Here is a 144,179-nt window from a genome sequence, read left to right on the forward strand (position 1 = left end):
AAATATATCAACCATGGTAGGAAGATTGCAAAGTTGGCACATTCTGATGAACCATGGTTTCAGAATGTCATGCATGCATATGGGTTACAAGATTTATGCAAGACTGGGTATGGTTGTATTAACCATGGTCAGTTGTCTACTTTTGTGGATAGATGGCACTCAAAGACTTCTTTATTCTATTTTATGATCGTGGAGATGTCCATCACACTTGATGATGTGTCATCCCTCATACATCTTCCGATCACATGATTATTATTAAACTACTTCAAATGCAGTAGACCTAAGACACTGAAGATGACAATGACCTATTTGAAAGCTAACCCAGGTGATGCACAAAATAAGATAGATGGCACAAGAGGATGTCATGCCAGATTTTCGTTCCTGAAGACATTGTATAGAGTTCACTTAACTTCGGAAGTGGAGGCTGATGGTGATGGTGCACGAGTTATGTATCATAAAAGATGTGCATTGAAGGCATACTTCATATTTTTGGTTTACACATCCATACTTGTGGAAAAAAGTGCAACCCATGTCAATGTCATCTATCTCTGATGCTTCATTGACTTAAAGAGGATATGTGAGTACAACTGGGGGGCCTATTGTTTGGTTCACCTCTACTCTATGTTAATTGAAGCTTGTATATGAAAGACTAGCCATGCAATTATGTTCTTCACATGACAGATGTTGGACACAATGTCTTAGACAATGTGTACCATATAAGATAGTTTAAACACATATTGGCACAAACTAATGAATTTAAAGCAAAAAGAAATTAAGAACACAAGAGAATTGTTAGCCCAACTCAGTGCAACATCACCTACGTCTGGGGGGAATTCAAGTGAAGAAAGGAAATCCACTATCAATAGTAAAAGTATAAATAGTTTTAGATGAATAAACCTTTTTCAATGCCTCTCTTCCTAATACTACCCGTGGATTTATATTTAGGACTCCCCTAAATATGATAACCCCTTTCACTTTCTTTTAATCACTACCCTAATGATGAATGCTTTCAATAATTTGAAGATCTTGAATTACAAATCAACTAACAATCGACCTCTATGCCTTGAATATTCAGTTTAGGTTTCTTTAGAGGTTTACAATAAACAACAAGAATACAAAGACTCAAAGAACAAAACCCTAACACACTAGATCTTCAATACTTGTGTGTCCTTTTTCATTAGGAATGAGTCTTCTTATATAGAAAACCATCCACTGGGTCTGGGGAATGAATTAAATACAAACAAATTTGATTTGACGCATATTTAAAATAGATGGAGATTTGATTTGCTTATTCATTAATGTCCACCAAGAGACATGTTCTCATTCAATTTGATTTGGTCTTGGACAACCTTTTTAGCCAATATTCTTTAGAAACAAATTGCTAAAAGTTACAAAACATAACTAGTAAATCTTCTTGGAATCAATAAAAAATGCGCTCAAATTTACTGACTGAATCTGTTTTCCATACCGAAGACATATGTTGAACACATGCTAGAATATCTTATCCCACATGTTGCATATTTAAAAATTTATCTTGTTTTGCTCATGTTGTTTTACCTATAGCAGCCAACCAAAGGAACAAAAATCTCTCTCTTTGGAAAATTTTGGCTAAAACAACTTATAAAATTTCTACAAGATGTGTAAGAGTAAATAAAAAACAATTCTCATTCAGGAGATACACACATAGACATATATCAGAGTATACATCAGCAATAACATACATCACACAAGCTCACATAGTTGAAGACCATTGTCAGACCATATGTTCCACCATATAAGCACACAACTATTAAAAAAGAGCACAAAGTAGTACTCCACAATAAAATATACACAACAATAGAAGTAGCACACATCACATGCAAGGTGGTTACTACACAAAATAAGAGCCTAACATCATAAGCTAAGCATACATGCATGCACAATTACTCCCCCTTTTTGCCACAATTTGGAAAAAGTTAGACAAAGAAAACCAGAGCATCACAAAACCATAAAAAATGCCCATATACAAGGGCAAAAAAAATCATAACATCATTCTTCAAAACAACTTTTCAAAAAGAGCACAACTAGCTCCAACTTAATGACCGAGTGTTTAGATCTTGATTCTTCTTATTCTTTACTTGAGGATTCTGAACTTACAACTTCTTCTTCTTCCTTAACATCCTCTTCTTTAGACATCATTTTAATTAGCCTATCCATATTTTTCTTTCTTAAGGTGCTTGATCTGATAGTTTCTTCAATGGCTTTTGAGACTTCCTTGAGTACAAGCAATACATTCTTATTGGTGGTTTTGGATAAAGGGGGAGAACTTCTATCAGTAGCTTTATCTTGATTTCTTGACACCATAATGTCTGGAAGATGTGTTTCGACAAACAATCTATAATCAAGAGTTATTGTTGCTCTTCATTTCTTTAATATGCATAATATTGGGGTGTTGCTTCAAGATAATTCTTGTTATCAAACAAGGAAAATCTATGGGAAGATTAACAACATAGGAATCATCATGCTTCATGGTTTTCTCAAACACATGCTTTCCAAAGTTTAGTTTGGACTTGGTTCCTATTTGATATATCAGCTTGGCCAGGGCATAAGTTATTCCTAAATTATGGTTAATGGGTGCCCAGTTGGCTGCACCAATCCTTTTCAACACTGCATATTTTACACTCAAACTTCCAGAAGAGATTATACCTTTATTTGGGCATTGCCTGACTTTCCATGTTGTAATTTCTTTAGCCACTTTTTCAATGGAGGGTATTTCATCATATTGTTCAGTCTTGCTTCTCCCTAAATATTCATTAATGATTTTAGGTGATAATTTCATACAACAACCTCTTACAAACACCTTCCTATATTCTTTGCTTCCTTCAACCTTGCATTCATTATATGTTGACAATGAACTCCGTAACTAATTTCTCATAACAAAGACCAATGTCTGACACACTCTTCATTACTCCAACATCCTTAAGCAAAACCATAATCTCTTGACAATCAAGAGCTTATTTGCTAAGATCTCTTTCATGACAAATTCTTCTCTGAAACATATACTCCATCTTCTTCACACTTGATTCTGAGTGGAATGATACATTATCCAAGGGAGCAGCTGTAGTATTAACATGAATTCTTTTCCTCCAATCTTTCTCCTAGAAGAGGTCATAATTTCCAGGACATCTAGCTCATCATCTGTCTCAAAGTCAATTGTTTGAACAAGTTTTCTCTTCAGAGACTTCTTCTCAGTAACCTTTTTCTCTACTTTCCTCTTTTTCATGGGCTCTTCTTTAAGATACTTATGCTTTGCCTTCTCAGTATTCTTCTTAGCAGACTTAGGAGTAACTATTTTTTGTTTCTTCTAGTCTTTAACTCTATCAACTATAAATTTAGCAATACTTCTCATCATAGTCACATTAGGCTCTTCATCAGTTTCTGTTTCTTCATTAATATTCACCACTTCTTTATCTCCAAATTTCTCTTGAGACTTGGTAACATTTTTAATAACACTCTTCCTGATATTGGCAATAAGAATATCATCCTCTTCCTTAGCTTCTTCATTCCTTTTACCTTGAACATTAAGCTCTTTATTTTGAGGATCCTCATCCCTCAAATCTTTATGGGCTCATGGTTTTATTCAAGATATTATCTAGATATGAATAAAAAACAGGAGTAACAATAGTTTGTTCATCAATGGGTTTAGTAGGAGGATTAGCCAGTGGTTCACCAAATGTTGGAACATATGTTTTAACATTTGGTTTAACATATGGGTCATCATGTGATTCAACATGTGGTTCCTCAAGAGTGGACTCAACATGATTAATAATTTTCCCAATGGGGTTGGAATCAACTTCCATAGCAACATTTATAGATTCAACAGGATTATGAACATGCATGGATGGTTCCTTTTCAGAGGTACTAACCTTTTCATATGATTTCTTCTTCTTGGTGGTAGCACTCTTTGATCTACTTATTGAAATTTCAATTAGAACAACCATTTGAAGTGGTACAGGATTGAGAATCACATCAGGTTCATCAATATTGCTGTTTGATCCAGAAACCCTAGTTTTCTTCATTGGTAATTTTCCCTCAACCTTGACTCCAAGCATTTTGACCCCATACGAATTGGTAACAAGTTTGGGTTTAAAATACTTAGCTTCATTAGCTTTTTGGCTCATTTTTGACTTGGTTTAAGTAATTTGAGAGAGATGAAGGTGAATAGATATGCTAGAATAGTAAAGAGAGAGTGGAAGGTTATTTTTACATGTGAGGGAGGAGTAGTTATGATTTTTTTTGAATTGGAAGAGATTTCCCTTATTTTATGTGCTGCAATGATCATAAGAGAAAGAAAGTTTGCATTTATTTTTGCACACCTCCCTCGTATTAATTTGCAAAAGATTTTACACATCCAAATACCAATAACACCCCTTAGATTTTCAACCTGAACAACATGTAAGGCTTTAGAGAAAATGTCTCTTAGTTTCTTTACTTGTAGGACAATAAAATAGGTGATACTTCCTACAAGACTCATCTTAAATTCAAAATGCATTTTTTGAACACAATGTTCCACCATCTTTAAGACACCAAGAGTGTGAGGCTTTTCATTAATAAGTTTGATCCAAGTGTATCTTGAAAAATCAACCACACACACAAAGAAATATCTTTTCCCACCAAGGATTTAAACTTGCATAGGCCTTATCAAATCCATATTAAGTAACTCTAAATCTTTTAAGGTGGTAAGATGTTGGAGCTTCTTGTGGGACATCTTGGTTTGCTTGCCTATTTGACACTCTTTGAAGGTGTGAAAACACAAGAAAATGGGGGTCTGAATTAGGTTTTAAAAATAAGCTTTTTACCAACTCAAGATTACCACTTAAATGTTAATAACAAAGAGATAGAAACACAAGTATTTTTTATCCCGGTTCGCTTGAAACTCAAACCTACTCCAGTCCACCCGCCAAGGTGATTTTTCCTTATACACAAGAACTTAATCCACTATAATCAACTGATTACAATAATCATAAAGAATGACATTCTTTGTCTTCTCAAGAATCTGACTATACCCTAGTCTCCTTAAGGACTCACAAAGAACAACTTTCTTTGTCTTCTCAAGGATCCGACTATACCCTAGTCTCCTTAAGGAGTCAAACAAGCAGCTTAAATAATATTTTGTATGTTACAAATTGCTTCTACACAAGTAGATATTACAGAAATGATAAATAAATACTTAAAAAAATTGTGTATAAAATGATAACTTTTCACAAAATAATAGACTTGTCAAATTTTTAGCGCTTCAATGTTTTTCTTCAAGTCTCCAAGTCCCATTTATATAGCATAAGGAGAAGACCGTTGGAGGGAAAAATGGGGAAACCAAATAGAGCGGCTATTCACTGTTGGATGGTGAAAGGAGTGATACTGCATACTGTCCTTCACTCACAAATTCAGTGACAAGTGTGATGTATAGTATTGTCATTGCCCATGAAATCAGGTAGTGGAAAGAATATTTGATCTGTACTATATACTATTTGATCACGTATCCGTTTGATCTTATCTTCAAGTTCATTGACTTCTGATGAAAGTTGATGAAACATGAAATGAAGAAACATACAGTTGGATTCAGAAACTTTAGAATATTTAGTCAAAACCTTGACAGTGTCCGCATTCTGGCTCGAGATCTTCAATATCTTCAGAATCTTCAGCTAAGTAACAAAACTTCAGAAGCTTGCCATTATTCAAAAGTTTAACGATCAAAGTCACGTCCAGAAGCACAAACTGAGATAATATTACAGCAGTAACATAACATTTCCTTAGAAGCTTCTCAGGAGTGAATCAACGTAGAAGCGGAAAGATAATTGCAGCAACAACTTGAACATTTTTCATAACTTCTCATGATAGGAGCAAAAGTGGAATTTGAACACATTGTTCAGAAACTGATGACGATGCACGTCATATACTCAGAATCAGAACTGGCTATTAAATCTACATAAGAACAAACCATTTGGGTACCAAAATTATTCTCACACAAATACAACAATGTTATCATTAGAACTCAAGGTATACATGTATAATCAAAATCCTATTCTAACAGTCTCCCCCTTTTTGATGATGACAAAAACATGTATTTTGATGAACAATTTTGTACATGGTAATCACAGAAGGATACATCTTACAGAAGCACAAATCTCTATATGAGATTTATAATCCTAAAAAGATAAAATCAGAATGAAAGAACACTTTCCCGATGAACCTTTTTGAAGTACCATAATGATATTCTATCAGAATATGGTTTGTCTTCTGAAGTTGCTTGATGTTGTCCAGAGCACTGGTTATTGACATCAACATTCTGATGAACTTTACTTCAGAAGCTTGGTTGAATTCTTTTGAAGAAGCTTCAAAGCCTGGTTTTTAATTTCTTTAAGACTCAATGCTTGGTTCTGATTCCTGGTCGAGATTCTTCTCAAACAACGTTAAAGCTTTCAGACTCAGAGAGTTGACCATTTCTTCAGAAATTGGTAACTAATATTCTATTATGAAAAACTTCAAAAGCATATGGTTTTTGAACTTATCCCTGCAAAACATTTAACAAACTATTCTTTAAAGTAGTTCTTAGCAGAAACATTAAACAATGTTTGGGTATTGATTTATGAATATAGGTATATCAAAATCAACTATGATTCTCCCATTTTACTAAGTTTTTCCCCCTTTGTTACCAATCAAAAAGACATAGACAAATAAAAAAAATGATGGAGAGAAACAAACATGCTTTTCATTAAGTAGCGCCAAAAGGAAGAAAATGAGTACAAACAAGTTACATAAACACAAAAAACTTAAACAAAAGTACTTAAACAAAATAAAAGACACAAAAGTACTTTAAAATAAAAATTACAGGAAGATGAGGCGTAATAAAAGACATAAAAGAATTTAAACAACTTTTAAATTTTAGGGTTTTGTGGCGGCGAAGGAGGATGAGGCGTAATAAATGGGTAGTTATCAGGAAGATTTAAGGGATCTACTAATGAAACAATATTATCCTTAAGGCAGCTTTCGAAGTAGTAAGCCAAAACATCTGGAGGATCGATCTTCGTGAAGATATGGTAGTCCGGTGAGGTTATTACTACCGCTGGTTTCTCCCTTGGAGGGAGGAGTGTTCTTATCAGCAGCTGACTGATGAGAGGGTTGAGGTTGGGGTTGAGCTTATTGCTGTTGTTGTTTTTGAGGAGAAACCATTGTTGAATTGTTAAAGATGAGGATGAACGGTTGTAAAGAAGGTGTTTGAAGGTTTGAAATATTGAAAGTGTGGGAGTAAAGTAAGCGTAGTGTGAAATTGTGAGTGAGAATGAGTTTATACAATTTTTTTCGCAATGATGACAAGTTAAAAATACACAGACATGGGGGAAAGCGTAAGAGATTTTAACCTAATTCCAAGAAATACGAAACCCAATGTGTCACGCGATCATCACACATGCTTAGAAAGTGGGACAAATGTCATCACTAAGAACCGCATGATATCAAACGACAAGACACACATTTAATGCAACAATTGTTCAGAATCAGGAAGGCAAATTGATAAGATTGCTTATGATCAGAACCTTTCTTATTCATGAAACTTTCTCACTTCAGAAAGCTCATGTCTCAGAGTTAACAAATAAATTCTCAGAACCTAATCTAGAGTTTTGAAGACTTAACATTCTGAAATTCATCTTTTCATTCTGGACATGAATCCATAAATAAGTTTTACATAATGAAAATGAATTTATCTTCAACAAGGGGTTTTGTAAAGACATCAGCCCATTGATGGTCTGTATCAACAAATTTTAAGTGAAAACTACCGTTATGAACATAGTCATGTAAAAAATGATGTTTAATTTCAATATGCTTAGCCCTAGAATGAAAAATAGGATTCTTAGACAAACAAATAACAGATGTATTATCATAGAGAATATGAATGTTACTCTTAAATATCTGATGATCTTCTAGCTGACTCTTCATTCAGAGTATCTGAATGCTGTATCCAGAAGCCGCGATATACTCAGCTTTGGCTGTTTAAAGTGCAATTGTTGACTGTCTCTTGATGGAACATGAGATCAGATTGTCTGCTAGAAATTGACAACTTCCAGAAGTACTTTTCCTTTCTATTTTGTCTCCAGCATAATCAGCATCACAATAGCCTACTAATTCATATTCACTTGTTTTTCTATAAAACAAACCAAGGTTAGTAATACCTTTCAGATATCTAAAGATTCTCTTAACAACAATTTAGTGAGTCTCCCTAGGATCTGATTGGAAGCGAGCACATAAGTAGACATTGAATAAAATATCAAGTCTAGAAGCGGTTAGATAAAGGAGAGAGCCTATCATATCTCTAAATAGCTTCTGAGTTATCTTATTGCTTACCTCTTCTTTCTCTAGAATGCATGTAGGATGCATTGGAGTCTTTGCTTCCTTGCATTCTTACAAGTTATACTTCGTCAGAAGTTCCCTTGTATATTTACTCTGATGAATGTACGTTCCTTCTTAATGTAAATCAATCTGGATTCCCAGAAAGAACTTGAGTTCTCCCATCAGACTCATTTCAAACTCTACCTGCACTGACTTAGAAAAATCCTTGCACAACGAAGCATTAGAAGAATAAAAAATAATATCATCAACGTAATTTGCACAACCAAAATATCATTCTTAAAGGTTTGGCAAAAGAGAGTTGTGTCCACTTTCCCTCTGGTAAAATCATTTTCCAAAAGGAAGTTACTTAGTCTATGATACCAAGCTCTAGGAGCTTGTTTCATACCATATAACAATTTTTTCAGTTTGAAAACAAAGTCAGGATTTTGAGAACTTTCAAAACCATGAGTTTGGTGCACATATACTTCTTCAGAAGTGTATCCATTTAAGAATGCACTTTTATCATCCATCTGATAAAGAATGATGTTATGATTGACTACAAATAAAATTAAAAGACGAATAGACTCTAACCTAGCAACTGGAGCAAAGGTTTTTGTATAGTCTATACCTTCTTGCTGACTATAACCTTGTGTTACAAGTCGATCATTGTTTCTGACAATTTCGCCCTTCTCGTTGAGCTTGTTTCTGAAAACCCATATGGTTCCAGTAACATGGAACCCCTTTGGTTTTTGAATAAGATCCCAGATGTCATTCCTGGTGAATTGATTCAGTTCTTCTTAAATAGTTAGAATCTATTCATTATCCAGAAGAGCTTCATCAATAGATATGGGCTCTACCAGGTATACCAAACCCAGAAAAGTCTCTTCGGATGGTTTGAATGAAGATCTAGTTCTGACTGATGCGTCTTTATCTCCCAAAATCAATTCTGCAGAGTGAGAAGTTCTTGGTCTACTCTTCTTATGATGAGTTGGACCAACGAAAACTTCTGGTTGGGTCGCTTATAGGTCTTTTGCTCCAGATTCTTTAACTTTTCCTTCTGAGTCTTTTTCTCCAAAATCATTATCCTTGGATTATGAAAGATTGATCTTTAAATCTGCAAATTTTTCAACTAGCTTTCACTTTTCAGAGTCAAGCTTATCATTGAATCTAACATGAATTGATTCTTCGACAATTCGTGTCTCGATGTTAAAAACTCTGTAGCCTTTAGAGTGTATAGAAAATCCTAACAACAAGCACTTATGTGCCTTAGAGTCAAACTTGCCAAGATTCTCTTTAGTGTTCAACATAAAACACTCATAACCAAAAGAATGAAAGTAATAAATGTTGGGATTTCTATTATTCCACAATTCATAGAGAGTCATACCCATAATAGGTCTAATAAAAATCATGTTCTGAATATAACACGTGTTAACTGCTTCTGCCCAGAAGTGCTTAGCCATATCAGTTTCTTGGATCACGATGCATACCATTTCTTGCAAAGTCTTATTCTTCCTTTCTACATCTCCATTTTATTATGGAGTTATAGGATAAGAGAAATCATGGGAAATACCATTTGAATCAAAAATCTTTTCAAAATGTTTATTTTCAAATTCGCCACCATGATCACTTCTGACTTTGACTATTTTGCAATTAATTTCTATTTGCACTAGTGAGCAGAAGGTAGAGAACATATAATGTGACTCATCCTTGTGTTTTAAGAACTTTACCCATGTCCATCTACTATATTCATCAATGATGACCAATCCATAATTCTTACTATTGATAGAGGCAATTTTCACTGGTCCAAACAAATCAATATGCAGAAGTTCTAACGGTCTAGAGGTAGACACAACAGTTTTCGCTTTGAAAGATATTTTAGAAAACTTATCTTTCTGACATGCTTCACAAAGAGAATCTGAAGTGAACTTAAGGTTGGGTAAGCCTCTGACTAATCCAAGCTTATTTAGCTGAGAAAACATTCTCATACTAACATGGCCCAAACGTATATGCCATACCCATTGCTCCTCATTAACAAGCATTAAGCATTTTACATTTTGATCCTCAAGATCAGAAAGTCTGATTTTATAAATGTTGTTCTTTCTCTTCCCATTAAAAAGGATTGTACCATCTTTTTGACTAACAACCTTACATGAATTTTGATTAAAAATGACATCATAACCATTGCCACTAAGTTGACTAATAGACAATAGGTTATGCATCAGAGCATCGACCAAAAGAACATTAGTAATAGAAGGAAGTTTACCGTTACCAATAATTCTAGAGCCAATGATCTTTCCTTTCTGGTTTCCTCCAAAACCAAATAAGATTCTAGGCTTAAGTTCCAAATCTTGGAACATAGACCTTTTTCCCGTCATATGTCACGAGCATCCACTGTCCAGGTACCATGGCTGGTGTTTCAGCTGAGCTGCTGAGGATATATGCAACATAAATTATTTTATCCTTATGTACCCATTTTATGGGTCCTCGTTTGTTAGTTTTCCTAGAGTTTCTTACAACTTTGGGTATTTGTGCAGAAGGATAACCATATGAAATTTGAGCATGATACTTAGGTTTCAGAACTGAGTTCTTACCCTTTGTATGTTTCTGTGTCTATGCATAAACATCAACCTCAGTGCCAGTAGGCACGAAATGCTCATAGAGAGGTTTTGGTTTTACCTTTTGAATTTCGTCAGGTTTTATAGTTTATGTATAACCTAAACCTTTTTTGCCATTTCTGCTAACTCCATAGATCAAAGAAGCTATTTTGCTTCTATCTATGGTTTTAGCCATAAAGTACTGGAATTCTCTATCATATCTAATGACACAATCAGTACCAGAAGCTTCTGAGATTATTTCCTCCTCTAATTTTGAAAATTTACTTTTCAAACCAGAGTTGTTACTTTCTAAAGAAAATACTTTTTCATTTAGAGAGGAAATATCTTTCTCAATATCACTGTGAGTTTCAGAAGTAACTACTTGGACTTGTTTAAGGTTCTTGTACCTACTTTGAAGGCTCGGGTACTTTTCCAGTATTTCAGAGAGACATGATTCTAAGTCAGAACGAGATAGTTCAGAAAATACCTCTTCAAAATCAGAGTCTGATTTTGATTCTGTCAGCACATTGTCTTCTGGTTCTTCAGAACCTTCTAGATGAGTTGTAGTTGCAATCAATGCAATGTTGGCTTGTTCTTCGTATAAATCTTCTTCTTCGGATTCTGAGTCATCCCATGTAGCCATCAACCCCTTCTTTCTTGTAATTTTTTTTAGGCCTTCTGTCCTTTTTCAGCTTAGGATATTAATTTTTGTAGTGGCCTGGCTCCTTGCACTTAAAGTAGATAACTTCTTTTCTAAAACCTTACTTCTTCTATCCAGACAAAGAACCAGAATGACCAACAGTCCTTCTAGCTCCTCTGAACTTCCCTTGCCCATTCTTCAAGTGTTTCCAGAATTTATTGACCCTCTTAGAAATCAAAGAAAACTCATCATCATCTTCTGAGTCTTCATCAGAAACTTATGATTCTTCCCCAACTTTATATGCTCTTGTCTTCTCAGGCTTGGACTTTAATGTAACAAATTTACCTCGCTTCTGAGGTTCATCTTCCTCGAGTTCAATCTCGTGGATTCTCAAAGAACTAACAAGTTCTTCAAGACTAATACTGTTAAGATCCTTTGCCAACTTCAAGGCAATTACCATATGTCTCCATTTTTTAGGGAGACTTCTGATTATCTTCTTGACATGATTAACTGTAGAGTATCCTTTGTCCCGAACTTTCATCCCTACAACAAGCATCTGAAATCTTGAGAACATAGACTCAAAAGTTTCATCACCTTCCATTCTAAATGCTTCGTACTTATGGATTAAGGCCAAAGTCTTTGTCTCCTTTACTTTAGAATTCCCCTCATGAGTCATCCTCAGAGAGTCAAATATGGATTTGACATAATCTCTTTTTGTTATCTTCTCATACTCAGTATAAGAAATAGAATTTAGCAATATAGTTCTGGCCTTATGATGATTTTTGCAATCTTTCTTTTGTTGATCTGTCATATCACTTCTTGCGATATTATTTCCTGAAGCATTATCTGGGTGAACCTAGCCATCGACTATAAGATTCTAGAGATCAACATTGTATCAAAGAAATAAGCTTTTGATTATATATTTCCAGTCATCAAAATTTTCACCACCAAATATTAGTGGTTTAACACTTTACTGATCTCTCACATTATTGTTAACAACGCTAGCAACAACCATTATTTCTCACAAAAACTGGATCGATACTAAACATGATGAAGTGTTGATAAATGTTTTATCACAATCAGAACTGGAGCTCTGATACCAATTGAAGGTGTGAAAAACACAAGAAATGGGGGGTTTGAATTGGATTTTAAAAACAAAATCTTTTTACCAACTCAAGAACACCACTTAAATGTTAATAACAAAGAGTGATAGTGCGTACTGTCCTTCGCCCACAAATTTAGTGATATGTATGATGTATAATACTGTCCTTGCCCATGAAATTCAGGTAGTGGAAATAATATTTGATTTGTACTATGTACTATTTGATCACATATCCATTTGATCTTATCTTCAAGTTCATTGACTTCTAATGAAAGTTAATGAAGCATGAAATAAAGAAACATACAACTGGATTCAGAAACTTCAGAGTCTTTAGTAAAAACCTTGACAACATCAATACTCTGGCTTGAGATATTCAGTATCTTCATCTAAGTAACAAAACTCCAAAAGCTTACCATTTTTCAGAAGCTTAATGATCATAGTCACATCCAGAAGCATAAACTGAGATAACATTGCAACAACAACATAACGTTTACTCATAAGCTTCTCAGGAGTGAATCAACGCAGAAGCAGAAAGATCATTATAGTAGCAACTTAAACATCTTTAAGAACTTATCATGATATACGCATAAGAGGGATTAGAACATATTGTTCAGAAACTAATGACGTTGCACGTCATATACTCATAATCAGAACTGGTTGTTAAAGCTACATAATAACAAACCATTAAGATACCAAAATTATTCTCACATAAATACAACATTGTTATCATCAAAACTCAAGGTATAGATGCATAACCAAATCTTGTTCTAACACTCTTCAAATATTTTTCCTTCTTTAATCTTGAGATTTGGAAATCCCCTAATAGCATCTTCAGATATGATCTTTCTCATACTCTTGAGGTTGAGATGGCCAAGTTTTTGGTGCCATAGCTTGGTCTCATATACCTTATATATCAAACATGTTATATGTTGAATTTTGTTTTAAGATACCCACAATTGTCTTTGGATTTTAATCCTTTCATTAACACTTCTTGATATTTACTGGAAACAATGCATTATGACTTTTGAAGCTCACATTCAGACCTTGATCACATAGTTGGCTAATACTGATCAAGTTTGTAGTTAATCCTTCTACCAAAAACACATCATCAAGGCTAGGGATACATGGATACACCATTTTGAATGTACTATGATTTTTCCTCTTGCTCCATCACCAAAGATAACATAACTATTGGAGAATGATCTTAAATTTTCTAGATAGTTCTTTTCTCCAATCATGTTCTTGGAACATCCACTATCAAAGTATCAATATTCTATCGAGGAAACTCTAAGAGATGTGTGAGCTATGTGACAAATGGTTTATACTTTGGGTTTCCACAGTTTCCTTCCTTGAGTTTTCTTGCCTTTATTTTTGTTGAACCTTGGCTGACTATAGGGCTGGAGATATCCATACAGTCTATAGCAATATGACCTTATATGGCCATATCTTTCACAGTGATGAAATTTACAAGAAGAGTTCTTGTTTCTTATGTACTGAGGGTACATATATTGGGAAAGATGTTGAGATATATGGTCCAACATCATAACATTAGTTTTCTTCTCAAGGGGGATAAACTTCTTAGTGGGAGCTTTTGCTTCTTTGCTCATGGATCTACAGTGAAATCCTATTCTCTTCACATCATTAGACATCTTTCAAACTTATAGGATTTAATTAATAGCCTTAGAACCATTGCTCAACATACATAAAAACTTTGTCATGTTATCAAGTTTGGACTTTAACAGGGTGACTTCCTCTTCCAAACCTGCAATGGCTGCACCTAGTTTCTCTTTTTCAAGAAGTAGAACACTTATAGTTTTCTTTGTTTCTCTACTACCATGCAAGCTTCCTTCCACTGTCTGTACAAAAGTTTGTACATTTTATCTAACTCTTCATCAGTGATTTCTTCATCTCTAGACTAAATACTAGATTCATATTTTCAAGTGAAAGCCATCACATTGTTAGCTATTTCTTCTTCACTCTCATCATCAGAATCAGACAAAGTGATTGACACACCCTTTTTATGTTTCTTTAAAACTGTATGATATTAAGCTTTAATGCGGCTCAAACCTTCACATTCATGACATTGAATCCCTTTTCCTTTTTAGGTTTGTCTTCTTCTTTGCTCTTGCGCTAGGGACCAATATTCTTGAAGTTGTCAGGCACTTTGTCTTCAACATTTGTCCTCCATCTTCTATCTAGTATCTTCAAAGCTTTGTTAAACTTTATACCTACATGAGCTATATCATCTGATATACTTTATTCAGTATCACATTGATCTTCATCCTATTTAGTGTTAGATACAAAGGCAATACTCTTGTTTTTATTTTCAACTCTATCATTTATTCCCATCTCAAAGTTTTACAAAGATCCAAATAGTTTATCCAATTTGATGGTGTTAATGTCTTGGACTTCTCTAATAGCTGTGACCTTCATATCAACCTTTTAGGTAGAGATCTTAATATATTTCTAGTCAGTTTTTCTTCAGACATCTTCATTGCTAAAGCCAAAGTTTGATATATTAATTAAAAGCTAGATTCTATATAGTAGATCAAGAAGATATGTACACATTAGGTTAATGAAATCTAATCCCTTCAATTTTTCACATCTCTAAGACGTTATTTATCATTTACCAATTTTACATTCTGTTACCTTACGTAACCAAACATCTTGTGATTTCTTACTTAAAATTATATTAACTGTTGAACGATATCAATATCGCACCAGTCCCTGTGGATAAAATTAAAAAAATACTTATTTTTGATTCTACACATCATATATCTCCCCTTTATTTTGTAAATTATGCACTGTCTTTTCTATCCATAAAATTAACAAAAACAATCATCTCTTCTCCCTCTTTTTGACATTATTAAAAATAAAAAGAGTAAAATGCAAAGTAAAGTAATATAGGGAAAAAGTAACCATCTCTTCTTCACACTGATTTGATGTCAATGGTGATGTTCTTCGAAAGTGATTGTGTTGATACCAATGAGATGCTCTTTTAAAACACAAATCTTTTCGATTCATTTTCAATCAAATAAAACTTTAATTTTACCATACCATACGGTCTTATTGTATCTTGAACAACCAATCTTAATTTTACAATTTTAGCACATGGTCTCCAAGTACACCTATAAAATATAATTAAATTTTTTTTCTAGGTACCCAATTTTCTTTTGGTCCTCTTGGATTAGTTCCTTTCTCAATCCATACATAATTTCCTCTATGAATATCGAAGTTTCTTATATAACAAACATTAGGAGTATGACCTTTTGTATTGCAATTAAAGTATGTAGGTCTAAAAATATGATTCCTTTTTTATAGAAATAAGAATTATTTCTAACATAAGACCTTTTAGGATGAATTACACCATGCACTTTATTGGGTTCCACATTGTTGAATTTATTGCTAGTAGCCTTAATAAAATAGTTTTACTTGTATTTGGTTTATCAAATTTGGAGAAACCAAGTCCAAGTTTATTATTTGAGTATCCTTTTCAACTTAGCACATTTTTCAAATCAATTTGACATTTTTCATATTTCTTTATCACTTGGTTTAATTAAAAAAATTTAGATTCAAGAGATTGACATTTATTACATGCTTAATTTTGACTTAGTCTAATTCCATCTTTATGTCATTAGCCTTACTTTCTAGAGAAAAAAATATTTATTTTGCTTTGAACATTTTTTGGAAAGTGTTAAATATTCTTAATGTAATTCATGGAAGACATTTTGTAATTTATCGTATGAAAGTTTGTCATTAATTTCAAAATTATTAACCTCATTTTCTTCATCATAATAATGGTGTGAATCCATTAATGTCAAGTTTCCTTATTCTTCATCTGAAGATGAACTTATTTCATTGTTTTCCCATACCACATATGCTTCCTTTGACCTTTTTTCCTTCTTGATGTTGACTTTGTGCTTCTTTAGAAGTTTATGGAGTTCACTTTTGACATCTCATCTTCTTCCACATTAAAAACAAGTAATCTTCCTTTTTGAAGTTGGTGCTTCTTTTCGACTGATTTCTAAAGTTGTGCCTACCAATTTTACCATATCGGCGACTTACTCAAAATTATAATAATCAATTCTTTATTCAATCGCCGAGATTGAATAAAGTAAAATCCTATATTTATTGAGTACATTTCTTTACTAAAAATTTATTATATAAATTCATAATAAAAAGTAATTTTATTTTTCTAATATTTTTCTAATATTGAAAAGATATGAATAGAAAAATATATGATTTATCAAATCATTTTATAGTTAAGTAAAAGAAAGTTTTGATTTCTATATTCATTTATATATATATATATATATATATATATATATATATATATATATATATATATATATATATATATATATATATATATATATATATATATATATATATATTTTCAATTTTGACTTTTTCAAATTAAAAAAGGTACCGTTGAAACTAGAACTATCTAGTTCTGACTTCAATTGAGTAATGAAATAGAATTTTTTTTGGTAGTTTCTTATGACTCATTCAAAAAAATTAAATTATAGATATATTTAGAATATATTATATATTATAGAATAATATATAATATATTCTAAATAGATGTTTACTATTCTATAATAGTATCAGTATAGAATAACTATTAAAGAATACTCTTCGAATCGAGCTAATTCATAGTATTTCAGTCCAACATTTTTATTTCTTACAAAAAAAACTTTTCGAATTACCTTAAAAAAATCTTTTGAGTTACCTAAACCAAAACTTTTAAGTTATCTGAATTTTTTTTTTTGAGTTATCTGAACCAAAACCTTTAGAGTTACCAGAAAAAAAACCTTTTGAATTACCTGTCAAAATAGATTCAGCTAATGAAAAGACTTTCAATCCTGCCGTATATCCCTTTGATATAGAAGTGCGTTTTATGGAACTAACATACAATTAGTATAGTTTTTTCATTGCTATAGTTTGATGCGAAAGACATTAGTTTTGTAAATGAAAATGAATTATTCTATAATTAGCCGTATGTCTTATTTATCTGAATTCACTCTTTTTTTCCGATCACAAGGTAAAGTAAAAACATTGAATATTCTAAACCTTTTCCAAAATTTTCATTTTCTCTTTATGAAATTTTCAAATTTTTTGATTAGAGCTCATCTTCATTACTGGTGGATTGAGACTCATCCTCTTTATTACTATCATAGCCTTTGATTTTAGTTTTTGAGGCAAAACTTTTGGGTTTGTTTTCTTGAGCCTCATGATTTTCTAGCCTTTCAAGTTCCAACTCATATTCTTGAAGTTTACCAAACAAAGTCGTCAAAGACATTTTGGAAAGACTTTTCTTCTCCGATATAATCGTCATCTTTTATTGTCATGTTCTTGTCAATGATCTAAAGACTTTGAGATTTAACTCATCATTTGTGAATGTTTTTCCAAGAGAAAAAAAGTGATTTGTACAACGTGTAAATATCTTTTGCAAGTCAAGAATTGTTTCACCGGATTGCATTCTAAACATTTTATATTATTGTGATAGAGTGTTTACTTTAGATCTTTTTACTTCTATCGTGGTTTCATGTGTCACTTACAATGTGTCCCAATTTTTTTTTCTATTTTACAATTTGATACACGGAAGAATTCATCCATACCTGTGCATATGCAAGTATATCCTTTATCTTCTTATCATACAACACTTTCTGCTTGTCGTCATTATTCCTAGAGCTTTTCACCTTTACTTGTTCTATATTATTTATGACCGTTGTTGGAACAAAGGGTCCATTTTCAAAAATATCCCATATTTATTCTCCTTGTACTTCTAAATACATTCACCTGCAGATTTCATAGAAGTCATAATATTCACTAGCGAAACATGGAGCTTTGTTGCTGTTGCCACCATCTGCAAAAACAAGATTAATAGAAACCATAATTTATGGATTGAGGAGCAAGTTACCTTAACTTGCTCTGTTACCAATTGTGAGTATAGAGTGCAACCTAAGAGGGAGGGGGGGGGGGGGAGGGGTGAATTAGGTTTTATGAGTTTTTCTAGTTATTTTGTAGATTCTCTTATTATTTCATTTGTTCGGAATACAGTGTAATGACTTAGAACAATAATACAGGAAAAATAAAAGTGATGAAAAGTAAGAGAGACACTAGAAAATATACTAGTTCCCCTTATCAACTAAGGGTATCTATAGTCTCTTCACAACCCATGAAGGATTTTAACTATGTTAGATATTTGTAGAGGCTCACTCCAAGACTCTCCTACAATCTTCTAACACATACACACTAAACGTATGACATATGGACTTTGAATTAACCCAATTCAAAGAACCTTTTCCATCACAAACACCAATTACTTTTGTGGACTTTGAATTTTCCTGAATCAAAAAACCTTTTTACAACAAACAGAAAGAACACCACTTCCTATTTCTAAACACTTTTAGAAAGTACACACACCTTCTTTACAAATTATGCCACCACACACTTGGTGAATAATTTTATAACAAAATGATATTTTGAGTACAAACAATTTTGAATGCATTCAAATATCCTAAAAATTGAATCATCACTTTTCAATAAACAATTCAAGAATATATAGACCTTAAGTGCTCAATGATTGAAGCAACTTTTTTTCACATGTATAAACTTTATGCACTAAAAGTTTCCATGAGGTTGTGTATGAACACTTTTAAAAATAGATGAATTGTTTGAAAATTAAGATTCGAAGATGTTAATTGAAATAGGAAAAATTATTGCTTTAAATACATCACAAGATGCCTCTATAATGAGTATCAATGTTTGGAAAATATTCATGATTAAATGAAAAAGTTAGTAAAAGCTTTCATGAACAATTGCAATGTAAAGGCATCATACCAATTCATAATTTTTCATAAAGCTTTAGGATGCAATCGATTTCACGCTTGGATCATTCGATTGTTCCATGTCCAATATTAAAAAAAAATTGGAAAAATTACACAGTGCAATCGATTGTAGTGGATGCTCAATCAATTGTGGGTTCAAAATATCAAGCAAAAATGAGACCCTTCAACTGATTGCTTATGGGGATTAATCTACTCACACATGAATGAAAATCCAATTTTGAAAGTCAGTAGCTACAAGCAATCAATTGCACCATAAGGTTAATCAATTACACCCTTAAGATTTTGTCTTTTTATAGATGTGCCTTGAATGAAACATATGCATAGATGATATGGAGATTTAAGAAGGGTTTAGATGAAAGGTTTTGAGCACCTAAAGCTTACACACCATTGAATTGCTATTGTACATTAACATATGATCCAAAACCCTTGATATCCATAACTTCCAAAGCGTATGAAATCTTATTACTTGATTCAATTTTTCTTCTTCTTTGATATATCTTATTTGATAATCTTTTGTACTCATCAAAACTAAATTAAGATAGATGAAGAACATCTTATTTACCAAAATTTTGAAAAGGTGAACTCAAGGCTTGAGAAGGTGAACTCATAAAACCTTTTCCTAAAGATGTTATTTCCCATTTTGCAATAGATGACCACATAGTAGTTAGTTTTTCCCTTATGCTCACAACTGTTAGAGGGGAAGAACCTTTGGGTCACAAGATCTTGCCATGGGTGTTATGTTTACAGGCTTCAAGACCTAATTTGTGTTCTTCTTCTGATATTATGATGGCAAGCCGATCTCCTTTCATACAAGGTATTGGTAGTTGACTTTGATGTTTTCACCCACACTTGCAAAAGTTTTGGTTATCGTTGATTTCTTTGTATCCATTTGTGGTTTCATCCCTTTTGTTCCCTTGGCAGTTTTATCGATGGTCTCATAAAAGAAAAGGTGAGGAACTGCGGAAGACATCTTGGGAACATAGGAAGTAAATGAAGGATATAGCTAGGTCAACATTGTTTTCAAAGATAGATGGAGCATGGTTTTTTCTTCTCTCTGTAGTAGAGATGTTACAAAAAAAAAGACTTCATAAACTAGTAGACATTACTAACTCTTCAATGATAAAATATAGAGAATTTGACCTCCATGCCACATAGTTGATTTTTTTGACCAAAATGCCACTCATTAAAAATATATTCCCAACATGCCACATTCTATCAACTTTTGTCAGTTTTTTAATATTAAAAAATTAGGTCTCTGTACACGCAGAAGGGCTCCTTCCATTTGGGCTAGCACACCCCTATTTTTTTCGTTTTTATTTTTTATTATTAATAAATGATTTTAATTAATTTATATATGTAATAATTAATTAAAAATCAATAAAAATTCGAATTTTTTAATTTTTTAATTATTTTAATTCTATAATACATTTTAGTACTTGCTTATTTTCTTAAAATTAAATATTTAATAATTATAAAATGCATTGGAAAATTAATTAAGTTTAATGAAATTAAATTTAAATAGGCCTTAAAAAAATTAAAATTGAAATATAATATTAAAATTTATAATAAGTTAATTGAAAATGTAAAAATAAATTAATTATTATGTCATTTTTATTGTTCGGGATCTTTGTTAAAGTAATGACTATCAGTTCCACATCGGGTACGCATTGAGACACACATACCACAACCTATTGGTTATGTTGAAGTAGGTGGAGGAGAGATCGAAGTTCTTGATGAATAAGATGAGGTATAAAAAATGAGGAGTCGGTTAGGAAAAATTTGGAATGTATCGAAATTCTCAAAATTCATATTCGGAGGAAAGTTGTTAGACAGTTGGCGAATGAGGTGGGGTTGGGGTTGGAAGGTTCTACTGTCACGATGTAATAATCTGATACGTTAGAGGTTGACGGTTGTTGAATGGTGTTGGAGTAATCAAAGTTAGGATGAGGGATTGGTGTGTAGTTGTGGGGTGGACGAAAGTATGATTGTTGTTGGGTTTGATATTAGTAGTGTGTTGGTTGTTGTGGGGTTTGATATTAGTAGTGTGTTGGTTGTTGTGGTGTTTGATAGGTGAAATTTGTTGGTTGTTGTTATGTTTGGGATGCAAAGTTTGGTTGTTGGTATAAGGTGTTTTATGTTTGTTGTTGGAATGGATGGTTGTTGTTGTTATTGAGTTGGTTCGTTATATTGATATGGTTGTTCGTAATGGTTGGACGTGGATGATTGTGTATATGGGTGGTTGAACGTGCTTTGGGTGTGGTGGTTAATGAAAGTTGGTTGTGGTGGAGCTTGTATCTATGATGTAGAACCGTGTAGACAAGGGTCATTGAGAAGTTGAGTGATTGATGCGTATGTATATGAGAGTGATCTAAACCAATTTAGATAGTCTTGAGTTGGATTAAATTCTCCATGAAATGCCTCCCCAATCAAGCATAATTTGTGTCAATTTTTCCACTTGCATTGCTCGTTTTTGTATAATTGTTTATAGTTATACTTCCATGACTCATGCATATTCATTTCATGGTGTTCTTTGAGGAATTTTTGGGGGTTAGGTAATACCATGTAGGTACCCAAATTGTAACTTGACCCTATCAGATTGCTGTATTTTGACGATCCAGAAGCATCTGATATGCGTTGTTGCATTCCAAATCAAATTATCATTGTTTAGTCGCGGGAAGTCAACATATGATCTTCATATAAACTATTACAATATAAATAAAATATCTTAGTGTAACATAATTGATGCTAATAATATATAAAAAAAAATAGTAAAGACACATATTTTACATTTTCTGGCATCATGTGATCAATCATATAATGGTACCCAACAAGATGATTGCGATGGTTATTAGTGTGATTCTTCATGGTGACGACCCATCTGGAAAAAAGAAAGAAAAGAAAAAGAAAAACTAAGCACCTTGAAATATCTAATTTTTTTATATAATACAATAATAAAAAATTAAAATTAACCTTGAAGCCTAAGGATGAGTTAATACATTGGATTGATTAGTGGTAGAAATGACATTCGAGTAAATCCCAAGCTTGGAGCAAAACAACACATTCTCCCATTCCTTTAACATCAATGTCAATAACTTTACACATTTCCATAAATAGGAAATCTCAAATAGCCGATTAGGGATAACAATGGACAGGGTTTGGGTAGGGTACTATAGTACCCGTCCCCATACCCACAATTGGAAAAAATCCCCGTACTTGAGTCCATACCCGCCTGAGTACCAACATTGACGTACCCGTACTCTATGAGTATGTAAGTGCCCGTACCCGTATCCATTACCCGCATTTCTAGTAAAAATAAATATATCAAGTATAAAATATCCTATTATTTAATATTTTTAAAAACATTAAAAAGTTTTTAAAAAAATTTATTGTTGAATTATGATATGAATGATCACTTATATTAAATATGTAGTAGTTTAAAATTGATATATTTTTAAAAATTGATAGACATTTATTTTGATACAATAGTATACATTAAAATATATAAATATATATTATGCGGGTATGGGGCGGGATGGGTACTAAGGTACTCATCCCCGCACCCATCCCCGCTTATTTAAGTGTGTAATTAGCCGAGCCCGTGTCCATATTCATTTTTGCGGATTTTTACCCTATCCGTTGTGGGTATTTTTTTGGATACCCACTGGGAATGGGCCGAATTGCCATCCCTACCGCCGATCCCCAACTATACTCATCACATTTATTTAAATCTTGAAGAAATGGTATCCACACATTGTGTATAGTTTTACTGAACTTTTCGGGCATTAATAGGTGTGCCTCGGGTGGAACAAATCAAAGAATAATCTAAGAGAATGTTTTCAAGATTGGTGCTCGGTACACAACTTAAATACCCTTATGTATGTCCAAGATCATGGATGAAGTTGGGAAGGAGAAACTTTTAAATATTTCAGGACGACCACCTCAAAGTCAGAAAAAGGTTGACGCATTCCTATTCTTGTGGATAGGAACTCATAGAGCGGAATTATGGCGTCATAAAAGGAGCTGCATATCCTCTTTTCTAACCTCACTGGGAAAGCTGACCATTCTGAGACATCTCCGACCTCAATTCCATCCGCATCTATAGGAGCCTCAATGCTCAAAACACATGAAGTAGATGTTACTCTATCTTAATGTGTTCTTTTCTGTTCAAAGAAAAAGGAAATATATAATTACTCTATCTTCTAATAAAAACAGTAACGAGAATGGGAACATATTGAATAATGCAAACAGGAAAAACACATAACCATGACACATATCAATTGCCGAGCATATGATTCATAGAGAAACAACACAAAACCGAAAACCACCAACCAAAATTGTAGTGCCATAAAATCTGTTGAATTCGTCAGATTCACTTCCACCAATAATACGAGAAGTCACTTCTAGGATATCAAACTGTTGTTTTTCTAACACCATCTTGCTAGTGCACTTTGGCAACTTATTCATCCTAGTACTTCTCTAATGCTCTTTTTTTTTTAAAGAGAAGTAGGGGTAGGGGTGTGCATGCTTATCCAAAATATAAGAACATTCATTTTATTAGTTTTGATTTCAAAATCAAACCACATTTGATAAAAATCAGTTTTAAAACAGAAAATGATTTCAATCCATTTCTAAACTGGTTCAAACCAGTTTTTAATTAAAACCAGATTACAAATAAAATGAATTTAGTTTTATTATTAGAATTTCATGAAATTGACAAAATACACAATGTAACTTAATAAATTATTGTTATTCTTATTATTAATATTAGTTTAACATTATATTATATACTGTTAAAAATGTGAAGTAAAATGAGTTAAAAAATTTAATAAGTTTAAAAGCAAATGTTGATAGTTACTTATGTATTTGAACTCATTTGTTTTAAATTTCAAAAACAATGTTGAAAGTTACTGACTTAAATATTTATAGTTAGATATTTTAATATAATAAAATTACATGTGTTTTTTAAAAAAAGTTCTGTAATATGATATTTATAAGAACTTATTTAAAATAGTTTTTTGTTTTAATTTTTTTAAAAATTTTATCATCTAAAAAGATTAATGATAAAAAGTTAAAATAATTAATATGATTTTTTCATAAAAATAAATTTAAATAAATTTTCCATTTAAATCTTTTTTAAAGAATTCTACTTTATTTTCCTTAAATTATCTCAATTATTAATTATACAAAGACATTAAACGGAATTGTGTGTTCAAACTCATGACATCTGACTTATTTATTTTTGTAGAAATTTGACTATTAAATTTTTAGAAAAAATTGTTTTATTTTTTAACAAAATGTATAATATTATAAAAATTATTTAAAAATCTTTAACAATCCAAAATTAATTAATGGTTCTATATAAAAAAAAGATAATTGCTATAAAATATGTCACAATAAAAAGTTTACTACTTTAATTAGATGTTATTTAAAAAATCTATAAGAATCGCAATTAATTAAATTGCAATAAATTTTTTGTCTTTATAATTATATTTTATTAATGAATCTTTAGTTTTCAGTTTTTGTTAGATAAATCGGTAAAGTTGAATGGATCAAGGACTGAATCGTGAATGAAGTCACTTTACTTAAAAGTATTTCAAGCACTCTCTTTATGTCTTAGAGTTGGAACGTTGGAATGTCCAGGATAATTCCTTCTTATATCAAATTTGTGCAAGACCAACGAAAACTCGATTTGTAGCAAAGAGTTTTTGGAATTTATTCAAGAGGATATTCGATTTTTGTGATGTTTTTCGAAATTCAGAGTGATGTATTTATAGGTCATGCATGTGTTGTTTCACAACGTTGCGACTCTTGTTAAAACAACACTTTTTAATAGTATTTCCACTGAAAGTTGCATTGTTTTCAAGCGTTGCCTATATTCATTCCGCAACATTTCACGAAGTGTTACTTCTTTTCGAATTCAAAAATCAAACGTATTCATCGACTAAAACGAGAGCAATCGTGAGTCCGGTCGAAGGCTGGCCGTCGGAGCGCCAGCGACACTGCCTCATAACGTCGCAATTAGCTCGTTTGCTCCATGCGTCATGCCTAAGTGCTCAAGTGCCGCCTACAAGCCTCCATACACACCTCTACGCCCACGCCCTCGGACCCGGTCCCAGAGGCGACACCGGTAAGACGTGTATGGAAGAGACAAGTTGCATAATTTTAGGGACCACCACATTTTTCCATGTGGCACTTTATCCTCTTTTGTTAAAACTTAACCTTAGTAAAGACAACGCAAAGTCTACTCATAATAATAGGTAACAATGCTTTTAAACCATTAATCCATGTGAATAGACCGACTTTATCTTACACACATTCTTTAAGGGTTCTTCGCCTACATTTCTCGTCTAACACTTACTTATGGCCATATGCTTTCCTGTTTCATGAATTTCCGTGAGAGAAACTCTAACTCTCACTTTGAGACGACACCATCTCGAAATTCACATAGGTAAAGTTCGTATTGTATTCTTTTTCATGAGACACATACCCTCGGTATTGATCTTCATTAAGAGTTTAAATAAAAACTCAACCCTCATTTTAAAAGTCAACATTATCACGAAATGTTCGACAAACATCCAAACCAGCGACTTGTTGTTACCCATTGAATCTTGAGGTTAATGTTCTATTAACATAAGATTAGGTTTCCGTCGCTGTCGGAACTCTTACTCTAGGAGTTTCAACCCCATGCCTCTCGAGGTTGTTTTTACTAAGTCTTTGGCCAGTGGCTTAGTAAATGGGTCAGCCAAATTATAACTCGTTAGTATATAGGTGAGTGAAATGATTCCATATTTAATTAATTTTCTGACAAAGGAATGTCTAAGTCCTATGTGTCTAGACTTTCTATTATATAATTCGTTGAATGCTCTAGCTAAAGTGGCGTGGCTACCGCAGTGTATCAACACCTTTTAAATATTGTCTTTTGCCAATGGAACTTCTAACATAAGGTCCCTCAAACATTCCGCTTCTTGACCGGCAGAAGCAAGAGCCACGAACTTTGATTCTATGGTTGGAAGAGTAATGCATGTTTGTTTCTTGCTCTTCAAAGAAATTGCTCCTCCAGCTAGTGTAAATATCCATCCAGTTGTGGATTCATATCTCCAATATCGGATATCCAACTTGCATCAGTATATCCTTCTAATATGGAGGGAAATCCGCCATAGTGAAGGCCAAGATTTTTGGTCTTTTGTAGATAGTCAAAAATCTTTGTGATTTCCTTTCAATATTCTTTATTTAGATTACTAGTAAAACTACTCATTTTACTAACTTCAAATGATATGTTAGGTATGATACATTACATTAAGTACATAAGACACTATATTGCACTTGCATACTCCAATTAAGCCACTGCTCTTCCATTATTCTTTTGAACTTTGACGATATGATCAAAATGAGTTTTTACTTCCTTAAAATTTAGGTGTTTGAACTTATCAAGCATTTATTCAATATAATGTGTTTGACTGAGTTTGTAACCCCCACTATTTTTCCTTACTTTGATCTCTAAAATCGTGTCAACTAATCAAAGATCTTTCATCTTTAATGTGGAAGTTAGAAACCTTTTTGTCTCTAAAATTCGATCCATGCTGTTGCTAATTATCAACATTTCATCAATGTATAGACAAAGGAATATTACAATATTTTTTCGTACCTTTGTGTATAAACACTTCTCACACGAGTTGGGAGTAAATCCATTTGAAAGTATGACAACATCAAATTTTTGATGTCATTATTTTGGTGCTTGTTTTAGTCCATATAAGGATTTGACAAGTTTACACACCTTTTGTTGATTTCCAGGAAGCACGTAGCCTTCTGGTTTTTCCATGTAGATTTCCTCATCGAGATCTCCATTTAAGAATGTTGTTTTAACATCCATTTGATGAACTATAAGGTCATTCAAATAGGCTAAGGAAAACAATACTCTAATTGTTGTTGTTCTTGCTACCGGTGCATATGTGTCAAATAAATCAACACCCTCTTTTTGTCTAAATCCCTTTTCTACTAATCTTTCCTTATACGTGTTTAATGTATCATAACTATGATACTTCTTTTTAAACACCCACTTGCATCCAATGGGCCTTGATCCCTTTGGTAAATCAACAAGTTCCCAAGTGTGATTTGACGTGATTGAATCTATTTCATCTTGGATAGCATCCTTCCAAAAGGAAGAGTGCATCGAAGCCACTGCTTCCTTGTAAGTGTTAGTATCATCTTCTACTTGAAGAATATTAGGAATATTCCGCACATAATTCTCACAGTTTCCTTCAACTAGATAAAAAGAAATAAGTTGAGAATCAATTTCATTTGGTCCTAGATCCTTTATTTTCCGGACTCTCTTGCTTATCCTAGGCTCGAGGTGTGCTTAAATGATCCAAGAGGTGCTTTCGGGTTGTATCTCAATACTCTAAGAAGAATCTTCCTCATGAGATTCTTTTTTTGCGGGACACTCAGAATCTTTATCCTTAGTAATAAGGTTTTCAAAGAATTCTACATCCCGGGATTCAACGATTACATTAGACTATAAGTTTAAAAGTCTATATGCTTTACTATTTGGTGCATATCCTATAAAGATACATTTTATCCCACGAGGACCTAATTTAGTTCTCTTAGGATCCATATTTTTATAGTAGGCTACACATCCCGCACTTTAAAATAACTGTTATTTGGTGCTCTGCCTTTCCATAACACATACGGGGAAATACCAGTTCTCTTCAAAGGAATTCAGTTAATTATGTGGAAAACGGTTAGCAAGGCCTCACCTAACAAATTAAATGGCTGATATGTAGTATATAAAAAGTAAGTATTTTCTATCGTATTCATAGGGACTAGTGCGATATTACTGTTGTTTCAACAATTAGTATAATTTTAAGTTGAGGATTACAAGATAATTGGTTGAGATGATAACAATATGTAAAATAAAACAATATTGAATAAATAAGGTTTCTCTTGATAGGAATTCTTGTTGGGATTGGATTTCCTCTACCGTGTGCGTACGTAAATGATCAATTACTTTTGCATAAATCTGTTATTCATTCTTATCTACACATATCCCTCACAACAAAGTGTATGTCTACACATTTGTTTGGATTTCAACCAGTTTGTTTAATCGGTGATTTCTGAATCTGTTAAATAAAGTGACCGTATTAAAAGTTGATATTTATTGTGAAAATTGAACCCTAACTCTATGTCTAGCAATTAGAGTTTAACCGATTGTTATCTTGAAGCAAGATCCGAAAGTACTTCTCAATCACAATTCATATCTTATAAGTTCAATGGATAAAACGAAGATAACCTCAATAATTATGAATATCAGGTTTTTATATCAAAACATAATTAATAAATATACATACAGTTACGATTGATTCTATCAAATCCCAACAAGAGAAGGAGATTAGCTAGCCATTCTCATGGTAACTTTATACAAAATGAAGGAATTGAGATGAATAAACATCAACAACGATGTCTTGACTCTTGATGCGTATCTAGCTCGTATCCTCACTGCCCCCTCTTCCTTTCTATTCAATCTATTCTATGATAACAAGTGAAATCTCACAGTTTCTGAATGACCATCTGAATGGACTTTGGCTTCTATTTATAGTTTTTATGAACTACCATGCCCGCGTTTTGCATACAAAACTGTGTTGCAGCACACCCAGGTTGCTTAGCTTTGAAGATTTCTATAAACTACCTTTGGATTTAAACCGACATAGTGCTCTTTCAGCAAAAAGTCACGTTGTAGTGCACCTGCGCTACAACGAAGATTTACGCATTGTAACACAACCAACCTCTCTTCTTCGCTGCGTATGTTCTAGTAGCACAACCTTACTGGAATCTTGATGTTCCTATGCTTGCTTATAGTGCGTTGCAACATGCTTGTAGACCCCTTGCTCGTGCTTGTCACTTTTCTTCATTGCGTGCATGTTGGCAGCGTAACCTTACCAGAATCTTGGTTTTCCATGCTGATTGTAGCGTGCTGCAGCGTGCTTGTAGCGCCCTTGCTCACATTTTGCTTTGTTTGCTTGCTGCTTCAACGTTTCAGCGCCCTTGTAGCATGCCTATTTTGTTGCTTGGATACTAAGGCCTGAAGTCGTGTGATCCTTTATGCATTAATACACAAGGATGTTAAAAAGTAACCATTCTCATTCATGAATCCCTATTCTAGTTAATACATATGAAAAATACCAATGAATACATAGCGAGTAGAGCCTTTAAGTGCCAAAAACTTAAGTTTTAATACCCTCTCTTTGGAACTTATCAAACTCTACCCAACTTGAATCTTTGTTTATCCTCAATCAAAGTTAAAGCAACCTTAAATACAAGTATTCTATCAAGGCTCCCATCCCAACAAAGCTTTTAAACAAGTGATGGAAAATGCATGGTTCGAACTGACAAATGCACATGCAACGTTGTGTTTATTACTTGTCTAGAACATAAGCATGATTATGAAATGACTTCTTACATACAAATATCATGTCATACATTTTAAAGCAATGACATACTTCAACTAGAATCACCCTAACACTCTTCTTCATAAAATGGATGAAGAATCTTTTGTTGACATCCTAATCAATTCATGTTTTCATCTTTCACAATCAAATCTTGAAGAATCTGGGAGCATAAATCATTAAGGGATTTGTTCCTGGTTGTAACTTGGTTGGTTTTTACAAGGAAAGGATATTTCCTAAGGCTATTGGTTTAAAAGTTCGGTCCAAGTTTAATGAAGAGTATTTCAATTTTTTGTGTTCATTTTCTTTTTCACCCATCAATTCTTTTTGGTGCAATCACTCTTCATTTGATGTTCATTTTTTTCTTTGCTTTTATTTTTATTTTCTTGATTGCATCTTTTTTTTTATTTCATCTTTTCATTTCCTTGTCCAAAAGACACCCTCTCCCCAACTTGATTGATTCTCTCTTCTTTTCACAAATCAACTCTTCATTCTTGGTCATTTTATCATACGTTGGTTTCGAGTTTTTTTTCCAAAGAAAATAAAATGGATAAATGATTAATGTGTTTGTTGTTTTTGAATGCAACACAACGATATTACCAAGTGGTTTACTTAGTGATTTGTTGTTTTCAACAATTGATCCATTCATGGTTTTATATGGCTCAAAGGGTTTTGCAAATACTCACTCTTTCACAAGGTAAGATGGAGTTGTTTTGGCTTAGTGGTTTTGCTCTATCAGAAAAAATTGCCTTAATCCTTTTTATGCTCCACAAATCTCAAAACAGTTGCAAGATTTGACATGAATCGAACGAGTCATACAAAAATATTAACTATTATGGTGTATCAGTAAACAATGGATAAATTTCCTCACATTTTCTGGTTTGGGAACTATGTGATTCAAGCATGAAGGTATGTTTTTGAAAAATGACGCATGAAATGATTTTGTATAAAACACAAAGTTCAAATTCATGCTGCATTCTACAAATAAATAAATGTGTGCCTTTGCTTGTGTGCAATTCATCAAAATTCTTATCATCACCATTAGATTTATGTTGAGTTCTTTGAAGCTTGATTGAATCTTCATTGCTTTTTCAAGCAACTTAAAAGATGATGAAGATCTACACAAAACATTTGTTTCACATAACCAAGGAAATTGAAACATAATACTCGTTTAAATGAAAGAAATCCCAAAAAGATCATAACAAGTGAAACTATGGTGAATGACACCATCATACAATCACAAGTTTATAAACATATCACAAAAAGGGTCATCGGATTACAAGCTTAGAAATTATGCAGAAAATAAATGACTGTAAGGTATAAGCAGAAAATAATTGACTGGAAGATTTTTTAAAATTTCACTCAGATTTTTGGTAAGCTTTAAGTTCTTTCTTCCGAATCAATCATCTATTGTCACTCTGGTCCCCCACGTCTTCATCACCATCGCCAATGTTTTCACTACTTCCTGTTTCATCATCATTGTTTTCTTCTCCTTCTCCTTGCTCTTCTTCACTACTCTCTTCAACCTCACCTTGTTTCGCCTCTACTGCAGTTGAATGTGTCCCTTCCGGAAAGATTGGTCTGTCCTCAGGCCAAGTAATGTGCGATTGAAATACCTCCAAATTCATGAGCTGAAAGGTTCCTTCTTGTGGTCTACCTTTCTGTAGCTCAAGATGATACAAGGATTCTTGGACATACGAAATGGCTCTACCGTTAGATGCATTTTGATCCCAACTGTGAGTAACGTCTATCCACATCCATTCTTCGAACCCAATTCGTGACCCTGGAACAACATTGCCATCTTCTTGATTGTCCTAATGAGATTCATCTGGCTTTGGATTGCAATTCCTTGAAATACACCTTTCATCCACTACACCTAAAATTACTTCATGAACTTGATTAGGAATATGAATTTTAGCTTTCTTACATAACCCCATAATCAGTCCAGGAAAGGCTAATAGGTAGTTTGGTTACCTCTCTGGTTTGGTACCATTTTCCTTTATTACTTTGATCTCATTTGCAATAATTCAGGCTATATCTACTTTCATGCCATCAACAAGATAGTAAAGCAAGTAAGAACTTTCCACCGGAATGGTGGATGTGTGGCTATAAGGCCTGATGTTGTACAACATTAAAGTCAAAGCCACTTGTGCTCTTGTGGTCATATCTTCTTTTTTGAATTTCATTGGAATTCTTGCAGCATTTTTCACAATAGTTTTTCCCCTTGTTAAAATAGCTTAATAGATCCTTCCAATATTTCACGTTCCTCGCTGCATACGCCTTGAGAAGGAATATGTCTCTCCCTCCTTAAGAGTTAGAGGTTTGCCCAATTATTCATTTATGGCATTTCGATCAAATGGAATCATCTTTCCTCGAACCATAGTGATGAACGGATATTCTACGTCCTTCAGTGGAGAACATTAGAATAGAGATCCTTTATGATTTCATAATTCAGATTCATTGGAATATTTGCTAACTTTTCCCAACATCTATCAGTAATGAGATCAACACGGTTTTGGAAATATTCCTCTGGGTGAATGTCGAACCTTCTTTCTGACCAGATCCTTCTGTTGGATAGCTCCCTAAACCTTAACTCTTGCAAATTACCCAAAAACCTAATCGCATCAAAGTGCACTTGTCTCCTAGAGGCCCCTTATTCAAATTTTTGTTTCTTGGCGACAACTTGCTTTTTTTCGAGCCACTTTTGCAACAAAACAAAACTCTTCCATATTTTTAAAACACATGGTACATATTAAATAAGGCAAAAAGTGGAAAACAACAAATTGGAACAGGTCCGGGGAGCTCTGCCAATAATTTTTGTGCAGGGCGCAAATGAACTTTAGGAGCGTTGTAGCACTGCCTAGCACTGTTGTACTTGGTTCAAAAAGTTTGAACAACACGTGCAATCAAATCCACCTATTACAATAAGTCTACACATGAGTGTTTTCACAAAGGTTTAAAAAAATGATATCCAAGTTTGGTTGGAAATGAACATTGCTAAAATTCATACAAAGATTATTCAAGAATTTACTTTGAGATGCATTCAAAAATGGATAACAACTTAATTGTAAATGCAAACCTTAATGTTGTCGATGAATTACAGAAGCACACTTAAGGGTACTATTTGATGCAGATGGATAACAAAAAAAGATTGAAACCTTGTGTGTGTGAAAGATTTTGTGAGAATGAACAATAGAGGCTAGAGTTTTGGTAGAAGAAGAGAAATTGATAAAAGTAACTGAAAAATGAGTGGTTGTGCATTAAATTCATGGTGGGAAGGTGAAAAAATCTAGTTCAATGTACATGGGGAGTGGTTCAAATCATTAAACAGTCATTAAATGCTGGTTGGTGGTTATATGCATTTTTAGGCACATCCCAAGAATGTTGCACATGGTGTTGTGCCCAACCCTATTGCGTATAACACACTTGCGTTATACTCAGGGTTGAGAGCTCTATGCAAAAATCAGACTTTTCAAAAAAAAAATTGGATGCCAAAACAAAACTAAAACTAAATGCTAAACAAAATAAAGAGAAACCTTTAAACATTGGATTGCCTCCCAACAAACGCTTGTTTTACGTCTTTAGCTCTACGTATGTCTTGCTTCATAGTTCACGCAATGGAATTGTTGTGGTGAGTCTATCCACATCACACCCAAATACAAGTTCACTCTTTGGCTATTGACAGTCCACGTCGCCTTCGAAATTGGATCTTCTAACTCAATTGCACCACAAGGCTTAACATTCTTGATTTGAAATGGTCCGGACCATTTTGACTTTAATTTTCCTGGAAATAACCTAAATCGGGAATTAAATAGAAAAACCATTTGTCCAACTTCGAATTTCTTAGGAATGATCTTGTTGTCATGATACTTCTTAATTCTTTCTTTGTACAGTTTAGACGAGTAATATGCTTGCAACCTTAATTCGTCAAGTTCATTCAATTGTACTTTTCTTTTCATCACGGCTTGGTTTTGGTCAAAATTCAGAAATCTCAATGCCCAAAAAGCCTTGTGTTCTAGTTCTATAGGTAAGTGGCAAGCCCTTCCATAAATCATTTGAAAAGGCGTGAGGCCTATTGGTGACTTGTAAGCTGTACGGTAGCCCAAAACGACTCGTCTAGTTTCAACGACCAATATTTTCTTGATGCGGAAACTGTTTTTTTCAAGATCCTCTTAACTTCACGATTGGAAACTTCTGCTTGCCCGTTGGTTTGAGGATGATACGGTGTTGCAACCTTGTGTTTGGCACCTTAGTGTTCAAGTTCCTTTGCTAGTTGTGCACTATAGAAATGTGATCCACCGTCGCTGATTAACACTCTTGGTGTTCCAAATTATGAAAAAGTAATTTTCTTCAAGAATTTGATCACCATTTTTCCATCCGCTTTTGGTGATGCTATTGATTCCACCCATCTTGAGACGTAATCTATCGCCACCAAGATGTACTCGTTTAAAAATGATGAGGGAAATAGTCCGACAAAATCAACACCCAACAGTAAAAAACTTCTACTTCCAACATGTTTTCTAAATGTGTTTCGTTTCGTTTGGAGATTCCTCTAGCCCTTTGGCAGTTGTCACAATTCTTGGCATGGTCATATGTGTCCTTGAACAATGATGGCCAATAAAACCCTGCTTGTAAAACATTTGTGACTGTCCTTTCTCTGTAGTAATGACCGACATAAGGGGAATTACGATAATTCCATGTGATGCTCCTGGCCTTTTCCTTAGTTACACATCTTCTCAATAAACCTTGAGCTCCTATTTTAAACAGGTATGGGTCATGCCATACATAATGAGTAGTATCTCGTAGGAACTTTTTCTTTTGTTGCCAGTTGAAATCTTTAGGAATCAGACCAGATGCTTTGTAGTTTATGAGATCTGCAAACTATGGTAGTTCTTGAAACATAAGCAACTTCTCGCCTGGGAATTCTTTAAGGACTTATTGTTTTTGCTTGGTGATTTTAGGATTTACCAGCCTTGATAGATGATTTGCTACTAAGTTTTTTGTTCCTTTCTTGTCTCCGATTTCCAGATCGAGTAATAGAAGCATCCATATGATAATTCTAGGTTTGGAGTCCGCTTTGGTGATCAAATATTTGATTGTTGCATGGTCAGTATAACATACAATCTTTGAACCTATGAGGTAAGACAAAAAAAATTCCAGTGCATACATTATGGAAAGAAATTCCTTTTCCATAGTTGCATAGTTAACTTGCGCATCATTCAAAACCTTGCTTGCGTAGTGTATAACATGACAAAATTTAGTCTTTCTCTGGCCTAGAACCACACCAACCACAGAGCCACTGGCATCACACACGAGTTCAAAGTCAAATGTCCAATCGGTTGCCATGATTATGGGTGCAATGATCAATTTTTCTTTCAAATTTTCAAAAGCAAGTAAGCAATAATTATCAAAAGTAAATAACCTGTCTTTTGTTGAGTAGATTACTCAATGGCTTTGCAATTTTTAAATCCTTAATGAATCTTCGGTAAAATCCAGCATGGCCAAGAAAGCTCCAAATCCCTTTGACATGGTTATTGGGGGAAGTTTCTCAATTACACCCACCTTGGCTTTGTCCACTTCAATTCCTCTTGCTGAAATCTTGCGCCGAAGTACGATGCTTTCCGTAACCATGCAATTGTACTTTCCCCAATTTAGCACCAAATTTGTTTCCACACACCGCTTCAGTACGGTGTCTAAGTTTTTCAAGCATAATTAAAACGATTCCCCAAACACAGAGAAATCATCCATGAATACCTCGATGCATTTCTCTATCAAGTCTGAAAAAATGGCTTGCATACAACATTGAAATGTTGCTGGTACATTACATAAGTCAAACGACATACGTTTGTATGCAAAGACACCAAACAGACAAGTGAAGGTCGTCTTCTCATGATCTCCAAGATTAACAGTAATTTGATTATATCTTGAATATCCATCCAAGAAATAACATTATTGTTGCCCCGACAGCCTCTACCCGGTCACATTTCTCATTGGAATCAACTCATTTTTGTCATTCCTTATTGTTGTCACTCCCCCCTTCTTTGGAACTACTTGGACGAGACTCACCCAAGCACTACCCGACATGGGATATATCATGCCACCCTCCAATAAATTTATAACCTCCTTCCGTACTACTTCTTTCATGGTTGGATTCAAACGCCGCTGAGGTTGAGCGATTGGTTTGAAGTTTCCTTCCATCATGATCTTGTGCATGCAATACGATTGACTAATCCCTTTCAAGTATGATAGAACCCAACCGATGGCTTTTTTTATTTTCTTTGAGAACCTTAATGAGCCCCTTTCCTTCATGGATGGATAAGGAATTTCTAATGATAACTGGTTTGTTACCACCTTCCTCAAGAAAAACATATTTCAAATGCCCTGATAATATTTTCAATTCAAGCTTGTTGTTCTCTTGCATTGATCCTTTTTTTAATTCCTCAACGTTTGTTTCTTTTAAAGGTATTTCTCTGGCTGCATCGAGTTCTTTCAAACAATCCTCAATTTCTTTTTCTTTTTCAAGATTGAGAACATTGAGTGCATAAGTAAGGGCTCGTTTTAATGGAGCTGATAGGTGTGCTTGCTTCCGTACACCCATGATAGCTTTATCAGTAGCATCAACCTTGAGACGTGCTCCATTGTCCTTAGAATGCTTCATGGCTTCAAAGAGATTGAAACTAACCTCCTCGTCTTGGACACACACTTTCACTAAACCATCATCGATATCAACCATCATTCTTGCGGTTTTCATAAATGATCGGCCTAAAGTTAGTGGTACATCATCATCTTCCTCAATGTCCATTATAATGAAATCAATGGGAAATAAGACCTTGTCTACCTTGACTTGAACATCCTCTACAATCTCGGGTGGCTTAGTGATGGACTTGTCGGCTAACTGTAATGTCATTCTTGTATTTTTCATATCCAAGTCACATATCCTCTTGATTACATATATTGGAATGAGGTTTAAACTTGAACCAATATCAATCAATTATCTCCCAACATTCATGTTTCCAATGATGACTGGTAAAATAACTCTTCCTGGATCTTTCTCTTTTTCTGGAAGGGTTTGTTGGATGATTGCACTACAACTTGCATCCAAATGAATGGTTTCTTCATCCGTAATCCTCCTCTTTTTTGTAAGGATTTCTTTCATGAATTTAGAATACGCCACCATTTGTTGAAGCGCCTCGGCAAATGGAATGTTTATCTGTAATTGCTCGAAAATATCCAAAAACCGTGCATACAACCTTTCATTATCCTTCTTTTTTGGAGCATGAGGATATGGTAGATTTTACACTGGCAGATTGATCATTTTCCCTTTTTCTTCTAATGTTTTTAGATTTTTTTTGCACATCACTCATTTCTTTTTCTTTTTTCTCCTGCTCCTTTTCAACTAATTCTCTTTTTCTTTTCTTTTTTTCTCTTGTTCTTCTCTTGCTTTAACCACACTCCTTTCTTTTTTCGCATTTTCATCAGCTTCTGATTTAATCACTCTACCACTCCTTGTTGTTACTGACTTGCAATGTTCTTTAGGATTCGTTTGAGTGATGGATGTGAATGTTTCTCCTTGTTGCTCTTCCAATTGTTTAGCAATCTGTCCGACTTGCATTTCAAGATTTTTAATTGAAGCATCTATATTCTTATGATTTTCCATGGACACCTGCATGCATTTATTTAACGTGTCTTCCATCTTTGAAGTTCTATCCCATTGAGGAGGATTTTGAGGTTGTTGATGGAAATTTTGATATCGATTTAGCCTATTCAACGGTCTCGCATCTTGCCTCTAGCCTTGGCTATAATTGGTGTTATTTTCACATGGATATCCTTGATTGCTTTGGTATCGTACTGGTGGTTGCTGTTAATTCCCCATATAATTCACTTCTTCATTAATTGGAGGGTAAAAACTAGTTGGGTGATCACCTTTGCAAAGTTCATAAAAGGTGACTTGATGCAGTTTACTCGATGTTTCATGCATCTCTTTAACTTGTTGTGGAAGCTTGGACAATTGTTGGGTTAATTCTTCCACTACTTGAGTGAGAAGCTTGCTTTGTGCCAAAATTGCGTCATTTGCACCTAACTCCAGAATTCCAGGTTTTCTTTGTGTCGTACCTCTATTATATTAGACATGATGATCGTTGAGAGCCATACTATTAATGATAGAGACTGCATTATCTGCACTTTTGGATAACAAAGAACCACCAGTAGTTGCATCAAGTAGAAGCTTCGGTTGTGGCTGAAGCCCATTGCAAAATATGTGAATTTGTATGAGCTCATCGAAGTCATGATTTGGACACTTACGCAACATGGATTTGTAACTCTCCCATGATTCACAAAGTGTTTATGTCGATCTTTGAGCGAATGCGGCAATTGCTGTCTCGAGATCCATGAATCTATTGTGCGAGAAGAATTGGTTTAAAAGTTTTCTTCCAAGACATTTCAGTTGGTCATGACTTGAGTTGGTTGGTCAAGGTACAAATCCTTTGCTTTATTGATCAGGGAATATGGGAACAATATCACGAAGACCGCTTCTTCTTCAACTTCAGGTGCAAACAATGTACCGGCAAGTTCATAGAACGTATTGATATGAGTATACAGATCTTCATGATCCAGGCCTATAAATGGATTTGCATCAATGATTTGAATTACTCCTGTTTTAGTCTCTGCTTGTCGGTTGTTTGGAGTGTTGGTGATACGAGCTAACCATCTTGGGCTGTTGTGACAAGGTCCTCCACCATTGTTAACTATTTCTCTTTCTTGTTCAGCCATTTTCTCGATGGGTAAAGTTGGTGAGACGGTTGAAGTAGAAGTTTCTTTCTTTTGATTCCTTTGCTTGGCTAGTTGTTTTTGTTTCTTTGTTTGTCTCTTATTTCTCCAGGCTATGCTTTCGATCTCGGGATCAAAAAGCAATGGTTCTTCTGAATTTTCACCTCACATACACAAAGTTTACAAACCTAGCCAAACAAAAGTTAGCAGAAGGAAGGGTAAAGAATATATATATATATATATATATATATATATATATATATATATAATTAACAAAATGCACAAACTTAAAACGATAAAAACTCAAGTTGAGATTTACAAGACAACCGGTTGAGATAATAATCATATGTAAAATAAAGCGGTATTGAATAAATAAGGTTTCTCTTGATAGGAATTCTTGATGGGATTGGATTTCCTCTACCGTGTGCGTACGTAAATGATCAATTAATTTTGCAAAAATCTGTTATTCATTCTTATCTTCACACATCCCTCACAACAAAGCTAGGTCTACACATTTGTTTGGATTTCAACCAGTTTGTTTAATCGATGATTTCTCAATCTGTTAAATAAACTGATGGCTTTGAAAGCTGATATTTATTCTGAAAATTGAACCCTAACTTTTTGTTTAGAAATTAGAATTTAAATGATTGTTATTTTAAAGAAAGATTCAAAAGTATTTCTCAATCATAATTCGTATCTCATAAGTTCAATGGATAAAACAAAGATAACCTCAATAATTATGAATAACATGTTTTTATATCAAAACATAATTAAAAAATATGCATACAGTTGCGATTGATTCTATCCAATCCCAAAAAGAGAAGGAGATTAGGTAGCCATTCTCATGGTAGCTTGATACAAAATGAAGGAATTGAGATGAATCAACATCAACAACGATGTCTCGACTCTTGACATGTATCCAACTCGTATCCTCACTGCCCCCTCTTCCTTTTTATTCAATATATTCTCTGATAACAAGTGAAATCTCACAGTTTCGACCATCTAAATGGACTTTGGTTGCTATTTATAGTTTTTTCTGAACTACCATGCCCGCGCTTTATACAAAAAACGGTGTTGTAGTGCACCCAGGTTACTTGGCTTTGAAGATTTCTGCAATCCGCCTTTGGATTTAAACTAACTTAGTGCACTTTACGCAAAAAGTCACGTTGTAGTGCACCTACGTTACAATGGAGCTTTACGCATTGTAGCGCAACTAACCTCTCTTCTTTGCTGCATGCGTGCTAGAAGCACAACCTTTTTGGAATCTTAATGTTCCTATGCTTGCTTGTAGCGTGTTGCAGTGTGCTTGTAGCGCCCTTACTCATTCTAGTCTCTTTTCTTTGCTGCGTGTGTGCTAGTAGTGCAACATTACTAGAATCTTATTTTTCCTTGTTGGTTGTAGCAAGTTGAAACATGCTTGTAGCGCCCTTGCTCGCATTTTACCCTGTTTCCTCGTTGTTTTTGCACTTCAGCGCCCTTGTAGCATGCCTATTTTGTTGCTTAGATGCTTAGGCCTGAATTCATGTGATCTTTTCTGCATTAATACACAAGGATGTTAAAAAGTAGCCATTCTTATTCATGAATCCCTATTCTAGTTAATACATATGAAAAATACCATTGAATTCATTAAGAGTAGAGCATATAAGTGCCAAAATCTTATGTTTTAATACCCTATCTTTGGAACTTATCAATGGAGATTTGGAATGTACTAACATGGCATTCATCATCTCTTGATATGTTTGATTCTTCCTCTCGGCTACACTGTTTTGTTATGGTGTGTGAGGTGTGGAGCATTCATGTATAATGCAATGTTCTTCACAAAATGTATCAAATTACGTAGAAAAGTATTCAGTGCTCCTATCACTCCTAAGGACTTTGACCTCGGGACTAACACTATGCAACTTCCAAACTTAAAGTTAGGGTTTTCTCAAAGCTCGGGTATAGAGCTTCGCTCAAATAACACATCCCAATCCCACATATGAATATATATATATATATATATATATAGGAATGAGTAAAGTATAATGATAAGGCAAGATAATAAGAAAACATAAAAATACAAGAAGAAACATAAACAAAGCTAACATTCACCGCAAAGCTAATTAAACTAGGCTTTACTCTCTAGAGGTTCCCAACAGACACGGCAGTTGTCGAGGCAAGAAAAATATACTTGAACGAACGAACGTTCGAAATTAATAAGAGTCACGACTTAAGTTTAATTTTTAAAGGGAAAATATCGATAAAACCCTAAAAGAGAAAAACATGTTCATCACAACCAAATTCAGGTTCGGGAGTCGGTTATGCGTGGGGAAGGTATTAGCATCCCACACATCTGTTGTAATCAATGAGACCGTTTACTTAGTTTTACGAATATGTTAGCTTAAAAATGTTTAACTTTATTATTATTTATTAAAAGTATTTACAAAAATGAAAAACTAAATAAAAGGACTAAAAAAGGTTTTTTATTAGGGTGTTTGATGAGGCGTTGAATATAGCTCCTACGTATTCTCAAGTACGGTGGGGAACTCAATGCTATGTAGTTCTTGCGAGAAAAAGATATTTTTTATTATGGTGCTTGACAAGATATCGAACCTTGCTCCTATGTATCCTCCAGTGTGACGAAGATTTCAAAGCTACACAGTTCTTTGTAGGAAATGGTTGTGTGTTGGTTGATTTTAGCGAACGATGTTTAGGTTACTTTCAAGCAGTTAAGCGTTGCTTATTTGTTGCGCACAAGTGGAATGAAGTGTTTGCTTGTATTGCGTTGGAATGGATAAAACATCATGCCTTTGTGAAAAAGTTGCTTAGTCGCGCTTGGGTGAAAATGTGCGTTTGATTGGTTGAAATTGTTTTTTAGGGGGAAGAGGAACCCTCGGTTTGAATGAGGCGTACACCTCGGGTCCAATTATTTGTGGATCAAAAGAGTGTGCACTAAATTGTCCTTTTTAATCCAATTATTTATAAAAATAATTTGTGGAAGACGAGTAATCGGTTGGAACGGGGCGTACGCCTCAGGTTCAATTATTCGGGGATCAAAAGGATGTGCATCCAACATTCCTTTTTAATTCAAGTTTAATTTTTTTTAGCGGAAGACGAACAATCGGTAGGAACAAAGTGTGCACTTTGTGTCCGATTACTCGAGGATAAAAAGAGTGTGCATTCAACCTTTTATTTTTAATCCGATTTTTATAGAGAAAATGATTTAAAGTTCTAATTGTGAAAACAAATTTGATTTTGTAATGTAATAGAACTCTTGATTATTATTATCATTCATGTTAATACTAGTTTAATCAAATTAAACCAAACAATTAATTAAAATAGTAATAAATTAAAAATAATTAAGGGGGTGCAAACAATAGTGTGATGGTTACATGAAAGAAAGTAAATAATAAATGGGATTAAGTCCTAAAAATAAATAAATAAACATAAATAGGGTGCGTTGAAACACCCGGGATACGTGCGCACCTAGGGCCTAAGAGGCCCAATCTCTTCCACCACATCATTAGGGGTGTGAGAAAAAAGAGGAGGCGCTGAAAGAGTTAATGGGCCTAAGGCCCATTTTGCCTAATTAAACAAAGTTGAGGGGTACGAAAGTAATAGATGGGTGTTAAAAGGAATGGAAAGGGCCCAAGAGGCCCGGGGTCAAAAGAAACCCTAATTGAAACACAAGAGAAATGGGGCACCAACCTCCACCTTCCATTCCCTCCCTTTTTTTCCAATCTCTTCACGCTACTTTCTCCTCCCCTATCAATTTATTCTTCAACAAAAACCAACCATAACAACATATAAACTCTCTCTGATCTTATGTTCAAACATCAACAATTTGATACAATAATAACAACTAAACACTATTCTAAAGCAAATAACATCAAACATTAAGAACAAAACCTAGGCTACTCAAATTAGATATGTTTGGCAAATTAAAGAAGATTAATGCATATAATCATGGAGATATTGTAAGAAACAAACCCATAAGCATGGATCGAACAACAAAACGAGATAAAAGTGAAAGAAAGTACCAAATCAGAATCTGGAATTTCCAGATTCCGAGGAGTTTCCCGGTAGGATTATACATTTTTCGACGGGTGCAACAAGTTTCTGGCGACAAATCCAGTTTCCCAGCGAGGAGCGATTTCCAAGGTAAATTCAATTTTGAGTGCTTTTCTTCGGAATTCAGTATCTTTTCCACTCTCCCTTTTCTAGTTCTCTTTGATTCACTTTAATTTTGTCAAGGCTTATGCTTATGTTTTCTAAGCACGGTGAGGGCTGATGAAATGAAGGTGGAGGATGTATGTGATTCGATTTATGGTTGTGATGGGAAGGATGGAGATTTTCTCAAAACTTTTGCATTATAAATATTATTGCAGATCTGGGTTTATGGTTTGGTAGAATTTTTGCTATCTTTGTATGAGGATTCTGTTGTTTTTTTCAGTGTGATATTTAGAATGGTGGTTGTTGATTTCCTTCTCCTCTCTTCATCTCAATTTATAGGGTAGAGTTAGGTTTAGACTTGGTGTAAGTGTGTGAGAGTGATCATGTGAGTTGGTTAGAATAAGAGGGAAGAAAATTATGGTGTGTATTATTGAATGTGTGAGTTATGTGAATGTTGCACAATTCGTGTGACTGTTTTTAAAGTGGTGAGCATGTTTGTTAAAAGATATTTTGAATGTAAGGGGTGAAGGTAGAGAAAAACAAGAAAAGGGGGCTTGAATTGTTTTCACAGGAATTAAAAACTTTTGCAACACCACACACATAAAATAAATACTAACAACATAAAGAGTTTATCCTGGTTCGCTTTAAATTCAAAGATACTCTAGTCCACCCGACCAAGGTGATTTCGCCTTCAATAAGGACTTAATCCACTAATCTCTACATATTACAAAATTCGTCTAAGACTTTAACAATCACTTAGTCGCCTCAAGTCTACAGACCTAAACAGGTCATTTGAGGAGTTACACACATTTTCAAGAATTACAAGTGTTTGACTAGATGGTTCTAGATAAGCAGTATAAACACACTTTAAGAACGATGAAACCCAACCACACAATATTGAGCAATAACTCTTGTATGGAAACTATTTCTTATAACAATGATAGTGAAAGTATTTGGAGTATGAGAATGTTGTTGTGTCAAAGTTGTTTCGTTGTATATGAAGTTGTTGTTTTTCAGCAAGTTGTAAGGAGGCCTTTATATAGCGCTTCATATGACGTTGTTGGAGGGAAATCAACAGAGATTTTGTTACAGTTGTGGGGGTTAACGGTATTAAATTTCTTGTCTTTTCCATAGAAGTCTTGGAACATAATCAACTGTTTCCTTAAAGAGAATTGTATGTAAATTGAATACTTCCAGCGTAAGTTTCTGATCAGGTGATGTATTAAGCAGTATCACAGTGAGCGTGATCAGAGTCTTCAAAGTTAGAGTTCAGATATCTTTTGCAGTCTTCGGATATCTCTTGCAGTCTTCAAACATCTCTTGCATTATTTAGATATTTCTTCCAGACTTTAGATATCACTTGCAGTCTTCAGATATCTCTTGCATTCTTCAGATATCTCTTACATTCTTCAGATATCTCTTGCATAGTCTTCAGATATCTCTTGCGGACTTCAGATATCTCTTGCAGAGTCTTTAGATGTCAGAGCTTGAACTTCAGAGTTAGATTCTTCAGTTGATTCCCCTTCAGATGTGTTCTATTCATAGTCAGATCTGATTTATCTTTGTGTTGGGTCAGAATTTCTGGACTAAATCAGATGCCAGATATTCGTTTCCTCAGAGTCATTTTAAATTAGAATCCTACAAACTTAAGAAAATTGTTAGGGTACCAAATTGTTTCATTCTTTGTTATCATTAAAACTTAGAGATATATTGCAGAATCAAAATCTTGTTCTAACAATCTCCCCCTTTTTTATGATGACAAAAACTCAGAATTTTGATGAAACAATAAGAACTTTTCATAGATACTAAATTGAAAAATGATTAGAGTTAGATAGAGAGTGACTCCCCATGAGATTAACAATATCCCCCTAAGTTTGATACTTAAAACTTTGTTAATGTTTAGTATCATATATGGGTTTCTGGGGTAGAGAATTTCTTACCAGATTTTCTTAGGTTGCTTGCCTTGATTTATTAGTTTCTCAAATAAGGATTCATTTTCCCTTTGTTCAAATAAATCCTGAAAAATGACTTAGACTACACAATGATTATGTTAGAATGTAATCAGTCCATTTCTGAGAGTTAGATAAATTATTTCATCAAAAGGACTTTTATTTCTCCCCCTTTTTGTCAGAGTAAAAAAGTAAGTAACATAGAAATTTTCATTGATAAGGAAAAACTTTACATAATATAGAAGGAAACAAAAGATACAGGAAAAAACACTTAGAAAAAGAAAAAGAAATCCTAAAGTGTCTAAGAGTTTGGAGGAGGAGACATCCTCTAAAGAAGCTCAACTAGCAGACTATGAATGTTGGAGTTGACTTGATCATGTTTGTCGAGTCTGGCTCTGACTAGTTGTTGTTCTTTCTACAACTCTTCCAGAGTCTCGATGACTAGAGGAGCGAGGTTAGTTGTTGATGACTCTCCTAGAGTCAGAGCAACCTCAGTTGTCTTCTCAGCATCTTTAACAGCTTTCATAGTAGCTTCAACGACCAATGCTGCTTCAGCTTCAGCTTGTTCTCTGGATTCATATTTTGCAGCGACTTTCTCAGTTGCCTCCCTGGAAGCAGCTTCTGCAGCTTCCCTTTTTGCCTTCTCAGCAGCTTCCTTTTCCTGACGAGCCTCCAGATTATCCTTAGCACCTCAGATAAAGCCATTTCTAACTTGTTCAGATAAGCCCTTTAGCTTGAAGACTTCAGAATCCATCCATCTGATGAACCCCTTCTAGTGAGTCCTTACTTCAAAAGGATTGTCACTGACACTAGATTCGTCAGAGAGCTTCTTGAATCTGGAAGTACAATTCTCTAAGAACTTCGCTAGTGCCTTATCAAAGGTAGGTATGGTGAAGTCAGGTTCAGAGGGTTCGAGAATGGGTTCAGAGGGTTCTGGAATGGTTTCAGAGGGTTTAGGAATGGTTTCAGAGGGTTCTGGTACAAACTAAGTCTCTTCAGAGCCAACTGTGGAATGAAGTTCCTCATGGTTTAGGGAGGTTGGGTCAGGGTTGTCTGAACCAGAATGTTCAGTGTTAGAGGTGAGGTCATAGTAAGGATGGGAACTGGAGTTAAAGGAGAGACATGGTGATAAAGGTTTGTTGAACATAATGGCTTCAGATATGGGGATGGATGTTGTGTGGAGGTTGAATAGAGGTAATGGAGGTGAAAATGTGATGGGGTCAGAGGTTTGGGGTTCATATGGATTTGGTTCAGAAAGGATGGGTATAAAAGGTGTTGGTTCATATGCGGAAGAGAGTAAGGTTGTTTGTTGTTGAGATTTGGATTTTGCTCTGGGAGCTGTAGTTTGTGTGGAAGGTGAGGTGGAGGAAGTAGTAACAATGGTTGAGAGTGTGGGGGTGGTAGAGGGATTGATGAGAAAATTTTCCTAGAACCATAAGAAAGAGGAGCTTCTGAGATAGGTGACTTACATGAGGGTGCTGAAGAACTCAGAGGCACTAGTGTCTTCTGAGTCGCTGAAGACTCTCCCAGCTTGTGACTCTTCTTCTTCTTCTAAGAAGGTTCTCTCTTTCTCTTCAGGAAGTTGAGGGGTTGATCTGGGAGTCAGTCCAAGCTGAAACCAGAGATGTCGAATCCTTGGTCTTCTAGATCCTACAAGTAGCAAACGATGACTCATGAGGATCAATATTTGAGAAGAGATACATCTCTCTCTCTCTCTATGGTAGTTAAGAGCTTCCCAAGAGGTAATTCTGGTGGGTTTGACTCTGACCTTATCAATCACACCCATGCTCTTCATATTCCTCCCATTGAGAGGCTTCCCAACATCCACAATGACATTCTTCCATCAGATTCAGAGAGATGAGATGGTCTACCAGACCACTCTCTATCAGAACGTATGAAATTAATCTTTCTAGAGGGATGTAGTTCCTGGGTTTCATGTTGTTCCTTGTGTCTTTGGCAGAATATCTAAAATACTTGAAGAGGAGAGAAGGAAGGTTTAGCTTCATACCTTTGTGAAGACAATAGATAACGCACTTCTGATCCGTGTCGATGTAGTTAGAAGAGCTGGATGAAGAACAATGATGAATGGATCCCAAAATGATCTTGAGCCACACCCTCAAATTCTTGTGAAGCTCTTTATTCTCGGATGTTCTTCCTTCTGGGTTCCGAGAGAAGATGATGTGGATGACTTCCTGGAACATGTACTTAGCCCTAGGGTTTATGTTGTAAATTCTTCTTCCCCCAGCCTTTTCCATATTCAGAAGTGAAACTATGGATTTTTAAGTGATAACCATCTTGATTCCCAGAACGTGAGACACAATATAGTGGTCATGACAGTCAGTGAAACTCCAGAATTCCTTTACTAAGTTAGTGTAGATGGGGCCATAGAGACAGTTGAAATAAGTGGGCCACCCTTGATTTTCCAGTTCTGGTGTGAGATCCATGCCATTTTCCTCGAGGTTGTCGAAATCCACCAGTAACTCACAAAGAACTTGAAGTTGTTCAAAGGGAGTTGAAAGGTTTATGTGGGCAGGACGATCAAGAACATGAGGTTATTTATAGGAAGTTGTTGAAGGAGCAACATTGGAGGTTGCAACTTATTGTGGAGCTTAAACTTGTTTTTCAGTGGCATTCATATAACACTTGAGATGATTCCGTTGGAGGGAAATCAATGGAGATTTCATGCTAGTTGTGGGAGTTAAAGTTATTAAATTTCTTTTCCTTTCCATAACAGTCTTAGAACATAATCAATTGTTTCCTTAAAGAGAATTATATGTAAATTGAATACTTCCGGCGTAAGTTTCTGATCAGGTGATGTGTTGAGCAGTATCAGAGTGAGCGTGATAAGAGTCTTCAGAGTTAGAGTTCAAATATCTTTTTCAGTCTTCAAATATCTCTTGAAGACTTCAGATATCTCTTGCAGACTTCAGATATCTCTTGCAGACTTCAGATATCACTTGCAGTCTTCAGATATCTCTTACATTCTTCAGATATCTCTTGCATTCTTCAGATATCTCTTGTAGAGTCTTCAAATATCTCTTGCGGACTTCAGATATCTCTTACAAAGTCTTTAGATGTCAGAGCTTGAACTTCAAAGTTACATTCTTCAGTTGATTCCCTTTCAGGTGTGTTCTATTCATAGTCAAATCTGAATTCTCTTTGTGTTGGGTCAACATTTCTTGACTAAACCAGATGCCAGATATTCGTTTCCTCAAAGTCAATTTAAAATAGAATCCTGCACACTTAAAAAAATTATTAGGGTACCAAATTATTTCATTCTTTGTTATCATAAAAACTTAGAAATATATTGCAGAATCAAAATCTTGTTCTAACATGGGGATGTATCAATGAAGTTTGTTGTAAAAATAGCATTGTAAAGTTGTTGTACGTGTGATTTGCATTGTAATTTTAGTCTTTACGTGGGAATCAAATGCATGACCAAGTATGGAGATAAATTGATGATGTAATAAAATTCTGTTATGATTTTCATTTTCTTTTGTAATTTTGCCTTATTGTAAATGAGGGGTGGTAGGATGTATTGATGCATCATGTGACATGAATGAAATGAATTTTAATTTTGTCTCTTATGCAAAGATATATATATATATATATATATATATATATATATATATATATATATATATATATATATATATATATATATATATATATATATATATATATATATATATATATATATATATATATATATATATATATATATATATATATATATATATATATATATATATATATATATATATATATATATATATATATATATATATATATATATATATATATATATGAATGAAATTGATTAAGTGATGTAATGAATGATGAATGAACATAAAATATTTTTAGATCCTCTTGAACTTTTTCCTTTTTCTTTCTTATTCATTTTGTTAACTTTTGTAATTAACTTTTTAATGATGTAAAATACATATGATGAATGTGATGCATGAAATTGATTTTGAATGATGCATATAAAAAAGTAATTAGATTATTTAAATGGATCAAATGTTGATTTTATTTGACTTTGGTCTTTTAATGAGTAAAATAGTGATTTAGTGATAACGATGAAGATGCGACGATATGTGAAAATGGTTCAAAAGAAAGAAAAGTGACGAATGGACAAATATGTTGATAAATGGTGTCTTAATTAGAGGATCATCAATCTTAACACCAAATGAAATTAAAATGGCCAGAACCAATGAGATAAAACAATAGAGATTAAAAGTAGTGCATTGTCTCCAATAAAGCTATAACATTCTGCCATGTCATATAAATATTTTAAAATTAGAAGTGTGACTTGACGGGATACACGTTCGTGATTGATTGACGGTGTAAAAATACGATCTAACCTATCAAATAGCTACCAAAAATGATAGTTGGACAAACCTTACCTATCCCTGATTTTTTTTTCAAAAAGCACGAATAAGAAAAGAAACACAAATAGAAAGTGAATCTCACCAAATGTCATAACTAAAAAAAACTTGCATCAGCATATTGTATTTATGTATTACATTTTAAAATATAATATTTTAATATTTATTTAATAATATATTATTTTGATATTTTTTAAAGTTAAACAAAAACATATAAAAAATAACTTTATGTCAAAAATATTAGATATTTATTATAAATTAAAAAATAATAATTTCATTTTGAATATTATTATCATTATAAAATGTATATTATACAATAAATATTAGTTACAATTATATATTTGTTAAGAATCTTTTAAAAGTCATATTTATCAAATTAACAACTAATTTATCCTATTTAAATTACCTTTTTCAAAAGATAAAATTGAAATATTTAAAGCATATTTAATAAAAAATCTTCTTTTATTGGACAATTATTATTATTTTTTGACAAAATGCATAATCGATCCATATTATAAATAAGTTATTTGAAGGACAAGTGCTAGAAGAAAACCCAAACCATTGTCTATATTCTTCATTTAGTTCATAACATTTCATAACTTCAATATCCTTTTAGTCATGGCAAACAATGAAAAGGGTTTATCCAAAACTGTCTCACCAAATCATAACTCAGAAAATGATGTCATTGTCAACATAAGTAGACATGGTGTTGATAGTGTTATTGCTGGAAGTGAAAGACGATCCAAAAGTGATTCTGCAATTTCAGATCCTAAGCTTAGAGGCATTGCTATGGAGCCAACGAGCACTAACTTTCTTCATCGAAAACGGAAAATTTCTGAAGGTATACATGGTGTTTATCCAAGACTTTAATGTTTATTATTTTAACTTTCTTAGTCACCTATATTTCATTTCATATCGTTAAATTTGACTGATAATATGTCTTTGATCGGTTGATAGTGCATATTTGGTCTAAACTTTTTTTCTTATTTATTTATTTATTTATTTGATTAGTATATGTATAAAATCCATCTAAATTGAAACTAAGGTACATAAGACGTTTTGACTCAAATTTTTAACATACAAAAATAAGTTTTTTTTTTTCGCTAACGAAACATATTCTCTTTATTAAGTGAAATATATACAAAATATCTATAAAAAGTTAATTGTATTGTTTGGTCAAAATCTTAGACCAAATACATTTGACTCATAGTTTTGTTTTTTTTTCTTATTCCTAAAAGTATAAATACCATCTATTAAACAAAAGTGTAAACACCTTGAAGAAAAAGAGATTAGAAAGAACAAGAAAAAGTGGAATGTAATTGAGGGAAAAAAAAGCAAAGATATAAAGAAAAATTTACAATGATGTAAATTTTGAATTATGAGAAATTTTAAAATTGTGATTGTTATCCTGTTATATTTGTAAAATATAAACAATATCGTATATTCAAATTATAAACGTAATATATAATCATAAATCATTTCCCAAAAAAATTAACTAAATTTTGGATTTTTTATTTATCTCGATACAAATAAAGCCTGTGAATATGATTTTTTGTTGTAATTTAGTTACAAGTGGTGTAAAGAATATTGAAATCCATAATTTTTATGCCATAATTAAAAAACATTTGAACAAAATGCTCAATACCATAAAATTAGGTCTAGCAAATGTTAATTGTAAGAAAATGTTGTATGAATACTTTTAGGCTTAAGTAATGCTATTTTCATGGGCTTAGATTTAGGTAATGACGAGGTATGTAGATTATGAGAAGGAGAGATAGGGAAAGTTGATATTGATTAGAGATATCAGAGGAAAAAAATGGAATAAGGATAGCATATAATGATGGAGAAATTGAGTAGTAACGTGATTCTCTTTAATTTAATGTTTAATGTTATCCCCATTTTTTTCCTATTTTATTTGAAGATGTTTGTATAGGTTTGGGCAACTATTGTCAAATTACGAAAAAGGTTCCTTTGGGGTGGGGTGAAAGGTGTTTCTAAGATTTCATGGATTAAGTGGAAAGACGTTTGTAAATCAAAGGATAGTGGTGGATTAGGGGTGCGGGTTCTTTGATATTCCTCTTTTGACAAGGTGGAGACGGAGACTATTTAGAGGGGACCCTAGTCTTTGGAGGGACATTCTTGTTGCCAAATATAGAGCTTCAATGACCTCCTCTCTTTGTGGAGGTAAGACTAAGAGTTTTAAGGTTAGTTCTTCCTAGTGAAAAAGAGTATCTCTTCTCATATCTAAAGAGAAAGACATCTCATATTGGTGTGTTAAGGGTGTCTTAGGAAATTAGGGTCAGTACCCAGACTTCCTTTCAGAAAAATCCTTGGTTAGGACCCACCCCTTGAAGACTAAGTTCCCTAACTTGTTCTTAAATTTTGTTCAGTCTGATGGGTTGGTGGGGGAGGTTGGTGTGGTATTTAATGGGGTTTTGACTTGAGATTTTAGGTGAAAGAGACCTTTTTTCTTAGAGAGATATCCGTTATTGAGGAGTTTCTATCTCTGCTTCAAGACATCACCTTTTCCTTATATGGAATAAGTGGATCTGGAAGCATGCTAGAAACAGTAATTTCTCAGTCATATATGGTTTAGTTTGACTCCTTCTAAGATCCTGATCTTCTTTTGGCAGCTTTTGCAAGATAGACTTCCGACCATTGAAAATTTATCTAAGAGAGGGGTGATTCAAAATTCTAGTAGGATTATATGTTTTTTTCCCCTTGAATTAGTTACTTATCTCTCGTCACTTGTGAGTTTGTCTGATTTGTGTGGTATAAAATCTTTAAGTGGTTAGGATGGCAGATGGTTATCCCTAATGACCTTAGGGCGTTTTTTTAATCTTTTATTTCTTTAAGGGTAGGATTAAGCAATGGGGTGACTATTTGTTGATTTGACATGCAGTAGTTTGGCCCGTATGGAAAGTCTTTAATGAAATTATCTTTAAAGGAGTCATAGTTACAATAAAAAAAGATGAATGAGAAGAGTATTATTTTAACTTGGGAAATAGTTTTTGGGTAATTCAGGGATGAATTATTGCACCTTCTTTGAATTGCTTTAGAACCCTATCCCCTATCTGTACCTTTAGCAGATTGAGTGTTTGTCTTGGTTTAGTGGTAGATTATTGTTTTGATTTCTTTATTGCTCTTTGTTGGGATCTGATCTGTTGATGGCAGATCTGAACTTGAGATCTAATTTGTTGTCAGTGAGGTGGACTTTGTTAGTATCTTGAATTTTCTGGTGGGATATCTCTACCAATAATGTGAGTTTGGTTGTTATTTCTTTATTTGATTTTTTCCTTTGTTGTTCAATATTTTTTTTCTTTTTTTTGCTGTCTTTTGGAATTTCTTGTGCTTAGAGTTTTGGTTTGTTGTATTTTGGTGATTATTTAACCATTTTTTATTATATATTCTATTTGTCAGAAATGGTAATGAAGGAGAAAATACTAGAGAAGAATAAATAGAGGTTTAAAAAACAAATGGGTCAGTTGTATTAGGTTAGGCTTGTACGGATAGGGGAAGAAATAAACAATAAATGATAGAAAAAAATAGAAAAATTATTAGAAGTAAAAGAAGAAGACGATGAATATGATATTTTATCATAAACCATGTACAATCATAGAACAATATAATTAAAATTTCTGTTAATTACTATAAAAATAAAAATGTGTGACTGTTAGATTGGATATTTTTTATAAGTCTTGTAGAGAATATTAAATTTCATTATTTTTTATGAAAGAATTATAAGAAATTTAAACTAAATGTTCAATTCTATAAAATTAGGTTTAAGTAATGTTGATGATAATATATGTAGTCTCTTGACTATTTCTAAGTTTAAATAACGTTGTTTTCAAGTATTTTGATGTTTTAATTCAATTTATTTGAGGGTTATTATTAATGTATGGTTGCAGAAGAAGATGAAGTGACGAGTAAAAAGATCATATTGCATAATGATCTTTCTGCTGAAGAAATTAGAGAACAAAAGAAAGTGGATCTTCCAGTAAAAGATAACTTTGTTGCTGATGAAGGTTAGATTTCTTATATCAAACAATTATTAGTTGTGTGTTGCTTGAAGTATAATGTGAATATGAACTGAAAAATAGTGTTAAGAGCAAAGAACTTATCTTCTTTTATTTTGTGTTAAAATATCACATTCAATTAAAAAATGACCATAGATTACTCAATGTGGGAGTCAAATACAATATATTGAAACAAAAATTAAATTGAGTGTATTTCCATCCTAAAGGTTAGAATCTTAATTCCTAGATCTCTAATAATAACTAGATAATAAAATATTTGAGTTTCCATTAATAAAAGACATTTCTCTCAAACACACTTCAACCTCTAGCAGAGTCAATTCTCTCAAGACTATTGTTCAAAATAACTATCAAACTTTACCAAAAAGAATATATTACTAGTATAATCATTTCTCTCAAGTTCAAAATAACTATCAAATTTTACTAAAAAATAATAATAAAATTATACTTGAAAGGTAAAAAGCACCAAAAAAGTATGAGTGATGGTTCTAGGTCTAGAGGATTGAAAATGATTTGATATTCTATTGTTTGATTCATTTAAAAAATTCAGAATAATGTAGTTTTTTTTCGATTTTTTGGTGACACTTAAAAGACTTGGGAGACATGAGCATTATTTTAGTTTGAAAATTATATTTTAGTGGGTATGTGAAAAACTCTGATAGATTCTCGACCTGATTGAAAAACCTTATCTCTCTTTTATGAGTCTTTAGCAATTTAAGAGGCTTCGGCCTTCCTTAAATGTGTTTTTGTCTTAAATGTGTTTTTGTTGTGTTGTTTTGATTTCATTATTGTTACGTATCATTAGATAAAAGAGATCTAGTTTTGTAACGAATATTATCTTTTCAATAATTTCTTTGAATATGAAGTTGGAGATGAAGATAAAGTTGAACCTAGTGAGAATAGAAAAGAGGCTGAGGAAAAAGCTGAGTCTTCTCGTGGAATTGGAAATGGAAAAGCTAACTGGATCAACACATTTGATTTGAATGAACTTCCCAGTGATGCAGATGAAGATGAAGAAAACAATGCATAAAATTTACATTGATGTATTATGATTGTGGTAAAAATACTCTTATAATTTACTTTTGAAGTTTAGACTTAATTATGTTTTACTATATATTTGATTTAGTATGACTTTTGAATATTTATATTAGCAGTGTAACTTTTCTTATTTCTGTGTTGAGTATGTTTTCTCATTGTTGATATATATATTTTGATTGATTGATTGAATTATTGTTTAGTGGATTCAATTGTTATTTCTATGATGAAGATGCTATAATTTTTAATGTGTTCAGAAATTCTCAAATCTTATTCAAGTGTCCACAGGAGACTGTTCTCTTCATGTGATTATTTAATTATACAATGAAATCTTATTTAATGGTAATTAGTTCCTATTTGGTTGAGTCTTTTGATTTAAATTATTCTCTTCTTTAGCTTTGTTTTTACTTGTTTAAGTTCTAATTTTTGCATTTGATTAGTTTTGGTTTGCTCTTTAATCATTTGTGATAACTCAAATATATTTTATACTTTGATTTCTTTTTAAATTTATATTTATTAAAAAACAATTAGATATTAATATATGAATCAAAGATATAACTATGTCGTTGTTTGATTTAACATTATAATATGGATGTTTTTTAATTTTTTTAAATGACTTTAATAAAAGCGTTTTTTCATATATTAAAATCTTTTAAAATTTATTTTTATAAATTGAAAAAACTAATTTGACATTTAGTAATATAAATATACATTATTGAATATTAAAACATAGTAAAATCATAATTTTTTTTTTAAAACCATGTATCTCAAAAATAATTTTTATGAAAAATTATTTGGAATAATTTTAAATTTAAATGATTTTTAAAATTTTAATATTCATAAAAACTACAATAAAAGAATATATTTTTTAAAATAATCATCTTTTTCAAATTAAATACTAACATAATCTATTTTTCAAATTAATTAGCGAAATAACCACCTTTCATTACATTACGCATCTAATTCGCATTCACAGGAGGCGCCCAAGTCATTGGCGCATGTATGAATTGCAAATGAGTATAGGCGCTAATGGCCTAGGCAAACGCATGCCTTGAAGCCACACGCATTGACACATGCATACACTACATCAGTGTATGCGCCAATGCATGTGGCGCATGCACATTCCATTTTTTTTAGTTTTTAATTTATAATTTTATATTTATAATTAATTAAATTAAATACCTAAATTAAAAATTATATTATATTATAAAGTAAAAATATATAAAATCGACAAGAAAATCAATGACCTGCCCGATTGAAATGCCCCCTGTTCCACATCCATGTGCGTTAGCCTGTCTTCGAGGTCTCCCACGATTTTCCTGAGGTGTTTGGGGTCTTTGAGTGCTGACATGATGCAATGGTGGTTGGTGTGAAGGTTTGGTGGAAGGTTCTTGTGGTGTACTAAAGTCAAACAATGGTTGGGTGTTGTGGCGGTGAGATGTTTGGATGTTCATTGATGGGGGGGCTACGATGGCATGACGCTGAATCGTATGAATGATCTAGGCTATATAATGTTGTGGTGGTTGTGTATGGTTGCTGGTGGTTGGAGTTTGATTCCTCGTTTTGAGTTTAGGTGTGTGGCATAAATTGGTTGTGAGGTTGGGTGTTTGGTGATTGGGTGTATATGGTAGGGTGATGGTGTGAGGTTAGTCGTTGGGTTTAGGTGGGTTGACATTGTTCTTGGGCGGGGATTTGTTGTTGGACATTTGATGATGAAGCTCGTTGGTGTGGATCAATCAAATACCTTGGCTCAGACACAAACTGTGGCGTTGTAACCGACCTAAAGCATGCCATATAATATTGAGTTGGTCTAGCACCATGTATGACTGATTCGTTTAAGATGTGTTATCGTTGATTCCTCCAATGACGACATATCTCTTTTGCGAAGTCTCTCTAGTCAGAATAGTCCCATTGGCCATTAACTCTTTGTTAATGTCAATCTCACAAACACGTTGGAGGTTGTGGAGTTTGTTGTTGCATGTCGAACAACAGTTTTACACGGTCACTCTGGTGCATCTCCGCAGTAGTGAACCGGATAATTGGTATTTTTTCTATCCAAACTGCATCATCATCAAGGTTAACCTGATGATCAAGACCCAAATATGGCCTCCAGATAAACTGTACAAGAATATGACATGATTATATGATATATAATTGGATAGTTTTTTTAAAATCAAATGTAGAGTTGTGTAGTAGTATTACATCGTCTGGTCCAATGTGGTCTAAAAGATTGCGATAGACTACTACAGCGTGTTTCAGACACCTGTTGTAGTTCATCCCTTTAACTGACCACCTAGATCGAAAAGATTAGAAAAATATTATTTACAGTTAGTTGTAGTATAAAGTATAATAAATTAGATGGTAAAATTTTAAAATTACTTTGTTACAATGGGGAATATGAATGGCTTCTCGTTCACCGGGGCGAGTGACGGAAGTCTTGACTAACCCCATGCTTGTAGCAAATAGGCGCAAGAATAAAACGTACACGTATTTTTTTGTTGGCATTTTTACACATCGAATTATATAGATGCGACAAAATAGTTAAACCCCAACTATATGTGCTTACCTTATTTATGTTTCGCAACAACGGAAAATACATAATATTTACCGTATTACTAGTACTTTCAGGAAATAAAAAATTACCAAATAGAATCATAATGTAACACCGGGCTTTAATTATCTTTTCATACTCGGTAGATTCTTCGTTTAATGTTATACTTGCATAATATTGTTTAAGATATTTTAAATTAATACCTTGACCCTAGCTTGACCAGAAGTCTCTCCTGAAGTTGTGTCTTCACACAAAGGAGCATCCAACAATTCATCGCATATATAGTTATCTTGGTTAAATCTACCATTTACGGTCTTACCATCAGTACGTAGACCTAACAACATGTAGACCATCGCAAACTCAGTTGTCAGTTAATATGCGATGAAATTTTGTCTGTCATTAGCGACAATCCGTCGTTAAAGGTGAGTACAATAATCTCGTACAATGTAACACAATACAACTATACTCCATCATATAGGAAGACTTGGATAGCTAGGACTAAGGCGGTTAAAAAAGTGTTTGGAAATTGGGAGGAGTCTTACAAACAACTTCCTAAATACTTGGTGGCTCTTAAACATTATGCTCCAGGGACTATTGTCAATTTGGAAACGTTGTCGGCATATACCCCATACGAGACTTGTGTTATTGGTAATGGAATATTCCATCGACTATTCTAAACGTATTAACCATGCATCAAAGGTTTTGCTTTCTGTAAACCTATTATACAAATTGATGGTACATGGTTGTACGGAAAATATAAAGGAACGCTACTGATGGCAGTGGCACAAGATGGCAACATCAATATTTTTTCAATCGTCTTTGCCCTAGTTGAAGGGGGGACTGCTGATGGATGGAGTTTTTTCCTAAAAAATCTCTGATTGCATGTTGCTCCTCAACCTAACTTATGTTTGATCTCAGATTGACACCCTTCAATAGTGAGTGCCTACAAAAACATTGATAATGGCTGGCAGGATCCTCCATCGATGCATGTCTACTACATTAGACATATCGCTCAAAATTTCATGCGGGAGATTAAAGACAAAACATTGTTGAAGAAGGTTGTCAACGCAGGGTATGCATTAACATAACCTTCTTTCAAACACTACCGCGAATACATTAGATTGTCAAACGCAGATACAGCTAGGTGGGTCGACAATATTCCATTGGAGAAGTGGACTGGGGCATACGACAACGGTCAATGGCGGGGCCACATGACAACAAATCTGGTGGAATCAATGAACTCTGTCTTCAAAGGCATCTAAAACCTACCAATAACCGCTTTAGTGCAAGCAACCTATTTCAGGCTAGGGGCATTGTTTGAGACCAGACGTTCCAAATGGAGTTTAGTGTTACAATCTGGGCAGCTGTTCAGTGATGCTTCAATGAAATTCATTAGAGAGGAAGCTGCCAAAGCTAACACAATGTGGTCACGGTGTTTGACCGTACTAAAGGTTGGTACAGTGTTGTTGAGTCCATGGATCACAATGAAGGCATGCCGAGGGGACAATAAAGAGTGGAACTACATAGAGGTTGATGCGACTGCGGTAAGTTCCAAGCATTTCGTATGCCCTGCTCCCATATCATATCGGCATGTTCAAAGGTTTGACGGGATCTATCTTACTTACTATCCGACGTTTACAAAGTCATAAGTCTTTCCAATGTTTACAAAATTAGCTTTTCAGTGGTAGCAAAAGAGGATTACTGGCTTGTATATCAAGGGCACATTCTCTGACACAACGAAATAATGCGAAGAAAGAAAAAGGATCGCCCAAACAACACTCATATTCGAACCGAAATGGATACGACAAACTAAATGGTTAAATTATGTAGTTCATGTCGTCAGCCCGATCATAATCATATTAACTGTCCCAGTGTTGGAACAAGCACAACAATATAATTTTAATTGTAACTCTTTTGCATTATATTAAAAATAACATCTATTTCATATGATAACTTTGTGAGGAAATACCATCACAAACAAATACAACACATATAACACATAAGCAACACATAAACAACAACACAATGAACCACAACAAATAAAATACCATTACTAACAAATACTACACATAAACAACATAATTATGCGATTACAACCATCAAAACAATTTTGAACATAATATACATCATCCTGTGAACGTCTCTATCAGTCTTAATATTCACCCATACACGAACTTCTCAATTTTGGTTGAACATGGACTCAAGTCATTAAATTCTTCTGATCCTTTCACCCTCTGCAATTTCTCCATCTAACCAACGGTTCAACGTTCTATTAAGACGTTCAGACATTTCTATATTCCAAAATCAGATCTTTATCGAAGACTGCACAGCTGAAAAGATTAAATCGGAAATTCTCTTGTGAATATATGAATATTCAGACATGGTTAAAGAAAAGAAAATTGAAGGAGATTGAAGAAAAATGGAAAGAGGGTAAGAAGTTGTGTGAAAAATTATGGGAGATACACACACATGCATGCATCATTGTCCTAGGAGCCACACAGACATGGCACATGCATGCGCCAATGCATGTGGTGCACACTCACATGCCTGCATGCATGTGACGCCTTCACATGCTTGACTGCATACATGCGTCAATGGCTTGGACGCCTCCTTTGAATGTTAATTAGATGTGTCAGTTCTACTGATGCATCGGCAATGGAAGATGATTATTTCGGTAATTAATTTGAAAAATAGCTTATTTTAGTATTTAAATTGAAAAAAAGTGATTTTTTAAAAAAATCACAATAAAAAAATAAAATGCTTAAAATTATATTTTAAGAATAATTATTTATACTAACTTTTCATTTAGTTTTTATTGTAATTCTTTATAGTTTTTTAAAAATAAAACATGTATTATTAAAAATTATTTAAAAAAACACTAAAATAAACTGATAATATATTACACATATATATTACGTCATAAAATAGTCTTTAAGTCATTCGGTCTAATCAACATACGTGCATTAGTTGTTGAAAAGATAAACACAAACAATAAATAATATTGTATGGTATTTATATTAGCACTTTATCCAAAATTTCATTCGCGGCAGTGCTTATTCAGATTTGAGTCTTTTGAACAAGTTAAGAAAGTGATGTCATTATATTTTTTATTGTATGGTTAATATTTTCTAGGATAAGTTGTATGAATATTAATCATTCATTTCTTTTAACAACAATTACATTACTTAAAATAATTTCGTCAAATACATAAAAGTGCATTCAAGTAACCAAGTAAAATTCTGCAAATTGAAAGCAACATTAAGTTAGATATTTTATGAATATAATGTAGGATTTTTTTAGAAGGAAAAAAAGTTATGAAAACCTAAATATATAATTGCATGTTGTAAGGGTTAGCATGTTTGAAAATTTTCCGCACTCAGTAGTTATTTTGCTTCATATCTATTGGAGTATAACATCTTATTAAAACCCATATTATCTTTAATAACAACTCTCATACCAAATCTTCATTTATATATTCTTAATTTAATTCACATGCACGCATCATCCGTGTTATTCTTTTTATACAATTTGTTCTTTTACATGTTAAAACCAAGAATATTTTCTATGTAACACTAATAATTTTTAATTTAACAACACATATTTTCTATGTTACACTCAAAAGGAACAATATCTCATAAATGCAGCCTAGTTGATTTGAATCTCAGCTGGAATACAATCAATTGTTGAATTCCTATATCTATTTTTTTTCTTTCCTTTATTAAGATGACAGTTAAAATGTCAAATATGGAAATATCTACTTTTGAATAGAATGGATGGTTGGTTGTCTCTTATTTGGGGATTGAGTTAGAAAAAGGTTGAGCAAGTTGCCCATAATAATTGTGAATAGAAAGATGTCGTAAATATTACTATAAATAAGATATTTTATGACAAAGTTTTTACATTGAATATTCAAAAATCGAGAAAATATATCTTTAGATTTTATTTTTTTATGATTTATTTAATATTTTTTACTTGACGTCATTTCAACTTCCTTTTTTCTTTGTTAATCTTTTATTATTTTATTATTTTTTATTTGTATTAATATATTGTGTCAATATTTATTAATTACTTTTTTTAAAAGTTTTTTTTTGAACTCATATCCTGGTTTTCCTTAAAGATCGACGTGAAAGATCTTTTAATTGAATTTTCAGAATATGGCTATAACGTTTTTCCTTTTATTTTATTTTTAATTAATGAATACACGTCGATTTTTCTCTAAAAACCAACATGAGAATGTTTTGCATGAAATACTTTTAAGAACTAGTCTCTAATTTTTTGTTTACCTATCAACGCTCTAATTTCATCGTCATTCTCTGGGCATAAACCCTAGGCAATTTTCATGGTCACTCTCTCATCAAAACTCTTCCAACTGTTGGATATTTTCATCGTCACTCTCATCAAAACACAAAAATCATCTCTATTTCCATGCTTAACTTAATCTTCGTCATCACGTTTGAGGTACTTATTTATCACATTTTTGTTTATATTACTGAAATGGTTTTAGGTCATCTTACTAAAATAGTTTTAGTTTATATCAACACGAACATCATCTATATTCCCATACAACGTCACTGAAATTGTTTCTCTTGATCATTATTTTTTCATTTTGATTATACCTCATCAGTCATGGCCGAATTGCATTTGTTTTTCACTTAAATGGCGTCTCTTCATTTGTTATTGTTACATTAGATTTTCACTTGCATTAGTGTTTGTATCACTGAAATGGTGTCTTTATTATTGTTCTTTATTTAGATAGTCATAGTCGATACGACAAATAACTCTCGTACAACATCAACGACTCACCCGAAAGATATTATGTGTCGATGAAATCAACCTCCACGACTCATACAACTACCTCTACAAATACACAATGTAAAAGAAAATCTAGACGTGGCACAATGTATACCAAGGTGAAAAAGCCTATGAAAACAAGATTCACTTCCCGATTAGAGTTGATGTTGCAACTGGAAAGGCTTATGGTGAACTTGCTGAGAATTTTACGAGTTACATTGTGTTACAAGGTAGAAGTAAAATGGGTATTTTGTTGGATAGTTGGTATGACGTTGACGATGATTTTAGAAACAACTTATGGACAGATATTACAGTATTTATATTGAATTTTATGATTTGTTTTACAAGTATGTATGATCATTTAATTTTTTTGTTTAATAATGATAACAACTCTATTGTGTAAACATAGGAAGTGTTTATTGTTATTCTGGAAGATAGTATGGTGAAAAAGAAAGTGCTTACATATGCTAGTGAGTGTTTGAGGGGCTTTAAGACACAACTCATCCATGATTATATTACTCATCCAACAACTCAAAGTAAAGAACAACCTTCATACATGATGTATCCATATATTGATCATTATTGTTGGGAGGAATTTGTAAAGGTTCGCACCACTCTTGACTTCTTTGCTAAGAGCAAAAATGGAAACTTCATATATCTAGAAATGTCTATACACGTAAGTTGTCTCATGGAGGATATGACAAAGTTGCAAAGAAAATGATTGAAGAAAAAATAAAACAAAAGGAAACAAGAGCTAGGTGATTTTATAAGCCTTGATCTCACTCAATCTCCACCATCATTCCATGAGAAATGAAAGAGGGTATGTCAAAGAAAAGGCGATAAGTTCACATCAGAGGTTACACGCGAAGTGGATGAAAAGATTGTAAGTAGATTCTTTTTTCAACAATATTATTTATTTTGGTTAAACCAACTTGGTAAATATGAAATTTTATATGTGTATTAGGATGTATTGGTTGAACAATCCAAAATCGACCTCTTCGTTCCAGAAAATCATCATGACATCTTGGTTGAAGCGATTGAAACATAGAAGCATCTTGGGCGTGTTCGTGGTCTTGGAAGAGGCATTCACTTAAAGACTTATTTTGGACGATGTTGTTGTTATTATTATTTGCGTTTTAATTTTTTTTATTGTATTTATAATGTTTTTATGATGCATAGATTGAGTTTATTTGTTTTACTCAACTAAACAAATTCAAATGAGTTTGACATTCAAGAGCATGTAGTTGAGAAACTAATGGTTGGTACAAGCACAAAATAAAGTCATTTTGCCCACTTCTCCAATGCCAACAACTTTAGGGGTGTGGGAAACTCCTAACAACACTTTCTTATTCGTGTATGTTTTAAATATTGCACGATCATAACCAGCATGAAAAGGAGAGACAATGTCTATCCACCAACCATCAGATTCACCAAACACGTTGATTTTAGTGATCAAAGTAATAAATTGCTCATCAATTAGGTTAACCTATGCATTAGGGGAAACACAAGGTTTAAACTCGATCTTGCATTCCTTAATCATACGACCTGGTTTTCTACTATTGAAGCAAATGAAAACACCAATGTCATTTCTTTATGGTGGTGGTTGTTGTCTATCTATTGGAGTAATAGAGACTTTTGAAGGGTTCTCATTCTTAATTTGGTTCACAATATTGCGGTTCTTATTCTTTAGTCATTTGCCAAATGACTTCAGAACTACACTCAATTTTTGTTGTTGTCTGAAATAACCAAGACTTTTCTTTTTAATCTTGTCTTTGAGATTCTTCTTCAACTCGAAGGAGAATAATCAAACTGTCAATTAAAAACTCTTTTGTCTTGTGGTGAAACAAAATTTTAAAAAACTTTCAAACTATGGGGCAATTTGTCAAGAATAAAAGCAATTTGAAATTGTTCATCTAAACACATACCTTTTGTAATTATTTCATGATTGATCTTCTGAAGTTTGTGGCATTGTACTTCTACGGACCTTTCATCTACCATCTGATATGACATACTTCTTTGTTCCAGCTTCTTCAGTATCATATTTCTTTTGTATAGCTTCTCATACCTGTTTAGTAGTCTAGCAATTACTGTAGTAATCATACAGATGGTCAGTGAGACCGTTCAGAATGTGATTTTTTGAAAATATAATCATTATCTTTCTAGATGGATATTTCTTTTCTGAGTTGTAAATCATCTGATTTAACTTTTGCAGTAGAGTCTGATTCAGACGAGTTAACAGTTTTGTCTGTTTTGTTAACATTAGTTTGTTCGGTTGATCTAGAAGGAACAACAAAAATGTTTTCAGTCAAAACATTGGCAACCTTCTTTAAGGTATAAGAAAATTTTCAGTTTAGTTTGTCAATGTTTGAAGTGAGAATCCTCAAACTTAAATGGTTTGCCAGAGAGAGCGGTCGCAAAATTACCAATAACTTCTTCGATAGCCATGACAGTTTTTCGAACGTCTTAAAATTGTTGTTTTGGATTTCGTAAATAACCACAGAAGAAGTTACTGGGATGAGTCGCAGAACGGTTCACTCTCTTTAAGACGTTTTGCGGTATTGCCTAAAATTATGCAAAGTAGTCGAACTACAATGCTGCCTCTAGGATAAAATAATTCAGTTCTATTATACGATTATTATTTGCACAGTAGATAATCAGTCTAGAAATACACCATTTGATGGTACAAAGATCATTCGAATATGGTATAAATATCACTCATAGTATCTGGCATGACGACCAGTCGTACTAATTTCTCAAACGAAGAGAAATTCCAATATTCTCCCAAAAGAATTCAATGATGGTCATTTGACTACTAAAAATGATTTCTCAAACAAAGAGAAATTCGAATAATTCTCTAAAAATTCAAAAATTATAATTGATAATTTCTCAATTCACTACGCCAAAAACTGGAATAGACAGCGCCCCTTAGAGGGCGCTTTATTACAAAAGCGCACTCTAAAGTGAAGAGAAAAAATAAGGAGCATACTACTAGAATAGACAGCGCACTTTAGAGGGCGCTTTTGTAACAAAGCGCACTCTAAAGTGAAGCGAAAAAATAATGAGGAAATGAAGGGACACCAATAGAGGACGCTTTATTGAAAGCGCCCTCTAAGGGTAACCTTAGAGGGCGCTTCTAAAAAAGCGCTCTCTATGTCCATGTACATTTCCAGTTTATAAGGCGCTTTTGGAAAGCCTTAGAGAGCGCTTTTATAAGCGCCCTCTTAGACCCCCTTTAGAGGGCGCTTTTGTAACAAAGCGCCCTCTAAAGTGAAGCCAAAAAAAAATGGAGGGACAACAATAGAGGGCGCTTTTGTGAAAGCGCCCTCTAAGGTTACCCTTAGAGGGCGCTTTTGAAAAAGCGCTCTCTAAGTCCATGTACATTTCCAGTTTAGAAGGCGCTTTTGGAAAGCCTTAGAGAGCGCTTTCAGAAGCGCCCTCTTAGGTCCCCTTTAGAGGGCGCTTTTTTTAAAAAAGCGCCCTCTAAGGTCCCCTTTAGTAAACATTAAAATTATAACATATACTGCATGTCTCTTTATTTTCCCTCTCCATAAGCTATTTCGTTTACGTAACTGGGTTTTCTCTCTACTGCGTCCACCGTCTACTGCGATTACTCTCGTCATCCGTTCGTTCTCCCTCCCTCACCGTCATCGTCGCCGTTCGTTCTCCCTCCCTCACCGTTCACGTTCACTGCGTTATCCTCTTCCACCGTCACTGTTCACTTTCTTCTCCATCGTTACCGTCACCTTTAAGGTATTTCTCTTCTCTATCGTTACCGTTCACTTTCTTCATGTGTTTGATTAGGGCATTTTCTAAACTTAGTTTTTCATTTTGTGCATTATGTTGATTAATGTTGTTTAGGGCAAACTGAGTTTTTTATTTCTGATTGAAAACTGATATATTTGAAGTGTGTTTGAGCTTGTGCTTGGAAGAGTTTAGATTGTTGAAGTGTGTTTGAGCTTGTGCTTGGAAGAGTTTAGATTGTTGAAGTGTGTTTGAGCTTGTGCTTGGAAGAGTTTAGTTTGCATTGGTCTTTTGCATGCAGTAGGTGTGTGTGAGTTTGTATTCAATAATGATAAAAAAAAAGAGTTTAGATTGTTGCATGCATTGGTATATGAATGTGTTCACGTATTGAATCATTGTCTTACTTGGGTCTTATTGAATCATTTCTATATTACAGATAAAATGGCTAACCAAGACGATACCAATGCCGCGAATGAATCACGTAATAATGTTGAAAAAGAAATCAAACGAGGATTGACTGTTATGAAGTCAATCATTCGTGCAAGAGACAAGGGTGTAAAATTTGAAGTACATTGGAGTGCTGAAGACCAACTAATTGAGCCTAACGGTTCAATGTTGGCAAGTTACATTGGTTTCCTTGTTCGCCAACATATTCCGATTACATGTGATAATTGGAGAAGTCCGGACTTGAAGGTTGGCAAGGAAAAAATATGGTCGGAGATAAAGGTACTTACCATATATTGTTATATGTTTTTTTTGTTGACTATTTGTTAACCATATATTGTTATAATATTACTTTATAATAACACACTCCATTTGTATGTTTTTTAGAGATCCTTTCACATCGATGAAAGCCGGCAAAAATATTGTATTCAATTGGCCGGAAAAAGACTCCGAGGATTTCGATCCTTTTTGTGCAACAAATTTCTCAAGGATGAGGAAGGAAAATTTGTTGAAGGAGAACGGCCAATGAAGTATGCCGCGATTATTTCAGCCGATGAATGGGATAACTTTGTCGCCAAACGAAGAAACGAAAAATTCCATGTAATGTCTATTAATTATGCTATTATACAATTGTTAAGTTACTTGGTTCTAATATGCCTTAAACTTTTTTATCCAGGAAGTAAGCGACATAAATAGGAAAAGGGCATCAAAACCCGCGTATCCGTACAAAAAAGGGTGTACGGGTTATGCACGGTTACAACAAAGAATTGTGAGTATATTCAAATGCTATGAGCTTATACATTGTCACAATATGTTATAATTGATGATCTTATAATCTAATTCAATGTGTAGCTTGCCGAGGAGAAAAGTGACGCAACATCTCTTCCGGAGCACGTATTATGGAAGGCTGCTCGGGTTGGGAAGGATGGGGCTGTCGTTGAAGCGGTCCAAAATGTTTATGACGAATGTGTAAGTATATGAAACATTATTTCTTTAATTATATCGAAAATTTTGTTAGACATATAATTCATTTTTAATCTCCTCTAATAATATTTCAGGAGACTTTATCCCAAACCGTACCTTCAACCGAGGTCCAGGATTGCAGGAGCGTACTTAGTCGAGTACTAAATGTTCCTGAGTATTCCGGTCGTGTGAGGGGTAAGGGTTTTGGTGTGACTCCGTCGTCATTTTATAAAAAAACAAAAACAAAAAATCCTACCAACAAAGAGGTGATGGAGACCTTGGCGGAGTTAAGGGCACAAGTACTCCAACTGCAAAACGAGAATGCAAGGTATAGAGAGGAAAGGTGCGCTTCCGAGGCAAAAGATACTAGTGACCGAGCTAGTATCAATCATCAACCGAAATTTCCCGAGGTAATTATATATGTTATTATGAAATTAAAATAGCACTTTTTTACTTGACACATATACAAGTTAACAATAACATTTATTATTGGTTTAGGGCATTTCACCTTGTCAGCTGTATCTATCGTCACCAACTTATCGCATGGTTGGCAAGGGAAAAGTGCACAATACTTCGGGTGAATTACTTCACCATAATCCCCTCCCGGTGGGATTTATGAAAGTTTCGGTTGACCTCGTATTCGATACGGACGCCCGTCTACCATTACCTGACGTTGTTTCAGAGACAACGTTGATGCAAGATGCAGTCGGATCCTTTGTTGGTTGGCCGTCAGATCTAATTTTCCCTGATGCCGAGGTATATATGTTCTAAATGATTATGAATATTTAGTATTCACATTTCAATTCAGCTACAATTATGATATTTAATCAATCCTTATTACATGGTAATGTTAGACTCCTACAAGACTCACCCCTAAAGCTGGTAAAGGGATTTCAAGACGCATCGAGTCGGTTGCATCTCAAAAAGAGGTACAAATATATATACCCATTGAATTATATACACAACGATTCTGTTGCATCACAAAAAGTCATGATTTAATTTATATGAATTTTTAGGTTCCCGGTCGAAAGTTGAAAAAAGCTGGTAAGGATATTCCAACGAAGGATATTCCTACGAAGGATATTCCAACGAAGGATATTCCAACGACGTCCGGGACAAAATCTCAAATTTTGATGCGTCTTGAGAAAATGGTGGAGGAGTCCGATATTATGCATGAGGGGGCCATTCGTACTATAAATTTTGATGAAGGTGTTTTCGGAGCTGCTCATTTCGAAATAATTGGAAAGGAGGACTTCCAACAACTTTTTGAACACACCGAATTGGGCATCGCTGTCATTCATACATACATATGGTACTCCGATCAATCTATAATTTACTTAGTTGAACAATTTATTTACACATTTCAATGAGTAGTCTAATGTTTATTATGTTTCTATTTAAGGTATATGTATGTAACATTGATGCGGGGAACTGAATTGTGTAACCGTTTCAAGTTTATTGCTGCTTCCCGTTTCAATGCAACGTTAATAACGAATAATCCAACATCCGTAAAGAATGATCTAGTCGAGAGATTCATGGCGGCCGATGATAATACACCCAATTTGTATTTTATACCGTTTAATTCTGGCAACGGGTTAGATTTTCTTCCTAATAATTTCATTCTAATCTATGTATATCTTTTACGTAGAAAATTTTCAATTATCTAAATTTTTGTTTTATTTTACAGTGGTCACTGGGTGTTGGTTGCTATGGATCTTTCGAGACTAATAGTGTATTATCTCGATTCTTTATCGGGTGATTGGACGAAATATCCGAATATGAAGAAGACGGTTGACGCGTAAGTGAAATTCCCTTAAATATTCGTGTGTATTTGTATATTTAATTATGTCTGTCAGATTGATCTCAATATACGTTTTTATTTTGTTAGGGCAATACTAAAATTTAGATTGAAAAAGAAATACCGCAATAGGAAGGACATTACCTGGATCAGAGTTCAGGTATATATTAAGTATCTTATTTTTGCTTATAATAGTGTTTGTTTTTTTGCTTATAATAGTGTTTGTAAGAAATTAACTATATATATATATTGTTTGTTTTTCTGTGTAGTGTCCTCAGCAAAATAATTCGGTCGATTGCGGATTTTTTGTAATGAGATTTATGAGAGACATCATTGCGTTGAATCGTATAGACATCCCAAAAATGGTATGGAATAATAACTTAGGGTTTATTTTAATACTATCGGATATTTCATCTAATTTGTTACTAAATCATGAATATTTTTTATTCTCTTAATTGTAGTACTTTGAGGAATACAAGACATACTCAAGAGCTCATTTGGATGAAATCAAGGATGAATTGTGTCAATTCATTGTTGATCAAAGAATCATATAGCTAGGTTGTATATTGTTGTACATATATGTATGGAATGTTGTTGTTGTATGTTGTTGTTGTATATATGTTGTATATTGTTGTTGTAATTTTACTAAATCATGATGTTGTTGTATATTGTTGATCAAAGAATCATATATTAATGTTGTATATATGGAGGATTAATGTTGTATATAAATGGATTCATGTTGTATATATCAATGGATTAATGGTGTATAACATTGGATTAAAGGATGAAATCAATATGAATTTTACACTTTTGCAGCATGCGCTTTACAGGTTACAGGTTACCAATATGAATTACAACACTTTTGCGCTTTACAGGTTACCAATTAAATATCCACTGTTTTTCAAACAATTTTTTTTAAAATAACTAACACTTTAGAGGGCGCTTTGTCCAGAAAGCGCCCTCTAAACACTTTACATTGACAACTTTAGAGGGCGCTTTTCCTGAAAGCGCCCTCTAAACACTTTACATTGTCAACTTTAGATGGCGCTTTGTCCAGAAAGCGCCCTCTAAACACTTTACATTGACAACTTTAGAGGGCGCTTTTTCCTGAAAGCGCCCTCTAAACACTTTACATTGAAAACTTTAGAGGGCGCTTTTTCCTGAAAGCGCCCTCTAAACACTTTACATTGACAACTTTAGAGGGCGCTTTTTCCAGAAAGCGCCCTCTAAGGTGTCCCTTTATGGACCACTCCAGAGGGCGCTTTTTTCTGGAAGCGCACTATAATGTGGCCACTTTAGACAGCGCTTTCTCCAAGAAAACAAAGCGCTGTCTTTACCTATGCCAGCGCCAGATTAGAGGGCGCTTAAAAGCGCTGTTATAGGCCAAAAAAAGCGCCCTCTTTTCCCTTATTTGGCGTAGTGATTCAAACGAGAAGAAATTAACATGATTCTCTAAAGAGAATTCAAGAGAGTATTTGGAAAATTCAACGAGTAGAAAGAAAGGGGGAGAAGTTGACTCTTCAACAATTCGAAAGATACTGAATTATAAGTAAGGAAAGAAAAACTCAATAATTTTTTGATGTGTTTTAGAATAAAATAAGAAATTTTATTATATAATAAAGTGAACTAGCTAAGATATTTCACCTAAACAATGTGAGACTAATGAATTTTTTTAACAAATATATAATGTGGAATTTAAAGAATTTTTTCAAATACATCTCTCAATATTTAAATATTGATATAATATTTCAACACTCTTAATTATTATAAATTAGTTAATAAAAAAAGATGAGATTAATTGAAATACACTGTCAGTGTAAAAGAGTTTTACACCATCACTTAATTATAGACGTTGGATATTAAAAGAAGTTTGACTTTTATTTTAAAAATCTATAAAGTAATACAAACGGGTGATGGTGATGAACCGACGGTGTAAAACTTTATGCTAATGATTAACTGAAAAGAGGATCACATGATACCATTTATATTTTCTTTTAATTTCACTCATTAACTAGTATCTGACGGATAATATTCATCCCTCCCACTCTTATAGAAAAATATTATATATATATATATATATATATATATATATATATATATATATATATATATAGAGAGAGAGAGAGAGAGAGAGAGAGAGAGAGAGAGAGAGAGAGAGAGAGAGAGAGAGAGAGAGAGAGAGAGAGAGAGAGAGAGAGAGAGAGAGAGAGAGAGAGAGCTTATATAGAGATTAATTACTATACATTGTCAGTGTAAAATGTTTTACACCGTCGGTTCATCACCATCACCCGTTTGTATTACTTTATAGATTTTTAAAATAAAAGTCAAATTTCTTTTAATATCCAACGTCTATAATTAAGTGACGGTGTAAAACTCTTTTACACTGACAGTGTATTTCAATTAATCTTATATATATATATATATATATATATATATATATATATATATATATATATATATATATATTATATATATATATATATATATATATATATATATATATATATATATATATATATTATATATATATATATATATATATATATATATGTGTGTGTGTGTGTGTTGGGGGAGATTTTTCACTAGGGAGCATTGAATATTGTGGAACTTCCTTTTCTAGAGCAACACCTACACATTCTCAACACTCCCCGTCAAGTGAAAGCTCTACTTACTTCTCTTGTATCGCACGAAACTGTTGGCTTTCGATACAAGTAACCTGGTCCCTTTCTGAAACCAAAGGTGAGTGAGTTCTTTCACTTATAAATGCTCAAGTCTCCACATTATCAACCAATGTGGGACTATTATCCACACTACTCACACTTGACACATTCTCAACACTCCCCCTCAAGTGTGAGTCCACAATGCTCCCACTTGTATCGCACGGAACGTTTCTTATTCACCCTCCTGGCGCCGTTGACTTTCGATACAAGTAATCTGATCCCTTTCTGAAACCAAAGGCTCGTGATACCATTTGTTGGGGGAGATTTTTCACTAGGGAGCACTGAACATAGTGGGACTTCCTTTTCTAGAGCAACATCTTTGAGAGACACACCACATATTCACCCAAAATCTTAAAGTAATAGGTGAGTGAATTCTCTCACTTATAAATGTTCAAGTCTCCACATTATCAACCAATGTGAAACTATTATCCACACTACTCACACTTGACACATTCTCAACAATATATATATATATATATATATATATATATATATATATATATATATATATATATATATATATATATATATATATATATATATATATATATATATATATATATATATATATATATATATATATATATTACGCCCTAAAAAGTCGTAACTCTTGTACTAGAAATAATATTGTGTGGTGTATATATATCATCTGTTGAAAAGATAAGAAACAAACAGAAATAATATTGTGTGGTGTATACATTAGCACTACCTAAAATTTGGTGGTGCTTATTGAGACTCGAGTCTTCTAAACTAGTAAAGAAGGCACTGTCTTTAAAATTCTTTTTTATTTTATTTTTATAATTGATATTTATTTAGACATTTTTGTTTAAATATTAGTATTTTTTTTACAATAACTAAAATAATTAACGTAATTTTATCAAATACATATCATATAGTTAAGTAAGTCAATAAAATCCAACAAATTAAAAGTTGCACTAAATTAATGCAATCCCAGAGCACATCTTGTGTGGTAAATAATTTTTTAATACAATTTAAATTTACTTTTCATATAAAAAAATGAAGTAAACTTTAATAATTGCATAATGCCGTGGTTGGTATCTTTGATTTACATGAAAAGTTGTTTGAAGTTTGGTCAAAAATAGATTACCAAAGTTGACTAGAATGAATTGAAAATTTTGGATATTCATTTAGTTTGATTCATTTTGAATTCTTATAGTTGTTTCTCATCGCTTTCATCATTTTTCTACACTCACTAGTTGTAGTGGTTATTTTGCTTGATATCTATTGGCACATCAATCATTTTTTCTTTGTGTACACATTGAAGTCTAAACAAATACTCAAACTTAAGTTTCTTTTTTATAAAGAAACTTAAAGTAACTTTAATAACAACTCTCATACCAAGTCTTCATATATATATATATATATATATATATATATATATATATATATATATATATATATATATATATATATATATATATATATATATCACATGCACTTATTGATCATATATATTTTCTTTACAATCAATCATAACTGTCAGAATATAAAAATAATTTAATTTTATTATAATAATTACTTTTTGAATTAAACACATATCAATGATTCTCTATTCATATAACAAAAATGTTTAACCATCGGAATAAACATCATTACAAACATTTCAAATAGACAATACTTTTAATTACCAAATAATTCTCCATATTTTTTTTTGTGGAATTATTTTTAACTTTTATTCATAAAATATAATCATAAACTATTGGAACTTATCATGTGTCCATAACCTTATGAAGATTGAGTTGCATATGGAGGCCAATAAACATGAAATTCAATCTTATAAACAACAGTGATACCAGTAAGATCAACAGGTGAAGAGGTAACATATCCTTGAACAAACATGAAATCTTCTGTTCCTCCAACAATAGGATGATCCGAAGCTTTAACATTGTTTGTACCACCAACAATAGAAACAGAACCCTTATGATCTTTCCAACGTATAGTTAGTTTCGCAATCGAAATGCTTCGAAGCCCGTCGAGACTAGAGGTGATAGAAGTCCCTTCAGCAATTCCAACTAGTTTGGAGGATCTATTTGAGGTTAGAGTTAAAGGATCTTGAAACACAAACAATGTTCCAAAAGGTGTTGTTGTTTGGGTGACTCCAGCAGATTCTTGTATGCCATTCACTATGATGTAACCTGTTTTGTTTATTGTCTCGTGTTGGTAAAGTGAAAAGTGAAGAGATTTTAGGTGATTGTGGTGATGATGAGAAGAGCTAGAACTGGTTTTGAATTGAAATATGGCTATGAGAAAAAGAACAATAACATAGTTTTGTAATGAGGATGCCATAGTTAACTATGCTTGTTAATTGTTGTTGCAGGAATCATATGATTATAACAAAGGAGGGTGTTGTCACGTTTATATAGACATAAAAGGAGGGTGTTGTCACGTTTATATAGACATAAAAGTTGTTTTTTTGGTTAAGCAGCTGAAAATTTTCACTATTCACTTTTAAATTTGACAAAAAAATATTGGTTTTTTTTTTTAAATTTATTTATTCCCACATTTCCTCAAAGTATAACTTATCTTGATCAAATATATATCAATTAAAAAATATTATAAATGTTAAGGTAAAAAATAAATTTAATATTAACTCAGTAGATAGTTGTTAAATCCGCTGCAATCCACTCATTCTTTATTCTTTAGTGACCTTAGGAGTCAATTTATATAGCCTCTCAAAACGTATATCTTTGGGTGCTTAAATAATTTCAATTGATAATGAAATCCCACTGAAAAACCAAGATAAAAATTTGACTCACAAGACCCAAATATTTTCCGTAAATTTTTTTTTGTATTTTTGATAAATAAAAAAGAGTAATTTCAATGTTTCCCGATTTTATTTTTTTCATAATAAATGTTATGAAAACAAAATCTTTTTAAAAATAAAACGATTTCATGTTTTGTTCAAAAAAAATAGTAATTAGTGTTTTATTCATGTTAGAGAAAAATGCAGAGATTAAATAGACAATTATGTGAAAATTATTACAATATATGATAAATAATCATATATTTAATCACGATTGATTTTTGATACACTCACATTTTTAAAACAAATATCAAATCACATCTCAATGACTATAATGCAAGAGAACAAGATAAATTAAGAATGTCAAAACTTTAGGTTGAATCACACCACAAATATAGCTTTTAGCTCATGATTGAAAATAATACATCAATTTTTTATTACCTACAAAATTAATCATAGTTAAAAAAAAAATTATAATACTCCAATATAAAGAGTATAACCACGTAAAACTACAAAAGTGGGGAGTATGTTTTTATCGTCTCCACAAGGATTGGATTTTTTTAAAATACAGACTAATAACTTCTATAAACTGTTAAAGTTGAGAAAACATGTTATGGTTAGATTTCATCGATCTATCCTCATGTATTATCATTGAATAATAATATGCAATTTTAATAAAATTTTAATATTACCACACATCACTATGTGTCATTGCTCATGTCTGAGTCAACAACGCGAGATCAATCATATTACCTAATAGATGATTTCTCACCCTATTAACCATAACGGCAACATAGAACTTTGATAGTTCATGCAAATATTAAACTTAAATCTATCTCTAGAGTTTAGCATCTAATAAATGAAAAACTAGGATTCAATAATGAGAAGTACCTTTCGAATATCGAGTCAAACCATGAAAACATGTTTTAGGTAGCTAATCCAAAACAAGCATTAAGTATGAAGAGTTCATCAATATTAAAGCATAAGAAGAATTACATAGAATGTCATGATCGTGATCAATACTTGAGTATCAAGACGACTACATATAACCCCAAACAAAAGGGAAATTAGTTACCTTACTCATTGTAGCCTTATAATTAAGAACTATAAGAAAGAAGTTGAATAACATATGTGACGATTCCTCGTGCAGAGCTTTCGTCCTAAAACTTTCTCTCATTTTCCTTCCTTTGTGTTTTTGGTATCAAATGCATTTCTCTCAGTCTCTACCAAGAAAACCACCAAAATCTTTTCAATATGAACTGATTGAACCTCTACTTATAGGGTTATGATATGGCATTCTCGCTAAGCGAGACTTATAGCTCGCTTAGCATGCCCAATTTCTTCTCCATTAAGTTATACCAGTTCACCTACAAGTTACCTTTGCCTCCATTCTTTGCTTAGTGTAATCTCCAAGTTCGCTTAGCGAGAAAAATCTTTCTTGCCTATGAATTAACTTAGTCCTAAAGTATTGAACCACCATAACTCACTAAGCGAGGTTATAGTCGTGCTTAGCGAGCTTAGTTGCTTAATCTTGAAGTTGCTTGATTCTGAAGTCTTCTTTTTCCACCTTTGCTTGCTTAGCAAGACTATGTTCTTACCTTAGCGAGCATTGGTTATTAGAAGATGCTTTGGCAATGTCTTTGACTTCTATTTTTATATTTTCTTGGTTATTTTTACCTATATTTAGTAATACATGATTAAAAAGTTTATATAGGTGTTTTATCGTGTTTTGATGATAAATTAGTTTTTTTTCCATTTATTACTTGCAAATTAAGTTAATAAGCATTAATGTATTTTACGTATTTTAGGCACTTATAAACTATCCTTAACTTATCTTTTTTTTTTTCTCAAACAAACTTAATACAAATGGTTCAGAAAGATTCAAAATGCATGGTTCATGTAAGGTTTCAAAACCTAATCAAGAAATTTTTGAAAGAGCTTTGATGTATTGCATGTTTTTCTTAAATGAATGTTCACATTCAACGTTATAAATATATATAAGCTATGTCATGAAGATGTAAAACTTCTTTACCAATATATCATTTAAAATATGTTCAAATCAACAATCAATTATTCATCAGAATCATGATTTAACTATATATCACTCAAATGGTTAGTGTTCCACTCATTATCAGACAATGCATCAACTATAGAAATATTTTTCACTTCCATTAAAAAATATAATAAGGTACATAATAATTTGTGGATCACTAAGCTCTTTATTTTTTTTTGTAACATGGCTGGGCTATAAGATTTTTTTTTTTGGATTCAAAAGTGCCTAGTAGATAAGAGAGGAAAACTTGTATATTGTATTGGTAAAAAAATATAGGTGTGCATGATATCTCTGCAAGGGAATATGCTACTTTGAGGCCTTAGTATTTTTATAACAATTTGTGGTGGTAGGGAATTATCGTGACTACGGGAAACATTTTACAGGGGTTATAAAGGTCATGCTCACGTGAGGTGCCGGTTTTGTCTTTAGCATGTTGCTTTAGATGTTATGTGTATGTTATCATATGTCTCCTCCCGTTCATAGGAGAATTATTTATAAAGGCTCTTTGGGCCTAAAACTCGTATAACCCTAAAAGGTGGCAATCATTCCTCTTTGTCTAGAGGAGGTTGTTGACTACCTATTCTTTGAAAGTCATGGTATGGCTCGGTACACATACTTGATGGTGTGATAATGACATACTACATGTGTAACATTAGCAAGGAGAGCCTTCATACTCCAGAGATGACGCTTGGCATCACTTCGTGGGGGAGGGAACCCTCATGTCGCACATATTTAGGGACTTTCACAAATATAACATTGCACAATTCCAGAAGCACGAGGACTTGTAAAGGGTGAAGTGTTTTAAATATCATTTTAGGTTCCACCCTGTAGCCTAAGGCGAGTCCCTCAAATGAAGGAAGTTGTTTTAGTGGAGGCAAGTCCCTCAGTTGGAGGCAATCATTTTAACGGAAGGCGAGTCCCTCAGGTGAAGGGCGCCTTTTTAACTAAAGGTGAGTCCCTTAACTGAAGGCTACCGTTTTAACTAATATCGGGTGAATATGGGAGCAGATCATGATTAGGAGGTGAGTCACCATTTCCTGTCAGATGTCTTTCGATAAACAAACAATAATGGATAACATCAAGTTCCTCTTGATTGACTAAAGATTTCAAAGCGTCAGTCAGTTGTGAAAACTTAAGGGTTTAGTGAAGAAATCATGGATAACATTTAATGCAAATAATGACAATTTTCCTTGGAAACCCAAACTAATTCCCTTTCCTCACACATGTACTCTAAGTGTAGAAACTTTTCTATTCCTCACTAAAGTTACTCCTTTGAATGGATGTATTACTTATACGTTTGAACTTTTACAAAGGAGTTAGTTCATTGTTTGAGAAGGTTTTTTTCCCTTTTTCTTCTGATTCTCCTTCATACTTCCCTAGAAAAATACGCAGTCCCGAACAAAGCTCTAAAGAAAAAAAAAGATAGATGGCATTCATTTATTCCCCTAGGGCATAAACGTTGTCATTCTTATCCATTTTTCCCTATTTTTTTTGTTCGGAGTTAATGGCCAAAAGGAATAACAAGGGCATTCACGGGGACATTGGATTTTCTATTATGGGGCATGAATGGGACGTGGTTCTTAAGCCAAGTTTAGGAATGGAGAGGGCCAACATGAAAAATGTCGGTGAGGCCTCTATTCCCTACTTTTATTTTTATGTGTTAGTTATTCACGAGTTGGGGGTTTTGATTCCCTTTACTCCCTTTAAGGATGATTTTTTGTCGGTCATTAATGTTGCCCCTGCCCAGATTACCCCTAACGTATGGGACATGTTTAGGGAGTTTCATATAAGTTGCAGTAACCTGGGGGGCCTTCCCACCATTTTGGTATTTCTCTCTTTTTATAACGTTGAAGTTCTTTCTAACTGCGGTTGGGTAAATCTGCATAATCTACCAGGCAGACGCCTGCAGGTCCCTTGCGTTGGTTCTTACGAGGATTGGAAAGATAGATTCGTGAAATAGAAAGGTAATTTTTGGTTAAAATAAAATAGATATTGTCCTGATAGTGGATCGTGAAATAGAAAGTTTGTGGTGTGCACCATTATTGAGTGATATTTAATTTGATGCAATATAAAAAAAGTTTAATACACATGTCAATTTATAATATGTTACTTAATTGTAAAGTGAAGAATGATTATATAATCTCAATTCTTTTAAATAATCATATAAAAAAAGAGACCCGTGAGATGGAAAAAGAAGAAAAAATTCACATTTGAAAATATTTTTTTTTCATCTAAATTAAAGTTAGATATTATCCTAATAATGGCCCTTAAAATCGAAAGTTAGTTGTGACATTGTTATTGAGTGATATTCAATTTGATACAGTATAAAATATATTTAGATACATATGTCAATTTCAAATGAGTTACATAATTATAAAACGAATAATAATCATAATAATTATAAAATAATTATGTTTTTATTTTAGATGAATTTTATGTTTTAAAATTTTAATATTTTTTTGTGTTCTTCTTCATTAAATTAAAAAGAGATTCAAATTTGTTATTTATATTTAAAAATTAAAATATAAAAAAGAAAATGGAGAGAGAGAAAATTAAAATGAAAGTGAGAAAGTGTGAGAAAAATAAATGTGTAAAAAATTTGAAATTTGAATTAAGAGAAGAAAAATAAGAGTGGGAAAGTTAAAAGTAAAAAGTGGGAAATGAATGAGGTGGCAAAAGGAGATAATTTCAATTTTTTTAGCATTTGTTAATTACAAATATATCCTTTTGATAGTATAATTTTTGAAAAAGAAAAGGATATATTAGGGAATTTGGTGGTAATTTATTTTAATGGATAGATAGTTGATTGGAGATTTTTCCATTGGTTACTTTTAAATTAAGTTAATAAGTGTTTATGTATTTTATGCATTTTGACACTTATCGATCACCAACAACTGTGACCTCATCATACACTCTGAGCCTTACATATGTGGGTCATTCATCGCATTTTGAGTGAAGATATGTCATTGGTCGAGGTTGCGACGTCATATGAATACATATACATGATAGACATGTTTCAACTAGTATTATATGCCGCTTTAGGCCAAATGTTTTATCGTCTTGAAAATTCAATGAGTGATGTTTCTAACTCCTTCGGAAAGCCAACTCCTTCGGAAATTTCTAACTCGAAGTGAGGGAAAACCAACTCCTTCGGAAAGATTAGCATATTCAATTTATCAATCTATACGGGATTTTAGGTCAATCCACGCAAGGGATGACAACCATATAATTGATAACACAAATGCTGAATCCAGTCTCACTGGGGATCTAGAAGATTGAGATCACACCCAAAACTCCCAATTCCCTGGGGATTTGGTGGGAGGTGCCACTTTCTTCTATGCTCGCAGAGGAGACAATCCTGAAAGATAATGAAGAGGATACAAGTATGCTGGGAATATGAACAAATGTCTTACCCTTTTGGAGATCATGCCATCCTTGGGAGAGCACTGAAGACGTCCCGAGTATCCCTTTTTTGTCATTGTGAATGTTCACTTTGTTGTTAAAAAACAATTTATGAAAATTTTATTTATTTAAAACAATGATATTTATCAATTAAAACATGCAAAATATTTGTTGAACAGAAACAAATAAGAGTGCAAAGAATTGGGTAAAGGCTCAAATTTATTTGATGGAATGGTAGTCTGCAAATGGCAAGACTCTTTGGATCTTTACAAGTTTGAAATTGGTGATATATATTGGAAAAGGGCTACATTGAACATCATGACCATTTCTCCACCAGCTCTGAATCCGATGTATTTGAAGCTTCAGTTGACGATGACTGAGCGAGAATCTTTGACAGATGACCGTTGTAGAACAAAGTCTTGTCAGGATGCAGTTACTTGCCAAATCCCTAATTTTTGCCTAGATTGCCCTAGGGTGAGGTACTCAATCTAGCGGGATACATATTTATTTTTATATGTCTCTAACTTTTGCCTGGATCGCCCTTTCAGGTTTTCAATCCACCGAGACGCTCATTTTTGCCTAAGCCGCCCTTTCGGGTTTTCAACTTAGCGAGCTATTCTGTTTTTATTTTAGGCGAAGTATTTCTTGACTGCATTTGAATTCACAGGACGAGTGAAATCCTCCCGATCCATAGTTGTGAGTATCAAAGCACCGCCTGAAAAGGCTCTCTTAACAACATATGGACCTTCATAGTTTGGAGTCCACTTGCCTCTGGAATCGGGCGCGAAAGAGAAAAATTTCTTAAGCACAAGGTCACCTTCTCGGAACCCATTTAAGGTGATTTAATGTGTTCTTCTAGATTTGGCGTTAAGCGCCAAATTTGGGGCATAGCGTAGCGCAATCTGCAACTTTTTGTTTTCTATAAACAACTTTCGTTTGTTATTTTGATATATATATATATATATATATATATATATATATATATATATATATATATATATATATATATATATATATATATATATATATATATATATATTACATTTTGGAGATAGAGAAACTTAGAAAACAACAGGAGATTATGCTTCTTGAAGATCGGAAGTTGGATTCACAACAATCGTTGGAAAATCATGATTGATGCATGTTCATCTTCATTCTTCTCTTTGTATCTAGCTACCATGAGTATCTAAATCCCTTTCTTGATGAGATTGGATGTAAGTTCGTCGTAACAGTATGTATTTTTATTGATCATGGTGTTGTATACAATCTCTTTATGAATCTATATTGATGTTATCCTTGTTTACTTGTTTTACATATTGATTTGAACTGTTATTGAGAAATACTCTTCGAATTATCGATCTAGGATAATCATTTGTTATATGGTAAATTCTAGACATAGATTTAGATTTAACATTCACTTGAGTATTGAGTCTTAATGTTATAGTATTGTTTAATAGGCTGAGAGGTCATCGATTCAACAATACAGATGAACTCTCGTCAGGAGTTTAGACATAAACACTGTCGACGAGCGATACGTGATGATATTGATAAACGTTTAGATTGTGTATAACTGATTGGTAACTTACATATTTTGTTGGTGGATGAAATTCAATCTTGACAAGCTCTCATCTCTCTGAAACTTTTTTTTATCATTTATTGATTTACACTTTGTAACAAACATCTTTCAAACTTCTGCTTAAAATCATAGTAACTGTTGAACGGAATTGATGTCACACCATACCCTATGGATACGATAAAACAAATACTTACCCTTGATAGCAATACTTCAATTCAACATCTATTAGATTGCCTTGCCATTGCCGCTTGCTAATCTTCATGATGTGTTTCATGTGGCTCAGTTGAGGAGATACATTCAGGATCCTTCTTATGAGATCCAAGTGGATGATGTACATGTGGGAGAGAACCTGACTGTTGAGGCATCACCCATGCAGATAGAGGATCGGGAAATTAAGCAGTTGTGGATAAGGATATTTCCTTTGTGAAGATAATGTGAAGAGGACCTGTTAGTTGAAGTATAATGTGAGAGCTGGAGTGTTAGATGAGAGAGTCTCATAAAATTTGTTTTCTTAAGGTAATTTTCGAGGGCGGAAATTCTTTAGGTGGGGGAGAGTTGTAACATCCCAAATTTGATTAATTAATTTAATTGAATTATTTATATTTTTATTTAATTATTTGGTGAGTCTTTAAATAAATTTAGTGATTATATGTGTTGTTGGGGTGCAACTGGATTGGTAGGGTGTGGTGAGAACATCGGAGCTTAGTTGAATAATTAGAATAATTAGTGATTTTAAAATAATATTAGAAAATAATATAGAAAAGTGTGACTTTCTGATAGAAATTATTTAATTAATTAAATAATAGATAAAATAGGAGTTAGTAGAGAAATAAGGGACAATTTCATGAAATTGTGTTTATACTTTCATGAAATTGTGTTTATACTTTCATGAAATCTTCTCTAAAAATTATTGACTTTATTTAATTCTTTCAATGCAAGCCATATTGATTGAAGACAAACAATGATTTAAGTATGGGGGGATTTGATCAACAATATTTTTATCATTTTAAATTATTATTTTTTAGTAGTTTTCTTGATCTTTTCTTCTCGTTTTGTTCGGTTTGCTACCAAATTTCTCTATTTTGTCTGTGTTTCAGGGACCCTAAAGATATGGAACATATTACTGATGATCAGGAAAAGAAAGCATTGAAGTGGCAAAAAGTAGAGGAAATTACGGCCAGCACGTAACAAGGTGTTACAACCATAATTTCCTCCTGATATGATATCCTAATTTTTGCTTAGCAGAATTACGGTTTGTCCGTAATTATGAGGTAAGGTCTTACTTCTCCCAAACTCAGGGTGACTTTTGGAGTTCTTTCATTTTCTTTAGAAGTCCCTTAGTTTCCCAGGCTTTTTTGCTCAGTATTTAAGTCGTTTTAGTGATGATTATTGCTCTAGAGGGCTATAATAGGTGTTGTAACCTAGAAAAAGAAACCACATTTTACTATTATTTCAGTTTTAACCAATTTACATTTTTATGCATTTTATTTATTTTGTTGTTGCTTGGTACAAGTCTCTCTGGAGAAATATGTTATTTCGATTCATTATAATCATTATGTATGTTTTATTTCTTGTCATGTCTGAGTAGTTTTCTAAGGATTTGGGTTCATGAGGACAATCTTGTGACATACCTCATGTAGATTGTCAATCATTTTGTTACGAGAAAAGTCATAAGGCTTGTTCTAGATTTCTGATTATTAACATAGGTGTCTCTACGAAAGTAAAGGCATTTAACATAACAATCACATGCGGGAAGGGTTTGAATTAGTATCCAAACTAGAAACACCGGACAACCGAGTTTTGGCAGCGAAAGTGTCTCAAACTCGGTTGAGAAAGTCATATCTTTATAGTTGTAATTCAAATTGATTCTAAACAAACATGATACGCAGATGAAAGTTGGTAGTCTGTTTGTTTAGAACAAGATAACACGCCAACGAAAGTGGGTGTTGTCCAATATTTTCTATTTTTCTAAAATTTGAATTAATTTTATCATAATGAAATGGAGTCTTCATGAGTTTGTTAGAGATACAAATCATTGACCCTAAGTCCCGTTTTTAAGATTTTTAATTTCTAAAATAAAAATTAATATTCCAAACAAATCATTGATTGTCTTAGATAAACTTTGAGACAATAGAACTCGGTAATCGAAAAGTGGTATCAGCAAATGATTCTCTTTTGCTATTTATTACAATAGCACTATTATTTTCAAATAACATTAAACACATACCTAGAAATAGCGGACGACTCGCCCCGTTTAAGACCGTCCAAAAGTGGGGTGAGGCAGGGCGTGCCAACTTACACGTTCTAGCTCAAAATTCAAGTCTTCCCCGTTTACTAGCAAGTTGGCAAGTTGACGAGTCGGCCCGTCAAACTTTTTTATCGCTTTTTTTTCAGATTGATTTACTACTTTATTTATAATTTTTTAATAATTTATTATTTTATTTATAATTCTTTTTTGAATTACTAATTTATTTATAATTTAATTTAATACTTTATTTACATACTTTTCGACCATATGTCATTCCCATCCAAATTTCATTGCTTATCGATTTTCTAATTCCTATCTCATACATTATTGATTTTTATGATTGGAACTTGAATCCACAGTCACTCTAAGAGAAACAACAAGAAAACAAAAATTTCAATTTATGGCGACATTAGACATAAATATTTGAATTTTTATTTTTTTATTAATATAGAGAAAAAAATTAATGTATTGACCTCCTCAATACATTCTAAGAATTTTTTTTTACAAAAAACCTGCGTAAAAAATCCGCCCAACCCCATTTTTAAAACGAGTTAGACGGGAGGCTCCAACTTAAAACACCAAATCAAAAACCTTGACCCGATCCGCCAAAAACGGTGGATCAAATGGTTCGGTCCAACGGACTCGACCCATTTTGTTACCTAGAAAATTGTTCAAATATATATTTAATGATCTATCATTATAATAATAATAATTATTGACTAAAATTTAATGATCTATTAAAAATAAAGGAAAAAACATATTAACTTCGTCATGCCAAAAATACTATTATTATTTTATATCACTTTTGTGGAGATATTCTCTTTAAAAAGTATATTTATATATTACATACAAAAATATAATATTTTAATATTTATTGAATAATATATTTTTATGACATTTCTGTAAGTAAATAAAAAATGTTTAAAAATTTTATTTTAATTTTTTTATACATTTAATATAAATTTAAAAAATTAATTTCAATTTGAATAATATTATTATTATAAAATTCATTCTTTCAATAAAATATGACTTACAGTTAGAGATTTGTAAGAATCTTTTAAATTTTACTTTTTTCAAATTAATAATAAAATATTCCTATTTAAATTCTCTTTTCAAAAGATAAAATTAAAAATATTTAATAGAAAATCTTAATTCAATGAACAATTAATTATATTTTTGACAAAATGTACAATGAAATTAAGATGGTCAACCGACAAATATAAATTAATCTAAGGAAGAGTTCAAGACAAAAACTCCAAACATTTTTTATTCTTCATTTGGTTCTTTTAACATTTCCTAACTTCAATATCCTTTTAGTCATGGCAAACATTGATAAGGGTTCATCCAAGTCACTTTCTAGAAACCATAACCTGAAAAATGATGTCTCCATTAACATGAGTAAACATAGTGTTGATAGTGATATTGGTAGAATTGGAGGAGAAATGTCCAATGAAGGGAGGGAGATTCAAAAAACAAACATTGATAATCAAAATATGAAAGTTTCATGTCAAATGGAGGATCTTACTCGTGGTAGCAGGGGTAATAGAAACAAAAGACCATCCAAAAGTGATTCTGCAATTCTGGTAACAAAATTCGGGGTGCATGCTATGACATCGATGGGTGAAATCTTCCTCCATCCAAAAAGGAAATTATCTGAAGGTATATATACTTTAACATTGTTTATTTTAATTTATTTAGTCACCTATATATCATATGGTAAAATTATTTTGTAAATTGGAACCAATATGTGAAACTTACAATTAAATGTTGAAGTTTGAGGTATTCAAGTGTTTTAAGTATTGTAATCGGTTATAACGGGTGCGTAACTAATTACACCTGGTGTTGATATGCTTTCTAGTAGTAGACGAAATATTTGAATGCGTAATCAATTATCAGAAATGGTGTAGTTGGTTACCACGGAAATTGAATTAGTTTATTTTATTTTCAATGTCAGATGTAATTCTTTACACCTTTTGTAATCGGTTACAAGTCCGAGTTTTTATATTTTCTGCTATTGTATTTGGTCAAATTGTATTCCACTTGATTTGTAACCTCTATATAAGTGTTTACGATGCACTTTTATCCTGGTTAATGCAAGTATAGCATCTCACCCTCAACTCTCTCTCTCTCTCTCTCTCTCTCTCTCTCTCTCTCTCTCTCCACGTCCAAAATTTACTCCACCATTGTTTCACCAATCTTGTGGTTGCTTGTTCTAACATTTGTCATCAAGAGCCTGGTTCAGATCCACAAACACCTAGTGTGCAACATGAATTCAGTTTCTAAGGAAAGAATCCCTGCAAATTTACCATTCTTGACGCGAAGAACTACGACAAGTGGTGCAAGCAAATGAATGTGTTGTTTAGCTACCAAGATGTTCTTGAGGTGATCAAGAGTTATGTTACTCCTCTTGTTCATAATGTTACCGAAACGCAGCAAGGAACACGTAAAGAAGAGAAGAAGAAGGATTATAAAGCGTTGTTCTTGATTCATCAATGTGTTGTTGGCGACAACTTTGAAAAAGTTGGTGATTGCGATTCGTCGAAGGAAGCTTGGAAGATCTTAGAGAAAGCTTATATAGGGGATGATAAGGCAAAGATGATGAGGTTACAAACTCACAAGCGGCAGCTCTAACTAATTCAAATGGAGGAAAAGGAGACAATTAATGATTTCACAACGATAATCACTCGGTTGGTGAACCAAGTGAAGGCGTGTGGAGAAACCATTACAGAGTAGTATGTTGTTTCTAAGATCTTGCATTCTTTAACACCAAGATTCGACAACATAGTTGTGGCGATTGAGGAGTCGAAGGATCTTGAGACGATGAGAAAACAGGAGCTGCAAAATTCTCTTAAGGCTCATGAGAAAAGGATGTAAGAGAGGAACAACGATAAGGAAAATGAGGAGATCGCTTTGCAAGCTCGTTTCAATGAGAAGGACAAGAGATCAAAAGGAAAATGGCCCATAAAGAACAAAGGGAATTTTCAGAATTTTGGTGGAAAAAATTCCCAAAATTCAAATAATTTGACTTGTCAAAGGGGTGAGAGCAGCTACAACAAACATGGTGGTCATGGAAACTTTAGAGGTGAAAGAAAGAGGTTTGATAAAAGCAAGGAGCAGTGCTACAAGTGTCAACGGTTCAGTCATTTTACGAAAGAATGCAATGAGGACAAGAAGGAATCTCAGGGGATGAAGCCAACGTTGCAAGACAAGAGTTTGATGAAGAGAATGCACTCTTTGTCATGATCACAAAAGCGAATTGTAGAAGCAAACAACTGTCGGACAGCTGCTGCAGCAGCTCAAAGAATGCTAAAAAATTAAACTGTGGTCGGTTGGATGATATGATTGACCGGTTGCGTGAAGAGGAAGATGCCATGACGGTTATGAAAGAAGTTCAATGCAATGAAGAGCGGTATTTGGACTCAGGTTGTTCAACTCATATGACGGGAAGAAAGGTTTGGTTTGTCAAAATCAATCATGACATGAAGAACAAAGTAAAGTTTGCGGATAACACCATTGTTATGGCCAACGATATCAGTGATGTTTTGATCATGATAAGGGATGTTGGGCATTCCTTGATCAAAGATGTCTTTCATATTCCGGGAATCAAATGTAACCTTCTAAGCATTGGCCAATTGCTTGAGAAGGGTTACAAGATTCATATGGAAAATAAAGGGTTGCATGTTTTGGATGAAAAGGGATTTTTGGTCCTTACAGCGCTTATGGCTACCAATAGAACCTTCAAGGTTGATTTGAAGGTTATGGAGCATAGATGTCTTGATAATGCAACAGGTAGAGAAGAGTGTATGTGGAATTATTGTCTTGGGCATCTCAATTTTAGAGATCTCAAAGATCTGCAAAGGAACAGTATGGTAACGGGGCTGCCATCGATCAATATACCAGCTGAAATTTGTGATGAATGAGTGCAAACTAAGAAACATAAGGTAAAATTCAACAAGGATGCAGTCTTGAGAACCAAGAATCACCTTGAGGTGGTGTATTCAGATGTGTGTGAACCGATGCAAGTATATTCCATTGGTGGCAATAAATATTTTGTCACATTTATTGATGATTATAGTAGAAAGCCATGGACATGCCTAATCAAGATAAAGGATGAGGTATTCGAAGTGTTTAAGAAGTTTAAGTTCATGGTTGATAGGAAAAGTGGTCACAAGCTCAAAGTGCTCAAAACGGACGGTGGAGGCAAATATGTCTCAAATGACTTTGGAAGGTTTTGTGATCAAGAAGGGATTGTACATGAGGTAGTACCACCCTATATACCACAATAAAATGGTGTGGCCAAAAGGAATAGTTGATCGATTATGAACATGGTGAGAAACACGTTGAAGGGGAAGAACTTGTCGAAAGAGCGATGGGGAGAAACGGTATCCACAACTGCCTATTTGTTGAATAGGTGCCCTACAAAAAAGCTGGAAAATGTAACATCGTAGGAAGCATGAACGGGGTTCAAGCCAAATATGAACCATTTGAGAGTCTTTGGTTCCATGTCATACCGACATGTTCCAGGTCAACTTAGAAAAAAGTTGGATGACAAGGGAGAAGTGATGATACTTGTTGGATATCATTCTACTGGTGGTTACAAACTATTTGATGTTGTAAACAAGAGGATTGTAATCAGTCGGGATGTTGTAATCGATGAAATGAAGAAGGTGCAGCAGGGTGTAACCGGCTACTAGCAGTCTGTAACCAGTTACACGCAGACTGTAACCGGTTACCAGAATCCTGTAACCGGTTACAGCTTCAAAATTCCAGATTCTCAGGTAGGAGGAAGTATAGAACAACATGTCGTTGAATCCCGAAATGAAGGAAATGTCAGAAGGTCAACAAGGCAAAGGGGTCTGCCACAGAGACTCCAAGAATGTGAGTTATTTTGTGACAATGAAGTAAATGATGATGGTGATTTTGTCCATTTTGCACTTATGACCGAATCTAAACCCGTTAGTACGGAAGAAGCCTTAAGTGATCCAAAGTGGATTTGTGCTATGAAAGAGGAGCTGGAATCCATTTAGGAAAATAGTACTTAGGAGCTAGTTGATCTACCAAAAGGGGAAAATCCAATTGGTGTGAAGTGAGTGTTCAAAGTGAAGGCAAATCCCAAGGGTGAGATGATCAAGCATAAGGCTTGATTAGTGGCTAAAGGACTTTTGCAAAGAGAAGTCATAGAATTTTAGGAGGTATTTGTATGGGTTGATAGGATCGAATCATTAGGTTTGTTGTTGGTATTGCAAATAACCACAATTGGCTTGTCTATCATAGAGATGTCAAATCTGTGTTTTTGAATGGACCACTTGAAGAGGAGGCATATGTTAGACATCCCCCTGGTTTTGTTGTGAAAGACTAAGAGCTAAAATCCTACAAGTTGAGGAAAGCGCTATATGGTTTGAAGCAAGATCCAAGAGCTTGGAATAAAAGAATTGATGGTTTCCTAAAGGACATTGGCTTCCAAAAATGTGTATCGGAGCATAGAGTATATGTGAAGACAGATGCGAGTGAAGGAGTAATCATTCTTTGTCTATATGTGAATTTGAGATAACGGACCTTGGTCTCATGACTTATTTTCTTGACATTGAGTTCTACAAGTCCAAAATGGGGCTTCTCATGCATCAAAGGAGATATGCTCTTGAGATATTGAAAAATGTGAAATGGAGTATTGCAATGCTGCCATTTCTCCAGCATAACCAAGGTTGCAACTATCTAAGAATGAGGATGAGGAAGATGTTAATCCAACTCGATATAGGAGGTTGATTGGATCATTGCGTTACTTGTGCAATATGCAACCAGACTTGGCGTTTAGTGTCGGTTATGTGAGTAGATTCATGGTGAGACCAAAGGTGTCTCACTTGACAGCAATCAAGAGAATCCTACGTTATGTCAGAGGTTCTGTTGGCTGCGGAATTCTCTTTCCCGCCGCAGATACGGACAGAAAATGCAATTTGCTCGGTTTTACCAATTCTAACTGGTATGGAGATAAAGATGATCGAAATCCTACAGCTGAGTACATCTTCATGTTCAGTAAGACACCAATATCTTGGTATTTGAAGAAGGAACTTATAGTTACACTCTCATCATATGAGGTCGAGTACATTACCGCTTCGTTATGTGCGTGTCAAGTCATATGACTTATGAATCTATTGGAGAAGCTGGGAAGCAGTGAGGGTGGGGTTGTCACACTCTTAGTTGACAATGTTTCCGCAATTAATCTTTCTAAGAACCCAATTGCACATGAGATGAGCAAGCACATTGAGATGAGGTTTCATTATTTAAGGGAACTTGTTAGCGAAGGGAGGTTACGATTGTGATATTGCAGGAGTGAGGACCAAGTTGTTGATTTGCTGACCAAGGGGGTCATAAATGATGTATTCAAGAGGTTGTAGATGAACATGAGCATGGTAGACTTGCATCACTTGAATTAAGGTGGTGCGTTGAAGTTTGAGGGGTAATTCAAGTGTTGTAATCGGTTACAACTGGTGCTGATATGCTTTCCAGTAGCAGAAAATTGGAATTTTTGAAGGCGTAACCGGTTACCAGAAATGGTGTAATTGGTTAACCATGAAACTGAACTAATTTATTTTATTTTCAATGTCAAGTGTAACCAATTACACCTTTTGGTGTAACCAATTACAAACCCAAGTTTTTGTATTTTCTGTTATTGTATTTGGTCAAATTGTATTCCACTTGATTTGTAACCACTATATAAGTGTTTAGCGTACACTTTCAACCTAAAAAATGCAAGTATAACATATCTCTCAAATTTACTCTACCATTATTTCACCAATCTTATCATGGCTGGTTGTAACTGTAAATTACAATTTTCTACAAAGTCATTTTGTATATTTTTTATCTGTTAGATTAGTAAATGGCTAAAATCGATCTAAATTAAAACTAAGGTACACAAGATATTTCTACTCAAGTGTTGAGAAAGGTTTACAATGTATGCAATATTTGGGTTGTGAGAAATTTGCAATTACGTTAATTATCCTTTTTTTATGAGTGCAAAATTCATAAAATATAATGAAAAATATCTCATTTTCAAATTACAAAAATACTCATAATATATAATCATAAAACATGTCTCAAAATAAACTAATTAAATTAAGAAATGTGAGATGCAATTGAAAACATAATAATTATGATGATTCAAGTTTTTTATAGCTACTGTACAATGTTCGTAAAGAAATCATAGATTCACAATATATAATATGCAATCGTAAACCATAATATTGTTTAAAAAAAATCATAGATTCACGATATATAATATGCAATCATAAACCATGTTCTATCATAGAACAACTTAATTAAAACTTCCTCTTTATAACTATAATAAATGTGTGATGATATTTTATATTGAATTTGTTTACAAGTCTGGTAGAGAATATTGGAATCCATTGTTTTTATGCAAGATTTAAAAAACATTTAAATTAAATGTTCAATTGTATAAAACTAGATTTATCTAAGTAATATTGATATGAAGTCTCTTGACTACTTTTAAAATTAAATAATTTTGTTCTCAAGTGTTTTGGTTATATATTTTGGTTCATTTTATTTAATTATTACTATTGATGTATGGTTGCAGAAGAAGATGAAGTGACGAGTAAAAGAGTCGTATTGCATAATGATATTTCTGGAGAAGAAGTTAAAGCACAACAGGAAGTGGATATTCCATTAAAAGATAACATTTATGCTGTTGAAGGTTAGATTTCTTGTATCAAATTTCTTGCAACATATATCTGGAATATTATAACAATTAAGGATTTTTTTTTTGGAATTTTCAGTGAAAACTAATATCATTCAAAAATCATAGTCCTTTTCTAACATTTCTATGTCGGAAATACTATACTTTACATTCCTACAATTTATACATTTTGAACATCTCATAATCATTCAATTGTCTTTGCATTTTTTGTTTACCATGTCAAAAATATTTTCTTTCAATGCCTTGTTTAATCCCAATTGCATAAATTCACATATTTTTTTATTTGTATTTTTCTTTACCCAAAATTGATTTTTTTTTCCCATCAAATTTCTCCATGTCAAACTTCAAAACACTTAAAAAAGTTGATGTTATAACTATATGGAAAAGTACATTAGGTAGGTTGCTTGGAAAGATGAGAAAGTAACTATGAAAACATTTAAGTATAAAATCTCATCCCTTGGAATTCAAACCATCAAAACCACTATCAACAGATAAGAATCCATCAAGAAAAACATCAAAAATCACATATCAAAATCAATCTCATAATTAAGATAAAATACTCATCCTCTTAGGTTAAGGAAGAGGATAAGATTGTGATGTCAGCTAGAAAAAGTGCAAGAATTCACCTATGATTTACCTAGAAATCATTTAATGACCAAATTACTCTTCTCATTCACTTATTTCATAGTTGTTGAAACATCGGTAAAAATTTCATCATTACGGACCATCCAAATAGACTAGACAACAATATTCCAAATCATAGAAAAATCACCCCTAAACTTAGCTCTACCACCCAAAGAAGCCTATGATCACTAAGGAGAACCATATGTTAAACTAATAACCGAAAGATTATATACCACATAGACAAAGCTATCTCACAAGTGACAAAAAGATGGAACACCGACTCAACCGAACTCCTACATAAGGGACAAGAGACTCCATCCAGATTAACAATCACCCCACCAATATTTTCTCTAGATGGAAAGTTGTCTTGCAAAAGCTGACAAGAAAAGACTACAACCTTAGAAGGAACTCAACTAATCTAGATGATGGGAAAAGTCAGACTCCCAACCATGTGAGATAAAAAAGAAGAGTTATTATGATCAATTTGGGATTGGTAAGCTGAGGCAACCAAGAATATACCATCTCTTAAATGAATCCATCTTCACTTATATCTATCTTCAGAGAGAGTAAATCCTAAAGAACGGATAGAAGACAATCAACAATTAGTAATTCCCGAAGACAAAAGGGATCTCCTTCACCTCATATCTTAGGTTAAGTTCCCATTTTCCAATCCACCGATCTCTTCCGGTAACTCTGGTAAAGAACCTAGGGAACATATTCTTAAGGGAAATGGGTTCAACCCAAGAATGCTCGTGCCCACTATCTTTAAGATACCATCAACAAATCAATCAGATGGGTCATCCTCTTTGGATCCAAGAAGAGACACATATTTCCACAAAGTAGAAACTGACCAGAATCTTGTGTTCCTCCCATAAAAATAAGAGATAACTAAAATCATTATTTCTAGCTACTAGAATATCGCACCAAAGACCAGAAGCACTTGTAATAAACCTAAATTTCCATTTGGTCAATAGAGTTAATTATCCAACCAAAGATTCCTAATCATTAGGCCCCATTTACTCTTAGGTTTACATATGGTCTCCCAAAGAACAACCTTATTTGAATTGATATTATCTTCTTCCAAACTTTCAGAGGAATCTTCAAAAAGGAAATATATAAGATGGGGTAGCATTAAGTATCAAATTAAGTAAAATCACTCGGCCATCCAAACTGACATATATGTGTTTTCAAGAGTGGTGTCTATTGGTTAAAAAACTAACTAAATGATCCCAAATAATTTCAAATCGATGGTTGGCCCCCATAGAAAATCCTAGAGACTTAAAGGGTATGGTTTCAATCTTATAATGGAGGAAATCACCTACATAATTAAAAAAGATAGGGTATGCATTAATGCCTATAAGACTACTCTTTATGCATACTAAAGATGAGAAACAACTAAATTAAAACATCTCACCCTAAACCTAATGTAAAGACTAAGATCCATATTTATAAATAAAAGATGTTAAACATGTATGTATAATGGAATCTCAAACATCTTCTTGTAGCATGCTCGTTTAAAATTTATTTATAAAAATTAGCATATTAGAATATACTTTAAAAAAAAAAAGTCTCATAAAGATTCATAAAAACAAAAATTATTAAATAAAAAAAATCTAAAATTAAAGAACATAATAAATCAAGGAAAACATTATATTATCATCAGACACTGAATCAAATTTGATACATGAATGAATCATTAGAATGAAATCATAATAAAAAATTATTAAATAACACTAGTATATTGTTAAAAAAACTTTATATCTATATAAGTATGCTCATTTATGAATTTCATCATAATAAATTTTAAGGCACTCTTACATACATGTTCCTCCATAGGTATAGCATTCAAGAAAACGTTTCACTGTGTAAAATTTCTCTTTTGAATAAATTATTATTAGAAGAAATATGATTCTCGATAACCCGGCAAATAAATATTATCTTTAAGGGATTAATCTAATACCATAGTCTATTTTCAATGATTTTTTTAAAAATTGAAGTTGCAGACCAAGCTGGAGTTGGACCTAGTGATGGAGTAAAAAGTGATACAAAAGTTAATGGTAATGAGGCTGGGGAAGAAAGTGAGTCTTCTTGTGGGATTGGAAATGGAAAAGCTAAATGGATCAACACATTTGATTTGAATGAGCTTCCCAATGATGAAGATGTTGAAGAAGACAAAGCATAAAATTTGCATTCATGTATTATGATTGTGATTTAAAACTATTATTATTTACTTTTTTAAGTTAGACTTAATTATGCTCTATTGTGTGTGGTATGACTTTGAATATTTATGTGGATTTCACAGTTGTAAGTTACTTCGAATAGTTGGTTGTGTTGTTTTCAATAATCAAATCATGGTATACACAATCAATTTAATTCAAAAGAAATACTAAAAGTTGAATACTAAAAGTTAAAGGTAACTTGTAACAACTTTGATTCCAAATCTTTATTTATATACTTTCGAAATTAATTCACATGCACATGTAGTGTAAATATTTTTTTTTTGTACAATTAACTATCAGTGTCAGATAATCAAAATAATTTAATTTCTTACTATAATTATTTTTAAAATCAAATCCTACATAAATGATTGTGACTTGTGAATACTATTCTCTATATGATCTAATAGTAGTTTAAAAATGTAATCTGATTTTCTTGGATTAAGTTGTTCTAGAGGATGTTACTCTATTGATAGTGGTTCTTTTTCCTAAGATCTAACATGATTCTTTTTGTTCTCTTAGTAGTTCTTGAAATTTGTGGTTTTTTCCTTTCTGTTAGATTTTATGTTTTTCATTTGTTTGTTTGGTTGTTGTGGAGCTCCTAATTTAATATTATAATCAACATGAAACAAAATTCAAATTGGTCACTAATAAATGTAATTCACACTTACTGCATAAGACCTAGAGTTCTATTGAAAATAAAATAATAGATGTTCTGAACTGGAATAGTTGATGATTGAACCTATGATAAAGGATATTGTGAAAAGTTTTTGGTGCAGTGGAGACGGTTGTTTTGGGATATTAGAGAGGGTTTATGTATAAAAAATTAGAACTTTGACGCTCAAGTGAGTAAGTGACTGAGATAGAACTTTATAAGTGTATATTGAATCATATTTGAGTGTGATTAAGTGTCACACTTATGCATGAGACAACTTTGTAATTGTCTTTGAATTATCATATGTGAAGTGCGGGAAAGGAAAAATATCGATAAACCCCTAAAAGAACGACAATGATTGTGGTCGTCGCAATCAAATCAGGGTTCGAGAATCGATTATGCAAGGAGAAGGTATTAGCACCTCTCACGTCCTTTGTACTCAATAGAAATCGTTTAGTTAGTTGTGTGTGTTAGTGTTAGCTTATAAATGGTAGGTTTCTTGAGCTATTAAGAGGAAAAAGATATGGCTAAAAGGTTTATTTTTTATTAGGGTGTCTGACGAGACTTTGAATCTCGCTCATACGAATCTCCGGGTGCGATGGAGAATTCAAGACTATGTAGTTTTGGATAGAAAATATTTCTTTATTGGTCGATATTAGCGAAAGTTATTTTGTCGTAATCGAACGGAAAACATTGCTTACCCAAAATAGTTTAGAGGAGCGGACGTTTACATCACATTGAATGGATTTCTACATACCAACATTCACGGGAAAATATCGTTTATCTCAACTCAAACATATGTGAACGAGAAGTTGTTTTGCATCATCTCGAGACGAAAGCATCTTTCATTTATAAAAGAGTTTGAAAGTTGTGCCAAAATGCATAATGATTTGAATGTGTTTGATGTATTTTTGGGTTGGAAGACGAGGGTTTATAACTTGCAAGCTCTTACAACTTGGGTATAATACTCGGGACTATGATTAAATCTCTCATCCATGTAGCATTTTTCTTCCAATTTTATTATGAAAAGGGTTTGAATATTTACAAGTGTTTTGAAGGAAAGACGAACACTTATGTCTTGCAAACTCCTACAACTTGGACCTAGTATTCAGGACTATGATTGGATCTTACACCCAGGTAGTTTTTTTCTTTCAATTTATTGCAAAAGAGAGACGCATTTGGATTTTTTTAGCGAAAGACAAATATTTATGACGTACAAGCTCTTACAACTTGGGATTAACACTTGAGACTATGATTGTACCTTTCACCTAGGTAGTCTTTTTCTTTCAATTTTGAAATGGTCAAAGTTTGTTAATGGTTCGTCATTTTTTATTTGTTTGAGAAAAGAAACTTGAAGTTGCATCAAGCTTTTAATTTACAGCTACAAAATGGTTTGATTTGAGAAAATTACTCGACGTTGGATCGAGCGTTTATTTTTGTTCTTTTTTAAAATGGATGATTTTACGTTAATCTTAAATTAACAATTAACTAACACAATAAAAAAAATAATAAAAAAACGTATATTACACATAAAAAAATGTGGATCCATTTGTTGAATGTGGATATAAGAAAATGCAACAAAACAAATAAAAAATTTAAACAAAAAGCATAAATAAAAAAGAGAAAATAAATCACAAACATAAAGATAAAATGCTTATTATTCTTTGTTATTTATATTTTATTTTTAAATTTATTTTATTTTAATAAGAGAAAGAAACAAAAGATTTAGCACTCAAATAAAATAAATATCAACACAAATATTTTGTATTTTTTTTTAATTTAGGGCTTGTTTTAGAGTAGAATAAAATTGTCTATTTAATGATTTAGGAGTAAAAAAATGTTGTAGTATATTGTAGCATTCAATAATTTAGGAGTAAAAAACGGTTGTAGTATTTTGTAGTATAATGTAATTATCAGACACCAATGCATATGAAAAAAGCATATCTATAAAGTATAAAGTATAATGTGATTGATTGTTTCTAAACAGGTTTGAGATTTTGAAAAAGCATGAAGAATAATACCTATTGTCTCCATTTTGTTGCGCCAGGCTCCTCCTCGACCAAGCATGCCTCTTCCTCGGCTGCACCAGCATCTTCCTTGATTGCACCTAATTTTATTGGTGCACTTGCCATTGTTGCACAGGTAACAAACTCTTTATTTCTGTCAAATTTATATTTTTTTCTTACTACAATACTCTGCTTTTATTGGTGCGAGATATTTTTCAGATCGGTGAATAGAATACTCCTCTTATTATTAATTTTTTTCTAAGTCATATATTCTTATTAATTAGATTGATTTATGTTTTGTAGTGACAATTAGATTAATATATGTATACAAAAGCTTTAAAAGGCTAAAAAGATAACATAATTGCCCTTTCTAGTGATCAAATTCAATATTGCTCATACTTCTGTAAAAACGTTTTATGTTTTTCTAGGGGAGTGAAAACCAATATTGAAAAGCATATCTCAAGTAATCTAGCAGTAGGCTTCAATTTACAATACTTATGATTCTTTTTTATAGTGTTTAGATATTAGAGTTTTTCTTTTTCAAACATATACTATGTACAGTAGTATAATAACTAATGAATATAAATAGAGGATTAGACAGTAATATGATATGGTCTTGTATTGGTTCTAAAAGAATTTTCCCCTTAGACAAATGTATTGGACACCTACCAAACAATTGAACTCAATAAAGTTATCACAAACTCATAGTAAATACCATGATAGTAGAGAAATAATGATATTGAAATTAAAATTCAGAATTGTTTTAGTCAATACATTGCTCCTATAATCTACATTTTATTACTCAGTCATTTACTTGCTCCTATAAATAAGCTTGTATTTGACCGGTTTATAATGTTTCTATGCCATGATAATCTTGTATGTTCTTCAAAAATTTTAATTATTCATTTCTTGAGAAATAGTTTTCATTGGACTTAAGGCATTAAAACATGTTTATGTTTTTTATTCTTGTGAATGACTATGTGTGACTTTATTCTAGATTTCCTAAGTTGCTTATTTTTATGATAGATGGCAACTAATGTTGACATTAGTGACTCAAAGCTTTGGTCTGATTTTGTAACTAAAGCTTTCGTTGACATTATGGTTGATGAAGTTACAAAAGGAAATATGTCAAATGGTGTGTTTCATAATAGAACATGGACCTCAATAACTATTAAATTGAGTTCCATAACTAATCGATCATTTAAAGCCGGACAACTAAAGACAAAAAAACTAAAGGCTTTCCTCTTTTTTTCAAAAAAAAAAGAAAAAAGAAATTTACCATTTTTTAAAATTTATTTGCTTATTACTAAACAACTAAATGAAACCAAAATATAACAAAAATAAAAACAACTAAATAGGATTGACTAGTGGGTTGGGCGCCCAAGGTGGAGTGTGCACCAGAAGAATGGGTTTAGGCCTATAGCACTGGCTCACTTGGGAGCCAACCAAAAGAGAAGGCTGGAAGTTGAACAAAAACCCTAAAAGGAGTGGTCGCCCTCTTTCCCATGCTTCTAAAGTAATAAAAAATATTATGATGATTTAATGCTCCTTGAGAAAAAAGAACGGCATTTTTATTGTCTTTCTCTGACTTACTTGGTCCCCTTAGTGAATTCAAACCACTTAAAATCTTGGAAATAAATAAAAAAGAAACGAATAAAAAGAAATAAGTTGCTAGAAGAAACCTCAAAAACTTAACTTTCTCTCTCCGGAAACATGCTCTCCATCTCTCTCTCTCTCAACTATAGAAATGTCCCAGATTCCGGCAAAAACCAAGGATGGGACGGCGGCGCGCACGGTGACCTGGTCGGCGAAGTTCAAAGGAAATCCCTTTATAGGGCTAACCTGTCCACTGAGTTAAAAATGAACTAAAAAAAAAAGAAAATGCAAGCTTAAACTCTTCCAAATGTGCGATTGGAACTACAACTCTAGGTTTAGAAAAAAAATGTTAATAAAACACTACAACGAACATGCAATCAACAAAAATGGTAAAGGGGGAAGTAACTACACCATTCAAGGTTCTGACTACAAGCAAAAGAGATGCAAAAGAGTCTTAGGTGTACCAGATCGGTGCTCCTCCGATGGGTCTCTCCGGCAAGCTTCAAATCTTCAAGTAATCTTTTCTTTTCTCTGCTCTATTCTTTTCGACTTCTAACCCCTCAGCATTGCTCTCCCTCTTTCTATGGTTGCTTATTTTCTTGCTATGTCGTTATGCTGTTGGAATTGTTATAGGCTAAGCTCACCTAGATCATAGCTTCGGTATGAAGCTCTAGGAAGGTTTAAGTGTGAGCTCTGAGTGATAATTTTGTAGGTTTATTCTTGCTTCCCTGAGCACTATGGTTAGGGTTGTATTTTTGTGCTTTGAAGGTGCTTAGCAATAGGGTTTTTTGTGTATTCTACAACATGAGTATTAGGGTCCCGCCTCCTTAGTGTGTAAAAATGTGTATCAATTTATAGCAGTGTGAATTGAGGAAGTGTGATTTTCAAGGTTGTGGATAAGAATGAGAATTTTAGTACTATTTATGAGTTGTGAAAAGAGTGGAGTAGTAGTGGAATTGAGAGTGAAGAGAGTTGAGCAAAGTTGTTTGTACTATTTTGTGATGCTGGGAATTTTTTAATTCTTATGTGTACTATTTATTGTGGTGAAGTTGAATGAAGAAATGAATTTGTGTGGATTTACTTTACTGCAGTGAAAATTTGGGATGTGGAGTTGTTACTGATTTCTAACTGTAGTAACTTTTTCCTTCTTTCTTTTTTTTTTTGGTGTGATTGAGAGTATGAATTGATATGCTTTCTTCTTTGTGCTCTAAGTTTGTTGACAGGTTTTGGTTCCTCTTGGTAATAAAGCAAAAATGGTGCTTAGGTGGAAGTTGAAAATGGATTGTTGGTGTAGAAGGATCATGACTTGAATATGGCTTAGAAAGGCTCAAAGATGGCTTGGTTAACAAGCTTCAACACTTTAGTAGCATTAGGTTCTTGGATTCATGAATGGTGGAATGCAAAGCTTAAAAGGGGTCGGTTTTGGTCAAGGGAGTGGTCACTCAAGAATGAATTTGGGTGTCCTAAAGGAAGTTTGAATGAATGAATTCAAAAATTATGATGAGGGTGTGGATTGAAGATTGGAGATTAGGGATAGACCTTTAGATATTTTAGGTCTTGGTAGAATTTGATTTGTCTCATGACAATGTAAAAAAAAACTGTATATATTTGCAACATTTAATGTAATTTGTCACAAATGACATACTTTCCATTTTGTAAAACAAACTTGGTTGCATCAATGCAAAATACTTACACATAATGCTATGCTATCTTAAAAACATGTCTTATGTTCATTAGAAATGGAAATAGGAAATTATGGAAAGTGGAATTCTAAACAAAGTAAAATTAGCAAAACTTAGTCCAAAATGATGTTTCCATGTCTCTCAAAGTAATTATGTAAATGATCAAAAGACAGATAAATTAGTCAAACAAAGCATCAATGTGAATGAATAACCCAAAGTTAAATCCTAATGAAATACCTTAATCCAAATGCAATGAACGAATGGATGTGTATAATTAAAGTCATGGTTGACTTTCTCTTAACTTTATTGATGAATGATGACCAATGGAATGTATGTTATGCCTAATGATGACAACTATTGAGATATTCTAGTGCTATAGATATATGAACTTGTCTAAATCCACAAACACACTCAAATTGACCTTTGGTACTCGATTATTCAGTTTTGACATATGCATGGAGATGTGACCTTATTGTTAGAATAAGTTTTGTTGATTCATGTGATTCATTCTTTGTCTTTTATTATTGTGAAATTGTGGAAGCAATCAGAAATGATCAAGGCACTTGTTTTCTTTTGAACACAACTACATCCAAAAACAACTTACCTGTGAGCAGAGAGAGTATTTGTTAACCCCTTTGAGCCTAAACAGTTGAATCTCGGCTTGAAATAAAGCGAGATCTCAAAAATCTTTTTTTTTTTACACAACCCGGAAAATCTTGATTATTGTTCTTTTGCCGTAAAAAGTTAAGAGCATTCACTTAGGGTGTGGAAGAAATAAGTTGGGGAGAACGAAAAAGAATTGGTAAGTACCACAACTCTTGAAAAAGAAAAGAAAAACCGAGCAAGCATAGAAAAATATATGTATAGAAAATATAGAAAAGAAACATCTGTTTTGTATATATGATGTGAAAGAAAAGAACAAAAATATAAAGAATGAAAATGAATGCTTGCTTGGAAGAAAAATAGTGAAAAATAAAAATTGAGTGTGGAATATGTGTTGTGAAGGTTACAAATAAGAAACAAATGAAACAAAGTCGAGTAGTGTGAATAATACTGTGAATGTCTCTTTTGCATAGGCACTTTCGTTTCAATGGCCTTAGAAATGACCCTTGTTTGTTAACCTAACCAAGCTTCAACCGAAAAGCCCTTAGTGATCTTTATGCTTCCACAGTACCATTTTTAATTGTTAGACATTGTATGAATCTATTTGATATCTTCATTATTTGTTAGTGAGTGAGATTAGTCCCGCGGTTGCAAACGCGCAAAATCTTCATTCCTTATTCGAAGAGGAGAGATAGGATGATTCATTCAGAATAGTATTGTTGTAGATAGATAAATATTTTGCATTGCTATTTAAGTTTTAGTTCCTAGGTATTATTTTATTCGAACCGTTGGGAACTTGTATTTGCTGATTTCGCTTGTGTTTGAGCCGTTTATCCAACTTCGGAGAAACCGTTTCTTAAAGCAAATCCTCTTGTCCTTCAAGAGGCATACTTTGCTTGAGGACAAGCAAGAATCTAGTTGGGGAGAGTTGTTAGATGCCCAAAAGTGCTTATTTGAGCTATCATATGTGGGCATCTTTCACACTTTTTCCTTGCTAAAATTGTCAAAACCACATTTGTTTTACATGGAATGCATTACATTGATAAACAAGCTTGGTGCCTTTGATGTGTGTGTTATTGTGCAGGAAAGGCATGAATTAATTGATAATAAAGACACAAGAGAATTGGCAAAGGATGATTACTGTGAAAACAATTCAAACCCCTCTTTCTTGTTTTTCTCTACCTTCAATTGATATAAGAGCTTAGGCTTTGTTATTGATTTTTGAATCAAACACTTAACCGTGTAGAGAGATCCAGAGTGAGAAAAATACTTCATGGCTAACACAAATGAAAGAGATAGCTACAACACAAAACCTCCAGTTTTTGATGGAGAAAAATTTGACTACTGGAAAGCCAGAATTGAAAGTTTCTTCCTAGGCTACGACGCTGATCTTTGGGATATGGTTACAAATGGCTATGAGATACCCAACTTTGAACTTGGTATTCCCATTCCATGAAGAAAAATGAATGACGATAAGAAGCGTGATTTCAAGAATCACCATAAAGCAAGAACCATTATGTTAAACACCATCTCCTACAACGAGTACGAAAAGATAACCAACAGAGAAACAAACAAAGAGATCTTTGACTCCCTGGAAATGACACACGAAGGCAATAATCAAGTTAAAGAGACTAAGGCTCTAGCCTTAATCCAGAAATATGAAGCCTTCAGAATGGAAGATGGTGAAGTTGTTGAAATGATATTCTCAAGGTTCTGGATAAAGGATATAATACATCAGATCATGTCAAGAAGATAATCAGAAGTCTTCCCAAGAAGTGGATACCTATGGTTACTGCTCTGAAGTTATCCAAGGATCTTAATAGCATAAGTCTTGAATAACTCATCATCTCTCTCAAAGCCATGAAATAGATCTAGAAAAAGATGAACCTCAGAAGATAATCAAATTTGTGGCTTTAACGTCTAGATCAGAAAGAAGAAAGCCTAAAAGGAATAAAGTCTTTCAAGCTGAAGAGGAAAAAGATGATAACTCTGAGAATGAAGATTTTGATGTAGAAGAAGAATTATCTCTTCTTTCAAGAAGAATCAAACAGCTTTGGAAAAAAGGCAAAACAACTTTAGAAGGTCCAGACAGAAGGGAGAATGTCTAGATTCAAGCTCCAGAAGCAGACCCAACAAGGAAGTGACATGTTATGAATGCAAAGAGCCTGAACACTACAAAAATGAATGTCCAAAGCTAAAGAAGGATATCTCCAAAAAGGAAAGCTTCAAGAAGAACTCTTTCAAAGTAAAGAATAAAGGACCCATGGCAACATGGAACGACTCCGAATCTGAAGCTCAGAATCTGATTCTGAAGAGGAGCAAGCAAATGTTGCATTCATGGACACTACCTCTGGAAGTTCATCTGAAAGAGAGTCTGACTCTAAATAGGTATTCTCTGACTTTTCTCGTTTTGATCTGGAGGCTTGTTTATCAGAATCTCCGAGCTTATATCAGAAGCTTTAATATAAATTCAAGAACCTGAAAAAGGTTCATGAATAGACTGTTGAAGAGTGTGATAAGCTTGAGAAAGAAGTTTCTGAACTTAAAGAAAATAATTTTATTCTTGAAAAAGAAAACGAATTTTCTACCAAGAAATGTTCAAAACTTGAAGAAACTCTTTCTAAAGCTCCACCCACTTATGACACTATCATATACAAATATGAAAAAGCTTTTCAAAATTTTCTGAACAACGTTCTAGAAAGAAGCAAAATGGATTCTACGATCTATGGTTTTAGTCACAATAAGAAAATAGGAATTGGTTATGACTCTGATGACGATGATCTAAAACCTTCTATAGAAAACAAATCTAAATCTCCTTTTTCTTATCATTATACACCTGCACAAACACAAAAGTTTAATAACGCTAGAAAACCTAAAGTTTTCAGAAACTCTAGGAGAACTAATCCTAAAGGACCCAAAAGATTCTGGATACCAAAACATAAAATAGTGTATGTTGCATATATCCTGTGCAGTAGAGTTAAAACACCAATCATGGTACCTGGACTCTGGATGCTCGCGACACATGACGGGAAGAAAGCCTATGTTCCAAAACCTAGTACTTAAAGATGTTGGTTTCGTAGGCTTTGGAGGAAATCAAAAAGGAAGAATCAGAGGATCTAGAATAGTTAGTAACGGACATCTTCCCTCTATTTCTGATGTCCTCTATGTTGAGGGATTAATGCATAACTTGTTATCCATAAGTCAATTAAGTGATAACAGTTATGATACAATCTTTAATCAAAAAATGTGCAAAGTTGTTAATCAGAAAAATGGCATAGCCTTTTTCACTAGAAAGAGGAAGAACAACATTTATAAAACAAAACTTTCAGATTTGAAAAGTCAAAATGTAAAATGCTTGATGTTTGTAAATGAATAGCAATGGGTGTGGCAGAGACGCTTGGGTCACATTAGCTTCAGAAGGATTTCTCAGCTAAATAAACTTGAGCTAGTCAAAGGCCTACCTAAGCTGAAGTTTTCTTCATATGCTTTTTGTGAAGTGTGTCATAAAGGTAAATTTTCTAAAACCACTTTCAAAACCAAAAATGATGTTTCTACCTCCAGACCTCTAGAACTTCTACACATTGATCTTTTTAGACATGTTAAGACAGCGTCAGTCAATGGTAAGAAGTATAGACTTGTCATTGTTGATGATTACATTCGTTGGACATGGGTAAAATTATTAAGGCACAAGAATGAGTCACATTCTGTGTTCACCAGTTTCTGTTCAAAAGTGCAAAATGAATTTGACTCTAAAATCATCAAAGTCATAAGTGATCATGGTGGCGAATTTGAAAACAAACTTTTTGAAGAACGTTTTGACTCTAATGGAATATCCCATGATTTCTCATGTCCTAGAACTCCACAAAAAAATGGAGTTGTAGAAAGGAAGGATAGGACTCTCCAAGAAATAGCCAGAACCATGATCAATGAAACTAGTATAGCTAAGCACTTCTGGGCAAAAGCTGTGAATACAACATGTTACATTCAGAATAAAATTTCTATCAGACTTATTCGGGAAAAGAATCCTTATGAACTATGCAAGGTAAGATAACCCAACATTTCTTATTTTCATCCTTTTGGATGCTCTTATTTTATTTTGAACACTAAAGATAATCTGAACAAGTTTGACTCTAAGGCACAAAAGTGTATTATGTTAGGATACTCAAAATGTTCTAAAGAATATAGAGTATATAATACATAAACACAAATTATGGAAGAATCATTTCATGTCAGATTTGATAATAAGCTTGACTCTGAAAAGTCAAAGCTAGTTGAGAATTTTACAAATCTGGAGATCACGCTTGTAGGTTCTGAGAAAAGACAAAAGATTATGAAGAAGAAGAAAGAGGAACTTCAGAAGCACCTGAAATCACAATCAATCAGAAAAGACAAAGAAATAGGCATAATGTTTCTGAAGAATTGATTCTAGGAAACAAGAATGAACCTGTCAGAACAAGATCAACATTTAAAGTTTCTGAAGAAACAATTCTGGGACTTATATCTCTGATAGAGCCAACATCATGTGAAGAAGATCTTCAAGACAAAGAATGGATTCTGGAAATGAAAGAAGAACTTGATCAGTTTTCCAAGAATTACGTTTGGGATCTTATACCAAGACCCAAGGGAACCCATGTGATTGGAACTAAATGGGTTTACAGAAATAAGCTAAATGAAAAGGGTAAAGTGGTCAGAAATAAAGCATGGATGGTAGCACAAGGTTATAGTCAACAAGAAGGAATTGACTATAATGAAACCTTTTCTCTAGTCGTGAGGTTAGAATCTATTCGTCTCCTTGTATCTTTTGTTGTAAACTATTCCATTAAGTTATATCACATGGACATTAAAAGCGCATTATATTTCTGAAGAAGTGTATGTCCATCAACCTCCTGGCTTTGAAAACTTAAAACTTCCAGAACATGTTTTTAAACTTAAGAAATCTCTTTATGGTCTGAAACAAGCTCTTAGAGCTTGGTATGAAAGACTTAGTTCATTTCTTCTGGAAAATGATTTTATCAGAGGCAAAGTAGACTTCACTCTCTTCTGTAAAAACATTAGAAACGATCTTATGTTTTTTTCAGATTTATATCGATGATATAATATTTGGTTCTGCTAACCCCTATATTTGTTAAGAATTTTCTAAGTTAATGCAGAAAGAATTTGAGATGAGCCTAATGCAAGAACTGGAGTTCTTTCTGGGAATTCAAATCAATCAAACGTCAGAAGCCACGTATGTCTATCAAAGCAAATATATAAAAGATCTTCTGAAGAAATTTGACATGTCAGAAAGCAAGCCAGCCAAGACTCTCATGCATCCTACATGCATTCTGGAGAAGGAAAAGGTAAGTCAAAAGGTTTGTCAGAAACTCTATTGAGGTATGATAGGTTCTCTTCTTTATCTAACTGCTTCACATCCAGATATTTTATTCAGCATATGTCTATGTACTAGATTTCAGTCAGATCCAAGGGAATCTCACTTAACTGTTGTTAAGAGAATCCTCAGGTATCTAAAAGGAACGCCTAACATTGGCTTGATGTATAAGAAAGCATTAGAGTACAGGCTTTCTAGATACTATGATGCAGATTACGTGGGAGATAGGTTAGAACATAAAAGCACATCTGGGAACTATCAATTTCTGGGAGGAAACCTCATCTCATGGGCAAGCAAAATATAATCAACAATTGCACTGTCAATTGTAGAATCAGAGTACATTTCAGCTTCACTATGCAGCACTCAGATGCTCTTGATGAAGAATTGGCTTGAGGACTTCCATATCTATGAGAGTAATATTCCTATCTTGTGTGATAATACTGTTGCTATATGCTTAAGTAAGAATCCTATTTTACATTCCAGAGCGAAGCACATAGAAATTAAACACCATTGTATCAGAGACTATGTTTAGAAAGGGATAATTATTTTAAAATTTATAGATACAGACCATTAATGGGTTGATATCTTTATAAAACCCTTAGTTGAAGATAGATTTCTTTTCATTATGAAAATTTTAAATATGACATATTTCCCATAATGAATTTGAACATGTGCTTCTCATCTCTGATGTTAAAATTAGACTCTAACTCAAGCATACGATGTTTATTTGATTCTGGTTCCAATACTTCTACAAGTTAGAAGATATCTTGATCAGAAACCTTCTGAGTCAGAAACCTTTTGGTATTCTTGACTCTAGAAACATCAAAACATGGTATCTCAAACGTGTGGCTCTAGGATCTTCTAGACACGTGTCTAGCTCATAACTCAAGGGACAAATTTTTGAGATCCCCTCGAGTAGTGTGCTTATCTTGATATTAGACACCCATCATTAGCTGTATTTAATTCTCTCCACGCTTGTCAACTCAGATTTTAGCAATCATAATTGCTTTTGTTCCCTCTCTAGCTAACACTGTCATTTTGCATGTGTTTTGGAATTGTGTATATATACTTCCACATTTCACACATTCACACTTTTACTCTCACGGCTTACACAAACCCTTAAACTCAACCTCTCTCAATTTTCATCTTCTTCAACAACATCATGAATCCTTAACAACAACAAGTGTTTAAATACTCCCAACAGATGAATGTTATTGAGCAACAAGTTGAAGCTTCATAACAAGTTGCAACCCCTACTACTGCGCCTTCAACAACCTCCTATCAAGAACCCCATGTTCTTGATCGTCCTCCTAACATCAACCTTACTACTCCTTTTGAGAAGCTTGAAGTCCTTTGTGTGTTGTTGGTTGATTTCAACAATCTTAAGAAAAATGGAATGGATTTAACTCAAGAACTGGAAAATCAAGGGTGGGATAACTACTTCAATCGTATCTATGACCCTATTTACACATTCTTGGTGAAGGAATTCTGGACATTCGCTGATTGTGATGATCATTACTTTGTGTCTTATGTTCTGGGCATCAAGACAGTGATCACAGAGAAGTCCATAGCCAAGCTTCTGAACATGGAAAAAACTGGGGGAAGAAGGATCTATAACATAAACCCTAGGGCGAAGTATATGTCCCAAAAGGTTATCCTCACTATCTTCTCTCATAACTCAGAAGGGAAATCATACAAGAACAAAGAGCTTCACCAGAATCTGAGAGTGTGGCTCAAGATCATTTTGGGAACCATTCATTATCGTCCCTCTTCAAGCTCCTCTGATTACATCAACACGGACCAGAAGTGCATTCTTTATTGTCTACACAAAGGTCTGAAGCTGAACCTTTTGTATCTCATATTTAAGTATCTAAGGGATTTTGTCAGAGACACAAGAAATAACATGAAGCCCGAGAACTACATCCCTCTAGGAAGACTTATTTCAGACATTCTGATAGAGAGTGGTCTGGTGGACCATCTCATCTCCTTAAATCTGATGGAAGATGTCACTGTGGACATGGGGAAGCCTCTGAATGTGAAGAATCTTAAGAGCATGAGCTTAATAGACAAGGTCAGAGTCAAACCCACAAAGGACACCTCATGGGAAGCTCTGAAGGATCAAAAGGAGATATCTAATGGTATGTATCTTTTCTCCAAGATTGATCCTCCAGAAGTCATCGTCTGCTACCTGCAGGATCTGGAAGCCCAACGTATTGACATTTCTAGCTTCAGCTTGGACTGGCTCTCAGATCAACCACCAAACTTCATTAAGAGGAAGAGAGATCCATCTGAGAAGAAGAAGAAGAAGAAGAGTATCAAGATGGAAGAATCTTCAGCAACTCAGAAGAAAAGTATGCCTCTGAGCTCTTCAGCACCTGGTAAGTCCCCTATCTCAAAAGCTCTTAATGTCTCTAGTTCTAGGAAAATACTCTCATCATTACCTCAACCACCACCCACAATCTCAACCTATATCACTCTTTCTCCCACTTCTCCTTCCACACAATCCAAATCTTAACACAATCCCTCTAAACCAAACATTTCTATACATATCCCTTATGAACCCCACACATATGACCCTAACACAACTTCACTTCCAATACCCCAATTCAACCTCACAACAACCTCAATCCCCATCTTTGAAGCCTTATTTCTCAACGAACCCATATCACCCCTTCCTCTAACCTTATTCCCCTCCTTACTACGACCTAACAGCAAACTCTGAACATTCAGATATCCCTGACCCAACTTCTCCAACTCATACAGAACTTTAGGCCATAGATGAATATGAAAAGACTCAGTATGTATGTTAGATGCCCAAAAGTGCTTATTTGAGCTATCATATGTGGGCATCTTTCACACTTTTTCCTTGCTAAAATTGTCAAAACCACATTTGTTTTACATGGAATGCATTACATTGATAAACAAGCTTGGTGCCTTTGATGTGTGTGTTATTGTGCAGGAAAGGCATGAATTAATTGATAATAAAGACACAAGAGAATTGGCAAAGGAACCAAAGAATACAAGCATTTCATCTGCCTGCTCGCTAGGCGAGGCTGTGGCGAAGCTTTTGGTTCGCTAGGCGAGCTCCTGGCGAAAAGCTCCAGTAAATTAGCAAATTAATTCGCTAGGCGAGCTCAAGGCGAATGTGGTAGCGAGTTCATTCTGTTTTGGTGAAAAACGCAGCCAGCACTCACTCGCTAGGCGAAGCTCTAGCGAGTCCCCAGCGAGCATTCCAGTAGCAAAACCTCTCAACCTCGCTGGGGCGAAGGTTGAGGCGTGTCCTTCGCTAGGCGAAGGTATGTTCGCTAGGCGAACATCACAGTTCAGCAAGCCCTGTTTTCTCTGGGCGCAGGGGCCTTTTGTGCCCATTTTAGACCCTCGCTAGGCGAGCCATTCTGCTCGCCTAGCGAACATAACAGACCAGCTGAGGTCTATAAGTAGCAGGTGCCACTTTTGAGCACCATACCTCATTTTTTACCAACTTTTCCATTTCTGTACTTTTTCTAGATATTTTTGCAGCATTGTTTTGGGAGCTCTTATGCCGTAGTTTTTCATTTCTCTTCATCTAGCAACCATCTTCCACAAAAAGAAGGTGGATTCCCATCCAACTTCGATTATCCGACTTGGATGTTGATCAACCTTCTTTCCTTACTTGCCGACCAAGCTACCATGAAAATGAGTAGCTAAGTCATCCATTTGTCAAGGTTAGATGTAGGTGATTTCTAGCTTTGTGTGTAAATGTAAGGATCCTCATATGTAAACTCTTTAACGGTAAATATATGATGAAAACTTTGTTTCTATTTAAAACTCTTTGTGTTGGTTTATGATCGAGAGATTTTTACCGATTCTTGACCTAGGTTTTCATCCAAACTTGTTTGTTAGCTAGAGATAGTAACGAATGATTTTGTTCACCATAAGGTTGAACCAAAAGGTTGTCATTTTGATAGATTGTGTTCGAGAGAAACAATGGATCAAAATGGCAAAACTCACAATGGGTGTTCGAGAGAAACGCATTGAGAGGACCTTGTGAAATTATTTATCATCTAAAGGAGTTTATAAGATTGTTGACCGAGCAAATACATGCAAAGTAATGTGATCATTGAAACCTAACTTTGACAATATTTCTCATTTAATCAAAACATAACTTTTACCGCAATTAATTACTTTGTATGCAAGATAACTTGATTAAAACCAAAACCCTATTGTTACATTAAGTTAAGATTAATTCAACCATTGAACGACAGTGATATCTTACAATCTCTGTGGATACGATAACAAAAACCCGACACGAAATATACATTTCAACAAAATGGCGCCGTTGCCGGGGATTGTAAATTGATATTGCGAGCATCGCAATGGTTGTTTAAGTTTTAGCTTGTGAATTTTTGACTTGTGCTTGTAATTTGTTTGGTTTAGTGTGCAGCTTACGTTTTATGCGAGGGCAAATCCCTGTGGACGAACTTCTTTTTGATCCTGAGATCGAGAGAACCGCAAGGAGGCTCAATAGCAAAACGAGACGTAGGAGGCAACAGGCTAGGCAACGCCAAGAGCAAGGAGAAAGTTCTTCAACCACAAATCCACACCCATTCATACCAAACATGGAGCCACAACCACCACCACCTATTTCTACTCCATGTATCAATAGTCCAAGGAACACCGCTCAGTTTGCCAACCACACAGGAAGGCAAGCTGAGATGAAGACGGGAACTCTGAATTTATTATATGGGAGTCCATTCACCGGAATGGACCATGAAGACCCATTTGCTTTTCTCACAAAATTTTATGAGATAGCATTGGCTGCCGGAGTGGATCAGGCTCAAGAGCTTCCATTGTTCAGACGATTGTTTCCCCACGCTTTGCTCGGTAAAGCAAAGGATTGGTATCTCGATCAAACACCTGCCGTAATGACAGACTGGAACGTGTTAGAGGAGAAATTCATTGAAAGATTTTTCTCCCATAACCGATTCATGGAATCAAAGACGGCCATCTCGGTGTTTTCTCAAGGAACCAGTGAATCTTTGAATGAAGCGTGGGAGAGATTCAAGTCCATGCTTAGGAAATGTAAAGGGCATGGATTTGATGAATTAACTCAAATCCATATCTTCAGAAATGGACTTCAACCAAACTGCAAAACGTTGTTGGATGCCACCTCGGGTGGCTCGTTGATGTCAAAAAGTGCCGAAGAAGCCACCAACATTATCAATCGAATGGCTTTGAATGATCTTCAGAGTCAAAGTCGTGGAAATTCTTTGAAGAAGGCGGGAGTGCTTGAGTTAGGGACGAATGATGCCATCCTAGCCCAAAACAAGCTCATCTCACAACAAGTGGAACTCTTAACGCAACAAATCAAAGAGTTAAGAGAACCGTCAAAAGCTAAACAAATAGCTTGTTGTGAACTGTGTAAAGGTGAACATGACACCGGATTTTGTCCCCCTCCCGGTTTTGACGAAGTAAACTACATGGCCAATCAACGGGACTATCAACCGAGACAACAACAACCTTATCAACCGCACCCTCAACAACAACAACAACAATTCCAAGGGAACCAAGGGTTCCAACCTAGAAGCAACTATTATCATAACCAAGGTTATGGAGGTGGTTCTTCTAGCCGTCAAAACCCTCCCCAAAATCCGTATCAATCTCAACAACCGCCGGTAGTCAATTCTAAATTGGAAGAGACATTGACGCAATTCATGCAAATGTCAATGGCCAATCAAAAGAGTAATGACGCGGCCATAAAAAATCTTGAAACTCAAGTTGGGCAACTTGCCAAGCAACTCGCTGAACAACAAACCGGTCCTTCTTTTTCGGCTAATACGCAAACAAATCCTAAGGAGCATTGTAAGGCGATTATGACGAGAAGTGGGAGGGAGTTGGGTAGTGAAAATGAAAAAAGAGTTGAGAGTGAACAAAGAGAGAAAGAGAAAGAAATTGAGGAGGAAATAGTGGAGGAAAATGTTGATGGTGAAGTAGGAGTGTGGAGTGATGAGGAAGTAGTTGAAAAGAATAAAAATAATGGTGAAGTTGAAAAAGAAAAAGGTGTGGAGATTGAGGAAAATAAAAGTGATGAGGTAATAAGGGAGGTAGTGAAGAAGCCTAGATGGAAAAGTGCTAGAGTTGCAAAGGGAAAGGAGGTAGTGAGCGCTACTCCTATCCAAAACCTTCCTTACCCTCATGCTCCTTCCAAAAGGGAGAATGAACGGCATTACGCCCGGTTCATGGATATTTTTAAACAGTTGCAAATCAACATCCCGTTTGCCGAAGCCTTGGAACAAATGCCAAAGTATGCCAAATTCATGAAGGACATACTAACCAAAAAGCGGAGGTATACGGAACCGGAGACCATCGTCCTTGATGTGAGCTGTAGTGCCATTATTCAAAGGACGCTTCCTAAGAAAGAGGTTGATCCGGGAAGAGTTACATTGCCGGTTAAAATTGGTGACGTGTATGTCGGAAAGGGACTTATTGACTTGGGGTCGAGTATAAATCTTATACCTTTGTCAATTATCAAGAGGCTTGGCAACATCGAGATTAAGTCCATCCGAATGACATTGCAATTGGCGGATAAGTCGACGACCCATCCTCATGGCGTAGCCCAAGATGTGTTGGTGAAGGTCGACAAATTCTTTTTCCCGGTGGATTTTATTGTAATTGATATGGAGGAAGATGATGATGCTCCGCTCATATTGGGCCGACCATTCATGAAGACCGCAAGAATGATGATAGATGTTGATGACGGTTTAATGAAGGTGCGGGTTCAAAATGAGGAGGTCACATTTGATCTATTCGAGGCGATGAAGCATTCCAAGGATAGAAATGATAGCTTTCGCATCGATGTGATTGAAGACGCTATTATGGAAGTTTCAAAGCATATTCATGAGATATCTCCTATGGAGTTAGCTCTCGACGACTCATTGGAGGTTTTCACTGTTGAAGAGGAGCTAACTCTTGAGGAATGCTTAAAGGAACTTGATAGTTTGGAAGACCTACAACTGTGGGAAGTAGAGGAAGAAAACTTGAAGAAGGAGGTCATTGACGAGAAAGCGCCAATTGAATTAAAAGAGTTACCTTCAACTTTGAAATATGTGTTCCTAGATGAGACCGAGGCAAAGCCGGTCATCATAAGCAACCTTTTGACCAAAGAAGAAGAAGCCCGTCTAATCATTGTGCTAAAAACCAATCAAGAAGCTATGGGTTGGACTCTTTCCGATCTAAAAGGAATTAGTCCATCCTATTGTATGCACAAGATTTTGATGGAGGAAGATTTTAAGCCGGTGGCTCAACCACAACGCCGCTTAAATCCTACGATGAAGGAGGTTGTAAGAAAGGAAGTGGTGAAGCTATTGGATGCGGGAATGATTTACCCGATCTCGGATAGTCCGTGGGTTAGTCCCGTGCACGTGGTTCCGAAGAAGGGTGGAATGACCGTAATCCGTAATGACAAAGACGAATTGATCCCGACTAAAGTTGCAACGGGGTGGAGAATGTGTATAGATTATAGACGGTTGAATACCGCGACTCGAAAGGACCATTTTCCACTCCCATTTATGGATCAAATGCTTGAAAGACTATCGGGCCAACAATACTATTGTTTTTTGGACGGCTACTCCGGGTACAACCAAATTGCGGTTGACCCGGTTGATCATGAGAAGACGGCTTTCACGTGTCCGTTTGGAGTGTTCGCATACAGAAAAATGCCCTTTGGGCTGTGCAATGCACCGGCGACCTTCCAACGATGCGTCCAAGCCATTTTTGCCGATCTGATAGAGAAAACAATGGAAGTCTTCATGGATGACTTCTCGGTATTTGGTGGGACGTTTAGTCTATGCTTGGCAAATTTGAAGACGGTGTTGGAAAGGTGTGTGAAGACCAATTTGGTGCTAAATTGGGAAAAGTGTCACTTCATGGTGACCGAGGGGATCGTGCTGGGCCACAAAGTCTCTAAAAGGGGGCTTGAAGTGGATAGAGCTAAGGTTGAAGTAATTGAAAAATTACCCCCTCCGGTGAATGTGAAGGGCATCCGTAGTTTTTTGGGGCACGCGGGGTTCTACAGGCGCTTCATCAAGGACTTCTCAAAGGTGGCTAAGCCTTTGAGCAATTTTCTCGCCAAAGACCAGGTATTTCTCTTCACCGAAGATTGTTTGCAAGCTTTCGAGGTTTTAAAAGAAAAATTGGTTACCGCTCCAATAATAGTCGCTCCCGATTGGAATGAAAATTTTGAACTAATGTGTGACGCGAGTGACTATGCTGTTGGAGCGGTACTTGGCCAAAGAAAAGACAAAACTTTTCATGCGATACATTATGCGAGTAAGGTTCTTAACGAGGCTCAAATAAATTATGCCACAACGGAAAAAGAACTACTCGCAATAGTGTATGCGCTAGAAAAGTTTAGGTCCTATCTTATAGGGTCGAAAGTCGTTGTGTACACCGACCACGCGGCGATTAAATATCTGCTAACCAAGCCGGATTCGAAGCAAAGGCTCATCCGTTGGATCCTCTTGTTACAAGAATTCGATGTCGAAATCAAAGACAAGAAGGGGTCGGAAAACTTGGTAGCGGATCATTTATCCCGCTTAGTGAATGTCGAGGTTACCGCATCTGAAAAGGAAATCCGGGAAGAATTTCCTGATGAAAAATTGTTTAAGGTTCAAGTTAGGCCGTGGTTCGCAGACTTTGCGAACCACAAGGCTAGTGGTTTTGTGCCGGCCGACCTAACTTCGAACCAAAAGAGGAAGTTCCTTTCGGATGCGAAGTATTATGTTTGGGATGACCCATACTTGTTTAAGTTGGGTAGCGATAACCTGTTAAGGAGATGCGTAACTGGTGATGAAGCCCAGAGCATCCTTTGGCATTGTCACAACTCGCCTTATGGCGGACATTATAATGGGGTTAGAACGGCCACTAAAATTCTTCAATCGGGATTTTATTGGCCAACTATTTTCAAAGACGCACATACCCATGCGTAAAGTTGTGACAGTTGCCAAAGAAGTGGTGGGATAGGTAAGAGAGATGAGATGCCTCTCCAAAATATCCAAGAAGTGGAAGTGTTCGATTGTTGGGGCCTAGATTTTGTAGGACCTTTCCCACCCTCTTATGGGAATGAGTACATGCTTGTTGCTGTTGATTATGTCTCTAAGTGGGTTGAGGCGATTGCCTCACCTCGGGCGGATGCCAAAACGGTGATAAATTTTTTAAAGAAAAACATCTTTTCCCGTTTTGGAACCCCCCGAGTGTTGATAAGTGACGGAGGGTCACACTTTTGCAACGCACCTTTGGAAACAATTCTAAAACATTATGGTGTATCGCATAGGGTGACAACTCCGTACCACCCTCAGGCTAACGGGCAAGCGGAGGTCTCTAATCGAGAGATTAAGAGAATCCTAGAAAAAACCGTGTCTAATTCTAAAAAAGAGTGGTCCCAAAAATTGGACGAAGCATTATGGGCCTACCGTACGGCCTTTAAAGCTCCAATTGGCTTAACTCCGTTTCAATTGGTATTTGGTAAAACTTGCCATTTGCCGGTTGAATTGGAGCACAAGGCCTTGTGGGCCCTAAAGTTTTTAAATTTTGAACATGAGTTGGCCAACAAAAGGAAAGTACAACTACTTGAGTTGGAGGAGATGCGCAATGCCGCATACCACTCAAGTTGGTTGTACAAGGAAAAAGCAAAGAAGTATCACGACAAGAAGATCTGTAACAAAGAATTTGTGCCCGGACAATTGGTCCTATTGTTCAACTCCCGGTTGAAGTTGTTTCCCGGGAAGTTGAAATCAAAATGGTCCGGGCCATTTCGGGTGAAAGAAGTAAAAGAGTACGGGGCCATTATCATTGAAGACATGGACGAGAAAGATAGTTGGACCGTGAATGGCCAACGATTGAAAGTGTATCTCGGCGGTCATGTGGATCGCGAGAGTTGTGCTCAGCCGCTCGATGCTCCTCTGTGAGCATCGCACCGTCGAGCTTAGCCGACGTTAAACAAGCGCTAGTTGGGAGGCACCCCAACATTGTAAGTATTTACTGTTTTATGTTTTATGTTGTATGGAGTACACTGTGCTGAACCCATGCTGGATGACTTGCAAGTGCTGCATTTGCCTTTGCACTTGCTGTCATGCTCGCTTGCAGCTCGCTAGGCGAGGCAGTAGCGAGCACGCTCGCTACCTGCTCGCTAGGCGAGGCAGCAGCGAGCGCTGCAGTACTGTTTACTATTTAAATCTCAGCAGGGCCATTTTGCCCTTACCTTCAAAAATTTGTCTGAACGGCTCTGCTGAGGATTTTGTGCTTGGCTTCTAAAACTCTCTCATTTGCATCTTTATCAACAACACGTGCTTCTTTCGGTAGATTGCAAACTCTCCCCACTTCTCTTTTCCAAATCCGTATACCTAAGGTTTGCCCTATTACATGTTTCTTTTTGTTTGCACTCTTAATTTCCAAATGTGAATGGTAAATAGGATAAGTGTGGTATGGGAACCTTGAGGTTGCATGTATTATTTTGGGAGTTTGCAATGTTTGTACATTTAGGTTTTCAAATTGGGGATTTAATTTTAATTTAGGTTTTGCATGCAATTAGGCAATCCCCAATAGCATAGAACGATTCATTGTCATGATAAATCATTAGGTTCTGATGTGGGAACCATTAGAGTACGGGTATTGGGGAAAACATCTTTGAAAATGCAGAAAATCCCAAAACCCGTAAGGTTCGCTAGCACTCGCTAGGCGAACCTGGGGCGAGCGTTCGCTGCAACTTCGCTAGGCGAAGCAGCAGCGAACATGGCAGTATTTTAAAATTATGCTTTGATGGCTAACCTGTTGTTTGGTGTGTGTTGTTTCTTTGTATCTTTTGCAGATGGAGTCTAGATCTGGAGCTGGTAAGAAAAGAAAGGGACCATCGTCTACATCTCGAACGGTTCCTATTCAGTTCGACCAAGACAAGTTTGTCGGCCCTAAACAGGCCGCCAGATACATCGCTCTGGAGAAGCGAAAAATACTTCCTGAGAAGCGTTTTCTGATCAACCCACAGGGCACTTACAGAACTTTCGCCGGGTTGATAGACGCCAAGAAGTGGGATAGGTTGATAAGTCCCTTAGAGCATTACGACATTGCTACAGTGCGGGAGTTTTATGCTAACGCACTGCCCGACGACGACGAGCCCTTCACTTGGGTTTCTAGAGTGGCCGGGCGTGCAATTCCATTTGACCGGGATGCTATCAACCAAATCCTAGGGGAACCGCTCCAGCTGGGAGCTGACCAGAGAGACCAGTACCACACCGACCTCAGACTTCACAGAGATGTCCCTGCCATTACCGCCGACCTGCTTTTACCTGGGAAATCGGTTGAGCCGAACCCATCTGGGGTTCCTGTGAGGTATCACCGGGAGGACATGACTCCCATGGCTCAGCTGATCCTACTCTTGGTTTTGACCAACATCCAGCCCAAATCACACACCTCTACTGTGCCGATCCCAGTGGCACATTTAGTCCATTCCATCCTCACAAATGTCGAGATAGATGTCGCGAGGATAATCGCCAATGAGCTGAAGACCGTGGTTGAGAGCGGGCTTAAGTCAGGGGCTCGTGTTAATTGTCCCTTGGCTTTCCCGTGTTTGATTATGAGCTTATGTGTTCAGGCTAGGGTGAGACTTCCGTCTCGTGGGCAGGTTCGAATCCCGGCACCTATCGATGATAGGTATGTGGCTAAATACTGTAGAGCTAAGTCTACCGGTGGCAGTGCAGCCTCAAGAAGTACTCGGGCTGCTGATGGTCCTAGTGCTTCTTCTCCCGGACTTGATCCGTACCTGCGGGCTGTGTGTGACTACAGTTTTGAGTGGATGGCAGCATCCCAACGAGCTATGATTGATATGCACAACAGTATGCAGAGGTTGGAGCTGCAAGGTAATGACCCCTCCGGTGCTCGAGCATTGTTAGCGCGTGAGCAGTTTATGCTTAACGCTAATTGGCCTGTGGACAGGCCAGTCTATGGTGAGGGGGTGGACGCTGAGGCTGCTGATGATGATGATGTTGATGATGAGGCTACCGATTCTGAGGCCGGTAGCGAAGAGGAGTCCTGAGCCCTTTGTGGGTTAAGTTTTTGTGTGTTTTCAGTTTTTTTTATGTTATTTTTATTTGTATCTTCAGATTTTGTATTTTGACCATGGTGTTGTACTATTGGGGTGTTTTGTCCCCCATGAACAAATTTTTATTTCCAGTTAATGTTATTTAATTATGTTTTTAATTTTGTGTGTTTAATAAATTTTTGGTTGATTGAGTGGCAAACCCTTCTAGATTGGTTGCTCCTCAAGAAGTACCCAATGAAGGTGCATCCGAGCTTGGATGGCAATGATAAGAATAAACAAGTGAATGAAGCTAAGGTACATGGTTACCGTCGGCTAGAATTTTAGAATGCATTAGGAACTTTACTCTTTTTGGTAAATTGAATATTGTCTTTGTGCAACATAATTGAATGAATGTTTCATCTAGAACTTAAAACCACAAATTGTGAGGAAACCTCCATTGTACACTTAAATGCTGGATTCTAATAAGTTTTGTTGATTCATGTGATTCATTCTTTGTCTTTTATTATTGTGAAATTGTGGAAGCAATCAGAAATGATCAAGGCACTTGTTTTCTTTTGAACACAACTACATCCAAAAACAACTTACCTGTGAGCAGAGAGAGTATTTGTTAACCCCTTTGAGCCTAAACAGTTGAATCTCGGCTTGAAATAAAGCGAGATCTCAAAAATCTTTTTTTTTTTTACACAACCCGGAAAATCTTGATTATTGTTCTTTTGCCGTAAAAAGTTAAGAGCATTCACTTAGGGTGTGGAAGAAATAAGTTGGGGAGAACGAAAAAGAATTGGTAAGTACCACAACTCTTGAAAAAGAAAAGAAAAACCGAGCAAGCATAGAAAAATATATGTATAGAAAATATAGAAAAGAAACATCTGTTTTGTATATATGATGTGAAAGAAAAGAACAAAAATATAAAGAATGAAAATGAATGCTTGCTTGGAAGAAAAATAGTGAAAAATAAAAATTGAGTGTGGAATATGTGTTGTGAAGGTTACAAATAAGAAACAAATGAAACAAAGTCGAGTAGTGTGAATAATACTGTGAATGTCTCTTTTGCATAGGCACTTTCGTTTCAATGGCCTTAGAAATGACCCTTGTTTGTTAACCTAACCAAGCTTCAACCGAAAAGCCCTTAGTGATCTTTATGCTTCCACAGTACCATTTTTAATTGTTAGACATTGTATGAATCTATTTGATATCTTCATTATTTGTTAGTGAGTGAGATTAGTCCCGCGGTTGCAAACGCGCAAAATCTTCATTCCTTATTCGAAGAGGAGAGATAGGATGATTCATTCAGAATAGTATTGTTGTAGATAGATAAATATTTTGCATTGCTATTTAAGTTTTAGTTCCTAGGTATTATTTTATTCGAACCGTTGGGAACTTGTATTTGCTGATTTCGCTTGTGTTTGAGCCGTTTATCCAACTTCGGAGAAACCGTTTCTTAAAGCAAATCCTCTTGTCCTTCAAGAGGCATACTTTGCTTGAGGACAAGCAAGAATCTAGTTGGGGAGAGTTGTTAGATGCCCAAAAGTGCTTATTTGAGCTATCATATGTGGGCATCTTTCACACTTTTTCCTTGCTAAAATTGTCAAAACCACATTTGTTTTACATGGAATGCATTACATTGATAAACAAGCTTGGTGCCTTTGATGTGTGTGTTATTGTGCAGGAAAGGCATGAATTAATTGATAATAAAGACACAAGAGAATTGGCAAAGGATGATTACTGTGAAAACAATTCAAACCCCTCTTTCTTGTTTTTCTCTACCTTCAATTGATATAAGAGCTTAGGCTTTGTTATTGATTTTTGAATCAAACACTTAACCGTGTAGAGAGATCCAGAGTGAGAAAAATACTTCATGGCTAACACAAATGAAAGAGATAGCTACAACACAAAACCTCCAGTTTTTGATGGAGAAAAATTTGACTACTGGAAAGCCAGAATTGAAAGTTTCTTCCTAGGCTACGACGCTGATCTTTGGGATATGGTTACAAATGGCTATGAGATACCCAACTTTGAACTTGGTATTCCCATTCCATGAAGAAAAATGAATGACGATAAGAAGCGTGATTTCAAGAATCACCATAAAGCAAGAACCATTATGTTAAACACCATCTCCTACAACGAGTACGAAAAGATAACCAACAGAGAAACAAACAAAGAGATCTTTGACTCCCTGGAAATGACACACGAAGGCAATAATCAAGTTAAAGAGACTAAGGCTCTAGCCTTAATCCAGAAATATGAAGCCTTCAGAATGGAAGATGGTGAAGTTGTTGAAATGATATTCTCAAGGTTCTGGATAAAGGATATAATACATCAAATCATGTCAAGAAGATAATCAGAAGTCTTCCCAAGAAGTGGATACCTATGGTTACTGCTCTGAAGTTATCCAAGGATCTTAATAGCATAAGTCTTGAATAACTCATCATCTCTCTCAAAGCCATGAAATAGATCTAGAAAAAGATGAACCTCAGAAGATAATCAAATTTGTGGCTTTAACGTCTAGATCAGAAAGAAGAAAGCCTAAAAGGAATAAAGTCTTTCAAGCTGAAGAGGAAAAAGATGATAACTCTGAGAATGAAGATTTTGATGTAGAAGAAGAATTATCTCTTCTTTCAAGAAGAATCAAACAGCTTTGGAAAAAAGGCAAAACAACTTTAGAAGGTCCAGACAGAAGGGAGAATGTCTAGATTCAAGCTCCAGAAGCAGACCCAACAAGGAAGTGACATGTTATGAATGCAAAGAGCCTGAACACTACAAAAATGAATGTCCAAAGCTAAAGAAGGATATCTCCAAAAAGGAAAGCTTCAAGAAGAACTCTTTCAAAGTAAAGAATAAAGGACCCATGGCAACATGGAACGACTCCGAATCTGAAGCTCAGAATCTGATTCTGAAGAGGAGCAAGCAAATGTTGCATTCATGGACACTACCTCTGGAAGTTCATCTGAAAGAGAGTCTGACTCTAAATAGGTATTCTCTGACTTTTCTCGTTTTGATCTGGAGGCTTGTTTATCAGAATCTCCGAGCTTATATCAGAAGCTTTAATAGAAATTCAAGAACCTGAAAAAGGTTCATGAATAGACTGTTGAAGAGTGTGATAAGCTTGAGAAAGAAGTTTCTGAACTTAAAGAAAATAATTTTATTCTTGAAAAAGAAAACGAATTTTCTACCAAGAAATGTTCAAAACTTGAAGAAACTCTTTCTAAAGCTCCACCCACTTATGACACTATCATATACAAATATGAAAAAGCTTTTCAAAATTTTCTGAACAACGTTCTAGAAAGAAGCAAAATGGATTCTACGATCTATGGTTTTAGTCACAATAAGAAAATAGGAATTGGTTATGACTCTGATGACGATGATCTAAAACCTTCTATAGAAAACAAATCTAAATCTCCTTTTTCTTATCATTATACACCTGCACAAACACAAAAGTTTAATAACGCTAGAAAACCTAAAGTTTTCAGAAACTCTAGGAGAACTAATCCTAAAGGACCCAAAAGATTCTGGATACCAAAACATAAAATAGTGTATGTTGCATATATCCTGTGCAGTAGAGTTAAAACACCAATCATGGTACCTGGACTCTGGATGCTCGCGACACATGACGGGAAGAAAGCCTATGTTCCAAAACCTAGTACTTAAAGATGTTGGTTTCGTAGGCTTTGGAGGAAATCAAAAAGGAAGAATCAGAGGATCTAGAATAGTTAGTAACGGACATCTTCCCTCTATTTCTGATGTCCTCTATGTTGAGGGATTAATGCATAACTTGTTATCCATAAGTCAATTAAGTGATAACAGTTATGATACAATCTTTAATCAAAAAATGTGCAAAGTTGTTAATCAGAAAAATGGCATAGCCTTTTTCACTAGAAAGAGGAAGAACAACATTTATAAAACAAAACTTTCAGATTTGAAAAGTCAAAATGTAAAATGCTTGATGTTTGTAAATGAATAGCAATGGGTGTGGCAGAGACGCTTGGGTCACATTAGCTTCAGAAGGATTTCTCAGCTAAATAAACTTGAGCTAGTCAAAGGCCTACCTAAGCTGAAGTTTTCTTCATATGCTTTTTGTGAAGTGTGTCATAAAGGTAAATTTTCTAAAACCACTTTCAAAACCAAAAATGATGTTTCTACCTCCAGACCTCTAGAACTTCTACACATTGATCTTTTTAGACATGTTAAGACAGCGTCAGTCAATGGTAAGAAGTATAGACTTGTCATTGTTGATGATTACATTCGTTGGACATGGGTAAAATTATTAAGGCACAAGAATGAGTCACATTCTGTGTTCACCAGTTTCTGTTATAAGTGCAAAATGAATTTGACTCTAAAATCATCAAAGTCATAAGTGATCATGGTGGCGAATTTGAAAACAAACTTTTTGAAGAACGTTTTGACTCTAATGGAATATCCCATGATTTCTCATGTCCTAGAGCTCCACAAAAAAATGGAGTTGTAGAAAGGAAGGATAGGACTCTCCAAGAAATAGCCAGAACCATGATCAATGAAACTAGTATAGCTAAGCACTTCTGGGCAAAAGCTGTGAATACAACATGTTACATTCAGAATAAAATTTCTATCAGACTTATTCGGGAAAAGAATCCTTATGAACTATGCAAGGTAAGATAACCCAACATTTCTTATTTTCATCCTTTTGGATGCTCTTATTTTATTTTGAACACTAAAGATAATCTGAACAAGTTTGACTCTAAGGCACAAAAGTGTATTATGTTAGGATACTCAAAATGTTCTAAAGAATATAGAGTATATAATACATAAACACAAATTATGGAAGAATCATTTCATGTCAGATTTGATAATAAGCTTGACTCTGAAAAGTCAAAGCTAGTTGAGAATTTTACAAATCTGGAGATCACGCTTGTAGGTTCTGAGAAAAGACAAAAGATTATGAAGAAGAAGAAAGAGGAACTTCAGAAGCACCTGAAATCACAATCAATCAGAAAAGACAAAGAAATAGGCATAATGTTTCTGAAGAATTGATTCTAGGAAACAAGAATGAACCTGTCAGAACAAGATCAACATTTAAAGTTTCTGAAGAAACAATTCTGGGACTTATATCTCTGATAGAGCCAACATCATGTGAAGAAGATCTTCAAGACAAAGAATGGATTCTGGAAATGAAAGAAGAACTTGATCAGTTTTCCAAGAATTACGTTTGGGATCTTATACCAAGACCCAAGGGAACCCATGTGATTGGAACTAAATGGGTTTACAGAAATAAGCTAAATGAAAAGGGTAAAGTGGTCAGAAATAAAGCATGGATGGTAGCACAAGGTTATAGTCAACAAGAAGGAATTGACTATAATGAAACCTTTTCTCTAGTCGTGAGGTTAGAATCTATTCGTCTCCTTGTATCTTTTGTTGTAAACTATTCCATTAAGTTATATCACATGGACATTAAAAGCGCATTATATTTCTGAAGAAGTGTATGTCCATCAACCTCCTGGCTTTGAAAACTTAAAACTTCCAGAACATGTTTTTAAACTTAAGAAATCTCTTTATGGTCTGAAACAAGCTCTTAGAGCTTGGTATGAAAGACTTAGTTCATTTCTTCTGGAAAATGATTTTATCAGAGGCAAAGTAGACTTCACTCTCTTCTGTAAAAACATTAGAAACGATCTTATGTTTTTTTCAGATTTATATCGATGATATAATATTTGGTTCTGCTAACCCCTATATTTGTTAAGAATTTTCTAAGTTAATGCAGAAAGAATTTGAGATGAGCCTAATGCAAGAACTGGAGTTCTTTCTGGGAATTCAAATCAATCAAACGTCAGAAGCCACGTATGTCTATCAAAGCAAATATATAAAAGATCTTCTGAAGAAATTTGACATGTCAGAAAGCAAGCCAGCCAAGACTCTCATGCATCCTACATGCATTCTGGAGAAGGAAAAGGTAAGTCAAAAGGTTTGTCAGAAACTCTATTGAGGTATGATAGGTTCTCTTCTTTATCTAACTGCTTCACATCCAGATATTTTATTCAGCATATGTCTATGTACTAGATTTCAGTCAGATCCAAGGGAATCTCACTTAACTGTTGTTAAGAGAATCCTCAGGTATCTAAAAGGAACGCCTAACATTGGCTTGATGTATAAGAAAGCATTAGAGTACAGGCTTTCTAGATACTATGATGCAGATTACGTGGGAGATAGGTTAGAACATAAAAGCACATCTGGGAACTATCAATTTCTGGGAGGAAACCTCATCTCATGGGCAAGCAAAATATAATCAACAATTGCACTGTCAATTGTAGAATCAGAGTACATTTCAGCTTCACTATGCAGCACTCAGATGCTCTTGATGAAGAATTGGCTTGAGGACTTCCATATCTATGAGAGTAATATTCCTATCTTGTGTGATAATACTGTTGCTATATGCTTAAGTAAGAATCCTATTTTACATTCCAGAGCGAAGCACATAGAAATTAAACACCATTGTATCAGAGACTATGTTTAGAAAGGGATAATTATTTTAAAATTTATAGATACAGACCATTAATGGGTTGATATCTTTATAAAACCCTTAGTTGAAGATAGATTTCTTTTCATTATGAAAATTTTAAATATGACATATTTCCCATAATGAATTTGAACATGTGCTTCTCATCTCTGATGTTAAAATTAGACTCTAACTCAAGCATACGATGTTTATTTGATTCTGGTTCCAATACTTCTACAAGTTAGAAGATATCTTGATCAGAAACCTTCTGAGTCAGAAACCTTTTGGTATTCTTGACTCTAGAAACATCAAAACATGGTATCTCAAACGTGTGGCTCTAGGATCTTCTAGACACGTGTCTAGCTCATAACTCAAGGGACAAATTTTTGAGATCCCCTCGAGTAGTGTGCTTATCTTGATATTAGACACCCATCATTAGCTGTATTTAATTCTCTCCACGCTTGTCAACTCAGATTTTAGCAATCATAATTGCTTTTGTTCCCTCTCTAGCTAACACTGTCATTTTGCATGTGTTTTGGAATTGTGTATATATACTTCCACATTTCACACATTCACACTTTTACTCTCACGGCTTACACAAACCCTTAAACTCAACCTCTCTCAATTTTCATCTTCTTCAACAACATCATGAATCCTTAACAACAACAAGTGTTTAAATACTCCCAACAGATGAATGTTATTGAGCAACAAGTTGAAGCTTCATAACAAGTTGCAACCCCTACTACTGCGCCTTCAACAACCTCCTATCAAGAACCCCATGTTCTTGATCGTCCTCCTAACATCAACCTTACTACTCCTTTTGAGAAGCTTGAAGTCCTTTGTGTGTTGTTGGTTGATTTCAACAATCTTAAGAAAAATGGAATGGATTTAACTCAAGAACTGGAAAATCAAGGGTGGGATAACTACTTCAATCGTATCTATGACCCTATTTACACATTCTTGGTGAAGGAATTCTGGACATTCGCTGATTGTGATGATCATTACTTTGTGTCTTATGTTCTGGGCATCAAGACAGTGATCACAGAGAAGTCCATAGCCAAGCTTCTGAACATGGAAAAAACTGGGGGAAGAAGGATCTATAACATAAACCCTAGGGCGAAGTATATGTCCCAAAAGGTTATCCTCACTATCTTCTCTCATAACTCAGAAGGGAAATCATACAAGAACAAAGAGCTTCACCAGAATCTGAGAGTGTGGCTCAAGATCATTTTGGGAACCATTCATTATCGTCCCTCTTCAAGCTCCTCTGATTACATCAACACGGACCAGAAGTGCATTCTTTATTGTCTACACAAAGGTCTGAAGCTGAACCTTTTGTATCTCATATTTAAGTATCTAAGGGATTTTGTCAGAGACACAAGAAATAACATGAAGCCCGAGAACTACATCCCTCTAGGAAGACTTATTTCAGACATTCTGATAGAGAGTGGTCTGGTGGACCATCTCATCTCCTTAAATCTGATGGAAGATGTCACTGTGGACGTGGGGAAGCCTCTGAATGTGAAGAATCTTAAGAGCATGAGCTTAATAGACAAGGTCAGAGTCAAACCCACAAAGGACACCTCATGGGAAGCTCTGAAGGATCAAAAGGAGATATCTAATGGTATGTATCTTTTCTCCAAGATTGATCCTCCAGAAGTCATCGTCTGCTACCTGCAGGATCTGGAAGCCCAACGTATTGACATTTCTAGCTTCAGCTTGGACTGGCTCTCAGATCAACCACCAAACTTCATTAAGAGGAAGAGAGATCCATCTGAGAAGAAGAAGAAGAAGAAGAGTATCAAGATGGAAGAATCTTCAGCAACTCAGAAGAAAAGTATGCCTCTGAGCTCTTCAGCACCTGGTAAGTCCCCTATCTCAAAAGCTCTTAATGTCTCTAGTTCTAGGAAAATACTCTCATCATTACCTCAACCACCACCCACAATCTCAACCTATATCACTCTTTCTCCCACTTCTCCTTCCACACAATCCAAATCTTAACACAATCCCTCTAAACCAAACATTTCTATACATATCCCTTATGAACCCCACACATATGACCCTAACACAACTTCACTTCCAATACCCCAATTCAACCTCACAACAACCTCAATCCCCATCTTTGAAGCCTTATTTCTCAACGAACCCATATCACCCCTTCCTCTAACCTTATTTCCCCTCCTTACTACGACCTAACAGCAAACTCTGAACATTCAGATATCCCTGACCCAACTTCTCCAACTCATACAGAACTTTAGGCCATAGATGAATATGAAAAGACTCAGTATGTATGTTAGATGCCCAAAAGTGCTTATTTGAGCTATCATATGTGGGCATCTTTCACACTTTTTCCTTGCTAAAATTGTCAAAACCACATTTGTTTTACATGGAATGCATTACATTGATAAACAAGCTTGGTGCCTTTGATGTGTGTGTTATTGTGCAGGAAAGGCATGAATTAATTGATAATAAAGACACAAGAGAATTGGCAAAGGAACCAAAGAATACAAGCATTTCATCTGCCTGCTCGCTAGGCGAGGCTGTGGCGAAGCTTTTGGTTCGCTAGGCGAGCTCCTGGCGAAAAGCTCCAGTAAATTAGCAAATTAATTCGCTAGGCGAGCTCAAGGCGAATGTGGTAGCGAGTTCATTCTGTTTTGGTGAAAAACGCAGCCAGCACTCACTCGCTAGGCGAAGCTCTAGCGAGTCCCCAGCGAGCATTCCAGTAGCAAAACCTCTCAACCTCGCTGGGGCGAAGGTTGAGGCGTGTCCTTCGCTAGGCGAAGGTATGTTCGCTAGGCGAACATCACAGTTCAGCAAGCCCTGTTTTCTCTGGGCGCAGGGGCCTTTTGTGCCCATTTTAGACCCTCGCTAGGCGAGCCATTCTGCTCGCCTAGCGAACATAACAGACCAGCTGAGGTCTATAAGTAGCAGGTGCCACTTTTGAGCACCATACCTCATTTTTTACCAACTTTTCCATTTCTGTACTTTTTCTAGATATTTTTGCAGCATTGTTTTGGGAGCTCTTATGCCGTAGTTTTTCATTTCTCTTCATCTAGCAACCATCTTCCACAAAAAGAAGGTGGATTCCCATCCAACTTCGATTATCCGACTTGGATGTTGATCAACCTTCTTTCCTTACTTGCCGACCAAGCTACCATGAAAATGAGTAGCTAAGTCATCCATTTGTCAAGGTTAGATGTAGGTGATTTCTAGCTTTGTGTGTAAATGTAAGGATCCTCATATGTAAACTCTTTAACGGTAAATATATGATGAAAACTTTGTTTCTATTTAAAACTCTTTGTGTTGGTTTATGATCGAGAGATGTTTACCGATTCTTGACCTAGGTTTTCATCCAAACTTGTTTGTTAGCTAGAGATAGTAACGAATGATTTTGTTCACCATAAGGTTGAACCAAAAGGTTGTCATTTTGATAGATTGTGTTCGAGAGAAACAATGGATCAAAATGGCAAAACTCACAATGGGTGTTCGAGAGAAACGCATTGAGAGGACCTTGTGAAATTATTTATCATCTAAAGGAGTTTATAAGATTGTTGACCGAGCAAATACATGCAAAGTAATGTGATCATTGAAACCTAACTTTGACAATATTTCTCATTTAATCAAAACATAACTTTTACCGCAATTAATTACTTTGTATGCAAGATAACTTGATTAAAACCAAAACCCTATTGTTACATTAAGTTAAGATTAATTCAACCATTGAACGGCAGTGATATCTTACAATCTCTGTGGATACGATAACAAAAACCGACACGAAATATACATTTCAACAATGTACCAGAACCTTCTGAAACCATTCCATCTCCCTCTGAACCCATTTCTGAACCATCCGAACCCATACACAAACCTTCTGACCACACTCCTCAAACTTATGAACCTGATCTCACTCTCCCTACCCTTGATGAGGCATTTGCTAAGTTCTCAGAGAACTTTGCTTCAAGACTCAGGCAGTTATCTGACGAATTTAGGGTCAGTGACAACCCTTCTGAAGTAAGGACTCACTGGAACGGGTTCATCAGGTGGATGACTTCTGAAGTCTTCAAGCTAAAGGGACTTTCTGAACAAGTCAAAAATGACTACATCAGAAGTGCTAAGGAGAAGCTGGAGGCTTGTTTGGCTCAGGAGGCTGCTGAAAGGGAAAAGAGAGAAGATGAAGAAAGAGTTATTGTTGAGGCTGCTGCCAGGGAGGCAACTGAGAAAGCTACTGAAGAGGCTACAAATAGGGAAAAAGCTGAAGTTGAAGCATTGGCCGCAGAAGCTGCTCAGAAAGTTGCAGAAGACGTTGAGAAGGCAACTGAGGTTGCTCTAACTCGAAGTGAGTTATCAACATTTGACCTAGCTCATCTAGTCCTCAAGACTCTGAAAGAGATGAAAAAAGAATAGCAATTGGTCAGAGGCAGACTCGACCAGAAGGATCAAGTCAACTCCAACATCCAGAATTTTCTTGCTCATCTACTTCAGAGGATGCCTCATCCTCCAAACCCTTAGGCACTCTAGAAATTTTTCTTTGTATTTTTTTCTAAGGGTTGTGCCTCAGAGGCCTTTTCTTCTATTTCCTTATACATTGTATCTCTCTTTCTTATCTATGAAATTTTGTTCCTTCTGTGAATTTATTACTTGTCATTTTATCAACTTTTTGAGTCTGACAAAAAGGGAGAGAAATAAATAAAAGTTTTTTTGATGAAATAACGTATCTAACTCTCAGAAATGCATTGCTTACACTCTGACATTAAAATTATTATGTAGTCTAAGTCTTTTTACAGGATCTATCTGAACAAATTAAAAATGAATCTATATCTGAGAAATAAATAAAACAACACAAGCAACCTAAGAAGATCTTGTAAGAAATTCTCTACCTGAGAAACCCGTTTTTGATACTAAGATCTTTAAAAAAAAAATCTAAGTATCAGACTTAGAGGGAGATTGCTAATCTAAGGGGGAGTCATTCTGTATCTGACTCTGATTCATTTAAATCTGTATCTTTGAAAAGTAATATTGTTTTATCAAAATTCTGGATTTTTGTCATCATCCAAAAAGGGGAGATTGTTAGAACAAGATTTTGATTCTGCAATATATCTCCAAGTTTTGAGGATAACAAAGAATGAAACAATTTGGTACCCTAATATTTTTCTTAAGTGTGCAGGTTTCTAAGTCAAAATGACTTTGAGGAAAACAAAGATCTGACATCCGCATCAGTCCAGAAAAGCTGAATCAACACAAAGAGAAATTAGATCTGACTCCAATGCATCTGAGGAAGTAATTACCTGAAGAATCTGAAACTATATAACAACTCTGATATCTGAAGACTATTCAAGAGAATTCATCTGAATACTACAAACAAATATCTGAAGACTATTTAAGAGAATCTATCTTAAGAATGCAAACAAAAATCTGAAGACTATTCAAGAGAATATATGAAGACTTTACTAGAACATATGAAGACTGCAAAAGAATATCTGAAAACTGCAAGACATCTGGACTCTGCTCAAAGACTTTGATCATGCTCACTCTAATACACGCTGAAACACTATATCTGATATCACTGCATCAGAAACTTAATCAGGAAGCATTCTAAGTATAGTATAATTCCTTTTAAGTAAACAAAGTATTATGTCCAAGACTGCTATGGAAAGGGCAAGAAATTTACTACCATTAATTCCAATAGCTGGCACGAAATTTCCCTTGATTTCCCTCCAACGGTATCATCTCTAAAAACCATATAAACGCCTCATCACAACATGTTGATGACAACCTCTCAATATATGATAACATTTTCATATCTTTCATTGTAATATAGTTTTCGCACAAGAGTTGCTACTCAAATTGTGTAGTTGTTATTGTTCCTAAATTATGTTTATACTACTTATATAGAGGCACCTAGTCAAACATATGTATTCCTGAAACTCTTTGTAATCCCTCAAGTGACTTGTCTAGGTCTGTATACTTGAGATGGCTAAGAGGTTGTTAAACTCTTAGACGTTTTTGTAATTTGTTGAGATTATTGGATTAAGTCCTTATTGAAGGCGAAGTCACCTTGATCGGGTGGACTAGAATAGCTTTGAATTTCAAGCGAACCACGATAAACTCTCTGTGTTGTTGGCATTTATTTTGTGTGTGTGGTGTTGCAAAAAAAATATGATTACTGTGAAAACAATTCAAACCCATCTTTCTTGTTTTTCTCTACCTTCACTTATGGTATCTTGATTTTTGCCCCACCAAGGCTTTAGAGATAAAGTGCACAAGGCTCAGTTGGCCCCATATTATTTGATCAAAACAACATTCGCAACCTCTTCATCAACAACTAGGTATAAATACAAGGTTTCCCCGAGAAGTGGTCTGGTAAGTACTGGGGGATTGGTTAAGGTTTTCTTCAAAGACTCAAACGCTTCTTCCCAATCAATCATCCATTCCAAATTACTTGTTTCCTTAGCAATCTGTAAAAATGCAGGGTGTGTTGTGCATATTTTGAAATGAATATGCTAAAGGTAGTCAACATACCATTCAACTTATGCACTTCCCTTTTTATTATCGGTGAACTCATTTGGATTACGGCCAACACTTACCTAAAAGTGAACTTATCAGGGTTGAGTCACATATTGTATTCCCAGACCTTCTTGAATACTCGTAGTAGACATTGACTGTGAAGCTCCTCCTTGTAGCGGGGTATTCGTTACCTTTAGATTTATTGACTAAATCAAAAGTAAACCATACAAGTCGAGTCTCCACCGCACTTCTATTTATCCAAAGGAAAGGTTAGAAAGCGAACAAAAGCCGAGAAGTTTTATCAAATCAAAAACTAATAAAAATGTCAGAGATCGGGGTAAGGGGGTTGGTTATGCAATGGGAAGGTTTTAAGCACCTAAAACATCCTAGGTACTCCTAGGGAGCCCTTTTCACAATTTATTGTAAGGTAGGTTGGTATTTTGTGAAAAATTTGTTTGCGCAAACATGATTGGGGGGATGAGAGAAGAATATACAAGTTATTTACAATTTTATGTTTGAATGGATAAACCCATTGCCTACGTAGTTCGGGGTAAAAAAGATTAGGATCAAAACTTCGTAGTTCGGGGTAAAAATCTCAAAAGAAGTTGGTGAATTGATTTGTCCAAAAGCCTTAAGGTCTTTTGTTATCTAAGGGAGAAAACTCAACCTAAAACCACAAATCCACCATGTGAGGATAACTTCAACATGCTAGTGAGGGGTTAGCCCTATAATAAGCATGGAAGACTCATTGTCCATCACTAAGGATATAGGTGAGTATTATATCAACCTCAAGGATAACTCAAACCTAATAGCTAATGGTTATGAAAAGTTTTGATAAGAAAGTGGCCATTGAAACCACAAAAACATTTGAATGAGTTATATTTACCAATGAAAAGTATTTACAAAATATGGTCAAAGTTGACTTAAAGATTCAATTCAAAATAAGTGTTATGAAAAGGAAGTTTGAAAAATCAAAAGCATAATGCTTAGGTTTCTAATGTTTGAAAACAAGTGTTGATGTTTGCACAAAAGTTTTGGCTTGGGTTAGAGTGGAGGGAAGAAGAAGAATGGCTAAGTCCTAATCACACAAGAGATGAAGGTAAAGAAATAAGACCACAAATGGAGTTCCCCTCTTGAGATCATATTGATGATCCAAGTAGCTCCCATCCTTTGGAATAAGCAAGCAAATAAGCAAATACTCAAGCAATCAATCAATCAAGCCAGCTCTTAGAAATCCTCCAATGGCTCTTATATCTCTCACTTTAGAAGCTCATGACAATGGTTCTTCACTTAGGCTCAATGTTGGAATCCCTAGCACAAGAACGCACACATCAAAAAGTTCTATAATGCAAACAAAGAATGGACAAGAAGGAGTTTAAAGAATAGGTCCTTTCAATTCCTCTTCAACATTAAGCATTCTAAAGGCAGGAGGCCTACTTTGCTCTTTGACTTTTATAGCACTCTAAAGGCATAAGGCCTAGTTGCTCTTTGACTCCATTTTTGCATAGGGAATGTCCTAAAGTCTAAGTCGTTTTGTCCATTTTGCAATTGGTTCAAAACAATCAAAACAAAACACAAGCACAATAGTATATACACAATTATGTGCTCAAGTGAGCAAAAGGAAAATTGCATTAACATAAACATGTGCTCAAATGAGCAAAGGGCAAAAGCAAATGAATAATATGTACAAGAATAGTAAATTACATAAATGTAAAATGCAAGAATTAAATGTTAATGGTTAATGGTTAGTATTAGTGTGCCATAAGGCAATTTAGCGCTATCTTAAGCAATCGTAAGTGGACTAATGTAGTAGTCACACCTATCTGAGGCCGGTCAATAAAATATAGGCAACAAACACAAGTTAGAGATCTTGATTAGTGAATCAAGCTCCTACAACTTGCCATGCCAAAAGAAGATGAGAAATGATCTTGTATTGATTTAGGTTCTTTGCTTGATTAGGAAGCAACCTATCCTTAATGCAAAGCCATTCACTTGATCTATGATCAAGATGAATTAGATTTGAATCAAGGAAGGTTAAACCTCTCATTCATCAAGGCTAACCAACAATCTTTAACTCATTAATCAAAAAAAAGAAGAAGGAGAAGAAGATGAATAAGAATGAACATTAATGGAAACTTAAATGAAGTAATCAACATACATTGACCAAAGATAGATGGAATCAATGTCAAACATTAGTAAACAGAAGCAAAATGAAGCTTAGAAGTCAAGAAACAAATAAAATATTTTTTGTATTTTTCAAAATTAAAATAATACTTGAATTTAAAATAAACAATTAAAGGTCAAACTTCAAATCCATTTCAAATCAACTTTGAAAAGTCCAAATGGATCATCCTAAGTTCAACAGGGTCAAACAAAGTTTGACAATTTTTTTTAGCATTTTTAGAAACCAGAAACTATTTTTAATCAATTAAAAATGCATAAAAAATAACCTAATTGAATTAAAATCTCAAAGAAATCTCAAATCAATTAATAAATTGATGAGAATATTTTTTATAGATTCATCATCATTCAAAGAGGTTGAGAAAATATTTTTGTATTTTTTGAATATCAAAAACTATTTAAAATGAATTAAAAATAACCAGAAATAAGAAAATTCATAAAAAATATCAAATGATAAAATAAAAAATATTAAAAATCATTTTTAGAAACTAGAAATTAAAAGAGGAATAATGCAATTGGTCTCACATTTTTTGGACCAATAATGAGTGAGATATGATTTTTTTAAAATGAAATGGAATAAAAGAAATAAAATGGAAATTAAAATCAGAAAATAAAAAATAAGAAAAAGCGTGAGGCGTTGGATCAGGAGCTCATTAATTGAGCTGACACATCAGACGGATCATATGCGCGCATCCACCAAACACTTAAGTCAACTGAGCAACATGGGGCATTAAAAAAGTCATAAGAAAGAAGGATCCAGATTAGATCTGGAAAATGCATCGTGTGGCCATGATTTGATCTGGAGTTAGGACGGTGGTGTACACCACGGTCTTCTCCGGCGAGACCTCCAACGCCGGTGAGAGTTGCAGACATGGCAACCTCAACCAAATGCCACGATCTATACAGCAATCGAAAGCTGGGGTGATGTACATCACCCCTGTGCCATCTATTTTTGCTCTAGCATTCCACGGTAAAAGAAATCAGAGGTTGAAAATTATGATGTTCAACTGAAACTTAATGGATTTTCAAAATTCAAAGCATCAATCAATTGCCTCTGATGAGAGGACTTCAGCCAACCCAATAAATGCAAGAAAACAAGCTATAAACAAAGAGTTTCGAAGAAAATAAGTTTGGATATCCACCTCTGAAATGTGGATCTTGAGAGCACGATTCTTCAAAGCTTTTTCTTGCAGTATGATCTTAGGATGAAGATGAAGCAAGGTTAAGGAACTATGAGTCTGAAATTCAACCAATGAAGTTGAAATTCAGATCGAAAAATTTGAAAAGAAAGAGAGAGTACCTTTAAGTGAGGCTATGGAGGGATTCTTGCAGCATAACAGGCGCCTTCAGGTTATCCAATTGTGAAGCCTTGTGCACTTATTTATAGCAAATGGTAGCTGCAATGCATGAACAAAGCATGTGCATGAATGGAGAGGGCCTCCATGCATGGGCCTGTACAGGCACATGGAGGGCCCAAGTCTGATTGGAATGGCAAGCTGATATCATAACATGATGGAATGGTCGTGCAAAATTGATGCAATTGGCATATGCAATGAGTTTTTAATTAGTTTCCAAAAAATGCACCAAACTTTCTCTTCTTCGAAAATGATACCTCCAAAAATAAAACATAGCCTTATGGATAATGGTTGGAAAGCTCTTGACATGAGGATTAATTGTTATGTTGAACAAAACTTCATTTGGAATTAGGAAATTGGTTAAAATTGATCATGAAGTGCAAGGTGCAAAATATGTGTATGTGAAAATTTCCAAAAATGATCAACTTCAAGCCCTTCTGTTTTAATGATTCAAGCTCCAAATGACAAAACCTTTAACATAAAAGTTGTAAATCTTTTCAAGACAATAAATTTTGACTTAAATGTTTCATCATTTGCATTTTCGATGAGAAAGTTATGGGCACTTGAAGTTGGACTTTTTCACATTTCAATGCCTTTGGTCCAAAGTGACCTATAATGTTTTTCATTATCACATGTATTTATTTTTGGATTATGAAAATTTTCTCAACATAACAAATTAATTAGACATCTTAAAAGTTCCAATTAATTTTATCCCACCTCAAAATCATGAAAAATTAATGAGTTATGTTCTTGGGAAGTTGACCCAAAATTAGGGTTTCAGTCAAAATGACCTTTAATGTTTTGAAATGGATGATGACCTTCCAAGCTTCAAATCAATTTGTGATGAACACGAAAGTTGTTCATATGGTTCTTAAGAACATGTTTTCTCTTGGGGTCATCTCCATTTGACAAACACATTAAAAGTTAGGTCTCAGTGGATTTCAAAATAGTCAGATGATTTAACTGATCAACTTCTCAAGTCCATGCCTCAAATCTTGATGAATTAATGATTGAGGAAACTCAAATAAGCTCAAATATGCATGAAATGATAAATGAAAGAACTCCCTTTGATTGTATCTGATCATGGGTTGAGGTTGCTTCATGGGCAAGGCATAGTTGATGCACAGATGAATTAGGGTTTCCTTGGGAAACAATCCTCAGGCACTTTGGTTTGCTTTGATAAAAATGATGAATTGAGATACTCGGGAGGCATATTTGATGTATGAGAGCTTTGGGAACCATTTCCATGCTTGCTTTCATCTTCACTTGGCCATATCAATGAGCATAGGGTCTCCTAGAAGCTTTGGATCTTGACTGCTCAAGCTACAAAACAAAAGATGTTAGTGACATATTTTTGTGCTTTTGGTTAGTAAACAAAAGAAGGAAAAGCAATAATATACAATTCAAGCATGATTGGTGATCTCAAACCAACTCACAAGTGTTCCCACCCAAAGGTTAAGGAGCCAAGATGCTATGATCCTTGAGGCAAGTGAAATGCAATGTCATAATGCCATGAGGGATCTTAGGGTCAAAATTGGGGTCTTACAGATGCCCCTATTTAAGGTCATTCTAACCGGAGATATGAAGGTTAAAATCTTCGTCTCGACGAGGTAGAATGGGCTTAAATAATAACAAAGAGACGAATTTTGGTCCCTAAGAGACCTCATGATGCAAATATATGCAAAAGGTAATACTCTGTGGGGGATATATGTCCACAAAGGAAAAGAAATCAGGAGAGACTGAAAATCCATATGAGTAATATACTCATAAATGGGACAGAGACTCTGGGGACTTCACTGGGGAGTAAAAGGGAATAAAATGCGTGAGCAGGTCACGACTTAAAACTTGCTGAGAGACACGAAGAAATTCCATGAAAATAAATCAATGGAAAGACTCGAGCTGACACAAAGATGCATGTATTGGGGAATATTTCAATACAACAAAAATTATCCATAAAGGACACTTCGGATAAAAACCCGGACTCAAGCTGAGAAAATCCAGCAAGGGACTCCGATGGGGAATGTCCAAAGAGGACTCAGCTGAGGAAACAACAGGATGAGGTATTACCGGTTACTGGGTAATAAGCTCAAGGAGACATGTGATCAAAACACCGGTATAAGGGTGAGAGACCAACACGCTCGAGGAGAGTGAATATCTAAAACCGGTATGAGGGTGAGAGATATCAATTTCTCAGAACATCTGAGGAAGACCCGAAAGGGTACATTTCAACTCAGGAAAATCTGACTCCACAGGGGACAAAAGTCATAATAGGGAGCAGAAAGGAAGGAACACCAGGGATACCGGTTACTGGGCATATAATAGGTGACCAACCAGGCGTGAATTGGGGAATATTTCCAAAACACTCATCATCCGAAAGAAGGGCTGAAAAAGCAAACTCGATTACTGGATGGACATTCGATTCCATAAAGAAATATGAATCTTACTCAACTGGGGAAGAAGAAGACTTCGACTGAAGAGCGCATGAGATATATTATCTATTACCGTCAGAATGTAGATAACATACTCGCATGGAAGATTATCCACAACCGGTTACTGGGTTAATAAAGGATAAGTCGACCGAAAAGAAAAGACATCGGGATACCGGATATTGGGTATAAAATGATGACCAATCAAAGGGGAGACACAATCATTACCGAACAAGGGTAAATGAAAGATGACTCGCTGGGGATACATTGACAAAATCAATGATCCGGGAGATATATCACCGGTTACTGGGAGATATACTCACAAAGTGAAGGAATATCGATACTTAATATTGGATATAGATAACCGACAAAGAGGGGACTACATCTTCCGGTTACCGGGTAGAAAACCACGGAAAAAAGAGTAACCGCCATCGGTTAGGATGAACAAAATCAAGGGTTAACTTTGCAAGGGGATAAAATAGGGTTTACAACTACCGGTATGAGGGTAGAAAACCGCAGAAATAGGACTTATAACTACCGGTTACTGGGTAGAAGGCCACAAACTCCGCCGGGGAAAAGATGGACAATTACTGGTTACTGAGCAATCATTCATCTGAACTACGGGTAAGTGCAGGGGAAATAACAAGAGTAGTCAATCTAGGAACAAACTAGAGAGACACAATGAAACAAGACCCCACCTAATGAGGATATAACTCAGAGGGAGTAATTCCATCCCAATACATATTTAGGGAGGAAACTGAAACAACAATCATCCACGAGGACATTACTCAGTGGGGAATATGGAAGAAAGGGTAGACACTTTCTGCCTATGGGGCTGACTCTATGTGGAGAGATCAGACATAAACATCTGCTTGGGGAGATATGTATCACCAAATAGCAGGAGACAACAAACAAAGATATATGGTAAAGAATGCAACATGAATATCTGAATGTTATAACATGTATATGCGTGGTTCATGTATGATTAATGCTGACAAACAGACATATCTAACACAACCAGGTCCAGGAATTAATGGACAAACATCCGGTACTACATCTCGAAAGAGAAAACCAGGTCAACCAGGGAGACTCCCAATCTGACGGGGCAACAGAAACCAGGAAACACTGATATCCGCAAGGAATAAAGTCTGATGCTGAGGATGATCAAAGCCCATCCCGCTGACGATTAATGTAGGCGAGTCCACTGGGGATAAGCTACAAACCAAATTATCGAGAATTCCACTCATGCAGGGGATTTCCTGTTCACTCTACGGGAGAAGTCCAATGAGGGAAGACCAATTTCCTTGAGAAGATAGCATATCAATTTATCAATTTATAAGGGATTTTAGGTCTATCCAACCAAGGGATGACAACCATATAATTGATAACATAAATGCTAAATCCAGCCTTACTGAGGAGTTAGAAGATTAGGGCCAAACTCCAAACTTGCTCAGGGGATCTGGTGGAGTTAGAAATATACTTCTCTAAACAAATCAGGACCAAACTCCAGACTCTCTGGGGAAATTGGTGAAGCTTAACCTTCTTCTGCGCTCGTGGAGTAGACAACCTGAAAGATAATGAAGAGGATACAGGTATGCTAGGAATATGAACAAATGTCTTACCCTTTTGGCGATCATACTATCCTTGGGAGAGCACTGAAGATGTCCCAATTATCCTTTTTCGTCATTGTGAATGTTCACTTTGTTTAAAAACAGTTTATAAAACTTTATTTAAAACAATAATATTTTATCAATTAAGAACATGCAAATATTTGTTGAATAGAAACAAATAAAAGTGCAAAGAATTCGATAAAGGCTCAAATTTATTTGATGGAATGGTAGTCTGCAAATGGCAAGACTCCATGGATCTTTACAAATTTGAAATTAGTGATATATATTGGAAAAGGGCTACATTGAACATAATGACCATTTCTCCACCAACTCTGAATCCGATGTATTTGAAGCTTCAGTTGATGATGACTGAGCAAAATCCTTTGACAGATGACGGTTGTAGAACAAAGTCTTGTCAGGATGCAGTTACTTGCCAAATCCCTAATTTTTGCCTAGATTGCCCCAGGGTGAGGTACTCAATCTAGCGGGACACATATTCATTTTTTTTATGTCTCTAACTTTTTCCTGGATCGCCCTTTCGGGTTTTCAATCCACCGAGACGCTCATTTTTTGTCTAAGCCGCCCTTTCGGGTTTTCAACTTAGCGAGCTATTCTATTTTTTCTTAGGCGAAGTATTTCTTGACTGCATCTGAATTCACAGAACGGGTGAAATCCTCCCCATCCATAGTTGTAAGTATCAAAGCACCGCCTGAAAAGGCTCCCTCAACAACATATGGACCTTCATAGTTTGGAGTCCACTTGCCCCTAGAATCGGGTATGAAAGACAAGACTTTCTTGAGCACAAGGTCACCATCTCGGAACACACGAGGCTTGACCTTCTAATCAAAGGCTTTCTTCATCCTTTGCTGATCTAACTGACCATGACACATGGCAGTCAATCTCTTTTCTTCAATCAAGTTCAACTGGTCGTAACGGCTCTGAACCCATTCACCCTCAGTCAACTTGGCTTTCATCGAGACTCTCACCGATGGGATCTTCACCTCTACTAGGAGCACAACCTCCATGCCATATACAAGGGAGAAAGGGGTTGCCCCTGTTGAAGTGCAGACAGATGTACGATATCCATGCAAAGCAAATGGCAGCATCTCATGCCAATCTTTGTATGTAACAACCATCTTCTGGATAATCTTCTTGATGTTTTTATTAGCAGCTTCAACAACCTCATTCATCTTGGGTCTATAAGGAGAAGAATTATGATGCGTAATCTTGAACTCGCTACACAGCTCTTTCATCATCTTGTTGTTCAAGTTAGATCCATTATCAGTAATGATCTTGTCTGGCACACCATAACGGCATATGAGTTGATTCTTGATAAACTTCACAACCACCTGCCTGGTCATGTTAGCGTACGATGTCGCTTCAACCCACTTGGTGAAGTAATCAATAGCTACGAGAATAAATATGTGACCATTGGACGCTTTTGGCTCTATCATGCCAATCATGTTGATTCCCCACATGGAGAAAGGCCATGGTGATGAAATCACTTTCATAAGTGTCGGGGGAATATGAATCTTGTCTGCATAAATCTGACACTTGTGGCATTTCTTCACATATTTGCAGCAGTCAGACTCCATTGTCAGCCAATAGTAGCCTGCTCTCAACATCTTCCTTGCCATGGCCTGTCCATTGGAATGAGTACCAAATGAACCCTCATGGACTTCATTCATCAATAGGCCTGCTTCGTGTCTATCCACGCATCTGAGCAGAACCATGTCAAAATTCCTCTTATAAAGCACATCGCCATTGAGGTAGAAACTGCCAGATAATCTCCTCAAGGTCTTCTTATCTTTAACAGATGCCCCAGGCGGGTAAATCTGACTCTGAAGAAAACACTTGATATCATAATACCATGGCTTATCATCCTTCACTTCTTCTACTGCAAATATATGAGTTGGTCTATCCAAGCGCATCACAGTGATATTGGGAACCTCATTCCAGAATTTCACCACAATTATAGAAGCAAGCGTAGCAAGAGCATCTGCCATCCGATTCTCATCTCGAGGAATATGATGGAAGTCAACTTCAGTAAAGAACATTGAAATCCTCCTTGCATAATCTCTATATGGGATGAGGTCAGGCTGATTCGTCTCCCATTCACCCTTAATCTGATTAACCACAAGGGTCGAATCACCATAAACATCAAGATGCTTGATCCTAAGATCAATACACTCTTCCAATCCCATAATACAGGCCTCATACTCCGCCATATTATTCGTGCATTTGAAAGTTAGCCTTGCTGTAAAAGGAAAATGTGTACCCTGAGGAGTAATAATCACTGCCCCAATACCATTTCCATATTGATTTACAGCGCCATCAAACACCATGCTCCATCGGGAACCAGGCTCTGGCTCTTCATCGAACGTAGGCTCATCACAATCTGTCATCTTCAAATATAGAATCTCCTCGTCAGGGAAGTCGTGCTGAACTGACTGATAATCCTCCATTGGTTGATGTGCCAAGTGGTCAGCCAAGATACTACCTTTAATAGCCTTCTGAGCTCGATTCTCAATATCATACTCAGACAACAGCATCTGCCAACGGGCGATCCTCCCAGTTAAAGCAAGCTTCTCAAAGATATACTTGATTGGATCCATTTTGGATATCAACCAAGTCGTATGATTCAACATATACTGGCGTAAGCGCTTAGCAGCCCAAGCCAAAGCATAACATGTTTTCTCAAGCATTGAGTATCGGGACTCACAATCAGTGAACTTCTTACTCAGGTAGTATATTGCATATTCTTTCTTCCCTGATTCATCTTGCTGACCTAGGACACTGTCGCATCCGCGAAAAACAACCGGCGGGCTAAAACAAAAACAACACAGAGCCGCCACCGTGCGTTATTTATCCCAAAAGAGGGAAAGGAAACGCTCGAAGTAAACCTGGAAAAGACATGGTCTCACGACCAAAGAGAATGGGATCGGGAGTCGGTTATGCGAAGGGAAGGTATTAGCACCCCTACGCATCCGTCGTACTCGACGGGATCCACGCTCTAAAAGAAAGAAAAGGTTGCTAAAACAAACATCACACACACACAACACAGGTGGGGGAAGAGAGGAACGGGCTCGCTAGGATATCGCATCCTATGCCTACGTATCTCATCTGGAATGAGAATCAGAGCTACCGTAGTTCGGCTCACGCACGCCGAAACAAACACACGCACAGACGCTGAGACGTCAAAACAAACACACAAACAGGCAAACATGGAACCCGAACGCCAATTGCTGGACTTACATCAGCTTCCGAACCAAACAAACCCACACTGGAAACCAGATGCCACTTGATGGACTTATACCAAACTCCAAGCACACAACAATAGGATACGGAATGCCAATTGCTGGGCTTACATCCGTCTCCTAACACACACAAGAAGAAACAAGCAACAAGTCACTAAGGAGTCGGGAACTCGAGCCTAGCAACTGTCAAGCAAACACACACAAAAAGGAAAAGGGTGAACACACAGACTAACAAGGAGTCGGGAACTCGAGCTTGATAGCTGTCAAGCACAACACACTCAGAAAAAAGAAAAGGGTGCCCGGAGAGATCTCGTACGACCTCCTGCCTACGTACCTCATCTGGTATGAGGATCAGGGCAACGTAGTTCCCCTGAATAGGGGAGAAAGACTAGCCTAACCAGATACAGAGGGAGACACAACTAGGGAGACTATGACTCGAGCCTAGATGTTATCATGCACATCATCCCTAAGTTAAGGTTGGCTATCTATCTTGCTCAGGCAGCAAGCTAATCCTAAACAGGCAAAGCAAAGCATGCAAGCATAATCAAAACAAAGCAAACATTCACAATTAGCACACACTATATACAGACAAAGTGGGCTCACACAAGGGTTAGGCTGCAAAAGCAAACCAACTGTATCAGGTGATGTTAGCTCTTAACCCTAACATTGAGAGTTAGGGTGAAGCAGATGAAATAGGAAGTGAGGGGTGTGCCTCACAGCTCTTATCCCTGGCCTGGGAGAGCTTTAGACAAAGGAAGTGTGGGTTCAGAAAGTGGGAACCCTTCTACACTTATGACACTGACTCAACTGTACAACTGTACAAGGATCTTGGGTTAATATCCACAATGCATCAACACCAGTTGTGTGAGCAAAGGGATGACTCGACTGAATAGCAGGAGATGGATTGCACATCTCTTGTATCTGCCAATTGCCTTAACAAAGGTCTTTTCCTGCTTGGGGACAAAGATAAACAATCACAAGCATTGCCTCTTAAGGAGGACTTCAGACAGGTGCCTGGCCAAGTAACAGGCCAGGTCTTCCAGACTACATGGAGAAAAGAAATTCTACCTCAATTGGTTAAGCAACCAAGCAACAACACAAGCAAGTTCAAAATGAACTATAGAAACTAAGGTACCTGAAATCAATCCAACATAATCAGTATACCAGACAAACAAAAGTCAAACAGAAAATTACAAGTCCACAGCACAAGCAGATAACAAGCATCAATGCACATAGATGCAAGCCACAAGGCCTAAGCATAAATCTCAATGCCTACAAAACAAACTCAAGGTTAGTTATAAACAATCAATAAACCAACTCCAATTGAGTGCACATCATCAAGTATAAGCAATTGTGCTCTTTGACCTGAAACAAAGCTCAAACATTAGGCACTAACCACTAGGACATGGCCTAGGGTCAAAATGAGAGCAATAAACCAAAACAGAACATGAAACTTATCAAAAATCAAGATCAATGAAACAAGAATCAAATCCAAGTGGTCTCACATTCATATCATCAACCATTATCATTTCATGAGGCAAAGAGTACAAAGCATGCAATTTAGAACCTCATAGGACCAAACAGAAAGGTCCAATTCAAATCAATTCAAGAATATTTCAATAAATCCCCAAAACATTCATGGCTAAACAGCACTCATTAAAGGATCATCACACCAAATTTCAGGCCATTTGGACAAAGGGAAGCAAGTCAATTAAATTCATCAAGCCAAAGAATACTCAAACAAGCTCATACAAGGCATCAAATCATGCATCAACTTCAAGCAATCATAAAACAAAAACCAAACATGATAAATGAGTGAAACCAAAACCATGGAAAACTTCAAGATGTTTATAATACACATGCCAAATTTCAAGTCCATCCAATAAACCACAAGAATTTCACAAAACATATGAGATCATGACTCACAAAAGGTTCACAATTGGTCAAACAGGGGAGAAATTCTCAAACAAATAGGAAATGCATTCAAAAATTCCAGTAAAATTCACAAGTGAACCTAACATCCAAAAGAGTCATCATGCCAAAATTCACATCAATCCAAGTTCATATGGAAAGGCAAATAAAATCAGGAAGTTAGACAAGAAATGGTGTGACACAAATTGTCACACCTAGATTGAACAGCTCATATCTCATTAACCAGAAAAGAAAAAATCATAAACTCTATACCAAAATGTTCATTGAGATGTCTATTTTACACATGCAAAATTTCAAGAATTTTGGATTAAGCATCATCATTTCATAATCAAAACATCAAGCAAGGTGCATGAAAGAACACATGTGAACAAACCCTAGCCAATTCAAAAAATCACACGTGCACAATTTTTGCAAAAATATTCATTAAATTGTAGACATGGCAAGGATCATGGTGGAAAAAATCTCATCTCAATTGGATTAATGGTTATGAAGTTATGCATTTTAGAATGTGGATAAAAAATGAAAAAAGTGAAATGAAAGCATGTGGAATAT

The 144,179-nt window shown here is 34.8% G+C and overlaps 4 protein-coding genes and 1 long non-coding RNA gene across 6 annotated transcripts; 4 read left to right on the plus strand and 1 right to left on the minus strand.

Moving 5' to 3' along the window:
* The first annotated feature begins 49,792 nt into the window (after positions 1-49,792).
* Positions 49,793-54,506, plus strand: LOC127074772 (uncharacterized). Its single transcript, XM_051016124.1, has 3 exons — positions 49,793-50,086; positions 53,154-53,270; positions 54,146-54,506. The coding sequence occupies exons 1-3, from the start codon at positions 49,864-49,866 to the stop codon at positions 54,307-54,309; spliced, it is 504 nt and encodes a 167-aa protein (XP_050872081.1). The 5' UTR covers positions 49,793-49,863; the 3' UTR covers positions 54,310-54,506.
* Positions 54,507-67,919: 13,413 nt separating this feature from the next.
* Positions 67,920-69,452, plus strand: LOC127136824 (uncharacterized). Its single transcript, XM_051063343.1, has 3 exons — positions 67,920-68,116; positions 68,207-68,398; positions 69,419-69,452. Exons 1-3 carry the CDS (start codon positions 67,938-67,940, stop codon positions 69,450-69,452), a joined length of 405 nt encoding a protein of 134 aa, XP_050919300.1. The 5' UTR covers positions 67,920-67,937.
* A 3,447-nt stretch (positions 69,453-72,899) lies between these two features.
* On the minus strand, positions 72,900-73,711 carry LOC127074771 (dirigent protein 19). Its single transcript, XM_051016123.1, has one exon. The coding sequence runs from the start codon at positions 73,627-73,629 to the stop codon at positions 73,069-73,071; it is 561 nt and encodes a 186-aa protein (XP_050872080.1). The 5' UTR covers positions 73,630-73,711; the 3' UTR covers positions 72,900-73,068.
* Positions 73,712-84,635: 10,924 nt separating this feature from the next.
* Positions 84,636-94,124, plus strand: LOC127074770 (uncharacterized). 2 transcript variants are annotated; one of them, XM_051016120.1, is made up of 3 exons: positions 84,636-85,024; positions 90,957-91,073; positions 93,698-94,124. In XM_051016120.1, the coding sequence occupies exons 1-3, from the start codon at positions 84,685-84,687 to the stop codon at positions 93,880-93,882; spliced, it is 642 nt and encodes a 213-aa protein (XP_050872077.1). In that variant the 5' UTR covers positions 84,636-84,684; the 3' UTR covers positions 93,883-94,124. The 2 variants fall into 2 exon arrangements, with proteins under 2 accessions (XP_050872077.1, XP_050872079.1); XM_051016122.1 differs by having other exon boundaries at positions 93,704-94,124.
* A 3,925-nt stretch (positions 94,125-98,049) lies between these two features.
* LOC127074773 (uncharacterized) lies at positions 98,050-99,872 on the plus strand. The gene is made up of 2 exons (XR_007786107.1): positions 98,050-98,687; positions 99,386-99,872. It is a non-coding gene; the product is annotated as an uncharacterized LOC127074773 (long non-coding RNA).
* The last annotated feature ends 44,307 nt before the right edge of the window (positions 99,873-144,179 follow it).

The sequence above is a fragment of the Lathyrus oleraceus genome, chromosome 4 (assembly GCF_024323335.1).
Source record: "Lathyrus oleraceus cultivar Zhongwan6 chromosome 4, CAAS_Psat_ZW6_1.0, whole genome shotgun sequence".
NCBI classification, from domain to species: domain Eukaryota; kingdom Viridiplantae; phylum Streptophyta; class Magnoliopsida; order Fabales; family Fabaceae; genus Lathyrus; species Lathyrus oleraceus.

Bases quoted from the DNA above. Each gene is read 5' to 3' on its own strand.
- LOC127074772 (XM_051016124.1), top strand. From the start codon at position 49,864: ATGGCAAACAATGAAAAGGGTTTATCCAAAACTGTCTCACCAAATCAT. The intron at 50,087-53,153 runs GTATACATGGTG...GTATGGTTGCAG, and splicing joins AAAACGGAAAATTTCTGAAG to AAGAAGATGAAGTGACGAGT. The intron at 53,271-54,145 runs GTTAGATTTCTT...TTGAATATGAAG, and splicing joins TAACTTTGTTGCTGATGAAG to TTGGAGATGAAGATAAAGTT.
- LOC127136824 (XM_051063343.1), top strand. From the start codon at position 67,938: ATGCGTCTTGAGAAAATGGTGGAGGAGTCCGATATTATGCATGAGGGG. The intron at 68,117-68,206 runs GTACTCCGATCA...TTTCTATTTAAG, and splicing joins GTCATTCATACATACATATG to GTATATGTATGTAACATTGA. The intron at 68,399-69,418 runs GTTAGATTTTCT...ACACTTTTGCAG, and splicing joins CCGTTTAATTCTGGCAACGG to CATGCGCTTTACAGGTTACA.
- LOC127074771 (XM_051016123.1), bottom strand. From the start codon at position 73,629: ATGGCATCCTCATTACAAAACTATGTTATTGTTCTTTTTCTCATAGCC.
- LOC127074770 (XM_051016120.1), top strand. From the start codon at position 84,685: ATGGCAAACATTGATAAGGGTTCATCCAAGTCACTTTCTAGAAACCAT. The intron at 85,025-90,956 runs GTATATATACTT...GTATGGTTGCAG, and splicing joins AAAAAGGAAATTATCTGAAG to AAGAAGATGAAGTGACGAGT. The intron at 91,074-93,697 runs GTTAGATTTCTT...TAAAAATTGAAG, and splicing joins TAACATTTATGCTGTTGAAG to TTGCAGACCAAGCTGGAGTT.